Source organism: Budorcas taxicolor, chromosome 2 (assembly GCF_023091745.1).
Source record: "Budorcas taxicolor isolate Tak-1 chromosome 2, Takin1.1, whole genome shotgun sequence".
Classification (NCBI taxonomy): Eukaryota; Metazoa; Chordata; class Mammalia; order Artiodactyla; family Bovidae; genus Budorcas; species Budorcas taxicolor.
The window spans coordinates 22,977,993-23,086,239 of record NC_068911.1 but is presented as its reverse complement, the minus strand read 5'-3'; the positions used below and the strand labels follow the sequence as shown (position 1 = coordinate 23,086,239).

General features: G+C 46.6%; 2 protein-coding genes and 2 non-coding genes across 4 annotated transcripts; 2 read left to right on the top strand and 2 right to left on the bottom strand.

The window, feature by feature from the left end:
* The first annotated feature begins 15,143 nt into the window (after positions 1 to 15,143).
* On the top strand, positions 15,144 to 63,614 carry VWA3A (von Willebrand factor A domain containing 3A). The gene is made up of 32 exons (XM_052635973.1): positions 15,144 to 15,205; positions 15,532 to 15,655; positions 19,623 to 19,747; positions 19,841 to 19,918; positions 21,847 to 21,901; positions 25,623 to 25,721; positions 27,734 to 27,840; positions 30,028 to 30,153; positions 30,448 to 30,556; positions 30,769 to 30,834; positions 33,157 to 33,282; positions 36,121 to 36,256; positions 36,365 to 36,468; positions 37,845 to 37,925; positions 38,697 to 38,791; positions 40,732 to 40,851; positions 46,262 to 46,336; positions 46,542 to 46,686; positions 47,109 to 47,304; positions 48,628 to 48,698; positions 51,549 to 51,701; positions 53,138 to 53,228; positions 53,895 to 54,005; positions 54,574 to 54,671; positions 55,473 to 55,610; positions 56,542 to 56,650; positions 59,386 to 59,530; positions 60,476 to 60,620; positions 61,033 to 61,184; positions 61,938 to 62,061; positions 63,314 to 63,411; positions 63,563 to 63,614. The coding sequence occupies exons 1-32, from the start codon at positions 15,144 to 15,146 to the stop codon at positions 63,612 to 63,614; spliced, it is 3,516 nt and encodes a 1,171-aa protein (XP_052491933.1).
* Positions 44,319 to 44,422, bottom strand: LOC128044009 (U6 spliceosomal RNA). The gene has a single exon (XR_008199002.1). It is a non-coding gene; the product is annotated as a U6 spliceosomal RNA (small nuclear RNA).
* Positions 63,615 to 71,624: 8,010 nt separating the features above from the next.
* SDR42E2 (short chain dehydrogenase/reductase family 42E, member 2) lies at positions 71,625 to 90,801 on the top strand. The gene is made up of 12 exons (XM_052652226.1): positions 71,625 to 71,679; positions 72,286 to 72,470; positions 72,941 to 73,036; positions 74,207 to 74,264; positions 74,940 to 75,058; positions 75,708 to 75,783; positions 79,624 to 79,706; positions 81,510 to 81,647; positions 82,174 to 82,239; positions 83,825 to 83,888; positions 85,967 to 86,040; positions 90,562 to 90,801. The coding sequence occupies exons 1-12, from the start codon at positions 71,625 to 71,627 to the stop codon at positions 90,799 to 90,801; spliced, it is 1,254 nt and encodes a 417-aa protein (XP_052508186.1).
* Positions 90,802 to 96,336: 5,535 nt separating this feature from the next.
* Positions 96,337 to 96,418, bottom strand: TRNAL-UAG (transfer RNA leucine (anticodon UAG)). The gene has a single exon. It is a non-coding gene; the product is annotated as a tRNA-Leu (tRNA).
* Positions 96,419 to 108,247: the final 11,829 nt, after the last annotated feature.

Sequence of the window (108,247 nt, the reverse complement as noted above, 5' to 3'; positions counted from 1 at the left end):
AACACAATAGATAATCTCCTGTTTGAAATGTGGGGCAGGAGAGTCTTTCATGACAACAGCAACCCAAGTGTCCTCTCAGTAGAGTGTAGGTCCCTTGTTTCACACAAATGGAAATGAATGCACTGGTTTATTTTGTTTGTTTGTTTGTTTTTTAATGATTACTTCAGAGATGGGGCTGCCTCCTCAGTTATTCAAGGTATGAAATGGAGGAGCCTGATGTGTTTCACACTGGCTTGTTTGACATTCATATTTCTTACTGTTAATTCAGCAGTAATTGATTGTAGAAGAAAACCCCAGTGTTTCAGCTCACTCAGGAGTCAGGGTAAGAGGTGGACCACCACTGTGGTGTGTTCCTTGAGTGTACTGGGGGAATGTCACACATTTCCTTCCCAGGGTCAAAGAAATCTCTAGGAAATGCCTGAGGGAGATTAGTTTTCCCCAAGTATTATGATGTCTAGTCCATTCTAAGAATACCACTGGACATGTGCTGTGGACATTTGGGATTGCAGTTCTCATTGTGACTTGATTGGACCTCAGTCTCAGTCAAAGTGGATCACTTTGAAGGAAAGCTTTGGTTGTTGCCATTATACCACTGAAGTAAAGTGTTATTAGCAAAGTATGGTTCAAATTAATTTATAATAATGACCAAGAGCTTTTCTCTTCCAAAAGATGAATTTTATTGTAAATAGTTTCTCAAAGTATTTCTAACTGGATCAAGAGCATGGGGAGAGAAAGTTTCTCAGCTGCTAAGAATTTCCCCACTGTTTACTTCTTTCACTTACAGTGGTATTGCATATAAGATTGCAGAATTTAAAGTTTTATTTGTATCTATTACACAAACCATAAACTTGTCTTTAATTTCATCACTGTCTTGGAGGTCCAGTGCACAAAGGACTGATGGGGGAAACTCCCTCTAACCAGTCCGCACTCTAACCCAGGATGAAAACCATCCCATCAAGTAATATGTGAAGTCACATCTTTGTACTCTTCCAGACCAAACATTGAAATGGACTCATTCATATAAAATTCTATAAATCCTGTAAGTGAAAAGATAGACAATTGTCAGCAGTTGCTTTTAAAAAGGTCACTATAATAAGTACTATAGAGTACAGTATTAATTTATAGCAGGAAATCATATCTTGTAAACTGTATATAAAACACTGTTTAATGGTGCAATCATTTGTCAAACTTTTGTCTGTTACATTGTTTTTAGAGTGTGTGCATTCTTCTCATACCTAAGAACATCACTGTAAAATCTGCTGAAAAATATTTATAGGTTTTATTTGCACAAGACTTAATTAGTTTGAAATTTTTGGAAGCTCCTATTGAACATGCCTAAACATCTGTAAACATGAAAAATCTTCAATTCATTAAAAGCAAATATTTCAGTATGATTCTTTCCAAAGGTAATCCATGTTCTATGTTGTTAATGTGTGTATGTAATTTTTCTGACTCTTCTATTTCTTATAAACCTATTTTCTGTTTCATTTGTTTTGCTTTTGAAGGATGGCTCTTTTTTTTTTCTTTTTAATGTTCTAGATGACCAAAACACTTCGTTGATTTTTACTCTTTTGCCTAAATCTTTGATATCCCTTTTGATGTTCTGTGAATTCACTTAATCTCTTAAGTAAAATAGTGAACAGTCCTGGTGACATACAATCTATTGATTTTGAGGAAAGACCCTGAAAAGGTATTGGAAACTAACTTTGAATACACTACTCTTAGCTATTGTTTTGCATCGTGGGCTTCATGGGAAGAACATGTTGCATTTATTTTGTCTTTATTAAAAGACTACTAGCCACAAGTTACTCTGATTATAGTAGCTATTTTATCAACCCACTTTGATCTTCTATTAAATTTACATTCACAATTCAAAATAGTAAGCTGTCTTTCAGAACTAATTTTTGAAGGATAAAAGCATATGAAGGAAAAAAGTGGCCTGTGTAGGTTGGATTCCCTACACAGGACTTATTAGTTATATCACCTCAAGAGATTTTAAAGTTTGTGATCAAGGCCTGTATATTACCCCAAACTTTATTAAGGATTGTTTTCTAATTGGTTATAGCATTTTTCAATTAATAGTTTAAAAACAAATTGTTAATACAAACTGTATAAAATGAACATAATTTTTCTTCACTTGTATTTTTGTTATTGAGCAAGTTTATCAAAATAAATTGTCTACTAAAGAAACTAAAAAGGCTTCTATTACTTTGAAACAAGCTTTGAATTTAAAACTTTATTTTAGAAATAAATTTCTTATAGCGGTTTCACATACTCACACAGTGACACTTCGATGCCTCTTGGTTTGATTTTGTTGTTAGCATAGTGCCAGGGAAAGGTCTCCCCTCTCCCACTCTCCTACCTACCCGCTAGGGAAGAGATGCTGTTAATATTCCACAACATGGGTCAGTGTGTGTTTACCAATAAGAAGAGGCACTCAGCAATAAAAGACCGTACATGTGGCACTCTTCTGTATCATATTTCCATGGACTTGAAGAGAGGTACTGAGCCAAGGCGCTCTCATCTTTTCTTTTTTCTTGCACATTGACCTAAACCCTTTCATCTTTGCTTCAGTCTTCTGTTTCTACTTTTATTTCAGGCCAAAGACTCTTAGCTTGTAAGATTTTAAAACTGGGTTTGAAGGAGCAATGTAGAGCCCTTTGGTTTCCAGACTCATTCACATGCTCCATCCCAGCTTTACTGTAACTCTGTTTAGTAGTATTGGGAGTAGCCTAGCCTAATAGTAACTAGTAATCAAATAAAACACTAGGTTTACCCTTCACTGCTGTTTCTTTATATGGCCTCTGCAGGAGCCTCATAGGGAATTGGGAGTTTAAGACAAGGTAGGAATTGGATGTTCCTGGCTTCTGGACCTTAACGGCATCTTAGGATGACCAACCATCCCAGTTTGTTTGAGACAGGGCTTTTCTGGGACATGAGATGTTTAGTGCTGTAACTGAGAAAGTTCCAGGCAAAAAGAAATTAATTGGTCAGCCTACTTTTGCACCATTCAGATCTTACCCCAATTTACAACACAGATTTGAGGTATTTGAAGGGTTATTTTCTATAAATATCAATGAATAGGTCAACTGGAAATGGCAGTGGTTGACTAAATACTGAACTTCTAAGAGAGGGGGAAAAAATGCCTTTTTCTTCTCTTTGTAGGAAAAGGCAACACACTGTCTTTAAAGAACAATAATATGAGTTAAAAAATACTTTGAGTTTGTCTTCCATCAACTCTCTTCTAACCACTGTATGAGAAGATTATAGGAAAAACACCAAGACTAGAGGACTGTGGGTTCCTTTTATGCAAAGTCAACTCTTCTGGGTCACAGTTACCCAGCAACAAAATAAAAGTAGTTATTTATAAGTTGTATTAAAGATAGAAAGCATAATGTATTATTTTTTAGAATTTTGGTTCTTTTCCCAGCAAGAAAAAAAAACACTGGGATATTTTCAAGCACATTCAAGGTTTCTACAAATAAGCCCCAGTTCTAAAGACTAAGACCACCCAAGATTAAATTTCAAGACAAGATTCTTCAGGCGACTCAAATTTTCAGAGCTGGATGAAATCTAAAAGCATGTTCAGTGTTTCCATTTTCTAGATGAAGAAATCAAGGATTCAAAGGCTTCTTGACTTTCCCAAAGTCACATAACTAGGTCTCAGCAGGACACTCAATACTGTAGAAAAGAAAGTGTTTGACAAATAGGCCTTGGGCAGTTGTTGACCTAGGACAGTTCTTCAAATTCTATAGTCACTTGAATTAGTGTTTCTTCAACTAATCTCCATCTCTGTCGGTTCATCCAAATCATTTCTGCCAAAATAATCTTAACACAGAAGAACACTTTTTGTTTCTTCACTTAAGTTCCTGTTAGCCCCACAGTTACAGAATGAAATCCAAGCTTCCTTACCATAATATCGAAAACCCTTAATGAGCTGACTTCAGGCTGTCTCTTCAGTTTGATTTCCCATCATTCTCTTTTCACTTTTTACTGACAAACCATCTTCATTCTTTTACTACACCTTGCTCTCTGTCTTAGCTGTGCCTGTATGCCCTCCCCCTTGCAGTTTCTTTAATTCCTCTTGTATTTTAAATAATCTAATTTTTTGTGCTGTGTTTCTCTTTTGCTTGTACCTCTGTAACAGATCTAACTAGAGGGAGACCGACTGCCTGGATTCAAGTCTCAGTTCCACAATAAATCACGTAATAAATCACTTAATCTCTGTGCACTTTGGTTTTCTTACCTGTAGCCCGGGTCTAATAGTACCTACCTCATAGGGTATTGTTGGTTTAAATGAGGTAAAGCACAGAAAGTTACTGGTACATAGTAAACCTTCAAGTGTTAGTTGCTGCTGTTATTAAACACTTCTCTATAATTTGATCAAACTTCTGAATTCAAGGAATGTGGCTTTCTCATAGTCCAGAGACCTGACACAGTGCTTTACATGAATTATCATGATTAAATTTGGGGCTAGGTTATAAAGGAAAACTATGAAACTATTTCCTAGAGGTGTGAAAGGCCCACTCACCTATCTGCCAGGATTGTTTCAGTGAACTTTTTCCTGAAAGCAGAGACATGCATAGGTCAGCAGCCTTTATGGGTGAGTGTGGTTATTTTATTGGTAAGTATTGGACTGTGTAACGTGCCAGTCTTGCTGACCCCCTTAGGATTTCTCTGGACTCAAGACCCTTTACTACTAAATTCACAGTGCTCTAATGTTGATACTCATACAGAGGACCACGATGATAACAAGCACCTTGTTGATCCTGACGAGAACTCTGGAGGCTTCTTCAAGCTTGTGGGTTCTTCATTCTCTTGAAGCCTTCCATACATGTGGTATGTTTTGCCAAGACCTGGTTCTGCCAAGATGGTTTTGTTTCTGCTAAAAGGAATGGACTCAAGGATTTGATCTCATTTTAGAGGAGATTATCCCCAACTGACCATCTTATGGCACTTTAGTTGCTATTGCCAATGTGTTTGGTCACCATTAAATCAATATTTATTATCTGTTGGGGCAAGTCAGTAAAATTAATGCTATGTCCTGACGCTGGCACTCTTCATGTTGTTTAAATATTTAATTTAGTTGTGTAAGACAGTTAAGTATTTTCTTAAATAAAAAACTTAAAACCTTTTTCTTTCACATTGCTTTGTTTTCTGTGGCAAAATGCAAATGTAGCTGAAGAACCACCGAAGAAAACCTCTCCCACTAACCTTGATAAGTCGTGTTAGAGGGGAAAAAGTAATCCACATATCTAAGAAAGTTTTTAACTACCTCATCTTCTACATATTTTGCTAATGTAGTGAGAGCAAAATGGACTTGGGTGTCACAGTCCCCCCGCCCACACACGCCACTCAAATACTTTAGCTCCTTTCTGCTTTCAAGGTCACTGGCAACTTTTTCTTGTCCTCAGTGCTGCTGTGGAGAAGAAAGTTAACCATGACCCTAAACTGGGACAAAATATTTTTTTTCTTTTAACAGTAACACATGTCTGCAATTTTTAAATGAATATAGGAAATTAAAGTTCCCTTCCTGACATTCCACCTTCCAGAGAGTACCACTGTTGACACTTTACTAGGTATTCTTTCAGAGACTGCTTTCTTTACAGTGTGTGTGTATGTGTGTGTGGTATTTGCATATATATATATGTGGATGTATCCTGTTCAACTGTTTTAACAAAAGCAAGATCATATTATACATGAGTAGCACTACTTTCTTTTTTAACAATTTATGATGACTCTCTGTGTCAGTAAATATAGATCTTCCTCATTTTTAACGACTATATAGATAGATACATCTCTTACACACTGTATAATATAGATATATTTCTCCTTTCCTGTTGTACATTTGTCTCCAAGTCTTTGCTATTACAAATAATGCAGCTGTGAACTTAATCCTTAGATAACAGAAACTCCCCAAATACCTTGCCAAATAGAATAGTCTGACATTCTAACCGAAGCACATCAATTACTCTATTATAAACACAATTCATATTTTTTAAAAAAAAATGTTGAAAAGTATTGGCATTCGTAAGAGTTTAGAGAAAGAAGCTAACGTTAAATCCATGTTGTGTTTTTCCATATGTCAATTAATACTCCTATGAGGTAGGAGACTATTTTATAAATTAGAAAACACTAGGAATCAGAAGGGTGAACCATTTACCCAAAGTTTCATTAGTGAATTGGGGTTTCAATCCTAGGTTCCCTGACTTCAGATCTAGAACTGCTTCTGCTGTCCCACATTGCCAGTTTGGCTAGTCTAAAGAAAATAAAAATAGCTTGTCCCAGATGCATGATTCCTTGGCTCAGACATGAGCAGCTAAATCTATGGTTTGCTTCTTCTGGATGTGGAATGCAAACAACCATAAAAGGTAGTCTCTACTTATAAATATTACTTATAAATATACTGAAAGAAAAAATTATATAAGTTATTAAGTTGTCTTTAATCTGCCATTATTCACTGCTCATTGTCAAGCTTTCTGCAATCATTGCTAATTGGTATTTTATAGTGCTTACTTTGGAGAAGGCAATGGCACCCCGCTCCAGTACTCTTGCCTGGAAAATCCCATGGACAGGGGAGCCTGATGGGCTGCAGTCCATGGGGTCGCTAAGAGTCGGACACGACTGAGCAACTTCACTTTGACTTTTCACTTTCATGCATTGAAGAAGGAAATGGCAACCCACTCCAGTGTTCTTGCCTGGAGAATCCCAGGGACGGGGGAGCCTGGTGGGCTGCCGTCTCTGGGGTCGCACAGAGTCGGACACGACTGAAACAACTTAGCAGCAGCAGCAGCAGTGCTTACTTCCTTAACTAGTGAATTACATGATGTCATCCAATGGTTTTATTGGAACTCTCGAGAATTGAGCACATAGGGAAATTTTCCCAAAAAGGCCATCCCCTATCCTACCTATAGCACTTTAAAAAATCAACTAGCTCTCTTCTTCCTTGTTGGCAGGAAATCTATTGGCCACTGGGGACACCCTCAAGTTGTGCAGAGACCCCTGGCTGAAACTTTAGAAAGTCCCTTCTGGTGGTTTGACTGACCCCTCTGGTAGTGAGCCCCTATACTCGCTGCTGAAACATCAGCTACTCTAGGCCGAATGGTGCAATAATCCCCACACTTGGGGCATGGTAACCTTTGATGAGCTAGAAGCCCCTGTGCCTCTGGACTATCTTCCTGGCTGTACCAAGGACCCGTTTCCCTTTAGGTCTTGCCATCTCACCACTATGGCTACAAACGCTATGCAGTTCCCTCCTTCCTCTGATTTCAGATCTGATTTCTTGACCTCTGTTTTTCTGGGGACTATTCTCTCTTGCTTTGGCTTTCCTCAGTCATGTTTGCCTAGTGTCCCCTTTGGTTAAACCACAACAAAAACAGATCTTTTCATGAGACTGATTTCACCCTCTGGCTCCAGGACTAGATGCAGAAGCCAGATCTGGCCAATCAGAGCCACCGTGATTGGTTCAGGAATGAGTATGTCCTGTGACCAAGCCAAGCCTGGGACTCTCCTGGAAGAGTTGTTCTTTCTTTAGGGTGCTGAAGGCTGTGGGGAGGAAAGCTGAGGGCTGACGTCCCAAGTTTGCCAACCACTCCTAAAGAGCCTACCTAAGAATAAAGCCATCACAAAGAAATGGAGACAAATTTCTGAACATAATTTTAGCCTTTGGATCAAGCCATGCCCAAGGCCAAAATTATTCCTGGATTTTTCTGTCTTCTGAGTAAATAAACTCCCTCTTTTCCTTAAGCCAGTTTGAGTTGGGTTTTTGTCTCTTTTAACTAAAAGAATCTTTATACTTTCCCACTTTCCTCTTGACATTGATACATCCATCACTTCCCATGCTTTGCATGTCATTTTAATCTTTTAAGTGACTTAGGCTTTTACAAAAGACAGGAAAAAACTGTTGACTTCAGGCCACTTCTAAACCTAACAAAACACCTGCAACTGCTTGAAATGGAGGAAAGAAATACAGCAAAATACAAATTGGTGTCTAAAGAAGTATATCACAATATTGTCGGTCTGTTTGGGCTGTTGTAACAAATACCTCAGACTTAGTTGGCTTATAAAAAACAAATTTAGGTGCTAACTAGATACATGGTACACCTGAAACTAATGTAGTATGTCAATTATACCTCAATTTTTTAAAAAAAGGAAAGAGGATTTTTCTTTCCACCGCAGTGTGCTGCTTGTGGGATCTTAGTTCCCCAACAAGGGATTGAACCCAGGCCCTGAGCATGAGAGTACAGAATACAGTACATATGTACTGGAGTATAGTAGACGGCAGGTCCCAAGAAACTAAGGTGTGAGAAAGAGAGATTCCTACTGTGCTCCAACACGAGGCCAATCGTGAGCTGTATACAGTCTGAGGAGAGCCAAGAAAGATGGTACCAGCACAGAGCTTTCTCCTACGCTAATCATAAAGCCTGAAAACCTTACTCTGCTTTACCCATCTGGCCCAAACACATCCAGAGTATGCGTCATGTAAACTCAAATAGAAAACAGTAGTAACAATGAACTTTTCAATGTTGGGTTTTACTTCTTGTAAAATGTTGAAAATCCGTTATCCAGGAGCAAAGGATGTTGTGAGGGTGGTAACCCATCTATCTTGAGCCCTTGTGTCTCCAAGAATGGTGCATCAAAGCCAGCCAGCCCCTTCTACCCAGGATTTCCAATCAGGTGGGCCCAAGGACCCTCACCTCTTGCTCACAGGGTAGCCTTTGGCTGGTTTCTCTCGGCATCTGTGGCTCTTCCCTCTTCTGACTTCCTTTTCTCTTTCTAGGCTCCTCCTCTCCTGCCTCATTGGTGTTGACCAAATGCCATGATTTACAGCTGCTATTCTCACCCATAACTAGTCTGCCCAGAGAGGTGATGTGAGCTGTCTCTATTTTGAAGAATTTTGTTTCTGATCTGACCTATAGAGGGATCTTGGGGGGGTCAACATCTGAAGGGGTTCTCTATCACATAGTGACTACCACAAGTAGCACATGTTCTAAATTACGAATTCAAGATTCAGTAAGTGAAGATTGTGATTTGAGGAATGACCTGGAGAAGAAAAACCAAGTACAGATCCCGTCGCTACTACAAGCTAGTTAGTTGACATTGAGTACATCACTTCATCTCTCTTGACTTCCATAGAAGGAGCCGGAAAGATCCCCAACTGTGGGCTAAGAGCTGGTTGCATCATAATCACCTGGAACCATTGTTAAAGATTCTTGTTCCCACACTCTGCTACAGTTCTGTATCAGTCTGCCAGATGGGAAGGTATGTATGTTTTCTTAGCAAACAACCTAGATGATTGTGATGGGCACCTGGGCTTGGGAACCACTGTAATAGGTGATCTCTTCTTACGCTAAGAGATCACTGAGCCTGCTGTTGCATTAGCCAGGTTTGGGTGGAGCTGGAGCTGGTCAGGGTGAGGGACTGCCAGACCTCTCCCAAGGAGTGTGTTTGGAGGGCCCCAGGGAATCTGCAGAAGAGAAGGAAGGTCATCAGCTTTCACGCATGTCACAGGTTCTCTGCTGTCTGTCTTCAGTTCCTAGCACAGGAAGGCAGCAGGCACCAGGGCTCCACTGGTCTAAACCATAGTTTTCCGATGACCCAGAGGTTCTAAAACTAGAGAAGAGGTCCAAATCCTGTTCCTGGCTTTTGTGGGGGTGGAGAAAAGCAGAGTGCCCAGGGAGAGGTTGTTACAAGCAACAAAGTGGTAATTTCTTCCCCAGGGTGAGGAACGTTTTTTCCCATCCCTGCCTCTAGCTGCAGTAGTGCAGTCTGTTACCTTGGACACCAGCTAACACTTCGTGACAGGGCAAGCTTCACTGTTGCTTGGAGGAACTAGAAGCGGGAACCAGGAAAAACAGAGTGCTGGAATGACCAGGGCCCTTCTCCCAGAGTTGGAGAAATAGAGAAATGCAGGTGAGGTTGAGAGTCTCAAGTATTGATAGGGTGGTAAGAGAGAGGGTGAGGGAGGCCCAGACACGAAGCTCTGGGCTGAGTGAGAGAGACTCAGGGAGCCTGGGTCTTAAGCACCTGCTGTCTACATGCCAGGCATTGTGCTAGATGCTGGGGGTACAACAGTAAAAAAGAGAATAATGGGAGAACTGTGACAGTTTGATAGGAGACAGCCAGAGGGCAGGACTAGGAGGAAATTATTTCCTCCTTAGGGGTTGGGGGCAGCAAATGGGGTTCAGGAAAAACTTCTTGGGTTTTCGTATCAAACTTTTGTTGCAAAGGCATTTCTAGAAGTAGATCCAACTTGAGCCAAGAAGGGGATGAATTAGCAAAGTGTATAAGTGAGGTTATCAGGGTGCACAAAAGGATGCAAGATGAGGTAGAGAGGTGAGTAAAGAATAGAGGCAAAAGGAGTGAAAAGTCTTTGAAGAAGATCTGGTCTGCTTGTCTACAGTACTGAGGAGCCACGGCAAGGTTCTAAACAGGTAATAATACAGACAGTTCTGCATATCAGAAAATCATTCTGGCAGCAGATTGTAAAATGGATCGGATCGGGACAAGACTAGAGGTTACTTGGCAGTTAAAATACAAACCCTGGGTGTGGCTTTATCCTGGATAGTTAGGAGAATCCTAGATCCAGATGTTAGCACATCAGGAACTTAGCTGAAGATTTTCTTTTATCCGCTAATCAGGGCTACCTCTCTCCCTTTGACAAGATGTCGTTTCCTAAGGACCTGTTTTGCATGTTCTCTCCCCTCCTGTGACCAGTCTCCCAAGGTAACGTGGCCCACATTTGTCTAAACTCCGGACCTGCCCTGAGTACATTTATTCAACAAATGTTTGGGGGGCAATGTTTTTGTAGGCAATGATTACAAAGAACCATTCTAACTTAGTTATGTTAACTAAGTCCCTGCCCTCAAGGATCCTACTTTTAGTGGACTGATGGGTAGGGGAGAGTGGAGCAGAGACATAATAAATATATAGAACATCAGATGATGAAATGTGCTACAGAGGAAACTAAACAGGGCAGAGGAGGTCCTGTCTGAGGAGGGGCAATCAGAGAAGACGTCTCTGAGGTTTCATTGAGCAAAGGCCTAAGGGCAAGGGCTGTCCAGCTCTGCCTCCCCAGTACCAGGTCTCTCCTGCTCTGAATAGGCACTCTATAAATGTACACAGAATGAATGAGTGCTTGAGTCACATGCTGAAGTGCTTGAAGATGTGGCAGGTTTTAAAATGGTATTCCTCATTCATATAGTACTTTGTATTTTACAAAGCTCTTATATATTCTGTTTCATCTGAGCCTCTTGATGGAGTTGAAGTTACTATTATCCCCATGCCCTTCTGCCGATGGAGAAACCAAAGGTCCAGTGCTCCTTTTAGCACGCCACATTGTTATGTTAGTTTTATGCAGCCCAAATACCCCTCCATCAGCCAACACAAGTCACCCCAGAATCCAGTTGTGCAAGCCTCTGAGTTCATTAGATTGTTAGAAAAGAGGGAACTGAGCCTGATGGGGCATCCAGTGTTCACGAGGCCTTTCTATTCCAACAGGCTCAGCCACCGAGAGTTTCCCGGCTAACTGTAAGTAGAGCCAGCTGTTGTTCGAGATATTGCCACATTATCTTGGTGCTTCCCAGAAAATAAAACTCTTCTGAATAAAAGATTAAAGACCCAAAGGAGAAAAACAAGTTGCTGAACCATCATTATGTTGCTATGTGTGTGCTTAGTCGTGTCTGACTCTTTACAACCCCATGGACTGTAGCCTACCAGGCTCCTCAGTCCATGGAATTTTCCAGGCAAGAGTACTGGAGTGGGTTGCCATTTCCTTCTCCAGGGGATCTTCCCAACCCAAGGATTGAATCCGGGTGTCCCACAGTGCAGACAGATGCTTTACCATCTGAGCCACCAGGGAAGCCCCTTTACCACTGAGCCACCTGGAAAGTCCCTGAACCATCATTAAACTATTTAATGTTTGTATGAGAACACCCACTCCAATATTAACCTTCAACTCCATCTGGAGATTCCCACTGGCTGTGTTTTAGGCAATTTTTGTTTGTTTGTTGGTTTGTTGTTTATTTGTTTCAAATAACAAGAAACCTAAATGAAGTTGCCAGGCAGTGCTAGTGATATGGGTTTGATCCCTGGGTTGGGAAGTGGAGTGCAACCCACTCCCGTATTCTTGCCTGGAGTATCCCACAGACAGAGGAGCCTGGCAGGCAACAGTCCAAGGGGTCACAAAGAGTCGGACATGACTGAAGCGACTTAGCATGCAGAAAGCAAAAAGGGAGGAATTAGAAGGAGTTCCTACAAAAAGGGAGGAATTAGGAGGAACAAGTATCTAATGGAACCCAAGAGCAGGAAGTGAGGTCAGTTATTCAAAAACCAAGGTTTACTTCCCCTCCTCAAAATATTTACTGTCTACCAGTCCCTGCTCTCATGTAATTTATAATCTCACGGGAGAAAGATGCCAATTTTAAAAAAAATCACACTAATGAATGTATTATTCTAAATTAAGTACTTTCAAGGAAAGGAGCACAGTTCTGTGATAGTTTACATAACACAAGAAACCTGGAATAGAGTGGGATGGTGGGGAAGACTTCGCAGAAGAAGTGAAGTGTGAGCTGAAGAGTCAAGGATGAGTAACTGGGGGCAAGGAGGGGAAGAGAATGTTCAGAGCAAAGCCAGCCCATGAAAAAGTCCTGTGACTAAAGGAAATGTGCAGCATTGCAGGGTCTGCAGGGGAAGGGGAGCTGTGGAACACAGACATGGTGAAGGGTGGTAGAGCGGGAAAGCTGGAGAGGTCGGTGGACAGCGGCCAGAGCCTGTGAGCCTCAAATGCCATTGTTATGATCTTAATCTTTATTCTAGAAATAAAGGGAAGACTGAACAGTTTTAATCAAGAGGCAGAAGAGGGGGTGTGACTTTGGGTCTGTGGGGTTTTTTGGCCGCAGTTTATGGCTTGTGGGATGTTAGTTCCCTGATCAGGGATTGAACCCAGACGTGGCAGTGAGCACACAGTATCCTAACTACTAGTTCACCAGAGACTGCCCTGAATTTCCGTTTTTAAAAAATCACTCTGACTTCAGTGAGAAGAGATTAGATGGGAGAACTGAGGGGATATAGGGAGGCCACTTAGGATCTACTGCAGTCATCTATGGCAGAGGTGACAGCGGCCTCGATGCGAGAAATGTCAGTGGAGACAAGTGGTGAGATTTGAGAGAGGTAAAATTTACAAGGTTAGCGACTTCCCTGGCAGTCCAGTGGTTAGGACTCTGGCTTCCATTGCAGGGGGCACAGGTTCAATCTCTGGTGACAGAAGTAAGATCCTGCATGTGGCACAGCATGGCCCAAAAAAAAAAAGCAAGATTAGATGACAGAGTGGATATGGGGAATGAGGTTCTCAAGAATAATTCATTTCTGACTCATATAATTAGATGGATGGTGGTTCTTTTCTCTAAGTTAGAGAACAAAGACCAGAGGCTAGTGTGTAGGAAATTTGAATTCAGTCTTGGACATGCTGAGTTCAAGTTGCTCCAGGTGGAAATATCCAGTGTAATTGAACACACAGGTCTGGAGTCAGAGTGAGAGGTCTGGGCTTTTGACATGCAACTGGGAGTCACTGATGTACAGATGACAGTTGAAGTCAAGGACAAGGATGTTTGCCTAGGAAAAGAGAAAAAAGTGAGAGGAGAACTGTGTGCATGATTTAGCCTTGAGGAACACCAGCTTAAAATGCTCAGCTAGAAAAGGTGAGCCTGCAAAAGAGACTAGGAAGGAGCAGAGAGAGGAGGGAGCCGGGAGAGAAAGGCCCCAGGGAAACCAAGGCCGGGAATGGCCCTGCCCTCAACTTGGCTCTGAAGACAGCCTTTCCCTGCTTCTGAATGTACATGGTGGCCTCACAGCTCTTCATTCTGAATTCCCAAAGGGAGGATCTGATTGATCTGTCAGGCCCACGTGTACCACTAACCCCATAAGCTGCAAGCAGTAGCTACAGGGACCCACCCTCTGAGTGCAGAGGCAGTTATCAGAGGAAAAACTTGGCCTCATCTTAATGTTTTCCCTGTCCACTCCCCCATCCTCTAAATCATTATGGGCACTTGCTGTCTTCTCTGCCTACTTCACTTGCTGTCCTCTCTGCCAGACTTTTCATCGGCTACCTCCTTTTCATCCTTCAAGAAAGCCTAAGCTCAGGCCTCCCCTGGTGGTCCAGGGGTTGACTCCACCTTCCAGTTCAGGGAGCATGAGTCAGATCCCTGGTTGGTGAGCTAAGGGCCCACATGCCATGGGGTGTGGCCAAAATTAACAACAACAAAAAGGTCTAAGCTCAAAGGACACTTTCACTGACCACCCTACCTATGCAAAGGAGACTCCTGATTACTCTCTATCCTTCCTTCATAACACGTTCCACAGTTTGTTATTACTATATTTAATTTTTAAATTTTATTTATTTTTTTGGCTGCCCTGAGTCTTCACTGCTGCACAGGCTTTCTCTAGTTTGGGCGAGTGTGGGGGGCCTACTCTCTAGTTGCCATGCGAGGGCTTCTCATTGCAATAGCTTCTCTTGTTTGGAGCACAGGCTCTTAGGCTCGAGAGCTCAGTAGTTGTGGCTCCTGGGCTCTAGAGCACAGGCTTAGTAGTTGTGGTGCATGGGTTTGGTTGTTCCATGGCATGTGGGAATTTCCTGGACCGGGGGTTGAACCTGTGTCTTCTGCATTGGCAGGGAGATTCTTTACCATTGAGCCACAAGGGAAGCCCCTACTATATTTAATTTTTAACATCAGTCTCTCCTTCTGGCAGGACAAGGACAATGTCTAGCTCCATTATTGTCAGCTGGGGATGACTGTGCTCCCCAGAGACATTAGGCCATGCTTAGAGACATTATTAGTTGTTACAACCCGAAGGGCAGGGATGGTCCTGGCATCTGATAGGTAGAGCATTCTTCAGTGCACGGGACAACCCCATGACAAAGAATCATCCAAAATGTCAGAAGCCCTGAAGTTGAGAACACTTTTGTCATCTTCTTCACCATTGTATCCGCAGCATCAAGTAGGCATTCAATAAGGACTTACTGAATGAATGAATTAAAGAGTTGAGCTGAATATAGATGCCCTCCAAGGCCATTGCCTACATGTTGCACTCATCCCTTTCTGGTATTATTTTGCTCCCTAGGAAAATAAGCACTGGATATTTTTATAATGGCCACACAAATTAGTGATGTCTTCCATAGTCAAGACAGTACATTTCTGGAAAATCACTGGTAAGCATCTTCTCTGATTTTTCCAAATGAAATCAACAACAATAACATTTTTTTTCTTTTCATGAGAGTTGAGGGGGAAATACGTGCCTTTAAGTGAGACTGGGTAAATGATAATTGCATCATCTTACACCTGAGGGCTTCAGTTACCTAACAACCAAAACAATAAAATAAAATGTCTTATGAACTTGGAGCCCACATTTTATCAAGATGTACACAAGAAACTTCCCCTGTTACTACACAGAAATAAAAATGCTTCTGGAGGCCCTGACAATGTGGCATCAATGTCTGGCACCAGGGCATTGATCAAATGACTTTGTGTTTTGTAGCATGAGGAGAAACAATGACAGAGATCCGAAGAAGCAGTTGAACCAGAAGAATATCAATGAACGTGGCCAAAAGCTAGACAATGGACTCCTGGTTACGCATGTTAACCAGACACAGGACTTACTGGTAAAAACCATAAGTGCTTCTACTGAGCAGCCGTGTTCACAAATCTTAGCTGGGAATGCAGAATGTATTTCTTTCTTCATGTAGGATCTCAGGACTAGTTAAGAATTCATCTCTAATCTCCTGTCTTTAAATATTACTAAAGAATCTCTATGCTATTTATAGAAATAGTATAGCCTTCTTGGCCATTATCATCAAATATTCAGGAGGGTGTGAAGATGCTGTCCTTGTTATCAAAGCTTGAAGACTAAGGAATTTACTTCTAAGATTCTCCTTCCTGAGATTTGTTTTTCTTGTAGGATTTCCTAAAAAATCTAAATCCAAAAATCAGTTTCGGGAAGTGTTATTGGAGTGAGAGAGTTATGGCAGGAGAATTAACCTCTAGAATAACCAGAACTGTGGTCTTAGGCTGACTCCCAGCATGTTGATGACCTGTCTTCTCATGGTGGTGAGTGGACTGTCTAGAACTCACAGCTCACTCTACCGTAGAAACAATTGTCATCAGCGGCTGTCAGCGCAAGCCTGGCCCATAACTCTCTACCTATACTAGAGTTTAACAAAAATCTTTTGAAATGATAATCAGTCAAAAACAATACAATTTTAATGCTGGTGATTAAAAATCAGGAAAATAGCTGTGTTTTACTTTTCTCAAATATTGGCACTAACAGGAAAGCAAGTTTAATTGCAAGAAAATGAGCAAAGGTCAGTAGTGTCTGGAGATTCTGAAGCATTCTCTCAGTGACCTTAGATGTTGATACTAAGAGTATCTATTTCACCTAATTTCTTATCAAATACATGACTTCCCAGGTGTACAAGGACCACTCTTACTTATCAGCCACAACCGGGGCCTCATAAACATCACAAACAAATTGCAGTGGGAAAGACAGAATGGATTGCCCCAACAAAGATCTTATTCTTCTGTATGTCAAGCACTTCCTTTAGTGTGTCATCAGTATGTCTACAGTCAAAATCCATAATGTGTTTAATGGTGCTCAGTCGCTCATTAGTGTCCAACCATTTGCCACTCCATGGCTCCTCTGTACTTGGAATTTCCCAGGCAAGAATACTGGAGTGCGTTGTCATTCCCTTCTCCAGGGGATCTTCCCTATCCAGGGACTGAACCCGAGTCTCCTGTATTGGCAGGTGGGTTCTTTTCCACTGAGCCACCAGGGAAGCCTGTGTCTAATAGTAACTCTTCAAACATCAACAATACAAAATCCATGTCCTAAAGCATGATGGAACATTTCAAATGCAAGTAAAATGGAAGAAAAAGGGGAATGAGAAGTCTACCTGTTTCTGTTACAAACTAGGGAGGTGGTTGTCCTGAAAGATGAGAAGAGTGGCATCTAGTGGTTATATGATGTACAGCAGCAGCTCCCTAAGTGTGGGGCTGGGGCTAAGATTACAGGCAACATTAATTAGCAGAGAGAAATAATGAGAAAATTGTCTTTTCAGTCAGTTCTCTCTCGATCCTTCATAAAGACAGTAAGAATTTGGTGGTAAACTTAAAGGCCACATAGTATGGTGATTGTGAGCATGACTCAAGCTATACTGCTTGGGTCTGAATCCCATTTCCACCTCTTACTAGCTATATGACTTTGAACAAATTACTTTATCCTCAGTACTTCAGTTTCCTTGTTGGTTAAATGAGGTTAACAATGATGAAACCTGTTTCACAGACATAAATAATATATGTGAAGTGCTTGTCACGTTAAAGCAGCGCTATTAAGTGTTGCTCTAATTAGTAGTGTTTTTCACTCTTTAGCAGTTGCTAATTTCCTTTTGAAACAGAGGGTGAGCAGGCCTCAGGCACAGATGTAAGGCACCCAATGCTGTCTAGCTGGAATAGGGGAGCAGCAGTTTATTTTCACTGTCCATTTGTTCGTTACCTCCTCTGTGTGTGTATTGCTCACTCAGTCAAGTTCAACTCCTTGCGATTCCATGAACTGTAGTCTTCTGTCCACCAAATATGAGGGGAAACAAGAGTCATTGTTAAGCACTGTTTGGTGTAGGAGATGCATGGCTTGCCCAGCATCACAAAGCTAGTAAGTGGGGGGCCCAGGACTGCACCCCCTTCTTTCCTCTCTTTCTTCCTCTGCCGGTTCCTCCTTCAGAATCCTCTGTCAAATCTAATTCTGTCTAAGGCAGCTCGGTCAGCCACAGCAGGTAATTTCATCCCCTTGTCCACCATCTCACCCTCTGCAGTGACAGCCCGACAAAGACAAGCCCAAGCAGGACCCACTCAGGGTTTCAGCAGGTGCACAGGAGACGGGCAAAGCCATCCTTGGGTGTAGACAGGGCCGTGGTGGGCTAAGCAGCGCAGGTCCTTTCCACAGTCATCGGACACTGCAGGGTGGTTTCTCATTGTGGGTCTGAGCCAGCCTCCCCTGACAGTGGGATTCCTCACCCTGAGTCATGGCCAACCCTGGCAGCATGTAAGGCCCATTGACTCATTCAGACAATGGTGCTTGTGCTGGAAGCTCTCGCAGAATCCCTGTCTGAGCCAGGCCTTGCACCTTTCCAGGCTCCTCTCGTGTCACACACACCCTGTGTTCACTACACACTCGTCACCGTGGCCACCCTTCTGTTCTGGAAGAACTCTGACCCAGCCCCAAGTCTGCCTCTGCCTGGAATGTGCATTCCCAGGGTCACACAGGGCTGCCTCCTGGACTTTCAGGAGGACCTTCTCTGACCCCCATCTCAGCTAAAGTGACTCCCCATCTCCACCCTAGTCATTTTCTGTTACATTCTCTTGCCCCACTTTCTTAATATAACTGTTCCTTGCTAAAATTATGTACATTGATTTTGCTTTTCTTTACTAACCCTCTATCCACACTAGAATGTGAGCTCCAAAAAGACAGGAACATTTCTATCTTGTTCACACTGTAGCCCTAGCACCTCAAAACAGGGCTCAAAACAAGGAAAATGGGCTCAGAGCCTTATGTCAGCTCTCTCCCACCTTCTGGCTCCCAGAACATATCAGTGATGCTGAATGCTTGCTGTCAATGACTTCAGCTCTATCACCAAGGCCACCACCCACATCCTGCGCTTAGCATTATGTAAGGGACACAAGCACCACTAGGCACAAGCAAGGGGGTTTGTTCATTTCATGGCCAGACTCCTGTGGATTCTAGGAAATTCTTCCACTAAAACTTTTATCCTCTGCTCTTGTTTCTGGCCTCTGGAACAGACAGGGAAACTTATTCCCTCTTCTATTAGTCAACAAATATTTGTGGAGGATCCCTCAGACTGAGAGGGAGGCAGAACTCTTATATCTGAAAAGATACAGAGAATGCAAACACAGAAATAAACAAACACACCACCGTCACTTGTGTTTGGCAAAGACTCAAAGGCAGGCAGGGAAATAGGTAAACTTTAGAGTGAAAAGAATGAGGAAGCTTCAGGTGTGCCCTGAAGGAGCAGGCACACAGAAGCCAGAGATGAGCTAACTAGAAGCTGGGTATCTCCTGTGACTGGTTTGGGAGCATGCTTGGCTTTCTCTGGCTGGTCCTGAAATGGAAAAGGGGGTGAAATAGGAAAGGTGGCAGCCCTGTCACAGTCCTGACCTCCTGATCCAGTTGCTGGAGAGGTTATGGTTTGGCTCCATGGACTGGTTGCTACAGAGGATGTGGGTCAGAGTCCTGTAGTCATGCAGGGTCTAGCCACTGTGTGTTTGTATATTCAGTCTCTCAGAAGGCAGGATGTGGTGAGTGACCCCTTGACTCCTCTGGGGACATACTGGGGATGAGGTGAGGGATGGGAACCAGTATCATAGGGGGCAGGTGGCCCACAGCATGCCTCTCTGCTCACGTCTGTTGCCTCAGCAAGGCGAGTTCCTGAACAGACTCTCTTGGGTAGGACCAGTCAGGCTGGCACCCCTGGGGGCTCCCCATGGAGAGAGCCTAAAACACCCTGAGCTTTGCCTTCTCTTTTCCCTGTTTTTGCCTTGACTCTGGCTTCTGTTTCACAGAGGCTGCAGGGGGATGAGACCCAGCCTTCAGTCTGGGAGAATTCAGAAGACTGGTTTTCAATGCACAGTTTAAAGTCTAAGAAACTCACTTTGGCTGACCTGATATGCCAGGGCACATCCGTGCTGTAAGTCCGAAGCCACTCCCCTCCCCAAAGCCTGTGAGACACGTCCAGCCCCCTGAGCCCAAGAGACCCTTTCATGAGACTTTGCTTCTTCAGGGAGGAGGCCAGCAGTGTCACGAAGAAAATGCACTTCCCCACCCAGACCGTCCACCAATTTGAAGCCAAGCTTTCTGAGTAAGTATGTTTCTCGTGTCCTCCCAACAAGCCCAGAGCTCAAGAATTACCTGGTTTCAGCTCTCTGAAAGTGACTGTGTTCAAAAGACAGGCTCTGTTGGACCTGTGGGCAGTTATCTTCCCACTTCTGGCTCCAATGTCTTCTTTTTTCAAATAAAGAAGATTAAACTATATCAGTTTTTCTCACCCTCTTAAAACCCATGGCCCCTTTGGATGAAACTTTACTGCCTCATCTGATGTGTAACGATTAAGAATGACAGATTGATTGGGTTCATATCTTTACAGATAGACGTTGAAAATATTCAGGTCCCCCCACTTCCAAACCAGTGTTGTTGTTGTTGTTTTAATGTGGACCATTTTTAAAGTCTTTATTGAATTTGTTACAATATTACTTCTGTTTGCGTTTTGGTTTTGGGGTCATAAGGCATATGGGATCTTAATTCCCCAACCAGAGGTTGAACTCTCACCCCTTGCATTGGAAGGCAAAGTCTTAACCACTGGACCATCAGGGAAGTCCCTGAACCAGATTTTTTTTAAAGCTTCTTTTTACTTTTTTTGGCTTCACTTCACAGCCTGTGGCATCCTAGTTCCCCGACCAGGAATCGAACCCAGGCCCTAAGCAGTGAAAGAGCAGTGTCCTAACTCCCGGACCACCATGGAATTCCCCCAAACTAGATTTTGTTAGCACCATCCCCTGTGTAGCAATTGCTTGCTTGATTCCTGCTTGCCTGAGATTTCTTCAAAGGTTAGAATAATAAAGAACCAACATTTATTCATGTGTCAGGAATTCTGCTAAAGGCTGCACACATTATCTTATTTAATCTTCACAACTCAAAAAATAACATTATTCTCAAGACAGTTAATGGAAAATCAATTGCTAAATGACCAATTTGTCAAATTTATCAAAGCATTTTAACTGTAACTTTTATAGCAAATTTTATTGAGTTGGAAGTTTAAACAGATTTTAAAGATTTCTGTAGTATTTTTGGTTGATTGGTTTTAATTGTGAATCCAGCATTTTAAGGAATGTTCTATTCAGTTAACTGGTCATTTGGCAAATTGATTTTCAGAGAATTCGTTTCAAGTAGACTAAATTTCAGCAAATTGACTTGAATAAAGTCTTATTATTATCTTCACATTGGAGATGTTGAAACTGTAGAGTTTACCATAGCTGTCCAAGTCACACAGCTAGTAAACAACAGAGCTGGGTCTCAAAGACAAGCTCATCTCATCATGGAGCCCATGCTTTTTGGCTGCACCTACTTGTGTGTCTTATGACTCTGCCCACTGCCCCCCATCCATGAGTTCATGACCAGAGGCCCATTTCTGGGCCCCCCAAATCCCACCTACTTCAATGAGGTCAATTCAGTTAAATTCAGATGACTGAGCCCTTCACTTGAGCACGTGTTACAGGCTGATCTCCAAATAGCCATAGGAATAGTCTGCGATGAGGGAAACTCTAGAAGTTCCCCTGGCCACTTACTATTCAAAAACAGTTTTTTGTTCATCAATCCACTGAGAAACTGATGCTGAGCAGCCTCAGTTGTGCACTTATGATTATGTCCAGGTGACTAGAAGTCTCACCTGAGAAGACACAGATTTGAGAAGAGCAAGAATGTTCTTCCACCTTCCTCATGAGAACCTTCCCCCATCCTGCACAGACTGACCCTCCCTTAAAGCCCACCTCTAGTTCCACCATTTACAGTGAGTGCTGCAGCACTAATCCTTTCCACAATCCCCCCCATAATTTGCCCCAGCAAACAAAGAACTTCAGTTTTTTCTGGGCTAGATTTTGCCTTATATTCTCCCAGTGCCTTAAACACATTAAAAGAAATAAATTCCCACTGCATTTTCCTTTGGTATGTGAGTGGGCATTGCTCGGTGCTGGAACTGACCTTGGGTGACAAGTCTTCCTTGTGTTTTAACAGAGCTATTGAACTCTATCAACAGAGAATTCAGTGGCTCACAGAAAACAGCAAGAAGGTAATAGATTTCTTTCTTTGCCTCCTTTCAGTCATCGCATCTGTATTTGTTGGAACCCTTTCTGTTGCAAGTAATAGACCTCCAATTTACATTAACCAAACCCAAAAATGGAATCTCTAGACCTACAGAAATGAAAAGCCCAAACACAGCTATATCCTAGGGTTCAAATGACGTCATTCTTTGTCTCTGAGCTCTGCTTTCCTCTGGGTTGGTTTTACCCTCCGCAAGACTCTCCCCAGTCTTGGGAAGATGCGGGTCACCAGCAGCTCTCAGCTTACATCACTGAAGTGGTGGCCTTCCTTTCCCAGTGCACCCTCCCAAGTCCTGGGACTGACTCTCTCTGGGCCAATTTAGACCAATCCACCATAGCCAACAGGGTGAGATACACTGCCTACTTAGGCCTGGAACTAGTGCTCACTCCTGGGGAAAGACAGGGGTCAGGGTAGTTGGGGAGAATGGGCGCGATCTCCCCAAACATCACAGACTGAGAAAAGGAGACAGATGGGTGCACTTGGAAAGCCAGAGAGCTGTTACCAAAAGAGGAAACATCCTGGTGAGAACTGCTGAAGCTCCCCTGGACCATTTAAGCTCAGACCTTTAGTGAGATTTACAACTAAGGCTGATCATCCAGATGTAACTTTTGAAAGTTTGATTAAATGTTTCCCACAAACCCAAAGGGTAGAAGGGTGTTCATAAGCAAATTAACCTTGATTTTGCTTCCTTATTTGTTTTAGCCTATGTTCTTCCAATTGATGCCTTTCTGGCCCACCGTTTGCTTTCACCTTAGGCAATCCTTAGCCACCTTGTGGCTTCCCTGGTCACTCAGATGGTAAAAAATCTGCCTGCAATGTGGGAGACCCAGGTTCAATCCCTAGGTCAGGAAGATCCCCTGGAGAAGGAACCAGCAACCTACTCCAGTATTCTTGCCTGGAAAATCCCAGGAGTCTGGCGAACACTGAGGTGGCCAAGAGTCGGACATAACTGAGTAACTACATGATATGATGATGTGATAGGCAAGCCTCAACTCTTTATTTATTTATTTACATCTAATTTACTTTTGGTTGTGCTGGGTCTTTGTTGCTGTGCATGGGTTTTCTCTAGCTGCGGCCAATGGGGGCTATTCTTGAGTTGCAGTATGTAAGCTTCTCTTATTGCAGACTTCAGTAGTTGCTGTTGTGGATTTCAGTAGTTGTGGTGCACAGGCTTAATTGCCCCGCAGCATGTGAAATCTTCCCACACCAGGGATTGAACCCAAGTCCCCTGCCTTGGTAGGCAGATTCCTAACCACTGGACCACCAGGGAAGTCCAATCCCAAACTCTTGTTTTAAAGCCTGAGATAGGTGAGTGCTGAAATTCATGCTCCCCAACCCCAACGCCCACCTGTACACAAGCCCAGTAGGTGACAATACAGTGCTAAGGCTAGCTGCCTGAGCCGATTCCAGGGTGTAGTCTACATCTCAGATCCAGAGCCCTCTTCTCTCGCGTAAGACAGGTCAACAGATGCACATCTCCAGCTGTAGCACGCCCCCTCTGGTCGGTCGCGGTAACACAGGCAGAGAGGGACCACAGCCTCACCTCCTCCGTAAACATCAGTTCAGGGAAAGCAGCTCTCTCACCCAGCTACGCCTATCACACTTGTCCTGGCACGTTCGACAGAGGCGCAGGGGTTGCTGGTTGGGTCCTTCTTCCCCTTATCCTTTTCTGATGGAGTTATTGAGGAGCCAAGGAAATAAGCCCCAGTTGGATTCCAGGGGAGCAATCACTTGTAAGTGAACTCACGAGTCTTCTGGGTGCTTCCGCGCCTGACGTGATGCATAGTCCATCACTGGACCCAGTTTTGGACTCTGTTGTCCCCAAAACCACACTTCCTTGGGTGTCTGTTTCCAAGTCTGCAGAGGATAAAGGCAGGGGTTATAAACCAGGGGCTTGCAGGCAAATCTGGCCCTACAACCTTGTTTTTCCTGGCCTCAGTAGTTTTAAATATTGTTTAAATTAGTTGTCAAGCTTTTTAAATCCTGCTATTTCCCTTTTATGTCTACTTTCAGTCTTCTCTTGAAAAAACTTAGGGCTATCTGGCATCACTGGGTTCCAGTTCCCTCTCATGTACTCTTCCAGTTTTTTCTCTGGGATAAATTTCTGGAATTTCAATGGCTAGGTTTAAGGGAATGCGTTTGTCAATTATTAGCTCTAAAGTCAGCTTTCTCAAAATTTTAAGGGATAGAACTGGCCCCAAATTTGAACTCCTTCTGGCCCCTGAAAATTGGCAATGTCCTGGGAAGCTTCATACTTCATCTGTTTTTAGATGAACAAATATTGTTTGAGTGATTACAGCATATCAGACACTTTTTCCAGGACTGGGGATTCAAACATGACTAGTACAAAGCTCCCACTTTCATGGAATTTATGGTCCGGGGAGAGGACAAATCGCATACAAAGTTAGTTTGTGATGGTGCTATAAAGAAAAATAAAGCAGGATGAGGGATGAGAGGGAGGGATAGAAGCAGGGATGTTGAAATAATAGGATAGTCCAAGAGGAGACATTAGAACAGACACCTAAAGGGAGGGAGGGAGTGATGTTGAGATTGAGGAAGAAGGTTCCAAGCAGAAGAAACAGCTAATGCTAAGGCCCTGAGACAGGAACATATTTGACCTGTTCCAGAAGCAGCAAGCAGGCCCATGCAGCTCTTGACTTTGTCTCAAGAGCCCAGAGTGAGCATTTGGAGAGCGAATGGGGTTAGGGGCAGGCACAGATCAAGAAGACCTTGCTGAGTTCAGATTTTATTCCAAAGATGAGCATTTTAAGCAGGGGAGTGACATGATCTGACTTCAGTTTCAAAAAGATCACTCTGTATGCTTCATAAATTGACCATAGACAACAAAATCTAGGCGGAAATGATGGTGGCTTAGATCCAAGGGTCAGGTATGGAGATGGGATGAGAACTAATGGATTCAGGATATGGTTTGGAGGCAGAACTGGCAGGACTTGCTGATGGATCGGAAAAGTTTAGGGCCAGAGTGCCTAGGTGAATGTTAAATGCCACTTACTGAGGTGGGGAAAACTAAGTATGTAACAGGTTTAAAGAGGAACAATAACTTAGATAGATCCAATAAAGCAAGATTTAAGGCAAGCATCCAGTGGAACCTACTGCCCTAGAGAACTATCAATTTCATATGAATGAAAATTCCAATTCACAATGTAGCTATAACAGGAAGAACAGTTACGAGGTGAATCAAACAGCATTGACATGTAGCTAGAAATAGCTGTTAGAAATATAATTAGAAATTCACAGAAATACCGCTGCAGCTAGAGAACTTAACACATCTGCTTTTGATTGGTAGAATAGGCAGAAAATAAATAAGGATATAGAGAAATGAAATAAGATAAGCTGATGTAATTAGATGTCAAACTATCTTACAAAGTCTGCTTTTCTCCAGTCTCCAAACTTTCTTTAATGAACACAAATTACTTTATAAAAGTGGACAATAAGTATTAAGGGGAAAAAACTTTAAATAAGTTGTCACACATAGAAGCAGATAATGCCCAAAACTGAAACCAAGACACCTAGTTTTTGTGCTCTCCTCTACAAAATGGGTCTTCCTTGTGTGGCCTCTTGTTGAGGCTGGAGTGTGCTTGAATTTCTGCTTCAGCAAGCTGCCCAATGAAAGGTTTGCAGAAGCACAGAGCTGCGCTGGTCGTTCTGCATGCCCTCTCTGATTTTAGGCATTTGGCCTCATCAAGGGGGCCAGAGTTGGCATTCTCATTGACGTGGCAGCTGTCAGCAGTGACCCTCAGAAAGAGGAGTTCCAAAATGACCTCATGGTAAGTCTCTCTGGCACAAAGAAGTACCTGGAACCACCACCTCCTCCCCACCCTCTATCCCTAGTTCCTCCCCACCCTCCCTTGTGAGCTTGCTAATGGCTTTGTTGATAGCAAGTGCAAAATGGAGTGTTTCACAAAGAACAGTTCACACTTAATTAGCACCTACAGTTAAAAAAATATGTTGAGTTCTGCGAAACCCAGCCTCAGAGTCATTTTCAGTTGCAGTGTGAGCCTCTAGTATTCACGCTGTGGCAGTCCCTAACAACTTGACTGTCTCAACAGCCTGTGCTCCCTGGAAAGAGGTTGTGGAGGTGGGGATCAGTTGGACCGACTCCAGCACAGTCTTTTAGCCTCTTCATGATGAGGAGCGATCCTGGTTGCTTTGGTCGTAACTGAGAAGCTAAGAGCTCTAGGGCCAAATCCCAGGCACCTCCACCACTTCTGGACTGTGTGACTCTGTTATCTCATCTGTGAAACAGGGACGATGACTCTCACCACCTCACACGGTCGCGAGAGGACAAAAGGAGCCCGAGCAAATGAAGCACTCAGTACAAGAGTCTGGCATCGACAAAAGCCCCTGTAGTCTCTGAGAAGTGATGTGGAGGGTCTGTTTTCTTAGAGGAACCTCTAAGCTTTGAATGAGACATGAGCAGCAGTAGCTGGTCCCAGAATCCAACAGAGGGATCAAGATGGGCCAGTTTCCAGACTTGTCCCTGTTCCTGGTCTCAGCAGGTGTCAGGGAACCAGTGTCAGTGCAGATTGCCCTTCAGACCATCCCCCAGGGCCCAGTTTCCAGAGATACCCCTGGTGGGCTGGTTCAGTATCAACCAACGCAGAGCTCATGTTGGTGGCAACAGGTAATGTTTCTAGGTGGCCGATGATAGCTTATGGCGAACGGTGTTGGGTTTGTGATCTCCGAAGGAGAAAATTTCTCTTTGGGACCAAAGACTTAGCTTCAGTCACTCAGAGCTTTGTTTTATTACAGTGAAGATGGGACAGAGAAAGCTTCTGACATAGACATCAGAAGGGGACAGAGAGTGCCCCACTAGTTTGGGTGGGGCTTTATATACTCTTTCATTTGGTTACCAACAGTAGATCAAAAGAGTATCTCAAGGTTGTAAAAGTCTTACCAGGCCCACTCCCACAACATGCATCTTAAGATAGCAGGATTAGTGGGGAAGTTTTTGTTAAGAAGGAGAAACATGCCCTTGAGCAAGATACATTGTTGTTATATAATCATTAGCACAGAGCTTAAGGGAAAACATACCCTTGAGCAAGATGTGTTGCTTTGTTGTGCAATCCTTAGCTCTAGGCTTAAAGAAAGTTCGTCTTAGGCGAAATAGATTGTCATAACAATGCAGAGTTTCAGGGGAGAAAAGTCTTCTGTGACTACGATGAGAGAATGTAGAAAAAAAAGTTAGTCCCTTCCTCCTCCTCGAGGACCCTGGTCTCCTTATCAGTGTACCTAAGAATAAGCTCTCTCACTGGGAAGGAGAGGGAAGAGTTATCTTACTGTTGGATACTCACCAGGCTGAGCCTGAGAACACCCAATAGCTGGCCCTGCACCCATCACTCCATCACCAATTCACAGCAACCACTGCCCCCCCACCTCTGTGCTCCTCCCTGGGTGCCACATGTAAATGGTTCAGCCATTGCACATGCTGAAGTGGGTGCTCATCCCAACCACACCCATGACCCAAGTGTGCGGCAGTTGCTCCAGAAGAGATCTTGGGTCTGCAGTCAGTGGGAGTGAAAGCCAGTCTCTGGAACTGGCTGACCACCCAGGCCCTACCCTGACCACGCACAGCCAAGGACAAGCTGGGATGGGCAGCTGGGGTGCTCCACCTAGACCCCTGTGACCCCAGGGGCAGCAAACAAATGTCAACTTGGGGCTGCTAAGCTGAGTCTTAAGCGAACCTGTTTCAGCACAGTTCGCATCTCAACCACAGCATGAGAGGTGAAGGCAAGCTCCATATGACTCTGGGAGCCACTGATGTCCTCTTGCCTACCAGAACCTCATTGACGAGCAGCTGAGCCACAAAGAGAAGCTGTACATCCTGTCCTTCGGTGCCACCACCAGTGCCCTCTGGCCCAACCCAACAGAAGTCAGCACCTCCAGGTAAGTGATTGCCTGGCCTTGGCCTGGGTGTTTACCTGGTCATTTTCCTCCCTAAAAGTGTTAATGTCTTTATCAAATGATTAAAGTGCAAAATAAGTGAGACAGTTCACAAAAACAGAAACACAGGGAGCCAATAACTTTTGGAAAAGTCATCACCCCACGAGCACCACAAGATGAAAAGACCAGATACCATTTCTATCCATAAATCTAATAAAGATAGTTTTATTAGTATGAAAATGATACATTCTGATTTTCAGAAATTGCAGTATAAAAGGATAAAAAATAGCAGATGAGTCTCCCTCTCACCCTAGTTCCCCCTCCCTCACCTCCCAATAATAGTTTCTTCAATCTACTTCCACAGTCTTTGCACATATATGCATCTGTGTGTTTATCCTCATTTATTTAAACATAATCAAGAGAACATTACACTTTTTTTCATCTTGGCTTTGCATCTAATTTTCTCTCCGTATGTAGAGATCAACCTCTTTCTTTTTAATAGCTACCTACAATTCCACAGTTTTGTGCTTCCCAGGTGGCTCAGTGGTAAAGAATCCACCTGCCAATGCAGGAGACTTGGGTTCTATCCCTGGGTTGGCAAGATTCCCTGGAGAAGGAAATAGCAACCCACTCCAGCATTCTTGCCTAGGAAATCCCATGGACAGAGTGGTCTGGTGGCCTACAGTCCACAGGGTCTCAAAGAATCAGACGCAACTTAACAACTAAAATGGAACTAAATGACTAAGAATTTCTACTAACTTATGCCTGAAAGTAGACATCTCTTTTCCAGGAAGAGAATAGCCTTGATTATCCATCATGCTTGGCACTTCGCATGTACTTTCTTACTCAATATTTATAGCCAACACATGGAATAGGATTACTATCCCAATTTTGCTGACAAGGAAAGTGAGACTCAGGTTAGGGAACATTTCTGAAATGGTAGTCAGGACTGGATTCCAAAGCACAGAGCAGGTCCCAGGGAAAGCCACATGCTTAGGTTTCTGGAACAGAGGTTCCCTTGTCCAGCACTGGCCGCAGAGGGGTGCCCTTCTGGGCAGAGAAGCGCCCGTTCAGGCAGCATAGGCTTTGAATCCCAGCTCTGACAGTTACTGGGGGATCCTGACTCATCCTTTAACTCTCTCATTAGCAGAATAAGGTGAGGATACCTGCTTCTCACAGAGTTGTTGGCATGGGAAGTGGTTGGCATGGGGAAGGCACTCAGCAGATAAGATTGTTTGTTTGTTTATTTTTTAATGGTGATTTCAACCTCAAAGCTCCAGGATGTCAGACCTGGAAGTCACCTTGAGACCATCTAGCCAAGAGTTCCTCAACTGCAATTATTCCTGGATTTCCCTTGTGATTTTTGTCATATCCCTGCCACTTGTACTATTATTTACTCTGTGCAACTTGTACTACTATTGATTTTAAAAATAACCCAATATTTATTCTGAATGAAACTATCAATGCCATAACTGAGAAGCCTGTATCACTTGGCATAATTAGAAAGTTGCTATAAAAAATAAATAGAATGAAAGCAGACAAAACAGTAAGATTAAATTCCAGCTTGAAACCTATTGACTAGAGATGGCGCCAGGCCTGGGATTTGTTCTCTTTGTTAAAAAGGGAAATTCAACCGTTACAATAATGAAAGAGACTTACTGGCAATGAGCTGAGGGGGTTTTTTGGGGGGTGGGTGTCAGAATGAAAGAGAAATGGCAAGACCAGAGCCATCTCACTAGTTCCATGTGAGACAGTGAACCAGGAGAGCTCTGTGTTGAGTCATTCCCCTATTGCCAGTAGTGTGTATTCCAACCCATGTGGGATGTAGCCACACAGCTGTAGTGTCTTCTCTTCAAGACTCTTTAGGTTGGGGATTAACCCTATGTTTCAGGCTGAGATCTGCCTCCAGAAGAGTTGGAGGGGAAAGGAGCTAGGTCCCAGACCCCACGTAGCAGAGTCGCCTAGAAATTCAGGCCCTTGAGTCACACCTGGATTGAAGTCTCAGTGTTTCCAGTTGCTTACAGTATCCCCTTGGGCAAGTCCTAACTCTGAGTCTCAGTTTCCTCATCTATAAAATGGGAATAAGGTATCCATCTCAAAGAATTATTGTTAGGCTCACACCAGCCCGTGTTTGTCCTGGGCCTGGTCCCTAGTATGAGTACTGTTATTAGGTTTTATCATTTTGCCTAGTCTCCAGGAACTCAAGCTTTGGGTGAAAAAACTGAAGCCGGACAGAGGCAGCAATCTGCTACAAGCCCTGAAGAAAGTCTTCGTTCTGAAGGGGCTGAATTCTCTGGTGACCATCATGGGAAGCTGGTAGGCCTCCTTTTCTAAGCTGATAACAGACCCAGGAAGTGATTGGCGAACCAAACCAATGTTAGAGAAAAGACCATCAAGCGTGACTCTTCACGTACTCTTGAGAGAGGGCTGTGTTGCCAGGGCATTCATCTACAGGTTTTTATGGCAGGGGGCCAGACAGGCCAAGCCTGAGGCCCACTATGCCCTGCATCTTAACACAGGTGGCCTGGGACACAGGTGATTTGGTAGAGGTTCTTTGGGAATTACCATCTTGCTGGAGTGCCCCCTTCTCTTCTTCCTTCTTCTTCCCAGCCCAGATCAACCTTCTGAAATCCTGTCTGATTACATCCAACAGTCTACATTGGGAAGGGATCTCATTACCCACATCATCACCTACAAATGTGATGATCAGGTGCCGCCTGTAAGTACCCAAGAATCTTCAAGGCTTCCCTTGGATTGGCGATAGTGAGCTGGGCCAGCCTTTGAGGCCCCCAAGTTGTGGATCAAAATACAACTCTCCTTATATCTAGTTCTCCCATTGGTCAGCCCAGTTGGGAAGCTCAGACAAGGAAAAAGCTTGTAAGACTAGCGGCATTGCCCTAGGGAGGGCTGACTCTATCTCCATCCCCACAGGCTGTTCTGAAGAACCTTGTGGAAGCTTTTGGGGGCTACTATCACTGCTACAGCCCAGAGACAGAGGTAAGCTCTTGGGCCAACACACTGCTCCCTCCTTCTATCCCTGCCTGCTTCCAAGGTTGTGCCTGGGGAATCTGGGCCAGAAAGATTCTTTGTGTGTACCTGCTTCCCTTCTCCCCAACTCAATGGGTTTACTCAAGTACAATCAGATTAAAAAGAGAATGTGGGAAGAACAGAAACAACAAAAAGTCACAAGAGATTCTTTTGTCAGGGTGTATGATGAGTTGATTGGGCTACTCAGATCACTCAGTGGTAAAGAATTTGCCTGCAAACACAGGAGACATGGGTTCAATCCCTGGATCAGCAAGATCCACTAGAGGAGGAAATGACAACCCACTTCAGTATTCTTGCCTGGAGAATCCCATGGACAGAGGAGCCTGGCAGGCTACAGTCCGTAGGGTCGCAGAGTTGGACACATCTGAGCAACTGAGCATGCACACAGTGAGCTGGTTGCATGCTGACAGAATTCTGAATTCCTACCCAGTTGCCATCAACATGGGCCCCACCCCACCTCTGCTCCCACCAAAGCTCTGAGTCTGAAGCAGTTGCTTCAGTTCTCTCTCCTAGGTAGACCCCATTTACTGCAAGAGACACACAGCAATCAATTCTGAATGGGCAAGTTAATTCTGTACCAATCCATCCATTAGTCCTTGTCGCAGTTAATCATGACGTCACACACTCTGTGTCTGTAATGGAGATGACAGAAAATGTGTGCGTAAATCCATATGGCAGATTGAGAATCCAGCTGTCTGTTGAGCTACAGGCTGTGCCTTGCCTGCTAACTACTAACTGCCTAGAGTAAATGAATGTTTGCATCTCACAAGTATGTCCTAGTGTTACAAAGTCTAGGTCAGGCAACATTTTCCTTGGGCAAAACCCCTTGTTACCTCACTGGCCAGACTCTGTAGGAGTGACATACTCCAAGGCTAGGAAGATACTATGGGTGAGTGAGTGAAACTGGCTGGTTTAAGAACCTGTGAAAAACCTGTGAACCTGTTGGCTTAGTTGTTGTTTTCCCACTCTCGATGGAGGTATGGGTAAAACAAATTTCATTGTTTTCTTTATTATGAGCAAAACAACAGTGCAAAGATGACAAAAAATTACAACTGAATCTGATGAGAACACAGCAGAGAGTGGTGAGGAGTGTGATGAACAAAACAGCGCTTGCCCCAGTGAATGAGACGCCTCTGCTCAGCTCTAGCCCGTTATTTATTTGTTCTGCAGGAGTGACCCCCAGTGTTACCAGTCTTCTGATTTTCCAACAAGAGCCAGAAATCTGGATTTGTGTGTGTGTGTGATTTCCTTTCATTTTTTAAAAATTGAGGGACTTCCCTGGTGGTCCAGTGGCTAACACGCCATGCTCCCAATGCAGGGGGCCTGCGTTTGATCTCTGATCAGGGAGCTAGATCCAGCATACCACAACTAAGACCCAGAGCAGCCAAATAAATAAATAAATATTTTAAAATTGAGAAAATTCTCATAAATAAAGTGAACAACAGTGGCACTTTTTATACTCACAATGTTGTGTAACCACCACCTTTATTTAGCTCCAAAACATCTCCATCTCCCCAAAAGGAAACTCTGTACCCTTAAAACAATTACTCCCCATTCCCCCTTCCCTGCAGCCCCAGCTCATTGTCAATCTGCTTTCCATCTCTCGGGATTTGCCCATTGTGGATATTTCATGTCCATCTTTTTTGACTCAGCATCATGTTTTTAAGATGCATCTGTGTTCTAACATGTATCAGAACTTCATTCTTTTTATGGTTGAATAATATTCCATTTTCTGAATATACTACCCCTTGTTTATCCATTCATCAGTCAATGGATATTTGAACTGCTGTGAACTGGTATGATTATTGGTGAATAAGTATCTGAGTCCCTGTTTTCAATTATTGTAGGTACATAGCTAGGAGTAGAAATGCTAGGTCATGTAGTAATTCTGTTTAATTTTTTGAGGAGCCACCAAACTGTTCTCCACAGCAGCTGCACCATTTTACGGTTCCACCTGCACCCCTCAAGTTCCAATTCTCCAGTGTTCGCCAACACTTGTTTTAGTCCTTTAATAATTATTATTATAGCTAGGGGAGGGTATAGAGTGTTTCTTCACATCTTCAACTATTTAAAACACTGCAAGCCAATAATGTACAAATAGAACAGGCATTGGCAGGTTCTGTCCTGCACATGGATCCTGTTTATAACGTCCGCTTTGAAGAGCATGCCACTCCGCCCTAGGGATTCATGTGGCGGCCTGCCCTTTCCCACCTCGGCCACTGCCGGTAACCAGGTGACTACTGGGTGACTGATTGTCCCCACCACCCCCAGGTCTGCAGCAGCCGGGAGGTGGATGAGCTCCTAGCAGAAATCCAAAAGGCCCAGAGCCTCCGGAACCACATGCAAGCCCTGCACCCCAACGCCCCCTGTGAGAAGTCCACCAGCGTGATGCAGGAGGTAGGTGCTGAGAGCCGAAGCTCAGACCTTCCAGGAGGCGCACAGCTGGCCTCACCATGCTCTCTCGCGTCTCACCTGTCACTCAAGGGCGTGGCTGCCAGGCCCCCAAAAGTGGAGTAAGGCGAAGCCCCGCCCCCTCGCAGCCCCCACAGCTCTGAACTGCCACAGCCTCTGCTGGAAGGATCCTGGTGGATTTTCTAACTGTAAAAAAAAATTTATTTCAGAGAAAGGCCATCAGGCCTCTGCCACCCCTTCCACTTAAACACTGCCCCTCCCTTCCCCCTAATTTGGAGAATGATGAAAACCTCAGCTACACAGGGTAGGAGGTCTGGAGACATCTTCTCACCAGCATCTCATTCATTCGGGGTAAAGGCCCTGCTTGAGGGCATTTAATTTAACAGCAGAGTAACTCAGAAAGTTTATGGACAAAAGCGCCATAAAAGCTGTGCTCTGTTTAGACAGCATAGACAACTTAGCTGTGGACAGAAGAGAACTGGAAACACTTCTATACCATCACAGAGTGAAGGTATGGACTTGGGATACCAAACGTTTTGACCTGGCTAGCTGTCGTGAAAGAAACACAGCACTTAAACTGAGGTCTTGAATTTTAGTTTCAACTCTTCTGATTACCTATCAGTTCAGTTCAGCCGCTCAAAGAGTCGTGTCCGACTCTTTGCAACTCCGTGAACTGTGGCACGCCAGGCTTCCCTGTCCTTCACCAACTCCCAGACTTTGGTCAAACTCATGTTCATCGAGTCGATGATCTCTCATCCTCTGTCGTCCCCTTGTCCTCCTGCCTTCAATCTTTCCCAGCATCACGGTCTTTTCCAGTGAGTCAGTTCTTCACATCAGGTAGCCAAAGTATTGGAGTTTCAGCTTCAGCATCAGTCCTTCCAATGAGTATTCAGGACTGATTTCCTTTAGGATGGACTGGTTTGGTCTCCTTGCACTCCAAGAGACTCTCAAGAGTCTTTTCAAACTCCACAGCCTCCAGGACCATGTGATTACCTATAAACAATAACAGTAATTAATGGTTTTCATTTCCTGAGTGTGTAGGCACTTAAGATAGGCACAAGGCTTAATCTTTTAAAATGCCTTATTTTATCTTCCGGCAATGGTCTCCAGCAGATATGTTATTTTACAGATGAGAAAACAGAAGTTGAGTTTAAATAATTTGCCTGAGATCGCAGAGATAAAAGCTGATTAGTCTTGATTGAACTCAGGTCTGCTTGATGTCAGAATCTTGCCAGGAGTTTCCCAAAATGAAATGCTCTTGTAGTTTGCAAAATACTACTTGTAGTTTGCAAAATAATGATAAGGTGATATGCAGATTAACATTCTTTTAAATGTCATATATTTAAAACTAGCTCATTATGGTAGAAATAGAGCTTTCTGAAATTATTTAAGTTCTAGGAATTCTCTGACAGTTTCCGTGTTTTGGACTTGGTGCGTTCACTACCAAGAGCCCAGATTCGATCCCAGGTCAGAGAACTAAGATCCCACATTCTGTAAGACATGGCCAAAAACAAACAAAGTATATATATATGTGTATATATATATATATACACATATATATATACACATACATATATACATACATATAATTAAGTACAAAAAGGGGTCCATTAAAATCAAAATTGAAATTGATATTAATTTCAATTAATGTTAGTGAAGTTAATAACTAAAAAGACTTAGTGTTACTTGTTTGATTTTTTAAAATATTGAGTAAATAACAATATAGGGCTTCCCTGGTGGCTTAGTGGTAAAGAATCCACATGTAAATGCAGGAGACATGAGTTTAATCCCTGAGTCAGGAAGATTCCCTAGAGTGGAAGATGGCAACCCACTCCAGTATTCTTGGCTGGGAAATCCCAGGGACAGAGGGGCCGGGTGGGCTACAGCCCATGGGGTCGCAAAAGAGTCGGACATGACTTAGTGACTAAGCAACAACAACAACAAATAACAGTACGGTGGTACTCAGATATAGCAAATTTCATGAAGGTGGTTCTCGAATGTCTGAAGTTTGGAAATTGCTGTTTCGTGCTTTCCTCATACACAAGCTATGTGACTGAACCTCTCAGAACCTCAGGTTTTCAGTTGTAAATGTGGGCAAGGGAGTCTAGGCTAGATCAGGACTCCCTAAATGATTTGGTACAGGAGTTGCTTTTTAGTTCCCTGGAGCTTATGTTTTGTGCCCATGGCAGGGCCACTTGTCATCTTGGAGTCCGTGGTGCTGATTCAAATGGTAAGGGTGGGAAGTGGTTAGGAGGATGGACAGATGACAGAGGAAGTGAGTTGCTGGGTACAGCTCTGTCTTCTCCTGGTAATTCCACATATCTCTCGAGATGGGGATGGGACTATGGGAGGGAAAGGCAAAACTGCCTGTAATTTAACAGGTAATGTTTTAAGAGAGCTTCCCTGGTAGCTCAGCTGATAAAGAATCTGCCTGCAATGCAGGAGACCCCAGTTCAATTCCTGGGTCAGGAAGATCCCCTGGAGAAGGAAGGGATAGGCTATGCACTCCAGTATTCTTGGGCTTCCCTGGTGGCTCAGACAGTAAAGAATCTGCCTGCAATGTGGGAGACCTGGGTTCGATCCTTGGGTTGGGAAGATCCCCTGGAAGAGGGCATGGCAACGCACTCCAGTATTGTTGCCTGGAGAATCCCCACAGACAGAGGAACCTGGCGGGCTACAGCCCACGAGGTCGCAAAGAGTAGGACACAACTGAAAGACTAAGCACAATGTTTTAAGATGCTCCCTTGGGTGGGTGGGGGAAGGCTGTGGACTTTCCAGCTCTATAATATGATTATGTAATAATGATTTTTCATTTCAACTTAGATTTCCACAGAGGTTGCAAAGAGTTCACTCATGAGTCTCTTGCCTAAACCCCCAAAGCATGAGGATCCCCTCATGATTGAGTTCCCAAACTTGGACATGACTTCTGCAGAATGGCTGAAGACCAATAGCCTGAAAGGTAAATCCCCAGAGAGGGAAGAACCCAAGATGCAGACGACTGACCGAAGGCATGAACCCTTTGGGGCTTCATGAGCCGTGCCTCAAACCCCACCATTTATTTTTACAGCCAAGAAGCTAAGCCTTTATCAGGTTCTGGCACCCAATGCATTCTCTCCCGTGGAGGAATTTGTGCCTATTCTCCGGAAAACAGTATCATCAACTATCCATGAGGTAACTCAGATTCAGAGTTCTGTCCAGACCTTTGCCGTGGAGCTCCCGTGTGGTATTTCCTTTCTGAAATGTTCGGGAAATAGAGGTCATGAGACAGAGACCAAGGAGCAGGAGCTGAGGGCTTAGAGTGGGATGCAGGCTTTCCACCCAGGACTCTAGAACTCTCATCAAATCTACCCTAGCTGCCGTTTTTCAAAGATACAAAAAATGAAACTTGGGAGATTGGGGAAAGAGGGAGTACATCGGGCACCATGGTCACCCCCTCCATGAAGGTTTCCTCCTTGTCATTCGGAACACGCTCTCTCTCTGGACCCTCGCTCTGCCTGACACAGACTTCTCCTATTGCTCCTGTGATGCGCGTTTGTGTGTATTTGTTACATGTCTAATGCCCACCGCGGTATGAGCCCTGTAAAAGAAAAAACTCTTCCCCAACACTCTGTCCCCTATATGTAGTACAAGTAAGCAGTCAAGGAATGTCTGTGTGCGTGCACAGAAGGCTGGAAAGAGGGAGGAAAAGGCTGAGTGAGTGAATGGATGGAAATGATAAATGAATAGGTAAAAGAATGGATAGGTGGATGGAAATATGAACAGATGGAAGGACAGATAACAGGATAGAACAAAAAGATGAAAGGATAAAAGTCAAGATTAAATGAAGGATAAAGGGTGGAGAAGTGGAAGGACAGCATAATAGGTGAACAGAAGGATCAGTCAGTGGAGGGCCTTCCCCGGTGGTGCAGTGGTTGAGACTCTGCACTCCCATTACAGGGGCATGGGTCCGATCCCTGGTCAGGGGACTGTGATCCCACAGGCAGCGAGGCAAGGCCAGAGAAGAGAAGATCAGTGAAAAGACAGAAGAATGAAAGGAAAGAGACAGGGGATGTCTAGTTCTGGCAGCCCATAGATGAATGACTTGATGGAAGGAGAGACAGAGATACAGATATGACAGCTTTATGGAGGATGAATGAACAGAATGAACAAATTTGATTTTCAAAGTGTGTTTCCCGCGTGGGTTTCCAAATCTAAGAGCTTATGACTATAGTATGTTTTAAATCTCCAACTCTACTATTACCAAAACTTCTAACCATACCTTGTAATAAAGACACTGATGTTCAGAAGAGCCTCCTGAGAAGGGAGCCGGCTTGCAGTCAGACCTGGTTCATTCAGGGGACTGTGTCCTGAAGTCCCTCAGCTGCCAGCTCCAGACAAGGCAATGGCCTGGTGATGGGGAGGGGCACAAACCACCCACAGATGTGTTAAGAGCCCATTTCCCTCTCTTGCATCTGACTTGGAGAACCCAGTGACCGATTTAAACTCAAAATCCTTCCTCACTTGCGCTTCTGTTCACCTGCTCCCCTCCTGGCCACACCTGCATGCAGAAGGCAATGGTGCAGTTTGAATGGCATGACGGGACAGTGAAGAATATTCATGTGGACTTGCCCTTCTTGTACGAGTACCAGGTCAGTGCTGGGTCCCATCAGTCAGAATGTGGGGTGTGGGGAGGGGGATGGCAGGAAGGTGTCGTGGAATGTGGAGGCACCAAGCCAGTGACAGAACCCCCTCCTGTAAACAGACTGTGCTCCACCCACAGGCCCTTCTGGAGCTTTCTCCACCTCCTCTCCAGGCAGGAACCCGGATGCCTTAAACAAAAACCTCTAATCCTTTTGGTCAAGATTTACCTCCTCCCCATTTGAGGCAATGAAATACTCTGACTCTTCCCTTCCTAGGCTTGTGACAGACGAGTACAGGCTTATATCTCTCTCTCTCTTTAAACAAACGTTCATTTATCTATCTATTTTTGGCTATGCTGGGTCTTTGTTGCTGCGCACGGGCTCTCTCTAGTGCAGCAAGCAGGGGCTGCTCCCTAGTTGTATTGCTGGGTCTTCTCATTGCAATGGTTTCTCTTTTTGCAGAGCATGGGCACAGTCTTCAGTGGTTGTGGCTCACGGGCTCCAGAGTCGGGGCTCAGTAGCTGTAGCACATGGGTTTAGTTGCCCTGTGGCATGTGGAATCTTTCTGCACCAGGTATCGAACTGGTGTTCCCTGCATTGGCAGGCAGATTCTTAACCTCTGGGCCACAAGGGAAGTCCTAGTACATGCTTTAGAGGGATTTTTGTACTGCCTGGATACCCATGGCCTTGACACACCATTCCCAGAAGCCAAGTGGGGTACACCCTCTTCCCCCACATGCTCTGTGCAGTGCTGACTGTGTATGACCCATGAGTTTGCAGAAACAGCTCAGCAGAGTGATGCGGATGTATGAGAGACGGATCGAGTGGCTCTCCTTGGCCAGCAGAAGAATCTGGGGCACCGTCTGTGAAAAAAGGTAACTTCCTCCAATAGTGTTCTTGTCCTTCATGGTGTCGTGTGTGACACAGCACTCATTCAGCTTATGAATTTCCTGTTGGTGACGTCAGAATCCATCATTTAGATTAAGGATCAATATGGCTCAGCAGAACCCCTGGAGGGAAAAGTCACCACCATTAACTGCAACCTCAAGAATAGCATCACTGTGTCACTCAGGAGTCTTTGTTAAAAAGCAAAAGAAACTAAGTGCAAATTGAAACAAATCAGGGAAGTCTGGTTAAGGTAACTATATTCTAAAGTAGATTTGGTAGCTGTCTTCAGGCCTGGCTTGATCCAGAGATTCATACATGTCAGGAATTTCTTTCCAACCCTCAGTTCCATTTTCCTCTTTCTTGGCTTTGTTTTTAGGTAGGCTGTCCCCTCTAGGTAGCAAGATAGCCACCCAAAGTTCCCAACTTCCTCCCTTCCAGTTTAGCACTTCCAGGGTTTAGGGTATGGGTCCACCCATGAGCCACTTGGGCCAAGAGGATTTGATGTTCTGATTGCCTGGGGTCTAACATCCACTTTAAAGCTTGGGCTGGGGTCAGCTCTACTCAACTCAAGTGGACCATTACAGACAAAGGTATTCCCCCACACACCAGAAAAAAAGATAAAGATGCTGTTTTGAGCAGAGGTAATGGATGCTGAGTAGGAAAAAACTGTAGGTATCTATTATATCATTACCATTCCATACCTTACATAATGCATTACCACTTATTTTATATTAGAAGTTTGTAATACCATTCATCTGCTCTAATTTTTAACTCTCAAAGCAACCCCTTGAAAAGTCTTATTATAGTTTATATAGTTAAATATGCCAAGGAACAGGCTTCCAAGGTGGTGCAGTAGTAAAGAATCTGACTGCTAATGCAGGAGATGCAAGAGACTCAGGTTCAATCCCTGAGTCAGGAAGATCCCCTGGAGTAGGAAATGGCAGCCCATTCCAGTATTCTTGCATGGAGAGTTCCATGGACAGAGGAATCTGGCAGACTACAGTCCATGGGGCGCAAAGAGTCAGACACGACTGAGCATACACACAAACGCATGGCAAGGATCAGAGAGGTGCTGTGACTTGCCTAAGGCCCCACAGAAAGTGGGACTCGAACTAAGGTCTTCTGATGTTATATCAGGTGAGTTTTCTTTTGCTAATCCATAGCTGTCTCAAAATGAGAATGAGGGGAGGAGATAGGACTATAAGATCTAAAGAGAAAGCTCAACACTGTTGCTGCTGCTGCTGCTAAGTCGCTTCAGTCGTATCCGACTCTGTTCGACCCCATAGACGGAAGCCCACCAGGCACCCCCGTCCCTGGGATTCTCCAGGCAAGAACACTGAAGTGGGTTGCCATTTCCTTCTCCAATGCATGAAAGTGAAAAGTGAAAGCAAAGTCGCTCCTTCGTGTCCGACTCTCAGCGACCCCATGGACTGCAGCCTACCAGGCTCCTCTGTCCATGGGATTTTCCAGGCAAGAGTACTGGAGTAGGATGCCATTGCCTTTGCCATTGCAAGAGATCTTAAAACAGAGAGAGAAAATAAAAAGATACATTTCCCCAAAGGCCCCAGTTATACCTAATTCCCCATCTAACTTGCTTAGCTTGTTTTTTTCCCTTCACAGACCCCAATCTACTGTAGTATCGAATGCTAGTGATTTAAAACAAGGAAATGTATGAAATCATTATATGCAGTCCTGCCCTTAAACTGTCCACCACGAGGCTTTATTCCATGATAGACCTTCCTGCAGCAAAGGTTCCATGACCCTCAGGCTACTGCCTGTGTTGACCTCAAACCACGGAGAAGATTTGGCCAGGGGTGAATTTGGCGTGCAGAACTCCCCTGGAAAAAACGTTAAATAGTAAAATGGAACAGAATAAACATTATCTGAGAGATTCGGTTCTCCTCTTAAAGCTTGTGTTTCTTTTTAGGGTGGTTATACTGCTCGATATCTCCGTGACCAATTCCATGTACATTATTCATATCCAGCACTCCCTGCGCCGCCTGCTGGAGGAGCAGCTGTCCAACAAGGACTGCTTCAACATCATTGCGTACGCTGCAGCTTCTCCTGGTGGGGAGGTCGTGGGCACTAGGCCGCCATCGCCAGGCTGAGGCTTCTGGCAGGACGACAGATGTATGGGCATCCGGCCTCCCAGGAGGGCTGTCCGTTTATCTCATTTGAACCATCTTGTTTGGGGCATTGAATAATTAAATGGTTGTAGGACGGTCCCCCTGGGCTGAAGGTGATAAGCAGCCCCAAAACACACTGTTTGATCAGCCAGGATAAAGTAACTCAGCCCGTTGCCCCATTTGGCTCCCAAGCTGATAAACACAAAAGAGAAAAAGAAGGGTCCCCAGGCTTGGCTCCTACCTCATTTCCAGCAAGCCACGATATTTTAAATATTCAGAATTCCAATTATAAATTTTAATTGTACATAGACCTATCAATATTATTATTATATATAGTTATATGTCATATAGATTACATACAGCTATATAGAATTAAATTATACCTTTATATATAAAACTACATATGGTTCCATTATATATAAAACTATGTGTTTAAGTTATATATAAGTAAGTGTGCATGCTGCATGCTAAGTAGTTGCAGTTGTGTCTGACTCTTTGAGACCCTATGGACCCCCATGGACTGTAACCCACCAGGCTTCTCTGTCCATGGGCTTCTCCAGGCAAGAATACTAGAATGGATCACCATTTCCTTCCCTAAGGGATCTTCCTGATCCAGGAATCGAACCCATGTCTCTTATGTCTCCTGCATTGGCAGTTGGGTTATTTTTAACCACTGGAACACCTGGGAAGCCCTTATATAAGTATATATAATATAAATTAATACTATATAGCTATATATTTAAATTGTGTATATAAATTTTAACTATAAGTAAATTTAACTTAAAGGATAAATATTTAATATGTAGTTTTACTACATATGTTTAAATTATATATGACTATATAATAGTATGAATATTTAAGTTATAGGTCTATCTACATAGTTACTTATATTTTTATCTATAAAGTATATATAATTTAAATATATGTAGTTATATATATATATTTTTTTTACACAACTTCACATCATATAGGGAGTATTCTAAACCTACTAAGTCAGTAGTTTAATATTATATATTAAACTGTACCAGAGCCTAGTCATTCCCTAATAAATTCTACAGAAAAATGCTTAGAGAGGCATTTTGGACAAGATTTTCATTCACTCATCCCATTCATTCATTTAACAAACTTTTATTGAAAGGCTGCCATGTACTGTAGGTATGCTAGGCATTAGGGATATAGAAGTTAACACACATGATACCTGTCCTTAAGGAACTTATCACCTAGTAGTAGGAAGTAGAAATGTTAAAATATAAATGCTATTAAATGTTTTCTGAAGGAATAAGTAGAAGGCAGGATATGGGACCGCAAGTCCCATATCGACTCAAAGGCGGAGTCAGTTCATTCACCTGGGAAGAGTGAGGTCAGGAAATCTTAGCTGAGTCTTGACAAAGAGCAGGTGTTTCCCAGCACACAGAAGAGACGGGGAATGTGGAGAAGGGGCCTTCTGGTGCAGGGAGCAGCGTGAGCAGAGCACAGAGGTGTGATGTGTGACACAACCTTGGAGGACCTGCAATGTGAGTAGTTGAGTGTGAACAAAGGGTGAGAGGGAGAACCGGATGGCCCAGAAATGAAAGGAAACACCAGCTGATGGAGGCTTTAAACAGGAGCTTTTATACTGGAGGACATATAGATATTGAAGGATTTTAAGCAAGATAATACTCTTGAGACACTTGAGTTACAAGGTGAAGGACAGGCTTGAAGGGATGCGATACTGGAGGGGAGATCTGAGCCAAGGCAGTGGGAAGGAAAGACAGGGGGCCTGTGAGGAGTGCCCAGGGTTACATATGCAGAATGTAGTCACTGCTTGGCTGTAGGGGACGAGGGAATGGTGAAGAGGTGTGCCAGGTGGAGCAGAGTTTGGAAGATAAACACAGTCTGAGATCCTTAAGAGTTTGGAGAGTCTCCTGGTTGGAGCTCTAGCCATCAGCATAAGTTGAAGACATGGGAGGGCATGCGTTGCACCTGTGGAGACGCGATGGAGGAGAGATGCCAACCAAGGACAGAATTGGGGACAAGCTGCCATTTAGATGGCAGAGAAAGGGAACCACCTAAGAAACAAGAGGAGCAGTCCAAGCGGCAGGAGGAAAACCTGGAGAGAAAGCTGTTTTCCCCTTTCCCGAGGGAAAGGAGGATCTTGGAAAGAAACAGAGTTAGGGCCTGCAGAAGCAAAGTAGGAAGGAGAAGAAGGAATTCTCTGAATCTGGCAATAGAGCTCCCTCATTGGAAAACAATGAGACATAATGGTTTTGCAGTTCAGTTTGGCAAACATTTAAAAGATTGATAGTACCCAATGCTGATGATAATTTGGTGCAAAGGGCACTCCTGGAAAGTATTGGTGGAAATGTAATTTGGTACAGCTCTTGTATTACACTTTTTAAAATTGGAAGTGTAGTTGATTTGGTGCTTCCCTGGTAGCTCAGCTGGTAGAGAGTCTGCCTGCAATACAGGAGACCTGTTCGATTCCTGGCTCAGGAAGATCCCCTGGAGAAGCGATAGGCTACCCACTCCAGTATTCTTGGGCTTCCCTGGTGGCTCAGGCAGTAAAGAATCTGCTTGCAATGCAGGAGACCTGGGTTCAATCCCTGGATTGGGAAGTTCCCCTGAAAGAAGGCATAGCAACCCACTCCAGTATCCTTGCCTGGAGAATCTCCATGGACAGAGGAGCCTGGTGGGCTACAGTCCGTGAGGTTGCAAAGAGTCAGACACGACTGAGCAACTAAGCACAGCACACACAGCATGGTTGATTTGGGCTTCCCAGGGGGCTCAGTGGTAAAAATTCCACCTGCCAATGCAGGAGGCACAAGAAACGTGTGTTTGGACCCTGGGTCAAGAAGATCCCCCTGGAGGAGGATCTTGGAGGAGGAAATGGCAACCCACTCCAGTATTCTTGCCTGGAGAATCCCATGGACAGAGGAGCCTGGCAGGCTGTAGTCCATAGGGCGGCAAAAAATCAGATACAACTGACCACACACGCACATAGTTGATTTACGATGTGAGTTTCAGGTGTACAGCAAAGTGATTTAGTTACATACTATATAAGTGAAGTCGCTCAGTCGTGCCCAACTCCTTGCAACCCCATGGATAGTAGCCTGCACCAAGCTCCTCCATCCATGGGATTTTCAAGGCAAGAGTACTGGAGTGGGTTGCCATTTCCTTCTCCAGGGAATCTTCCCAACCCAGGGATCGAACCCAGGTCTCTCACATTGTAGACAGATGCTTTACCGTCTGAGTCACCAGGGAAGTCCATATACTATATACATAGTTTTTCAGATTCATTTCCCTTATAAGTTATTGCAAAATATTGAGTATAGTTCCCTGTGCTAAACAGTAGGTCAACAAGACAGTAGGTCTTGTTGGTTATTTGTTTTGTATATAATAATGTGTATATGTTAATCCCGAGTACCTCATATTTTGTGCATCATCTTCACACAGGGGCCATGCTAATCTTCTCTGTATGGTTCCAATTTTAGTATGCGTTCTACTGAAATAAGCCCTGAGTCAGTATGGTCTATGTTCCTTCAATTAAACCTTTATGAAATATCCAAAGGAAATATTAAGATGACTGTGCAGAGATAACCTTGAAGGGATTTTCAATGCAGCATTCTGATAATTGACAAACCTGGAAGAAAACAAGAGGGAATTGGTAAAATAAACCTCACTGTAGAATTCTATGCAACTATTCAAAAGAATGTGGGAGAGTTATGTGAGTACATTTAGAAAACTTCCTCAATAAGTCCAAATGAAAGGAAATAAATAGTATAGGTTATATAATTCCATTTCTTTTATCTTGCTGGAAATTTTTTTTAAATTACTGTGTAAAGTGAAAAAATAACCATGTTAAGCTGACACCCACCCTCTTTCTCAGTACCCCCAGGTTTCCAAACTCTCTTCACAAACTTGCAGTTACTATCCATTAGGCTGTAACACTGATTTATGGGAGAAAACAAGGTCACCAGGGTGGGAAGAAAGGCTATAATTCCACTTCTATCAATATATCTTTATCTAACAATTTTTAATCCGAAAGAATATAAAACAAAGAGTTAACAGAAATTTGGAGGGAGGGATAAAATTCAAGGAATTTTCACTCTCTGTATATTGTTAGAATTTTTATTCAACTATAATAGAGGATTTATTATCCAACTATAATAGAGATTTCCATGGGATCAGGAAAGGAGGTCATCATTAATATTTGCCAGAGAACTGCCCAGGGTGGAAGCTTGACTGCAGAGGGTTGAGAAGCAGATAATGAGGAAGTGGTAGTAATATTGTTTTTCCAGGGAGCCTGTCTGTGAAGAGGAAGAGGAAAGAGAGAGGAGTAGTGGCAGAGTGGACCCTGGTGGAATGATAGTTAAGAGAGGCAGAGGGGACGAGGGAAGTAGACCCGGGAGTGGGCATGGGAGGGAGGTCACCACGGGGCAGCGTCTCAGACAGGTTGGCGGTGGTCAAGTAAAGGACCCAGGTGGAGGAATTGCTCTCAAACCAGAGAGGGGACAGCTTTTCCTTGATAAAGGAGATAAATCTTCTTCTCAAAGATTTAAATTCTGTCTCATAGAGAGAATGAGCTGATGCATATAAAAAAGAGAAACTGTAATACAGGTGGAGAGTGAAAGCTTTGAGGATGAATCATGCTCTTTGCGACCCCCATGGACTGTAGCCTACCAGGCTCCTCCATCCATGGGATTTTCCAAGCAAAGTTATGGGAGTGGGTTGCCATTTCCTTCTCCAGGGGATCTTCCCAACCCAGGGATCGAACCTGGTCTCCTGCATTGCAGGCAGACGCTTTATCATCTGAGATACCTGAGAAGCCCTGAATCCATGCTAGGGGAGCCAAAAAGAGAGCAGCGACTCCTTCCCTGGAGGTGGGGAAGTTCACACAGGGGAGGGAGTACCTTCCTCAGGGAGGAGGTCTGGCCAAACCGGTCCTGGCAGGTCGGACAGAGGGCCCCTGCTCTACTCCCACCATGAATATGCTGGGACGTGTCCTGACCAGCAAGGAGCTCACAGGTGACATCCTAACATTTGGGGGATGTAACCAGAATTTTGGGCTCCCCGGGTGGCACAGCTGGTAAAGAATCCTCCTACAATGCGGACAACCTGGGTTCAATCCCTGAGTTGGGAAGATCCCCTGGAGAAGGGAATGGCAACCCACCCCAGTGTTCTGGCCTAAAGAATTCCATGGACTGTATAGTCCATGGGGTTGCAAGGAGTTGGACACAACTGAGCGACTTTCACTTTCAACCAGAATTTTGCCCCCTTAAAATCCTGGGAAGCCCAGTGAGCTGGGGCACATATCTCACCACCAAGAACAAGCCCTCTTTCCCTCCCTCCAAGGTTCGGAAGCACCATCGAAAGCTGGAGGCCCGAGATGGTTGCTGCCAGCCACAGCAATTTACAAAGCGCCTGGCGGTAGGTGACCTGCTGGTCTGACAGCAGCCTCCCTGGTGCTACTTTCTCTGGCCCCCTCTCTCCCCCAGCAAGTAGCTCTCTCTAGAACCTTTGCCCTCCGACAGATGGCACAGACGCGAATCGGGAAACATCCCCCTTCCATCCCCCACTCTCCCCTCTGGGGCCTGGCAGCCCCCTGCCTCAGCACGGCCTCCCTGCCTCCCAGGTGGGTCCTGGACCTGCAGTGTCAGGGCAGCAGGAACATCCTCAGTGCCCTGCGGAAGGCTGTGGAAGTGGACTTCAAGGACAAAGAAGAACAGCAGTCACAGGGCATCTACCTCTTCACAGGGGGCATCCCTGACCAGGACATGGTGGGTGAGCCTCGTCTCGGCCTCCCTTATCCTCCAGGACCCCCACATCTTCCCCTGCGTGGACACCTAGTGACCAGTTTCTCCAGCATGATTTTCCCATCTAGACTTTATCACCTGGAGATGTTGTTCAAATGCAGAGGTGGTCAGACCTGGCTCCCAGGGGCCTGAGAGTCTGCATTTCTAATGAGCTCCCAGGGGATTAGAGGCTGCCAGTCTAAGATCTCAGCCCCAGCTCCCTGCCAAGATCTATTAAGATAGTAAGAGAAATGGTGACCCAGGCTCTTCCATCTTTCCCTCCTCAGTGCCATGTACTAGACCTGGTACACAGTAGGCCCACAAGAAAGAGACTGGGCTGAACTGACCCGCGACCAGCAGGTTGAAAAACCCTCAGCCCTGGGCCCCTCCTCCCTCTCTGCCCACAGGCCATGCTCAGCGCCTACATGGCCGAGGCCTGCGGGGGCTGTGACTTTCATCTGAACGTGTGTCTATTCTATGTGGGTGAGTCACAGACGGACACCATGCCCCCTGCCTGCTATGCCAGCCGCACAGACACGGCCGCCGCCTACAGGGAGGTCACCCGGGCTGCTGGTGGGCGTTTCCACTGGTTTGGAGACACAGGTGAGGGAGTGGTGCTGGTCCCTCCACCTCTTTCTTTGCAGACAGTAGTCTTGGTACCGACATAGCTCCCTATGCCATAAACATAGGGATAGGTTAGGGGTGGGGAGGGAGGCTTGAAAGGGAGGGGATAATTGCATAATTATCTCTGACTCATGTTGTACAGTAGAAAATAACATTGTAGAGCAATTATGCTCCAATTTAAAATTTTTAAAAATACATTTATTAAGTAAATTATGGTTTAGGTGATATGCAGACAAGGCAAAATTGTGACGTGATTCAGGAAGGATTGAAGCTTGGGACACAAGAGTGCCATTCTGATCTCTCTGGTTTACAAATGAAGAAATGACTCCCAGGGACATGAGTGGTATAGCTGGGGCTGGAACTCATGAAAAGTGCCAGGCACATACATTTAAGTTATTATTGGTGATTATTATTGATAATAGCAAGCATTTATAAAATAGTTATTATATGCTAAACTCGGTTTTAAGTGTTTTAAACATGTGATTCATTCCTCACAATAACCCTATGAAATGGGTTATGATTATTACCCCATTTTGCAGCTAGTGAAGCTGAGACACAGAACCCAGAGCACAGAGATAGTAAGTAAGGAACCAGGAGCTGAACCCAGAGTTTGTCTTCTTAGGCATCACACTCTAGTCCCACTCAAATGAGTCATATTCGAGATGCTGCTGCTGCTGCTGCTGCTGCTAAGTCGCTTCAGTCGTGTCCAATTCTGTGCGACCCCATAGACGGCAGCCCACCAGGCTCCCTCGTCCCTGGGATTCTCCAGGCAAGAACACTGAAGTGGGTTGCCATTTCCTTCTCCAATGCATGAAAGTGAAAAGTGAAAGTGAAGTTGCTCAGTTGAGTCTGACTCTTAGCAACCCCATGGACTGCAGTCCACCAGGCTCCTCCATCCATGGGATTTCCCAGGCAAGAGTACTGGAGTGGGTTTCCACTGCCTTCTCATATTTGAGACATTACTCACTGCAGACATTAGCTACTTTAAGTAACCTCAAGGTGGATCTTATTCACTGGAGGAGCAGGACCTTTCCCTGACCTACTCTTCTGTGGGTGAGAGCTCGCGGCTGGGTTCCAGAGTGCTGGGTCCTAAGGCTGGCTCCACTCTTGGTACCCTCACTGTACCTGCCCATCTCCTTTACCACCAGATAGTGTGGGGTGGTGCTGGTCAGCTCAGCCCATTAAGACCCCAGCCTGCCCCCTGGGCTGAGGTCACCTCCACGTGGCCCTTGTGTTTACAGATATGGACACTTGCCAGAATCTGTACCCCTCCCCCACACTCATGATGTGCTTTGTTTCCAGGTATTTACGAAAGTGATGATATCAACGCCATCACGTCTGAGATGGAAAAGGCTCTCAACTACTCCCAAAAGGTATGCCTTATGCATGGGGCAATCAATGACTACACTGGCTTCTGTTAGAGTCCTGGGGCTGTCATTAAAGGACCACAAAAGAGGTGGCTTAAAATGACAGATATTTATTCCCTCACAGTTCCAGAGGCTGGAGCCTAAAATCAAGATGTCTAAAGAGCCATGACCTGCCCCCCGCCCAAAGGCTCTGAGTAGGCTCTCTTTACCTTTTCATAGCTTTGGTGGTAACTGCTCTTAAAGAAATGAAATTTCACTGGATGCTTGTTCAAAATGGCAAGGAAGACACTGTTCAAGATGACTGCAATCAGGGAGAGAGGTTGAACTCAACTCTGATTATACAGCAAAGATAGCTGGGGATTTATAGCCAGTGAGCAGAGTGAGAGGGTTAGTGGAATGAAAGTTACTAAGATGAATTGATTAGATGTCGAGGGTAGAGAGACTCTTGCTAACAGTATTCTTTGCTAAAACTGGGTTCAATAGTTCAGTTCAGTTCAGTCGCTCAGTTGTGTCCGACTCTGCGACCCCATGAATCACAGCCCGCCAGGCCTCCCTGTCTCAATCACCAACTCCCAGAGTTTACTCAAACTCATGTCCATTGGGTCAGTGATGCCATCCAACCATCTCATCTTCTGTCGTCCCCTTCTCCTCTCACCTTCAATCTTTCCCAGCATCAGGGTCTTTTCCAATGAGTCAGCTCTTCTCATCAGGCAGCCAAAGTATTGGAGCTTCAGCTTCAACATCAGTCCTTCCAATGAATACTCAGGACTGATTTTCTTTCAGATGGACTAGTTGGATCTCCTTGCAGTCCAAGGGCCTCTCAAGAGTCTTCTCCAACACCACAGTTCAAAAGCATCAATTCTTGGGCACTCAGCTTTCTTTATAGTCCAACTCTCACATCCATACATGACCACTGGAAAAACCATAGCCTTGACTAGACAGACCTTTGTTGGCAAAGTAATATCTGTGCTTTTTAATATGCTGTCTAGGTTGGTCATAACTTTTCTTCCAAAGAGCAAGCGTCTTTTAATTTCACGGCTGCAGTCACCATCTGCAGTGATTTGGGAGCAGTCAAAACCCATTCAAGAAGAGGGCTCAGAGGAACATGACCAGAGTTTGGTCAAGCAGGGCATCCTTATCACCAGCACTCCTTGGCACTTCTTGGCTTGTGGCAGCCTCACTCTAATCTCTGCCTCCATCTCCACATGGCTCTCCTCCCTCTGTGTGTGTGTCTGTGTCTTTTTTCTTCTAAGGACATCAGTCATATTGGATTAAGGGCCCACCCTTCCAGTACAGCCTCATTAACTTACATCTTAATTACATCTACAAAGGCCATGTTTCCAAGTGAGGTCATGTTGACGGGTACCAGGAGTTTGGACCATGTCTTTTGGGGGACACAACTCCCCCCCACGTCTGCTTTCCACCTTTTTGCTGATCCATAGACACCAAAGGCTTCCAATGAAACATGAGGGTTTCCTATAAGTCACTGGTTTGGGGTCTGTGTGCTCTGCATCCTGGCCTGTACACCCTTGAACAGATCAAACTCATCCCCAAATTTGCCTTTGCACCTGCTATGTCCTCTGCCAGCTGTGCCCCTCCCAGGTCATCCGTATCATTCAGGGTTCACTAAAGTGTCACCGCCTCAGAGAAGGAGTTGAGCAGCTCAAGGTGAGGTGAGAGAGGGACCAGACCGCATCAGAAGCAAAGAGAATGGAAACAAAGGAGCAAACCTGAGATCACGTTTTTAAGGAAGAATTGTCCAAACTTATGGCTGATTGAATGCACGGGGTGAGAAAGAAGAAGAAATCCCGGGGTGACTTGCTGGGGGACCTGGTAGACAGTGGTGCCATAGACCCAGAGAGAGAAATCAGGACAGGGTTCAGAGAGGCTAGAACAAAGGTGAGTCTGTGGGACTTGTGAGATAAGTGGGGGCATCCTTCTGGCAGGTGGATAAGGATGAGGGCCAGACATAGAGCTGTGGGGCAGTTGAAGCCAGGAGATGGACAGAGCATGTAGGCGACGCACATTTCAAGTACCACCACTGCCAGAACTGCCTGTCTCCCCAACTACATTGTGAGCTCCTGGGAGGGTGGGGCCATGGATTGGCAGACCTGTGGCTCCCCGAAATGTGTCTGAGCTTTCCACCCTGAAAGGGCCCCTCTTTGGTGTTTTGAAAAAAACTGCTTCTCAGGTGCCCATTAGTCCTGCTCCCTCATTTGATAAACTCATTCCCAAGGTGTTAATGGGCAATACTGGTTTAACCCACCCTCCTATGGTGTTATTTACATTCAAATGGTGTTTTCTAGTGCTTTGATTGGGCATAATTATTGAAGAATCTTTCAGGCAGTTGAGAACTAGGTAGGCAAAGGAGCCAAATATTACACCACCATTCTGTGGGCCCCCAGGGTTGGCCGTGGGCACAGGGTCCACATAGGGAGCGAAACTGGCTTTGGGACAAGGTCCACCTGAGAATGAATGGAAGATCCATTGTATACTCGTAGTAGCCTCGGGCAGGTCCTTTAAGTTCGTAAGATTTACTTCCTCACCTGTAAAATGGGATAAGATGGCACTTACGCTGCCTGTGTAGTCACACGCCCTGTGGACAAGAGGGTTTGAGACCCCCAGGCACAAACTAGCCCACTAGCTAGCCTGATGCATCCCAGGACCTCTGTACTTATTATTAGTAGGTTTGACCACAGAACTCTCAGCTCCCAGCAGCACTTTAGGGGTAGAAAGAAAAATCCAGGGGCCCCAGTGGCCTCAGCCACTGCTCTGTGTGTGTGTGTGTGTGTGTGTGTGTGTGTGCGCACACTCCCTGTGGGGAGGCACCTGGCTGACTCCCAATCCCCGCTGCAGTGTGCCTTACTTGTGTCCTCCCTGAAGAACCAGTCTGGAAAAGAACAGCAAAGTGTGGCCCTCCTGAAAGAGAAGCCAAATGTGCTCAAGCCGGGAAGCCAGCCCAGGAAGTTCTGTCCCTCCAAGCCCACAGCACCCTCCGTGGCCAGAATGGTTTGACTCCCTGCCCACCCCCACCCCCAATAACACACAGAGGATTTTGTTTCCATCTTGTCTCTTGGTCTTTCCTAGATAGTGAAGTGGCCTGGGCCAGGTCCCCAGGTCCCAGGGGCAGTGGAGGTGGGGGTAGTGTCCTCAGTGGTCAGTGGCCCAGCCTCCAAGGGGGAGGAGACCCCCGGGGCCTGCTTCTCAGCTCTGGCCACCCCGTCCACTCCAGCTTTGGCTCTGCCTGGTTGTCCTTGTGGTACTAAGGGTTCTGTAGAACTGGCACCCTGGCACGTGCTGGTTACAAGGCAGGAGGGCTCATTTGGAGGGTCTCTCAGGGGCAAAGAAATTAGGGTGGTGTGGCATCTAATGGGCTCTTGCTGCTTTGGCTCAAGGCTTACAGGGGCCTGATTGGACCTGGGTCTTCTGCAGGGTTGATCCTTGTTCACAGCCTGTCAAAATCTGTCCTGCATAAAATGTCCACCGTAACAATCACAGGGGGCGTCGGGGGTATGCCTGGGGGAAGACCCCAGACTCCTCAGCACTTGTGAGCAGCAGCCGCAGTGAGGTGTGTGAACTCTTCAGCATTTCACCAGCTGACAGACTCTGGTGAACACAGCTCACTCCCTTTCCGGGGCTGCACCCTCAAGAGGTTCTGTCCACACGGGTACTGGTGGAGTCAGGAGCCAGCACCTTCTCGTCTTCCCAAGTTCTGAGGTGAAACCCCAGGGTCTCGGAGTCTGCCAGTTGGGCCTTCAGTGTGAGGGGGCTTGGGTTTCAGGCCTCCTGAAATGAGGGCAGGGGATCTGGGTAGGTGATGGGGGTCAGCTGGTCCCGGGCCTGGGTGACTTTGTTCAACTGTTGCCACATTCCAGTTGTGCCCAGTAGTGAAGGAACCCCTCCCCTAAAACTGAGGGGCCCGACATGGTAGAGAAATTACTGAGTGGTTACTGGTCATTCTGGAGGCCCAGAAATCCCAGTCCAGTGGGAAGAAGGGCAGGTAACTGATGAAGAAGGTTCGGCTCTGGGCAAATCCCCAGAGCTGTCCTAGCAAGCTCGCTCTCTCTCTCTGGCCATTTTTCATGGCTTTTGGGGTCTCAGTTCCCTGACCAGGGATTGAAGCCAGGCCACAGCAATGACAGCTCCAAGTCCTAACCACTTGACCACCAGGGAACGTCCATAGGCCCTCTCTCATAACACACACACACAGGCACACACCCATTCATATATATGCACACACACACATGCACACACACATATTTTTCACCTCAAACACCAGAGTCCTCTCTGTATCTGCTGCAGGAGAGGGGTGAGCATATGAGAAAACTTCTTCCTCAGGCCTCTCCATGCAAAGGTTCCTACTTGACATACTGGGGCTGGGGTGATGGGGGTACTGCCCACCACAGAGAACAGGCCTCTGATGGGAAAGGCTGCCTGTTTTCTAGAGTGTTAAAGATGACCCTGACAGAGAGAAGAGGCCCCCCTTGAAAGCTCTGCCATGGCGTCCACTCGGTGGCAAAGCAGGCATCCCCCCAGGTAAGGCATGGCCACGGGGTGGGAGGGGCGGACAAACACAGCTAAGATGTGGATGAGTGATGGCGTCTCTAAAGTGATCAGTGATCGTGCGCCTGCCCTCTGCTGAGGTCATCCCCTTTAAAGCTTGTAACCATCCATCCTATACAGCAAGGAATCTATTAGTTCCTCTGTTTCACTGATGAAGACATTCAGGCTCAGAGGGACTAAGGAGAGTGTCCAGTGCCAGCCAGTCATGACAAGGCGCTGGTATTTTTCTGAAAGTATTCAGCTTATAGAACCTAAGACCATGTGTCTCACTAACGTCAGAAACACAGCAGGGCAGTTCAGAGCAGAGTTCTGGAGTCCCAGAGTTAGCAAGACCTGGGTAGAGTCTTTGCTCTGCTTCTTACTGACTCTGAGTGCCCCGTGCCTCATCTGCGAGGATAAACCCAGACAGGAACCAGGAGGCACCTTGCACCAAGCCTGGTAAGTAGCAGCAGCTCTAGCTTTGCTGATCATCCCGGTGAGGCCAGAGTCAGGTCGTCCCAAAGGACCTCAAAGCCACTTTGGAGCCCCAGTTCTGAGAGCAGAACATAGCTGAAGTTGACAAGTCTCTAAGCCAAGCTGCACAGCTTCACTGCATAAACTCTCAAGGCTGCTCCAGACAACAGGCCAAATGTCCTCTAGCTGCAGCCCTGCCAGTGAAGAAAGGGACTGCGGAGCGGAGGAAGAAGACCCAATCAAGGGATGCAGAAATAGCTCTCTCGCTGTTCTACACAGAGACAGGGAATAACGTGGGTAAGTTGGCGGCTACACAGACGTCTGGACAGCCCCCTTACCCCTTGAGACCTGGAAGGTGATCAGGCCCCATGGGAGGGTTACCCCTCCAGGACACAGACAGCAGTGCCCCCAGAGTAGGCCTATCCTCAAACCACTCAGATCTCCCAACCCAGGGAAGTGAGTTCACAAAGTCTTGACACAAAGCAGTAGAATGGGAAGAGATGATGTCGGCATTCCCCCAGGTCCCTGGGTACAGCGCTCTGGCTCTGTTCACAAGGGGCGGTGTCCTCAGATTGACTGGGAAGGAAGTGGGCATGAGTCCCCCAAGTCAGCAGGACTGATAGCTGTGGAAAGGCATAGGTCCCAGTAGCAACTCATTGAGAAGCGTGGAGGTGGGGTGGAGTGGGGTAGGGTGAGGTAGGGGGTCCCAGAAGACCTCCCTAGATGCCCCCCAAGAGTCCCTCCTATCTCTCAGCAAGTTGCACCTAAGGAATGTTACAACTGACTTGATTGACAGAAACTGACATGGAAAAGGGAGGAGAGGGTAAGAGAATTGCACCAGATAACTCTGCTCTCTTTTTCCCAGGCTCGGTGTACAAGAAATACCCTCAAGGAAAGGGACTCAGAAGGACTAGATCACCTGTTGAGTTGCCCAGAAAGGATACAGTCTGCTCCAGCCAAGAGGTATTATGCTGCTTGTACCAGCACGTCCCTCCCAAGCAATCATTCCTTCCACCAACCGTTATATCTGGGAAGGTGGACATACTTGGAATTGAGGCCAAATCTGCTTAGAATGACTGTAGCAAGTGTCAGGATAAGGATTAAAGAGAACTACGGGGGAACCTGAGTCTGCCACTTCCTAGCTGGGTGACCTTGAGCTAGTCACTCAATCTCAGTGTCTTCATTTATAAAATGAAGAGTCTTGTACTTAATAGGATTGGTGATTAATTGAAGTATATTTTGTGTAAAGTCCTTAGTGGTATCAGATCCTTTTGGATGCAAGTACCAGAAACCCCCCTTCTTGTTCAGATCCAAAGATAGGAATATCTTTTCTTCTGGCAACCATCAGTTAGTCTGAGCTTGGTTCTAATTTGTCCAGTCCTGGATGCCATACTCTGATTGCTTTAAACCTGATCATTCTTGTATCTCTTATTGTGATATCTTGATTGATCTAAACTTGAGACCAATCAGGGTTTCCATTCAAGTTTCATGGAAGAGGCTGAAATGGAAATGGAAGAAGCCAGAGGGTTCACCAGACAGGGAGTAAGTCCTCAGTAAATTTTGTTCCCTGGTTCCCGTATTTCTTTGAATTTCTCTCCTGCACCAGGGCGGAAATGTGCATATGAGGTACTCTCGGTGAGGACCTGGGAAACCCCACATTTCAGATACAAGACCGATTTCAAACATGAGGTTTTTGAAAGATGAGTCAGTCATTCCATTAAGCCAAAATTACCCAAGATAATCATTCTTTCCTTTATTCCAAAGTGGGTAGCAAATTATGGGCTAAAGAAACTAAAGATGGAGGTCTCCAGATACCTTGGTCCCAACTGCACTCATCAAAAATCAGTACAGACGTCGGCATCAGCCAAATACTGCAGTGTCTTCCCCAGCATAGAGATCAATGTAAGTCGAGATTGGTTTTGTTTTTTTCACTCCCAGCTTCTGTCTCTTCTCAGACACAGATGGCTGCGTGTGTTAGGGGAAAGTCCACACGAATGTATGAGCCCCCAGCTTTTATTCCTCCTGCTAAGAACCCCAACCCCCCAAAGGGGGACTTCCCTCAAGGAATAGGATACAGAGCCCTGTTGGAAGAAAAGCCAGCCCCTCAGAATGCCTGAGACCAAGGTCAAGGTTCTAGGGACTCACTGGGGTGAGAATTAGTTACAGTTGCTGAGATCACAGGCCAGTTGCTAGAATACTCACCAATAAGAACTCTACCCCGATTCTGATGGTGGTTCTGTTAAGATGGCTGGAAACAGGGGTTATGGCAAAAGATCAGGGGAGCTTCTCTATTTCCTAGTTTTGATGTAGTTTTTTAATTTATCTGACACTGGAACAGGTATATTTAGTACAAAATTAAAATCTAATCCTGCTTTAAAAAAAAAAAAACCATTTTCTCTCCTTGCTCTTTAATGTGACATTGTCAACTGTAAAGCTAAAAATTATCCACCATACAAGTTTCATGGGAGTTTAATCACACTGTCTGCCGCCTCCATCCGAGGTCATCTTTTAATGTGAAATATATCGACCTCCCATTCTACCATTAAGGGTTTTCTATTTAAAATTTAGAGAGACTATTTTAGTTTTTAGTTATGACAGTGACCACATTTGACACAAAAACCATCATCCCAATTCCCCCATACCTGCCTAAACCCTTGAATTTGATAGTTTAATAAAAGAAAAAAAAAAAGCTTTTAAACAAACAAACAAAAATGTATGCTTTTACAGTGTTGCAAAAGTTGTGAACCACAATAGACTAAACTGTTTTGGGGGTGATGGGGATATGAAGAAAGAGCTGGCAGGGGAGTATTTTTCTTTGCTTGCTTTAATCCAGGGGACAGTGAGACACATTGAGTGCACCCCCAGGGAAATGGAGGTGTACATCACACACCTGGACAAGCTGATGCGCCGCTACATCCAGAGGCTGCAATGGCTGCTGTCTGGTGAGACTGCCCGCTGTCCTGGAGGGCGGGGGGCATGAAGGGAAGGGGGAGGGCAACCCCAGGGACCCCAGGGTCACTCCTTCCAAGACTAAGCACTCACAAACTGTCACCCAGCAGCAACATGACTTCTGGGTTCAGGGGTCAGGCATTGTGCTGGATAACAGGAGGTGGAGCATGGACCAGAGCATCAGAGAGAACCAGGTCTATCCAAGAGGCCTCCCAGACCCCACCTCCTGGGTGTGACTGAGGGGCCGGCCCTCGGGAGCCTCAATTTAGCATTGATTGGGCTCCAAAGAACTGGTCCATGAAGGTAGAGATAGGAGGGTCTTCAGCAGAGAGGATGCTCCTGTTCTTTATAGAGAGCACTGAGGACCCTCTGGAGAGGCCAGTGGCTGGGCTGGCTGGGAGCCAGACTCACATCCTAGAGGCAGCTTCAGGGGAATCAGGATGGTCTGCCACATCAAGTCCAAAAGGCCGGGCGGTTGGCTAGAACTGAACAGGAAGGTGTTTAGGCTTTGGGGCCGGGAGAGTTCCTGGGACAATAGGAAGAAGCATCCCAGTGTGGGCCACTCGGGCTCCTGTGCAGATTCATTAAGTCCAGTCCTCTGCAGTAAAACCTGGTATAAACAGTCCATGGTCTGCCACGGCTCTCCAAAGCCTCTGGAGGGGGCTGCAAGTCCCAGATGCAGCTGTCAAGTCAGAGGCTGAACGTGGGGCAACAGTGACATTCTGTGCGCTCCCCACTCTGACACACACTTCCTGCTGGGCGAGTGAGAAGGCCAGCTGTGCAGTCACTCCTGGTGTAGTACGAGTTGCACCCCCACATCACAGAGAGCTACACACCCAACACCATCTAACACCTCAAAACATACCCAGAGGATGCTGCACTGATTCACTCATTCATTATTCAGCAAATAGTGTCATTCTCCTGCTCCGTGCTGGGGAGGTGGTAGAGGAAACACCCCACGTGGTCCCTGAGCTCGTGGAGCATACGGTCCCGAGGAGAAGGATGTTACCCAAAGAACAGTGATGACGAGTATAAGGTGGAGACAGGCATGGTGCAGGGAGAGGGGGCAGTGGGCCTGCACAGGAAGATCATGAAGGGCTTCCCTGAGGAGGTGATCTGAAGAATGAATAGACATCACCTGAGCAAAGAGACGAAAGACTCTCAGGACATGGCTGAGCTGCTCAACAGGGGACTAGGCTGAGTACAAAGACTGAAAAGAAGCCGGATTGGCTGAGAGTAAAGGGTGCATCCATCCCGAGAAGATGAAGCCATGGCCCAGATTTTGTCTTAAGAGCAATGGGAAGACACTGAGGTTTTAAATAAGGGAAATGTGATCAAGTTACAACCAATCTCTCTGGTTGCTGTGTGGACAGCAATTGTTGAGGGGATGGAGTGCAATCAGGGGAACGTAGTAGGAATCCAGGAGATAAGAATAGGATAACTGGGAAGGTTAGTGATGATGGAGACAGAGGAAGAAAGCAGAGTAAGATTAGGGAGACAACCACAGGGCTCAGTGGCTTGCAGGGTGTTCCCTTCCGCTGTCTGGTTCCCAGGATGGATCGGCTGGCCTTTTGTGTGGGAGGCCCCTTGACAGCTGGCTGGCTGTCCTCACAGAACATCCCCCATGCTTTAGGATGGCTCCCCTCCCATCCTCATGTGGCCATGAGCGTTGCCAGAGAATACCCCACATGAGTCCTGGAAGATTCTTGCGTGGTGGGTCCAGCCAGCTCAGGCCGCCTTTTCCTGGAGAGCAGTGAGCCCATTTTGCAGCAGGTTTCCATTTTTTCTACTCCTGCCTCCAATGAGATCTGAAGTGTGATTTAGGAACACTTGACACGCCATCTTCTGCTCTTTGGCTTCCTCCGTGTTACTTCCCTTTAGCCTTGGGGCACCAGAAGGGCTGGGGCTAGCTGTTGCCTTAAAATATGGATCAGAGGACCTGGATGTGAATCTCGGCTTCACTGCCAGGCTGTGTGACCATGGGCAAGTCACTGACCCTCTGTTTCCTCTTGGGATAATTCCCAAATCCTGTACCAGCCGCTCCAGCTTTATCTCTGTCCAACCATGGCACACTCTTCTCCCACTCCGAGCTCTTCTCAGTCTGTCTGCTCCACACACACCTCCTCTCCTTGGCCACTGCTCCTCAGCCTTCAGCCGTAGATTGTCTGCTCCCCACCCCACATCCATCAGTTTCAGATTCTCCCCAGTGTGCGTGCCTGTAAGTTTGTCAGAACCGCCAGCAGAGTGGTAGCTGTTAGTATATCTGTTTTCCTTTACCGACTGGCAGCTCCGTGAAGGCAGGGAACCTCCCTCATCTCCACTGCAGTTTGCTCAGCACCGGGCACACAGTGGATGCTCACTTGATTTCTGTTGACCAGTGTACAGACTCTCTGTTCTGTAACGTTGCTTCCAGCCCCAAACAGTGCTGTGACATCACTTAACTCAATCACCTAACATTAGGGGTGAGGAAGCTCAAGCCCAGCGAGGTTATAATCAGGTAATCTCCGGCAAAGTCACAGCGGAAACCTTGACCTCCCAAAGCCCAGGCCACCGACCTGCTCTGCCTTTGAACGGTGACCATTCTAGCAACACCACAGAGGCTATCTCCCGGCGGGTTCACATCTGATCCACAAACGGTCAGGCGGTGGGTGTGGTGTATTTGATAGCTGCAGTGGGAAAAACCACCCTCGCTCCTTCCTGGCCTCTGCCCCCACCCACCCTGGAGCAGGCAGCCGCCGACTGTTCGGTGTCATTTTGGAGAGCAAAGTGTGCATCCTGCTGGACACGTCAGGATCCATGGGCCCCTACCTGCAGCAGGTGAAGGCGGAGCTTACCCTGCTGATATGGGAACAGCTGCGGAAGCACTGTGACAGGTAAGAGGCAGGGGTTGCATGTAGATTGGGGCAAGAAGATCCAAGCGATAGTTCTGGATGCTTCCCTGGCCAAGACCACTTCCAAAGGACCTGGAGGGTTCCAAACTGCTCAGCTGAATAGCGGGAAGGAACACTGCCTTCTATTGCAGAAGTGGTTTTTAGAAATCCGTCTCAGGTCCAGTGACAATTGCAAGCAGATCAGAGGAACCACCAGGCCGCCTTGAACTGTGGATTTTTCAAGAGGGGGTTTGGTGTGGTTTGTTCTCTCTACCCAGAAGGGTTGACCCCAAAGGGACAGCTGGAAACTCAGACCCCAGGCTGGGACTCGTTCTTGCCTTAATATTAAAATGAGCAGGCATTTATAGAGCTCTTTCCTTGTGCCAAGCACTTTACATGCATGAGGTCGTTCAGCCTGCACAATGATCCTGTTATTATCCCCATTCTTCAGAAAAGGAAACAAGGGCTTAGAGATTAAGTCATTTGCCCAAGGTCGTATAACTAGCAAGTAGCAATTACTGAGTGCGGATTTAAATCTGTCTGCATCTAGAATTTTCACCGTGTACCTTCTCAAACTCGGTTGGTCTGCAGGGGGCCCAGGGCTTGCTGTAGGGTCTTCAGGGATAAGCATGTGTCCTCATGGAGGTTACTCCCCCAAGATCAAAATAGACTGCGCGCATGCTCAGTCGTGTCTGACTCTTTGTGACCCTATGCACTGTAGCCGGCCAGGCTCCTCTGTCTATGGAGTTTTTCAAGCAAGAATACTGGAACGTGTTGCCATTTCCTCCTCCAGAGAATATTCCCTGACCCAGGGATCAGACCCACGTCTCCTGCGTTGCAGGTGGATTTTTTACCACTGAGCCATCAGTGAAGCCCTCAATATAGACTGGCGCATGCTAAAAAATCTCTTTTTCCTCTCTCCACCCCCCACTTCTCCCTGCTTCCCAGTTTTAACCTGCTCAGCTTTGCAGAGGGCCTACAGCCGTGGCAGGACTCTCTGGTGGAGACCACAGACGCAGCTTGTCACAAGGCCATGCAGTGGGTGACCTGCCTGCACGCTCAGGGGAGCACCTCAGTCTTGCAAGCACTGCTGGCAAGTTCCACCACCAAGCCCAACCCAGAAATACTGTCCTAACCCCTAATGCTGACATTGCATGATGCGTTAGAGTTTACAGAGAGCACTTTGGAATTTACTAAGTGTTCAATCACTGCATCTTCCCAACAATCCAGTGAGAATGAGTTTCTCGAATTTCTGACTTTATAAATGATGACACAGAGGCTCAGAGAGGTTAAATGACTTGCTTGGGGTTAACCAGCTCTGGAGTGAGCGGCACTCTTTTTCCTAAACTTCAACAGCTTCCCGGTCTGTCATTAGGTGAAAGGGGAGGCTCACAGTCTTAATGACAAGTTGGTGGGATCCAAGCAGACTTGGGGATAGCAGGTCAGTGGTTTCTGCATCCTGGTTGGCCCATCCTCTGAGCCAGACAGCCTATGTGCTCTTTCAGAAAGCTTTCAGTTTTCCTGATGTAGAAGGACTATACCTCCTGACTGACGGGAAGCCAGACACAAGCTGCAGCCTTATTCTCAGTGAAGTCCAGAGACTCAAGGAGAAGAGAGACATCAAAGTGCACACCATCTCCCTGGACTGCTCTTGCAGGTGGGCAACGAGGAGGCAGCTGAGTTGCACCGCTTACCTACCGCCACGTGTCTGAGGGGCACGTGGCCGTGAGCTGAGCCGTCCTGGGCCCAAGTCCCGTGGGTCAGCCACTAGGAGGCCCCTGAGCAGGCATTGCACCAGAGAGGGAACCCCACTGAAACCCTGCCTACCCGTCAGCAGGGCACCCCGACTTTCTCCAGTGTAGAAACAGACTTGCACTGGTTCCCAGTCACACGCTGTGTTCTCCCACTTCGTCTTTCTTGGGGGCACATTTGTGAATATTCAGGGGTAAAAGTGTAAAGTAGCTATGGCTATTTCCATAAACAATCACCATAGAAGAAAGAACATGTGTTAAACGAGAGATTCAGCTCCTTCTGAAAAAAAAAATTTAATGTAATTGGCAAAGCTGTGATTACTTACATTCATATTTAATCTCTCTGTCCAAACCACGAGCTCCGTAAAAGGCACAGTGTCTCCCTGCCAGGCCAGACACATAGTCGGCCCTGGACAGATCAAGGAATGGGGCCATGTGCTCAGAGGGCGACCCTGATACGGTGAATACAATTCACACAGCAGCACCACTGCCACCCAAAAACCATCCTGGAGAGCGGGCTTGTGATCATGACACGGACCCAAGAGCACAAAGCCTCAGGGTCCAAGACCCATTACTCCACTGACGTGACTTCTCCAGGGGCTAGGGGCTCACAGAGAGCTTGATGGGCCTGACCCCCAGCCCCCTGTTCCTCCCCACAGGACTGCTGCTAGCTTCTTGAGAGACCTGGCCACCCTCACCGGGGGGCGCTATCACTGCCCTGTTGGTGAGGACTTGCTTCTCGAAATGCAGGGCCTGCTGACCAGGGGCTTCATCCACCAAAGGGTAGGTTGTAAAGCCGCGGGGTGAGTTCTGTTGAAACGGTGCAATACAATGTCAACAGGTGTGGTTTTTTTCTTCCTAACCAACAATTAGCTCTTTGTAAATTATCTCTTTTAATCCTACCAACCATTACTGTACCCATTTAACAGATGAACGAACAGGCTCAGCCAGGTTTAGGAATACACCTAAAGTCAGAGTAAATGGTAAAGCTTGGAGTCCAGACATCCATGCTCCTAAGTTCTGTGCTTTAATTCCTGGATGTTTCTGTCTTCTCACCATAAATTCATTAAAGTACAGATATTCAAATGTGTGATCTGTTAAAAATAAATATAGTAAACTCATAGATTTTATCACACATATGGAATAAGATTTTACAACCTGCTAGAAAGATTATGTATGTATTCATACCTTCTAGGGATGTGCTGCTGTGAATTATAACATTTCTAGGCCAACAAATCATCCAGTAGAACAATCAATGAGAATTCTAGATTTTTTTTTAATTAAACTTTACTGTCACAGGACATGGCAAAATTTTTGAAGTTGAGTGCTTTGCATGATTTCTTTGTTTGAGTAACAGTTTGGGGGCAAATATTACTAATGATATAGAGGTCAGAACAAGTAAAAGTAATAAATATTCATCCATATCCTACACATAAGGAAAACACACTTGATGATATTGGGAAGGTTCTCTGTTTAATGCCTTATCAAATCAGATTCTTTGAATAGTTTCTGGGTGCAGAGTGGGACCGTTGCCACTACTGTTTCCAGGGAGAAGGAACACTTTCATCTCTCTTAGATTCTCTTACTAATTGTGAGAATTTGTATTTTTAAGGCTAAGCTCTGGAATTTCATTAGTTGACATAAGAAAAATGTATGTCTGTGGAGCTGTTTTACTAGAAGAAATAGAGAAGGAGCCTGATAGGTTTTACTGGTTGACAGTGAGATAAGGTGTATATGCCACTTCTGTTCTACAGGGCAGAGCAGTGCTGACTTCAGTGAAGTCCAGGGCCCATCTTAGTTTCCACTGACTCTCAGACATCTTATTGCAAAGTGTCCCCTTTACAGAATGACTGCCTTGACAAATAGTAAGGTCTCTGTCCCTGGAAACATGCAATCTGAGGCCCACAAGATTTCCTGCACTGGGAGGAAGGCTGAACTGAGTTCACTCTAAAATTCTTCTCCTGAGATTTTGAATTTTCATGTCCCACCCAGTCATTTAATGGATCTAACTTCAGACTCATTTCCCTCTTTCAAGGATCCTGCGCTGCCACTATTTGAAGGAGATGATTTAAGGAGATTGGCGCAGGAGATCACCAAGGCCAGAGGGTTCCTCTGGCAGGCCCAATCCATCAGGTATGCCCTTCAAGCAGGCCCTCCCCACTGCCTCATAGCTCTAGCCCACCCAGACCCTGGGCCCCACCCCAGTCATGACACACTTGCCCCAAGAGCTCCTGCGTGCCAGGTCCAGAAATCTGGGCATCTTCCTTCGTCTCCTGTTCACTAGGTCCCAACTCCAGAAGAAAAGGAACCCAGAACCGAAGGTCACTCTTTTTTAGAGAAGCGTTCTCAGGTAAGGGGAGGGGACAAACCCTGTGCAAGCCAGGCAGCATGCTCTGCTTTGTGGACAGCAGTAACCATGGGGAGGGATCAGAAACAAGGATTCCTCTACATAGAAAGGCCATCCTACAAAGAACCACATGCTTGCTGTGAGCACAAGGTGCTCTGGAAAGCTGTAACCGCCAGATCAGCGTGATCAGGCACCAGGACTCCCTGGAAGCTGCAAGAGGAAAGCTGTCTATCCCTGGGTCAACCCTAATGTTCCTGCCTTGTCCCCAACACACCCTGCACTTCAGTCACAAGACCGTTTCTTGCTGGAAGTCCTGCAAGGACTCCAAGGCCCCTGTTTGGAGCACCCTTCTGCCACCTTCTGCCTGGTGACTCCTCCTCATGCATCAAGGCACAGTGCAAATGGCGTCAGGTTCTCTGCGAAGATGCCCCCGGGATCCATCAAGAGCTGGGAGCCTCCAGCCTTCCCCCCATAGCATTCTGACCACTCATCTTTCTTTTTAGTGGTGGCACTTACTACACTTAGCATGCCACATCATGCTTCCTGGCTTCTTTGTCTCTTCTCCCTGACCATGAGCTCCCACAGGATGACGCTGGTGTCCTAACCATCTCTGGGTCCCCAGAACCTGCCATGTGGCAGACACGTAGTAAACTGCGAGCTTGCAGCTTAGTTATGAGAGCCCCGCTCTGGAGACCGGCCAGATGGGATCATTTCGGCCCCGATCCTCTTGCTCTGTGCTTTCCCACCACTTTAGTCCACGGGTGCAACACAGACTCAGCGTCAGCCCATCCTGGAAGAAGAAGAAATAAATGAGTCTCACCACCACCCTCACCCCTGCTCAACCAAACTGGACTGCAGTCTGCTCTGGAGCCCAATCCAGAGCAAATGCTTGGCTCAAGCCTGTGAAAACTGGGCTGGATCTGCTGGGCCAGCCCCACTGTGGACACACGAAATGAATGTGTCATGTATTACATCATCGGGGGTCATTTCTAAGACACAAAAAATTGCTTTTATATAATTAATAGGATCAAAGGTACTTTTAAACTGATGTGATCATTGTGGCGTGTGTCTGTGTAAATTTTTGGTGAGATAAACTTTATTAAAAGACTTATCTATGTTTTAACTTTTTTTATGAGAAAGTGGTATATGAGCTTTTCTATGTAGCTATGTTTATTTTATTTGCATCTTTAAAAAAACTGTGATCATGGTCTTTCTAGTATTTTTTTATACTTTTAGCTCTTATATCATGTAACAGCTAACTTATTTTAGATATTGCAAACTTACATATTCAAATTGTGTGCAATTTTTATTTTTTCTATAAAATTAAAATCACACTTAAAAAGAAGACTCATTTCTAGATATATGAACTCCAAATCAAAAGATAAACATCTTAACTTTTTTTAATGGACAAAAGTTTCAAACAGATATAAATTAACTTTATGTATCTGAATATAGGTGTATATATAGGTGCTCAACAGCCTTATCCATCAGTGAAATGCAAAATGAAACTACAGTGAGAACTACCACAACATCCACTAGAATGGTTAAAAATAAAGACTGACAATATCAAGATAGGGAGCAACTGGAACTCTCACATGTTGCTGGGGTGGAAGTAGGGCAGTGTAAATTGATCCAACCAGTCTGGAAAACTGCTTGGCAATTTTTGCTAAAGTAAAATATATGGACTAAAGTAAAACATATGGACTTCTCTGGTGAGCCAATGGTTAAAAATCCTCCTGCCAATGGAAGGGACACAGGTTCAATCCCTGGTCCAGGAAGATTCCACGTGCCACAGGGCAGCTAAGGCCATGCACCACCACTGCTGAAACCCAAGCCCTAGAGCCCATGCCGCACAGCAAGAGAAGGCCACCACAGTGAGAGAATAGCCACACCCAACTAGGGAGTAGCCCCTGCTCTTGGCAACTAGAGAAGTCCTGCAGGTAGCAACAAAGGCCCAGTGCAGCCAAAAATAAATTAATTAATTAAATAAAGTTTTTAAAAAGTATGCTTCCTCTCTGCCAGCAGTTCCACTCCTAGAGAAACAAGTGCCCACGTTTGACAGAAGACATATATAAGAATGCTTATAACATCTTTATTCATAAGAGTCAGAATGTGGAAACTAATTAAATGCCCATCAGTGGTAGAATGGACAAATAGATTGTGATACATATTTGGAGTGGAATAGTACACATCAATGTAAAAAGAATGAATAGCTATATTCAGCAAGCTTTTATGAACAAATTGGGCAAAAGAAACCAGACACAAAAGAGCACATACACTGTAGTCCCATTTATATGAAGTTTGAGAATAGTCAAAACTGGGGACTTCCCTGGTGGTCCAGGGGTTAAGACTCGGTGCTTTCACTGCCATGGGCCTGGGTTCAATCCCTGATTGGGGAGCTAGGATCCCACAAAGTGTGAGAAGTACCAAAAACAGAATAGGCATAACTATTGTTGGTGATAGAAGTCAGAAGTGATTACCTTGTGTGTGTTGGAGCCACAGGGCTATATCTCAGTCTGGTGGTGGTTACATTGATAAGTAAAAATTCATCAAACTGTTTAAAAACACAGTTTACTAAAGGTTGACAAGCCATGCCTTTGGCCAGGCTCTGTACCGGCCCAGGGAGACAGCAGTGACTAGAGTCCCTGCCCCAGTGGATATCAGTCTGGTCTCTGTCTTGGACAGCTGCCCTCCACGTCATCCCCATCCGTGTGGAGAAAGCAACCTGTGGTCACTGTGTTATGTCACTCAGGCTGTTGAGACAAAGTACCACAGACTGAGTGGCTGAAGTGTTGTCTCCAGCTCTGGAGGCTGGAAGTCCGAAATCAAAGTACAGTGCTCCCTCCGAAGGCACTGGGAAAGGCCTGGAACAAGCCTCTCTCCTGGCTTCTACCAGTTCCTTGCTTCTGGCAGCGTGCTTCCAGTCTTCCCATGATGCTCTCCTTATGCACATGTCTGTGTCCACAGTCCCCTTTTTATAAGGATGCCAGTCATACTGGGCTAGGGCCATACTCCCATATGACCTCATCTTTAATTACATCTGCAATGACTCTTCCCAACTAGGGTCACATGCTGAGGTGCTGGGGCTTAGGACTTCAAGGGTGGCACAACTGAACTTGAGGGCGTTCAGTTGATGAACTTGAGGGTGGTACAATTCAACTGTAACACCTGTTAACAGTTGCGAACTATGCTTTTCCTAATGAGACTACACTTGGGCCTGGAGAACAAGAGTCCTCTGGCCCTGCTGGTGGGAGAGGAAAGGCTGGTCTTTGTGAATGAAAGGACAGACCAGATGCATGGTTTGCAAAGCAGCAAATCACAGGTCTTGGGACTGAATCCCAACCTCTCATATAACAATGATAACAGCTACCACTGGTTGAGTGCTCACTGGGCAGACACCATACTCGGCATTCTGTTATGGTACCTTGTTAGCCACAAGTCTCACAACACCACAGCTGTAAAATACACACCAGTTCTGGTTTATGGATGAGGAAACTGAGCCCTGTAGCTGCCCAAACACACACGAGAAAGTGACAGAGCCAAGATTTAAGCCCAGGACTGACCCCAGATGTTCAAGCTGCTTTAGAAAAGGCAGAGGAACCAGAGATCAAATTGCCAACATCTGCTGGATCATCAAAAAAGCAAAAGAGGTCCAGAAAAAACATCTATTTCTGCTTTATTGACTATGCCAAAGCCTTTGACTGTGTGGATCACAATAAACTGTGGAAAATTCTGAAAGAGGTGGGACTACCAGACCATCTGACCTGCCTCTTGAGAAATCTGTATGCAGGTCAGGAAGCAACAGTTAGAACTGGATATGGAACAACAGGCTGGTTCCAAATCAGGAAGGGAGTACATCAAGGCTGTATGTTGTCACCCTGCTTATTTAACTTATATGCAGAGTACATAATGAGAAACACTGGGCTGGATGAAGCACAAGCTGGAATCAAGATTTCTAGGAGAAATATCAATAACCTCAGATATACAGATGACACCACCCTTATGGCAGAAAGGGAAGAACTAAAGAACCTCTTGATGAAAGTGAAAGAGGAGAGTGAAAAGTTAGCTTAAAACTCAACATTCAGAAAACGAAGATCATGGCATCTGGTCCCATCACTTCATGGGAAATAGATGGGGAAACAGTGGAAACAGTGGCTGGCTTTATTATTTTGGGCTCCAAAATCACTGCAGATGGTAATTGCAGCCATGAAATTAAAAGACGCTTGCTCCTTGGAAGGAAAGTTATGACCAACGTAGACAGCATATTAAAAAGCAGAGACATTACTTTGCTGACAAAGGTCCGTCTCGTCAAAGCTATGGTTTTTCCAGTAGTCATGTATGGATGTGAGAGCTGGATTATAAAGAAAGCTGAGTGCCAAAGAACTGACGCTTTTGAACTGCAGTGTTGGAGAAGACTCTCGAGAGTCCCTCGGACTGCAAGGAGATCCAACCAGTCCATCCTAAAGGAGATCAGTCCTAAGTGCTCATTGGAAGGACTGATGTTGAAGCTGAAACTCCAATACTTTGGCAACCTGATGCAAAGAAGTGACTCATTTGAAAAGACCCTGATGCTGGGAAAAATTGAGAGCAGGAGGAGAAGGGGACAACAGAGGATGAGATGGTTGGATGGCATCACCGACTCAATGGACATGAGTTTACCCAATGGACAGGGAGGCCTGGCATGCTGCGGCCATGGGGTCACAAAGAGTCGGACACGACTGAGTGACTGAACTGAACTGAACTGACCCCATGGCCTTGCCCCACTACACTCCCCCACTACACCACTTTTCATCTCTCTGAATCTGATTAATGAAGCAAGCAGCGCTAAAACAGAGTTGTGAGAATTGAACAAGACACCTTACCACTTGCCACATAGCATGTGCAGGCTGAGGTTTTTTCTCTTCCCTGTTCCTACCCATGCACACAAAGGAAGTTCATACAGGTGAAGCCTCTGCAGTAGCCCTCTCCAAAATAAGCAGCCCTTGGTGGTCTGGGTCAGCCTTGGAGCACAGCCCCGCCCCTAGCTCCACTTCATCAGCTGTGCCCACTCCTGGGCACATTTTTGCCTCTCTGCCACTGCCACTTGTGAATGAGTTTTCCAGGGATGGTGTGATCCATCTTGGTCCCCAGTGCAAGGGAAAGAACAGCACTGAAGAATAACCTATTAAATGTGGAACAATGGCATTGGAGAATGGATAACCCAGAGGTGGGTGGAGGATGCAAGAAATGAAGGGTAGATAGATGGGTGGAAGGGAGGAAAGAAAGATACAGAATGAACTGGATGGATGAAAAGCTGGATGGATTAAGTGGAAAGACAGAATGTCGGTGAACAGATGAACGGACAAAAAACAGTTTTAAATTGGTAGAAGGCTGGATGAATAGACAGATGGATGGAAGAGTAGGTGGGAAAATGAATAGATGGAAAGAGAGGAAGCGGGGAGGGAAGGAAGGAGGGCAGGAGGAAAGAAGCAGGAGGCAGGCTGAACAGAAGGGACCGCGTGGGAGAGGACATGGATGGATGATAGGTGGGTGGAAGAAAGAAACAGCCTTTCTTGGGGTTCAAGACGTCTATGCTGGCAGGACCCGGCCCAGCACGCAGGACGTTCCTGCCCTCTCCCCACCAGCATCGTGGCCCATTTCACCCTTCGACCGGCCTCGGTTTCCCCTCTGGGAGAGCCTGCGTGTCACCGCCTTAGAGATCAAGGTTGTGGAGTAGGCAGCAGGATCAGGGGAAACAGGCGAGGGGCGGGCGCGGGGCGGTCCTCGCAGCCGCGGCCGGCCCCGCCCCGTGGAGGCGGAGACCCCGTGGAGGCGGAGACCCCGTGGAGGCGGAGACCCCGTGGAGGCGGAGACCCCGTGGAGGCGGAGGCCCCGCAGCACCCGGCTCAGCGTCTAGAGCAACCGTAGCGCGGGCGCTGCCAAGATCTCTGAACACCGCGGGAGCCTGGCCAGGTGAGCGCCGCTGGGGCGCCGGGCCCGGGGCGCGGGGAGGGGGCGCGCGCAGCAGCCGCAGCAGGCAGGACCCGCCCGGAGCTGCCCAGCAGGAGGCTTTCAACATGGGATGGGTTGCCCCTCTCCTACCCAGCCAGCGGGGGTGATGGGTCTGGAGTGGTCCCCGACCCTCTCCCTGTTGCCTTTCACCCGACCCCGCTTTGGGTCCCCAGCGACCTGGATCCAGGGCCAGCCGTTCACTGAGACTCTATCAGAGTTCGCAAATGTTCTCTGAGCCTCAGTTTCCCTCCCCGATGATGGGGGCGGTAAGCCTCGGCTGCACAAGGCTGCTGGGAGGATTGAATGCTGCAGTGCCGGGCCAGCTCGGCGCTTAGCTCTAAGCTCCCAGAGGCAGAACAGCTCCCAGGGGTTTCATTCATTCAGCGGCTGTTTAGTGACAGCCTGCTTTGTCCCAGTCACAGGACTGGGTGGGGGCCACGGACACTACTTGATCCAAGCCCTCCTGGTGCATGTGTGCCGGTGGCCTGTGAGGACCTTGCCATCAGTGAGGTGGACAGGGCAGCCAGGGTTATGTGGGTTCATCGGGCAGGCGTGGATGCTGAGGTGCAGTAAGGTTAGAAGGACCTTGCCCAAGGGCGCACCTGGGAAATTCAACCTGCAGCAGGGTCCCAACCTTTGTCACAGAAAGCATCCGCATAGGATAGAAAAATACTCTGGTGCCGCAGACTCTTTCCCAGCAGAGTGCCATGGCCTGGTAGAGAAGGGTTCCACTCTGTGGTTCCATTCCCCCTCCTGCTGGGGGACCTGGACTCATACTCTGTGACGACTGAGATCTGGGGTGTCTCCCCTCCCTGTTACAGCCGTGAGTGCCAGGGCTTGTATGGCGCCTGACTATATCCCTCACTCAGAACTATGGCCAGCAGGACAGTGGCAGAGGAGACTAGAAGATACCATACAGCGGCCCCAGACTGTGCCCTGTGACCACCACCAGCAACACCTGTGGGCCCATCGCTCAGTCACACATTTGCACCTGTTCTTTTTTTAATTTATCTTAAATTGAAGGATAATTACTTTACAATATTGTATTGGTTGCTGCCATACAGCAGCATGTATCAGCCATAGGTGTACATATGTCCCCTCCCTCGCACTTGTTCTTTTTTTATAGCCATTATGTGCCACACGGAGCAGAGTTTACCTCTCTGTGTATCCATAAGGCCTGGCACACTCTGGTAGACCCAGAGTACACAGTACACATTGCTGCCATTATTAATGATGATAATGGTGATCCAGCCTGTGGTCCAGCCTCATCCTCAGGTGGAGCAGGAGGTAGGGGGTGAGATGATGGTGACAGTGACTGACAGCCTGGCTCGCTTTAAGTCTTGAGTGAGGAGGACAGGATCCTCAGAGCTGGACCCCAAGGACTGCAGACCATATCCTGAAGCCCGCAGGGGGCTGGGCAAGCCTTGTGGTATCAGCCAGCTGTACTACTGGGAACCTGGGAGAACCAGAAGCAGCAGTTGCCAGGGCAGAGGTGGTCCAGCCCTTGTACAAGTTACCAAGGCCCTTTGGATCCCATGTGGCTCCACCCTTCTTTTCTCCTCCAGGAAGCCCTCCCCATTTCCCCATCAGAAAGCAGTGACCACCGCGCCACCCGCCCCCCCAAGTCAGGTGGCATGATTTGATCCATTTCCCTCTAACACTGCATGGGAACCGGGCTTTTAAGGAGCTGGTAGAGAAGTCGGGAATGCTTGGTGTAAATCTCAGCCATGTGGTGTGGCTTTGGGCCTTGCGTTCCTGAGCTGTGAATCCCAAGACCCTGGCTGCTTTGTCTCTGACTCTCTGAGGAAGGCAGCAGCCACCTTGGAAGTTCTCAAGATTCCAACAGGGATAGATTTGGGAACTCAGAGGGTCTCTAATTCCCACCAGCAAGTCCCCTAGGCCCCCAGGAGTCTGATAATCCATAGGACTCAAGACAGCTCTAGAGCATATGCTCTTCTGTTTTTCCCTACAGGTGGAGAGATCCCGCGTCCACATGGCTCAGTAGAAGATGAAGCCCAACCCGGCAGGCTCCTCCCCAGAGGCCTGCAAAGCTGCAGGACGGGGCCAACAGGGCTGCCCTGTCTGCCAGGCCTGGGGTGGGGTCTCAGGTCTGGGGAATGTGTCTGGACCTGGGCTGGGGTCTGGTGTAGTTCTAGAACCTGGATCAAGGCCTGGTGCTGCTACAGAACATAGGCCAGGGACTGGAGCAGTGTCAGGCCCTGGGCAGGGGCCCAGTGATGTTCTGGGACCCAGACAAGGGACTGGAGCAGTGTCGGGCCCTGGGCAGGGGCCTAGTGATGTTCTGGGACCCAGACAAGGGACTGGAGTAATGTCGGGCCCTGGGCAGGGGCCTAGTGATGTTCTGGGACCCAGACAAGGGACTGGAGCAATGTCGGGCCCTGGGCAGGGGCCTAGTGTTGTTCTGGGACCCAGACAAGGGTCTGGAGCAATGTCGGGCCCTGGGCAGGGGCCTAGTGATGTTCTGGGACCCAGACAAGGGTCTGGAGCAGTGTCGGGTCCTGGGCAGTGGCCTACTGCTGCTTCAGGAGTTGGGTCAGTGCCTAATTTAGGAGCTTCACCTTCCCCTGGCCAAGAGGTAGGGCCTGGACCCAGGCGGGGATCAGGGGCTGGGCAAAGACCCAGTGAGCCAATAACAATCCCAACACCAGATCAACAGCAGAAGACTCAGGCCACCCCTGGGCAGGCCTCGAAGCAGAAGGTTGTGGTCACCGGAGGAGCAGGCTACCTGGGCTTTAGCCTGGGTTCCAGCCTGGCCAAGAGTGGCACTTCTGTCATCCTGCTCGACCTCCGCAGACCCCAGTGGGAGCTGTGCCCAGGGACCGAGTTCATCCAGGTGCAGTGATGAGGTCTTGGGGGACAGGCTGGTGGTGGAGGTCAGGGGTTGGTGTCTGATGTGTAACCAGTGGCTGGTAGTGAAGAGCACAGGCTCCAGAGTCAGACTCCAGCTCCCAACTGGGCTGCCACGGCCACAGGGCCCCATACCTCTGAGCCTCATGTCTTCATCCACAGAAAGGGGACACCAACAGTATCTGCTTCACTAGAGACTTGTGGGGAGTTGAGGAGACAGTGCGTGTAAAACTCTGAGCACGTTCTCTGTGACTTAGCTCCATAGAGGGGGCTGATGATGATGAAGACGGACGCCCAGTGGAATCATCTAGTAAATCCTGCCCCACAGCTTGTTTGGGCTCTGCAGATGCTGAGCCTGGGTGGGGTCAGGGGGCTGACTCTGGGACCTGCCACAGCTGTAACGTCTGATTACCTTGGGCCCAGACCTCCTACCTCCGTGTCTTTCTGCTGTTTCAGGCTGATGTCCGCAGTGCAGAAGCCCTGCACCATACCTTCAAAGGGGTGGACTGTGTTTTCCACGTGGCCTCCTACGGAATGTCTGGTGCTGAGCAGGTGAGACCTCCCCCACACACAATGGGCTTAGGTCTTGGCTCTGCCCGCCCCCCTAATCCCTGGGCATTCATTATCCTCTTCATCTATTCCCGGGAGGGTTTGGGCTACATTTGGCCCATGAGACCAAGTGCCAGTTCTGCCATTGTCTAGCTGTGTGACTAGGAAAGTTAAGTTAACCTCTCTGAGCCTTCGTTTCCTCATCTGTTAAGTGAAGACACAGCTAGAGCCAATGTCACATCCTCCCCAGAGAGCAGTGTAACAGTATCTGTCAAAGCATACAACAGCCTTTGACTCAGAAACTACACTTACTTATGTATTTGCAGCATTGGTTTCAATAACAAAACAGGAACTAACCAAAATGCCCAACTACTGGGGACTATTTAAATAAATTGTGACATAGCCTAACAATGAACTTCTATGCAGCCATTCACAAGAAGGCGAAAGAATGAGGTAACTTAATATGTGCTGATAACAGAACAATTTCCAAGGTATGAAAACACATTTGACACTTTTTTTTTTTAATAAAAGGCATATACTCACATTTGTATTAGAAACGGGAGAGGAATTTTTCTTCGTTGCATACTAGTTTTACTGTTTGAGTGGTTAACAACTGCAACAAGAATAAATATAGCTTGAAAATCAGTATGGAACCCACTTCCCTGTGTGGTTGTAGGGATTAAATGAGATGTAAAGGCTTCGCTGTGTCCCTGACACACAAGCAACTCTCACTGTGGCCCAATTGATATTATTTTCACACCTCTCACTGGGGTAGACGGCAGTATTACTGTCTCTATCTTGTGGATAAGGAAGCTGAAACATCTAGAGCCAGGAAGCAATCCAACATATTTGAGGCTCTTTTCTGTGTGAAGCCCTGCATCAGGTCCTCTCATGGGGCCTATTAAATCCTGTCAACTATCCAAGGGACTCTTCCCTCACTTGATAGGTGAGGGAGCTGACAGCCAGATGGGGGGTGGAGACTCCCCAGTAGCCCAGGCAAATGGGAGGAGAGAGGGCACTAGAGCCCAGGGCCCCCACACTACCAGGGGCCCCTCGGAACCCCTGCCTCTGAGCTGCAGCCCCCCACCCTGCCCCACCCAAGCCCAGCCACACAGCCGCAGCTACAGGGCTGAGACAGCACCTTGACTCTCGCACCTCCGTCTTGCCTTTTAGCTGCAAAAAGAGCAGATTGAGTCTATAAACGTTGGAGGCACCAAACTAGTGATCGATGGTAGGCGCTCAGAGCAGAGTGTGACCTGCTGTGTGTTTGCCGCTTCTTTCTTCACCTGGGCTGCTGCAGGCCCAGCTCTGGGGGACAGAGCAGGGGGGCAAAGGTGGGAACCTCCTCCCACCCCCTGCCCTCCCCCGTGGAGGGTCTGTGGGCAGCACATCCTTCCTGTTCTGCAGGCGTGCCCAGGCCCTGGCATGGGGCTCAGTGTGACCTCAGTGTGTCTGGGGGCATAGGAGTGGAGTTTGTGCAGAGGGCTTAGCGGTTGGGAGCAAGAAAAGCTGCTGAAATTCCAAATGAGAAGGCCCACCTTGGGGCTCTCTGGGCATGTCCTGCCTTGCCCTCCATCCTGTTTTTCTCTCTGATTCTAGAGTGTATTTTCCTTATGTTCCCACTGAGTGAGACTTTCTTCTGACCTGTCCCTGGCAAGGCAGCCACACTGAGAAGGAAGAGTGAGGCAGCCTGGCCCCCAGGGACTCTCAGAGCAGGGGGGTGACCCCTCCCCAAGTTAAGGGAAGGAGGCCCTTCCCTCCTGAGGCAGGATGTGTGCTGAGGGTGGGTGGAGGCCTCATCCAAGGAGGGCACCCCTCAGACAACTCCCTGCTCACATCAGCGCTCTGTGTGTGTGTGTGTATGTGTGTGTGTGTGTGTGTGTTGCTGTGTGACCTGTCGCTGCAGTTTGTGTCCGCCAGCGGGTTCCAAGGCTTGTCTACACCAGCACCGTCAATGTCGCATTCGGCGGGAAGCCTATAGAACAAGGCGATGAGGACTCTGTGCCATATTTCCCACTGGAGAAGGTACCTGGCTTCTGGGAGAGGTGGGCAGGGTGGACCTGGGACCCACAGTTCAAAGGGCAGGGATGGGCAGAGCCAGGGTCAACTTCACAACTCAGGGTGAGACCCAGGAACAAAGAGTCCCCAAACGACATGGTTCAAGCCCTCTCCTACTTCAGTCATGCCTGCAAGGGCTTTGAAATCACACCAACCTGGGCTTGAACCAGCAAAGCGACTGTCTACTATGGGACTCTGAGAAAATCACTTCACTTGGAGGCTCTCCTTCTTCACCTGGGCACAATAACACCACTCTGTGGGGATGTGGAGAGCTGGAAACGAGACGATTATGTGAAAATGCCACATGAGCACGAGGATTCCATGTGAACGGTCCATCTGACACGCATCCAGCATCCACATCCCAACGCAGCCGATGTCCCAGGGCAGGCGATGTGGCTGACGGGAAGCTCCATTGTTACTGCTCTGAACTCTCTCCTCTGTTTGTGGTTCCCACCTGGAGGGAGAGGAGCGGCGGGAGGGCTCCTTGGCCATTTCCCAGTGGGGGTCCCAGAAGTGAACTCCCGTATGGTCAGAAGCAAAAGTGCAGCCCTGGGCAGTGTGATCAGCAGTATCCCTGACCCCATCTGGTGGCTCTATTCTCCCTGTCCTTGAATAGCACACAGACCACTACTCCCGAACCAAAGCCATCGCTGACCAGTTGATCCTCATGGCCAATGGGACGCCTCTCCCAGGTAAGTACTGGGGGCCTGCTCACAGCCAACATATGTGTCCTCTACTGCCTCCCTGAAGCACGTGAGCCGTTCTCGCTTTTAGCTGGTATGTTTCTGAGGCCCAGCTTCCTTCTAAAGGACACTTTCCCAGGGCCTTGGACATTTATCATCCGACAAATTCTGAGCACCCACACCCAACAGGGGTACAGCCTGGAAAACATCAGACCCAGTCTCTGCCCTCACGTTGCTCATGGTCTGGTGGGGAGACACTTGGGTTAGCCCAAGTCTAGCCCTCTTTTCTGCCACATAGGAGGGCATCCAGTTTGGGAGAATCCTCTTCTAGATAAAAAGAGTACAAATTTCTGAATATGTAGTGAGGTGTGGTGCTTTGGAAGGGCTGTGCAAGTGAGGGACGCTTCAGGAACTCCCAGAAAAATTGGCCTCGGCTGCCCAACTGGATTGCCTCTTCTTATCATGCTGTCATAAAGAAATAATAATAGAATAAGGACAGGTGGCAGCATGGTGCAGTGGCTAAACACCCACATACTGGCATCAGACTGAACTGAGTTCAAATCCTAGCTCCACCACCTTTCAGCAAAAGTCTCCTATCTCTTGACAGCATTTGTATAAGAGACCCAGTTTCTTTCCAAACTCGGGAGTCAAATATATTCAGATAAAGTCCTTGCTATCTAAATTATATTTGCTTTCTGAAATTCAGAAACTAAAAAGAATCAGAAAAGCTGGTTTCTCTCACTGTCTAAACTCAGGAGCCAAGTGGATTTAGAGGGTGAAGGTTGCTCAGTATCATAATCCCCAAATTTACCGGAGAGAAAACTGAGGCTAAGAGGTTAACTGACCTAGATCAAGGTCACACAGCTCTTAGGTGGCAGAGGTGGGGTTTGAAAAAAACCCTGTCCCCCCCAGGGGAGTTTAACACTAGAGCCTGGGGCTTAACCACTGAGCTCCACTTAGCTGCGGCTGAGTGGTCTCTGAACATGAACGCTTTCCCCTAAAATCCTCCCCACCTCACCCCCTCACCCTGGGCCTGTCAGGCCTCAGTTATTTATCCCAGAGGGAACATCCAGCTGGGTTTCCCAGGAGTTTGGGCCTGTGCAGTAGAATTCTATCAGGGTTGGACCAGTGCTCCTACAAGTCAGACACCTAATCCTCCAGCTGAGAATTATTTATACAAGCATCCCCAGCTTTCCATGGTCAGGACAGTCATGGATACCCTGGGCCCCACCCCTCTGTGATGTAGCCGCCCAGTGCCCCACTGGTCAATGTCAGCTGCAGCCCGACCAGCCTTCCCCCAACCCCCATCCCATGCCCAGGTGACCCAGAGTTTAAAATTAGCTCCAGGCTGTCTACAGAAAAGCTCACTTGATACCTGCCTCGCAGGAGGCCTGCCACAGTCTTCCTGGGTAATTTCCAGTCCCTGCTCCCCCAGCTGGTCCCTGAGAGACTCTGCCTCTAGCCTGGCATGGAGCAGCCTGGGCCCTGTAGCACAGTCTTGAGACTTGCAGACCCCAGCTCCATGTGAAGGTGCTGTGTCTTCACGTCTCTGGGTGTGTGCGTGTCCTGGGGAAAGAAAAGAAAGAGAAGTCGCTCAGTCGTGTCCGACTCTTTGCGGCCCCATGGACTGTAGCCCACCAGGCTCCTCCATCCATGGATTTCTCCAGGCAAGAATACTGGAGTGAGTTGCCATTTCAAATCACCACTAACCTGGTGGCTCGAAACAGCAGAAATTTCTTCTCTCATGGTTCCCACAGTTCACAGTCAGATGTCTGAAAGCCAAGTGTCATTTGGGCTTCGCTCCCTCCAGAAGCATGTGGGAGAATCCTTCCTTGACTCTTCCGGCTTCTGGTGGCTCCAGGAGCTTGGGGTCCTTCTCTGGTGTGTGGCCGCGTCACTTGGTGTTGGGCTCTGCCTCTGTCTTCATGTGGCCTCTCCTCTTCTCCCTCTGTGAGTCTCTTATAAGGCCACCTGACACTGGATTTAAGGCTCAACAGGATAATCCAGGATAGTTTCGTGTTTAGGTTCTTAATTACATCAGCAAAGACCCCTTTTCCAAGTAGAGTAGCATCCATGGGTTCCAGGACACAGACATAACTTTTCGGGGCCCACCATTCAACCCACTATACTGGGCTTCATTGTTAAGTGAGGGTGTTGGAGAAGGAACAGTCAGGGTGGCTATGGAGCAGTCAGGAGCAGGCTATGACCTGGTGATACCGTCCCTGGCTAATTTATGAAGAAAAGGGAATTTATACTGGAAGGATATGTGATAGCTTCTGGAAAATATCATCCAGAAAAATGACCACCAGGGTTTAGAAATGACAGGGTCGGGGTGATTCCAGGGACCTGGGAGGCAGGAGCTGGTGATCAGTCTCTCAGGGTGGGCCCACTCTTAGGATTTTAGATCCCATGTTAGTCGGATGCACAGAGTTATGTTCCTGGGTGAGAAGATGGCATTGGCTCAGCCTGGGTCCTGGAATGCCACCTCAGAGAAGAGAAGTGTATCTAGACTGACATTCCCCTCCACCCCCAGATCTGGTGCAAAGGGGAAGGAGCTCCCAAAGGAAGGTGGGCTTCTGGTCCCGGAGGATGGCATACACTCAGCTCCCCAAACTGGGAACAGGCTGCTTGGGGAACCTGAGCCTTGAGGTAGTGGAACATCTACCAGGAGGCACTATCTCAGTTAAGGAGATGGGGTTAGGAGTCAAATAAGTTACAAATAGTAACTGAAAAATTTTTTTTAATGAATTAGAATAAATTAAACAAACAAAAAAAATAGAATAAATTGAAAATTTTGTAGACTTTCTTAAGACTTGAATATGTTTGGGACAGCTCTTCAGGTTATATACCCTTAGACCTCCCCCAACAGGGTGACAGGCTCCCACTTCCACCAATGGGGACCCCTCAACAGAGAATTTGGGAAGCTCTGGACCAAGCCCTATCTTAGTCTGGAGACTCTGCTGATACAGCAGAGAGGGGGAACAGACCTCCAGCTTTCATGCTGATGGCTCTAGTCTTTTCCTTTCTGGTTGTCTGGAAAGGGTAACTGCAACCACTGGCTACAAAGCATCCATTTTCCAGGTGAAGAGACCAAGACTGAGAGAGCTGAGGGTCAGGGAGCTGAGTTGTTAGTATTGTGTCACCAGAGGTATTGGTGGAAAGAGCTTGAACCTGGATCTCCATCTCAGCTCTACTAGGTTGAGCTGTGTGCCCTTAGGCAAATCACATCTCTTCTCTGAGCCTTGGCTCCTTTATCCATAAAACAGGGATAATAGCTCCCACCTCATAGGGCTGCCTGGAGGGGAAAATTCCAGGCTTACCAGAGCACCAGATGAGAGCACCAGATGCATAGTAAAACCTCTCTGAGAGCCCTATGGACCTTACCTGTGACTAAAAGAAAGAAAGAGCTACAGCTATTGGCATGAGGGCATGTGGGTCTGTGCACATCTGTAAAATGGGCACAGTAGGACTCTCGTGGGAGTCAAAGGCAATCACATCCATCAGAGCTGGTTAAACTCTCATAGGCCACGCACACAGGTGTTGCCTCTGTTACTGGCCTGTGAGTTTTGTGAGTTCAGGGACCATTTCTTGGTCCTCCTGGATTCTTCACAGCATCCATCCCAGGACCCAGTGCAGAGCAGGTGGGGAGGGGGATGATTCTCAATAGTGTTTGTTGAATGACTAGCTGATCTCCTGAGAGAATAATTAATTGAATGAGAAAACTCCAAGGACCTGCCTATCCCACTAACCTGTCCAGGTAAGGACCAAGAGATGTGGACAGCCTTTCTGTCCCCCTTCCTGCTCATCCACCCCTTCCTAGGCCCCTGACTGCGCTCCCCTGTGTCATAGGAGGAGGCTCTCTGAGGACATGCGTGCTCCGACCCCCAGGGATCTACGGCCCCGAAGAGCAGAGGCACCTGCCCCGTGTGGCGGTACGTTGTTCCAACCAGAGGCTGGAGGCACGGGGGGATCCCGGCTGAAATTGTGTGAATGAGGACCCGTGGTCCCCATGTCAGTCTTGGGTCAGTGCCCCAGCGAGGGACCCTCAGTTCTGGGAGCACTCCTGCCCCCACCAGGCCCACCAGGAACAGAGCTCTTAGGGTACTCCAGCCAGGCCTGGTACCCATAGAGAAGACATGCAGTTACAACCCCAGAGAGGCAGAGGAAACTGTTGCCCTGCTCAGATGTGGGCTCCCTGAGGGCCAGAGGGCTCATCTCATGCTGCTGGCACCAGGGTCTTCACCCAGAAAGCCCCTCTCCAAACAAGGCTGGGTGCCAGGGATATGGCTGCAAGGGGCTCTGGATCCTGTCCTCAGATTTCTCACAGCCTAGTCAGGGAGACAGGTGCCACAGTCACAGATTCAGAGTGGTAAGGGCTGAGGTGAGAGGGAGAAGATGGGAGGATAGCAGAGAGGGCCTGGCAGGGGAGGTCCAGGAGGGCTTCCTGGAGGAAGTGATACCTGTGCTGTTTGAGTAGGGAATGAGCTAACCAAGCAAAGGGGGTAGTGAAGAGAAGGTGATCCAAATAGAGGAGAGAGTTTGGGCACAATGCTGGAAATGAAAACCAGTTCCAGGTTTGCGGATGTACTTCCCTGGTGGCTCAGACGGTAAAGAACCTGCCTGCAATGCAGGAGACCCAGGTTCGATCTCTGGGTCAGGAAGATCCCTGGAGAAGGGAATGGCTACCCATTCCAGTGTTCTTGCCTGGGAAATCCCATGGACAGAGGAGCCTGGTGGACTACAGTCCATGGAGTCAGAAAGAGTTGGACACAATTGAGTGACTTAACAGTGGACAAAATAGACAATTCTGCCCCCCATCCTGTGGGCTTTATATTCTCACAGGAGGAGAGACAGAATAAACACCTTTCATGACAAGGAATATTTGAAGGTGCTGGGGACTGTGGAGAAGGAGGAAAAGTGCAGTGGGGTGGGGGAAAGCTAGGGTGCCAACAGTCAGGGAGCCTCTTCGAGCAGGGACATTGAGCACCTTGAGGTGACCCGGTCTATCACACAGGTAGGCAGAACCTTCCAGGCAGAAGGCACGGGAGGTCCAAAGCCCTGAGGCGTGAACCTCCTGGCATGTTCCAGGCAGGAGGCCGAGGGCTGGAGCTGAGTGAGACCACGGGGTTCGGTGAGAGACAGGTCAGAGAGTAGCTGGGTCCAGAGCAGAAGGGTCTCCTTAGCCATCTGACCTGCCAGAAAGGCGCCCGAAGGTTCTGAGCAGGGGAGACGTGGTTTGACTTCGGATTCGAAAAGATCCCCAGCTGCATGGAGAACAGCCCACAGGGGCTGAGGGTGGAAGCGGGGGACCAGTTAGGCTATGTCAGTGTCCAGGTGAGAGAGGGGGGTGGCAGTCAAGGCAGGGAGGAGTGGCTAGATGCTGGACTGATTGTAACAGCTGAGACAGCTGGGTTTACAGATGGGTTGGGTGCAGAGAGGGAGGGAGGCGACAGCCAGAGGGGGCTGCAGAGCTTTGGCCTTAGCCCTGGGTGCTGTGGGCTGAGGGGAAGCAGGGGTGGCCAGTTGGGGTCGGGCACTCACAGGACAGGGCAAGTCTGCCTTCTCTATCTGGCAACCAAATGGGCCACCAAGTGGAGACGTCTGTCAGGAAGGTTTAGTGGGGCTGGGAGAGGTCTGGCCTGAAGCTAGAAACTTGGGAGCCATCTGCACGGAGATGGAATTAAAAGCCATTCCAGGCTTCATCTGTGTTTCTTACCCTGTGCCCCCTCCACCAGAGCTACATTAAGAAGAGGTTGTTCATGTTCCGATTTGGGGACCGACGGACGCGGATGAACTGGGTCCACGTTCGCAATCTGGTGCAGGCACACATGCTGGCCGCCGAAGCCCTCACCACCGCCAAGGGCCACGTGGCCGTGAGTCTCCTGCATTGCTCCCCCTCCTTACCCCCCAGGCTGCAGGTAGGCGCCCCCCATCCCTAGGGGATTCCTGGCTCACACACAGCAGATCTCCCCAACTCAAGTTGCCTCATGGGCTTCTCAGCCCAGGAAAGCTGGGGGGTAGCTGATCCTTTTTAGAACATCGTTAGCTCCTGATGACCCTGGGAGGCAGGTGTTGCTGATCCCAGAGTGACAGTCACCAAATGCTAAGCATGTTACATATATTGTTATAGTTCACCTTTAGAACAGCCCAAGAGGGAGATCCCATTATTATGCTCCCATTTCTCAGATGAAGAAACTGAGGCACAGAGAGTTTAAGTGTCTCCGTCGAGGTCATACAGCTAGTCAGCTGGCAGCCCCGGAATGCAAAGGGACTTGTTCAGATCTTTCTCCAGGGCTGCTCGGGAGAATGGGGAGTTGGGGCAGCTGCTAGGAGCCATCAGGAGGACGGGGTCCGGTGATGGCCCTGTGCCTGACACCCCTTCCCCGCGTGTCCCCTCAGAGTGGGCAGGCGTACTACATCAATGACGGGGAGAGCGTCAACCTCTTCGAGTGGATGGCTCCACTGGTAGGTGCCCAGACAACGCCACCAACCCAAGTGAGAATTCCAGGATCCCCACGTCTTCTTTCCCTGTCACTTTTCCTCCTTCCAAAAGCTCAGAAGGTTTCACATTAAAGGCCAGCTCTGGCAACCGTGTCCACTTGGGAGGCACTGGAACTGGGTCATGACCACCCCTTTAGGAGGCCAGGAGCTCCCCGAGTTTGCCACAGTCCTTCTCAGCCTGCGTCCTGATTTATGTGGATGTCTTATGAAGTTTGGCTTGTGGGCCCCCTACCTCCGTACTATATAGGGAGGCCTGCAATTCATGGGGTCTCAAAGAGTCAGACACGACTGAGCGACTGAACTGAACTGAAAGAGCTAAGTAGAAGGTGGACAAAGCACAAAAGGAGGCGCTGCCCACCCTCCTCCCCACTCCGAGAATCCCGGCCTCCTCTCCCAGCAGCTTACAGACTCCTTGAAGCAGTCGACCAGAAACCCCACACTGGAGGATATATATCTTTAGGGGCATTCAGGCTCTTTGCATGTCAACTTTTAACAACTTTATTGAGATATAATTTATAGACCATACAGTTCACCTATTGAAAGCATACAAGCCAGTGGTTTTTAGTAATTTAAGAGTTGTCTGACCATCACCGAAACACATTTTAGAACATTTCATCACCTTCCCCAAAAAGCACCCCTCCAAAAACCAGACTCTGGCTGTCATTTCTGTTTCTGTCCCATCCCACCCCACCCCTAGCCACAGGCAATCACTAACCTCCTCCGGGCTTCTATAGACTTGCCTGTTCTGGACATTTCCTATGAACAGAATCATACAACATTTGGGCTCTGTGCTAAGTTTCTTTCATTTAGCATAATGTTTTCAAGGTTCATCCATGTTGTGGGTGTGTCATGTCAGTGATGCATTCTTTTTTATTACCAAAAAAAAAAAATATTCCATTCAGTGGATATGCCAAATTTTGTTAATCCATTCATCAGTGGATAGAAATTTCAGTTTTCCATTTGTGGGCTGTTATCAGTAATGCTATTATGAACATTTGTGTATAAATAGTTGTGTGGAGATACATTCTCATTTCTCTTGGGTCTACACCTGGCAGTGGAATTCCTGGGTCGTACATTCCCAGGTGGTGCTAGTGGTAAAGAATCTGCCTGCCAGTGCTAAAGATGTGGGTTTGATCCCTGGGGCGGGAAGATTCCCCTGAAGGAGGGCATGGCAACCCATCCAGTATTCTTGCCTGGAGACTCCCCAAGGACAGAGGAGCCTGGCGGGCTACCGTGAATTCTATATAAGTGCCTTAGAGTATGTTTGGGTGAAGCAGATGTAAAAAACTAAATGATGGGAATGAGCCCAAGTTAAAAAAAAAAACCCACTCTGCAGCCAGTTCCCACTTAGTTTTCCAGGTTATAGCATGGATTTCATTTACTGACTGGTGTAAACGTAGGGCTGGCTGTGGAGTCTGCCCGCTCTGGTGGGCAGCTGAGGAGGGGCCAGGAGGTGCTCTGATGACTCTGGGGTAAAGGCAGTGTGTGGCCTCTGCAACGCTAGCCCTTCAGGTTCTTTTTTCTCACCTCAAGCCATGTTTCCTTGCAGTTTGAGAAGCTGGGGTACAGCCAGCCCTGGATCCAGGTTCCTACTTCCTGGGTTTACCTGTCAGGTAAGGAAGGGAGTGTGTGTGTGTGTGTGTGTGTGTGTGTGTGTGTGTGTGTGTGTGTGTGTGTGAGAAAACCCTCCATGTGCCAGAGGTACATGCATTGTTGCCCCCGTGTTCAGTCACTCAGTTGTGTCAGACTCTTTGTGACCCCATGGACTGCAGCACGCCAGGCTTCCCTGTCCTTCACTATCTCCCAGAGCTTGCTCAAACTCATGTCCATCGAGTTGGTGAGGCCATCCAACTATCTTATCCTCTGTCGTCCCCTTCTCCTCCTGCCTTCAATCTTTCCCAGCATCAGGGTCTTTTCTAATGAGTCATCTCTTCACATCAGGTGGCCAAAGTATTGGAGTTTCAGCTTCAGCATCAGTCTTTCCAATGAATATTCAGGATTGATTTCCTTTAGGATTGACAGGTTTGATCTCCTTGCTGTCCAAGGGACTCTCGAGAATCTTCTCCAACACCACAGTTCAGAAAGCATCAATGCATTACCTCGTTTTAAACCCAGAGCCAGGACCTAGCTGAGATGAGTGGGGCCATGAGGGCGCAAAATTTAAGGAAACCTGCATTCTCAGGAGTCAAATGCGCCAAGCCTGATCTGCACTTGCCCAGCCCTGAGAGCAAGTTCCTCCTTAAATTTGCCCTTGAGGCACCTTACTCCCCTCACCCTAGTCCTGGCCCTGTTTAAAGTCTATCCCACTTGCCAGGTAGGTGTGATTAGGCCCATTGTAAAGATGAGGCACCTGAGGCCCCGAGAGGTTAGCAGCCTGCCCACAGTGCCATGCTGAGAAAGCAGGAGAGGCAGAATTCACACTGGGCTCGGCTGACTCCATAGCCCACTCCCAGCCCCACTGCTGTGCTGGAAGGTGCTAAGCCAGGCGGAGGAGAGGGTGCCCCATCCACCAAGGTCAGCCTGGAGTTAAGGCTGCTTTGGGACATGTGGAGGTTCAGTTTTGACCCTGGCCCTTTCCTGGTGGCTCAACAGTAAAGAATCTGCCTGCAGTGCAGGAGACCCAGGCTTGATCCCTGGGTGGGGAAGATCCCCTGGAGAAGGGAATGACAACCCACTCCAGTATTCTTGCTTGGAGAATTCCATGGACAGAGGATCCTGGCGGGCTACAGTCCATAAGATTGCAAAGAGTCAGACATGACTGAGCGACCAACACTTTCACTTTCTCCTCCTCACCCTGAAGGTCAGTCTCTGCTCTCACGCCCCAGTGTCTCTCTGTTGGCCTCCTTCCAGCTGGAATGCTGAGCGTGTGTCAGGCATGGAGTGATCAGCCCCAGGGGATAAGTGGCCCTTCAGTCACAGATAACTGAGTTCCTGGAAAATCTCAGGTGGATCTGTTGCTCTTTAAGAGCACTGGGATGCTTGCCATTGAAAGCTGGGGTTTACAGACTTCTGTCCCCCAGGGCACCGGCACAGAATGGCTTCCCCTGCACAGCATCACCACCAAGAGTGACACTCCTGACCCCCAGCTGAGAAAACTTCAACTGCAGGTTCTGACAGTTTTAGTGAATTATCTATAAATTCCCAGTTCCCAGTGAGCTAACTGTAACTCAGTGCTTCTTACCCTTGGCTGCACGGTAGAATCACCTGGGAGCTTTTAAAATCTAGAAATGCCTCAGCCACATCCCAGACCTATTATCTCAGCATTCTGCAGGTACAAAAGGGTGGGGGAAGCTGGAACATTTTTTAAAAAGTGATCCAGTATAAAGCTCATGTTGAGTTCAATCACTGCCCCAACTTCTTTCTCTCTGACTCGAGAGAACATACCGGAATAGAAGTGAGTGAGAGAGACATGCCTGTAGATATCACTTTGAATCCGCTCAGATTTATTTTAAGATGTCAGGCTTTTAATATTAATAACAACTTACTTGTGACGTATTTCATCACCAAGCAAGGTGCCCCAGGCTGTGCTGAGAAACTGATATAAAGTAATCCCAAGAACAGGAAAATGTTGGCAAAGTGAAGATTACCCCTAGCAAAGCAAATAATGCCCCCCAGCTGACTTGCCCCTGAGAGCCTCCCTGGAGTTTGTGACGAGCAGGCACCTGTTCACGGTCCCGCTCTCCCCACACAGCCACGGTGATGGAATATTTACATCTGGCCCTGAGGCCCATCTGCAGCCTGCCGCCGCTGCTCACCCGGAGTGAGGTAAGTGGGCTGCTGTGAGGGGAGCCCCTGTGCCCTGGTGCCCCTCACTTGCCTTCCTGCCCCTTCTCCACTCCCACTCTGACACCATAACTGGATGCTTGTCTAAGGTCTCAGAACCTCCTATGTGCGCCCATATCTAGGGCCATCTCCTTTATCATGTCCCAGCCTCTGGCCTTTGGCTTAGGCTGTGCTCTCTTGATCTGAAGGGTGACAGCTCCAAGCCCTTTTTTCATCACTGTCATTTCACTCATAAGCAGCTTGCCTTCCCAGCCAGACTGGAGGCTCCTGAAGGCAGGTTCCACAACATTCACCTTCTGGAATGTCTCTACTCCCCAACAGCTGTCACTGTGCACACACAGCCTGTTGATTCAAGGCTCACAGTTTGAGGCTCACAATCCCTGCTCACTGAATAAGTATATATTAATTAAGGACCTACTGTGTTAAGGACACTGTTCTCAAATAATGATGATGCATTTTCTATTTGCATATAGAGTTTAAAAGAGATGTTTTTATTTAAACATTACTTTTTCATTTCTTTCTTTATTCTTAGGTGCACTAGGTCTTCGTCGATATATGCAGGCTTTCTCTAGTTGTGATGAGCAGGGGCTACTCCTCCTGAGGAGCACCTGCTCAAGGTGTAGGGGCTTCAGTAGTTACAACACACAAGCTCAGCAGCTGTGGCTCATGGACCCTAGGGCACATGGGCTTTAGTTGCTCTGAGGCATGTGGAACATTCCCAGACCAGGGACTGAACCCATGTCCCCTGCATTAGCAGGCAGATGCTTATCCACTGTACCAGCAGGGAAGTCCTAAAAGAGAGGATGTTTTAATGCAGATTGTAAATAGTAAAGCAACAGTGGTGCTTCCTCTCTCATTTGACTGTCCCTGATGCACTGCTAAGTTAGGAAGGCCAAAAAGATTAGTATCTTATTTAATGGTGGGAAAACTGTGAGCATGAGAGTGAACCAATCACTGATTGGTTCAAGGCTTCCCAGGTGGCTCAGTGGTAAAGAATCCGCCTGCCAATGCAGGAGACACAGAAGACGTGGGTTCGATCCCTGGGCCGAGAAGATCCCCTGGAGGAGGAAATGGCAAACCACACTGTATTTTTGGCTGGAAAATCCCATGGCCAGAGGAACCTGGTAGGCTACCATCTGTAGGGTCCCAAAGAGTTGGACACAACTGAGTACGCATACACGCACCAAGGTCCCACCTAGAATTGACTTCACACTCAAAGCTCAGTGCTCCCCACCTCCGAGAATCAAAAATGGGCCATGGAAAGAAGCAGTTCCCTATGGTTTCTGCTTTTAACCATCTGGACTAGCAGAGAAAAGAGAAAAATAAAAATAGGGACCATCTGTTGTGTGATGCGGAGAAGGCAATGGCACCCCACTCCAGTACTCCTGCCTGGAAAATCCCATGGACGGACGAGCCTGGTAGGCTGCAGTCCATGAGGCCGCTAAGAGTCGGACACGACTGAGTGACTTCACTTTTGTGACTTCACTTTCACTTTTCACTTTGATGCATTGGAGAAGGAAATGGCAACCCACTCCAGTGTTCTTGCGTGGAGAATCCCAGGGACGGAGGAGCCTGGTAGGAGGCCGTCTATGGGGTCGCACAGAGTCAGACACGACTGAAGCGACTTAGCAGCAGCATTGTGTGATGATGAAATACCCAGCGCTGTGTTTCTCATTTAATCTTGACAACCACTATGCACTGTGGATTCTGTTATCACTTCCATGTACAGAGAGGAAATGAAACCCACGGCTAGGGTAGGGGGAGAGGGTAAAATAAACTGCCCATCACCATTTGCTTATGTAGCAGCACTGAGATTCGAACCCAGACCAGATCTAGAAGATTCCAAGCTTAACCATTAGCTTGTGAAATGTCAGGAATCATATTCACATAAAATAGCTGCCAAGGTACTGCTGAATTGTGGTCGGGCTGGGAGCTGGCTCCTCTTTCTCTCCCCTTACTTGAGGTTTCCTTGTTCAATTTTGGAGTAAAGGACCCTAGTTAGTTGTGAAGTTTCTGGGCACCGTGGCTCTGGCGCCCTCTGCTGGCCAGTCTATAACATACTAACCAGCCTTCTAGTTGACTTCATAGCCTTTTTTCATTCATTTCAGCCATTGTTCTAAGGAATGAAGGTAGGACTGACCTTACTTCCTATTCGCATATACTGTTTAAAAGAGAGGATTTTTTTTGTTGTTTTGAATAATTGATTTACAATGTCTTAATTACTGCTATACAGCAAAGTGATTCAGTTATATATCCTTACCTTCTTTTTTAAATATTCTTTTCCATTATGGTTTGGGGCTTCCCTTGTGGCTCAGCTAGTAAAGAATCTGCCTGCAGTGCAGGAGACCTGGGTTGGAGACCTGGGTTAGATCCCTGGGTTGGAGACCTGGGTTTGATCCCTGGGTTGGGAAGATCCCCTGGAGAAGGGAACGGCTACCCACTCCAGTATTCTGGCCTGGAGAATTCCATGGACTGTATAAATCCATGGGGTCGCAAACAGTTGGACATGACTGAGCGACTTTCAAATATATATAGTCTGGGGGGAGTGGTGTTGGGTCTTTGTTGCTGCATGCAGGCTTTCTCTATTTGCAATGAGCGGGGACTACTCTTCTTTCTGATGCCCAGGCTTCTCACTGGAGTGGCTTCTCTTGCTGTGCAGCACAGGCTCTAGGTATATAGGCTTCAGTAGTTGCAGCAGAGGAGCTCAGTAGTTGCAGCTTGTGGACCCTAGAGTGCGGGCTCAGTAGTTGGAGCCCACGGGCTTTAGCTGCTCTTTGGCACATGGAATCTTCCTGGACCAGGGATCAAACCCATGTCCCCTGCATTGGCAGGTGGATTCTTATCCACTGTACCACCAGGGATGTCCATATCATAGAATATTGAACATAATTCTCTGTGCTATACAGGCCCTTGTTGTTTATTAAGAGAGAATGTTTTAATGCAGATTATAAACAGTAATAATCTGTTAATCCCTGGTAGCTCAGCCAGTAGAGTCCACCTGCAATGAGGGAATCCTGGGTTCGATCCCTTGGTCAGGAAGATCCCCTGGGGAAAGAAATGGCAACCCACTCCAGTATTCTTGCCTGGAGAATTCCATGGACACAGGAGCCTGGTGGGCTACAGTCCACAAAGAGTTGGACACGACTAAGTGACTAACTCTCACTTTCATAAACAGTAAAGCAACAAGTGGGGTTTGGTATTATTTGCAAAATCCTTCCAGTCCACTCTCTGATTTGACTGTCCCTGATGCTCTGGTAAGTTAGGAAGGGCAAAAAGATTATAATCTCATTTAATGACGAGCTCACAGTCCATCCAAAGAGGAAGACTGCCCAACAACCAGGCAACTCAACACACTGTGATAAGGATTATATCGGGGGAAGTGATGAGAAACTTCAGAGTACACAAAAGAAGCACATAAACCAATTCTGAGGAAGTTAGGGAGGGTTTCCCAAAGGAGGTGATATCCAAGCCTGAGATCTGGGACCACTGTTTATCTAGTTCACAGCTGTATCCCCCAAACCCCTGAACTTGCTAACTGAGGCAAAAAGAGACAAGAACTGGCCTCTCTCCCTCTCTCCCCACACTAGCATCCAAAATCAGGGGCTTGACCCCAAGGGCTGTTACAGGGCCACAGCAGAATCAAGCAGCTAGTGGACTCCTTCCCAGTGTTCAGCTGAGGAACTAAAGCAGAAGAAATGAATCAAGTGGGACGGTATCCTCCCAGTCCTAACATAGCAGGGAAAGGCATGGGCTAGAATTTGGCTCCCTTGTGTGACCCTGGGCAAGTCACTTAACCTCTCTGATCAATTTTCAAGAGGAGACGGTGGTATTAGCATTTCAGAAGATTAAATGAGACGAGGCCCAGAAAGAATTTAGTCGACAGGCACAGGGTGCTAGTTCAGCACTTGTTAGCTGTCAGTACTACCTTTGAAGCCTGTGGGCCCCAGGACTTCTGCCAGCAGGGAAGGTTGCTCAGACCCTGGAGAGTCATCTCTTCTGCATAATTGAATTCCTCTCTTAGGGAAGCTTAGTTAATCAGCAAGGGAGTGAAAACTGTGCCCTGGGACCTGCCTGCCCAGACTCGATATGGAGCTGTGGGCTGAAAAGCTCAGGGTGTCCCCTGGAGACACTTGTTTCCGGAGAGCTGCACCCAGGCTACAGGCAGAATATATCAAGGTCCTCCTGAGCCCCAGCATCTTCTAGGCCAGGGAAGGGAGTGCACAGGTGGGGCCTTTACTTTGGGGGCACTGAGAAATTCAGTAGGGTGAGGAGATGCCAAAAAGACATCGGGGAGGCGACACCCTCAAAGAAAATGGGGGCAGAAGAGAGAAAGGAAGTCCTCCCCATGAGGACATCGAAGGCGCAAGATCGAACACTTTGGGAGGTCCTTTTAAATCGCTGTGCGATGCAAGGGGAATCCCTACCATCGCCCGTCCCAGTGAAACAAGGTTGCCTCCCACACCCACTAGTCCCGCTCCGCGGCTGTCCCGCCTCTCCCCGCAGGTGCGTAGTGTGGCCGTGACACACACCTTCCAGATCGCCAAGGCCCGCGCCCAGCTTGGCTACGTGCCGGACAAGTTCAGCTTCGCGGACGCAGTGGAGCGATATGTGCAGTCAACAGCGGGGCGGACCCGCGGCTCCACCGCGCCGACGCTCCTGCGGCTGCTGCTCGGGCTGTTGCTGTTCCTTGGCCTGCTAGTCCTAGCCCTGCGCTTCCTAGGCCTGCAGCCGTCCGTCCTCTGACCGTCGTCGCCGGCCCACCCCTGCTCCCGCTTCGCCTTCAGGACTCGGACCAGACCCTGCTCCGCCCTCCGGACTTGGGCGCACCCTGGAGTCCTGGACTTCTCCCTAACACGCCCTCTGGGCTTGGGTCTGCCCGGGGCTCAAATGGCAACCCACTCTAGTATTCTTGCCTGGAGAATTCCATGGATAGAGGAGCCCCGTGGGCCACAGTCCATGGAGTCGCTAGAGTTGGACATAACTTAGCTACTAAATCGTCATCTGGGCCCAGCGTTCTGACCCCGCCCATTCCCCGCCCCCTGGGTTTAGACACGCCCCTTCCCCGCCTCTTGACTCGTGGCCACGCCCCTGCTCCTCCCTTCGGGTCTGGAGCTCCCTCTGGCCTGGAGAGGATGCCACCGGAAGGTCCTAGCCTCAGCCTGCTGCGCCTTCCAGGCCTTCTCCCCGTCCCTACCCAGGTCTGACCCGCCCCAGGGTTCTCTCCTGCTCTAGTTCCGCTCTCTTCCTACCTGTAAGCTTGAGCCCGCCCCTTGGTTTCTCCCCAGGGAATTAGCCTTAGCCCTTTGGGTAGGGGCTTCCCAGGTGGCGCTAGTGGTAAAGAACCCGCCAGCCGATGCAGAGCCTGGGTTTGATTCCCGGGTCGAGAAGATCCCCTGGAGAAGGAAATGGCAACCCACTTCAGCATTCTTGCCTGAAGAATCCCATGGACAGAGGAGCCTGGCGGACTACAGTCCATAGCGTCGCGAAAAGTCCGACACGACTGAGCAAGCAGGCACGCCCTACCCCTCTGGGTCGGGTCCTTCCCCTCTTCTGCTTGAGATTCGGTCCTAGCCCCGCCCCCTTCCGTCTGGTTCCACCCCCTCCAGTCACATCTCCCAGGCGTTCTTAGGGCCTGAGCAACTGAACTGAACTGCAGCCACTTATGCAAGCTGGGCATACGTTTGCAAGTTTTCGCTGTCTGTTGCTACCTCTCTAGGGACACAGACCCTCCTTGCTGCTCTAACTTTCCTGGGCTTGTCCTCAGATTGGGATCTTGGATTAGACCCATTCTAGGAGCACTGTTTCATCCTCTGCTACGCCTACGTTTTGGGTTTTCTCACTCATCAGATCTCCTGTGTGTTGATAGCCAGGGCTGGAAGAAAACCTGAGACCCGGGTTTCTGCCTAGCCCTACTTGGCCTTTTTGGGTTTCCAGGGTATAAGTCTGGGGATGATTCAGCTTAGTAAGCACAGATTTCGGTACCAGAAGGGACATCAGAAAAGGAAAAAAAAATATTTTTTAGGGTGATAAAAAGATAAAACCGTCCAGTTAAAAGTAAATAAATCCTGGGGGTGTAATATACAGCATGGTTACTATAGTTAATAATGCTATATTGTGTATATGAATGTTTCTGAGAGTAGATCTTAAGTTTTTATGACAAGAAAAATTGTAACTGTGGTGATGGAAGTTAACTAAACATTGTGACCATTTCACAGTATATACATATAGCAAATAATTATATTGTACACCAGAAACTAATATAATGTTACATGTCAATTAAATCTCAAAAAAAAAAAAACCCATCCTTTTAAAAGAACTGAATCTGTTGTATGGCAGAAACCAAGGCAATATTGTAAAGCAATTATTCTCCAATTAAAAATAAATAAATTAAAAAAAATTAAAAAATCGAATCTCTGGGGAAAATAGCAGTAAATTATAATGGGCATTTTTAGAAATTAATTGGTCATACTTTTTTTATTTAGTATTGCTTCTATTTGTTCCTGAGGGGGCCAGTAGTGATCACCATAGTCTTTAATGTTTAAACCACAATATTTCTTAATCCAGCCCTGCTCTCCACAGACGCAGTGCTTCCCTATTATCTTGGTTTCAATTGTGGATACCAAAATATTAGTGTGTAAATACACCTGTGTATATATCATAATATACCCAGGTGGAACTGGCTGATAAAACTATGGGTCCTAGCAGAGAAAGAAACCATCACAAACCTAAAGAAACCTGTGATGGGGAGGAGTAAATACATTAGTTAGGGCCAACATGGCCCCAGCATGAGTATCAATGGGGTGTCCTCTGCTGAACAATTAAGAAAATTTGTGAAGCAGCTCAAAAATGTGTGCTCCTATTTACTATGTTGAATTGTATGTGTGTATATAATTTTTTAAAACAATAATCCTTTATGTTTTGTTTATGCTTCATCCTTTCTATTTAATGCTTGATAGTGTGAAAGAGCTTTCATCTACATGCTCTAATACTGAATTCTCAGGACCACTCTTACATAGGGCTTATTATTATTCTCATTTTTAAATGAGGAAACTGGGGTTGTCTAACTTGAAAGAGTGGAGGAAGGTGGGGCTTACTGCTCTGCAGGTGGATGAGATGCCCCAGGCCCACTGACCTAAACATGACCCATGGGTTATTTCTGCTTTTCTGCTCCTTGACCACGGCTTGGGTTGAGCTCTGGGACATACCTCAGTCTCAGATCCACAAACCTTCGGCTAGTTGGGACTGGCAGCCCTTGGGATTTCTTTCTTCTCAGTAATATGCTTGCATTTAAATTCACCTTCCCCTCTGAACTTTCTCTGAGAAATCTGTTCTTAGCAGAAGGAAAATAGGCTTTTACTGTTGACATAATCTAAATCTTTTCTCTACTGACAAACCTCAGCTTGTGAAACTCAAAAGCAAAATCAATTTCTTTGTTTTCTGAATTTCTCTAAATCATCTCTTTCCCTGGTAGTAGAATGTCTAAACCCTGGGATGGGGGCAGTATGGGTCACTATATCAGAAAGCTTCCTTCCTCTCAAGTGTCTTTAACCAATGGGAAAGGAGGTGGCACCTCCACCCAGCAGAGAAACCAAGTCCCCATGAGGGTTTTAGAGGCTTCCCAGATAATCCACCCTTCATGAGTTTTTTTTTTTTTAATACTTCTCATATTTTATTTCATTTTAAATTTTTATTAGGGAATAGTTGTTTTACAATGTTGTGTTAGTTTCAGGTGTATAGCAAAGTGAAATAGTTATCCATATACATATATCCACCCTTTTAAAGATTCTTTTCCTGTATCAGTTGTTAGAGTATTGAGTTTCCTGCGCTGTATAGTAGGTCCTTTTTATAGGTAGTAGCATGCATATGTCAATCTCAGTCTCCCAATTTATCTCTCCCCCCTTCCCCTCTAATAACCATAAGTTTGTTTTCTACATCTGTGACTCTATTTTATTTTTTTAAGCACTTGTTGTTGTTATTTAGTGGCTAAATTGTGACCAGCTCTGTTTGAGACCCCATGGACTGTAGGCCTGCAGGCTCCTCTGTCCATGGAATTTCCCAGGCAAGCATGCTGGAGTAAGTTGCCATTTCCTTCTCCAGGGGATCTTCCCAACCCAGGGATCCAACCCACGTCTCCTACGTTGAGTGCAGATTCTTTACCCCTGAGCCACCTGGGAAATTTCATTGTTTTATCAGTTGACAGGGCCTAGAAGTAATAATACCTCAGTATCTAGACTACATCTGGTACCCAGATCTTGTTTCCTTATACCATTCTCCAAAAAAGGGCCCCTGATGCCTAAGATAAATGGCAAACTCTGGAACAGGAAACATGTAAGATGAACCTGGAGCATCTTTTGGTGCCACAAAGTGAGAATGTTTAAAAACAACAACCACGCAATGATGGAGGTATTTGAAAGGACACGTGAGCCAGCTGTAAGAGCTCCCAGTGGCTAAAGATACAACACTTTGAACAAATTATTACTGGATTATGTCCCAAAATGAATATCCAGGAGTCCATAGTGGTATAAATAAATTTAATACATGAGGGGAGAGACCAATTTCTTTGTATAGTATTTCAATTAACTGATGTAAACATTTCACCCTTAAGAATATCACAACTCCACATTGCTACATATAAAATAGATAACTAATAAGAACCTACTGTAATAGCACAGGGGACTCTACTCAGTACTCTGCAATGACCTATATGGGAATAGAGTCTGAAAAAGAGTGGATATATGTGTATGTATAACTGATTCACCTGCCCCACAGCAAACACTAACACAACGTTGTAAATCAATTAGACTCCAATTAAAAAAATTTATTTAAGTGTATACAGTGACTTCATTCCAAAGATTCCAGCACTGAGGAGGGGGTGTGACTTTCCAGTGGAGAAACTGCAAATAAGACCTCAGCCAGGTGATCAAGGTTAACATCACCAGTAACAAATCATGTTGATAATGTGTACTTTTTTTTTTTTAGCCATACTTGGGGGATATTAGTTCCCCACCAAGGACAGAGCCTGCCACCCCCTGCATTGGAAGGGCAGAGTCCTAACCACTGGACCTCCAAAGAAGTCCTGATAGCGTGTACTCTTGGTGTGGAAGAGAACGGCGCTTTAGCTCTGTGGTCTTCCTTTCAAAATCCCTTAAGGTTCTAAGTCCCCAAATCCTAATTATGAAAAGAAACCAAAGTAATTGAGAAACTTTCTACAAAACGCCTTACTCAGAACTTGGGGGTCATCAAAAACAAGGAAAGTTTAAGAAGCTGTCCCAGCCAACAGAAGTCTAAGGAGATATAATGACTAAATGTAATCTCCTCAGAGGGATCAGCTTCCTCATGCTGTTCAATAATCCTCACAGGTATAATGGAAGAAAGTTCAGTGGCTGTGAACTTCGTGCGTATCAAGACCTGCCCTGTTCCTCTTTAGCCTCAGGTTGATCTTCCTGTTTCGTGTCCGACACTTTGCAACCCCATGAACTGTAGCCCAGCCAGGCTCCTCTGTCCATGGAGTGTCCCAAGCACGAATACTAGAGCAGGTTGCCATTTCCTTCTCCAGGGGATCTTCCCGACCCAGGAACTGAACCCGTGTCTCTTTCATCTCCTGCATTGGCAGGCAGATTCTTTACCACTGAGCCACCTGGAAAGCCCAATCTAGGACTAAATATTAATAGTAGGCCCTTCATAAATTGTTGTTGAATGAGTAAATAAACAAGCACAAAAACAAGGTAAGTGGTGGATCAATGAAGCTGGGACTTCTAGGCTGATAAGCCCACCTAGGGCGGGGATCTCGAGCCCCCAGACCCTCCATAGGGTCACCTGACACAGTTTCTATCAACAGGGATTTATGGAGTCAGCCTCAGCTCTCTGCAGACCAGAGAGGCCAGAAAGGGACCCTTCCTAAGTGAAGTCTTGATTAAAATCCCCCCCACCTACTCTCTGTCGCTGGAAGGTAAAGAGGCCCACTCCCTGGGCCTCAGGCTTTGAAGCCTTAAATCAAAGGCGCAGTCTGATGCGAGCTTCTTAAAGTATCTCAGATGCTTTGCCATGCAAATAGGGAGACGTTTTCCTATTTTTAGGTGGCAGGATTGGTGGGTTTGTATATTAGGCTAAAGGAGTGAGGGGCCCCGAGCTGCAGTTTCCTCCTTTCCCCCTCTCTTCCTCATTCCATTTTTAAAAAAGAAAGCGTCAGAAGGTTGAAAAACAAACACACACCGAAAAATGCTAAGAGTAACTGGGAGAGGATGATTCAGAAGTTGAAAAAGTGAGACCCGCAAGGTGTGGCAGCGGTGGGATTCGAACCCACGCCATCGAAATGACTGGAGCCTAAATCCAGCGCCTTAGACCACTCGGCCACGCTACCGCCCGCTTACAGCGTCTTCCACACGTACTATATTAGGCTCATGACGCGGCGCCTCGCTCGCTACAAACCTTGCCTCCCTCCATTGTTCTACGTTTGCCAGATATCAGCCTGGCGTCTCTGGCGCCAGTTCCCACGTACTGACCTCGTGGCTTCCTTCCGGGCTTCGGAATCGGAGTGCTCTCGTTATCCGCAGTAGTAAATACAGTCGGGCAGCAGCATTAAAAAGGAAAAAAAGGAGTTCCAAAATGTTAATGCTCAATCGCCATCTATGTCTGCGTTTGGTTTTCCGTGAGGGCGACATACTGCCTACGACCACGTGGGGGCAGTGCTGCACCGGCGCTTGCTCAGGGCCGAGCTGCAGGTCCGCACGGAACCCGGTTTTCGGGGAACTCAGGGTCCCCATCCTGTGGACTCTCTAGTCCTTCTGCAGCCTTGGGCGGCCCCCTGGCCTGGCACTTGCCACTGTGATTCCAGGAAGGAATATCACTGAACGCTTTTACAGGCCATTGACTTGTGTAGGCTCCCTCGGTCATCACGAGCATCCACTTTGTTTTACAGAGCGGGGAACTGAGGCTCAGAGAGGCTAAAAAAATCTGTGTTAGCTGCCCCAGGTAGAGCCAGCATTCCTGACGCTTCCGAGATCCAGTGTTCTCCACGTAGAAGACCATTTTCAGTGAGATTTTTAAAACAGTAGCCTTTTCTGCCTCTACTGCCGCCGTGGAGCCGGTGAAAAATCCTGTGGGGAAGCGGTTCAACAAAAAAAGCAGCAGGTCCTGTCCTAAGTTTACCTTGGACTGTACCAACCCTGGAGAAGATGGAATCAAGAATGCTGCCAATTTTGAGTAGTTTTTTTCAGGAGAGAATCAAAGTGAATGGGAAAGCTGGGAATCCTAGTGGAGGGGTGGTAACAATCGAAGAAGCAAAGAAAGCAAAATTATTTTAATTGTGCCTTTTTCCAAAAGGTATTTGAAATATCTCACCAAAAAATATTTGAAGAATAATCTACGTGCTTGGTTATGTCTAGTTGCTAACAGCGAAGTTACAAATTGCTACTTACAGATTAATCAAAAAAGAAGAGAAAGATGAGGACCAAAACTCAATTATCTGAAATATTTTGTGTAAGATCTTGAATAAATATTGGGAACCAAAATGGTGGTTTTCCTTATAAATATAACATGCAGTAAATTCAGCGCAAATACATAACACATCAACTTCCAGTTCCTGCCACCCAGAATTCATTTTGTTCAACTCTTCTGAAAGATCACCCGGTGTGGCCACAAGGAGGAAGCAGAGATCTCTTTGGGTAAAGTGAGTGAAGGTGTTAGTTGCTCAGTTGTGTCCCACTCTTTGGGACCCCGTAGACTGTAGCCCACCAGGCTCCTCTGTCCATGCATGGAATTCTCCAGGCAAGAACACTAGAGTGGGTAGGCATTCCTTTCTCCGGGGGATCTTCCCAACCTAGGGACCCAACCTAGGTCTACTTGCCTTGCAGGCAGATTCTTTACCATCTGAGTCACCAGGGAAGCCCCTCTTTGAGTAATCCCCCAACAAATGACTCAAAGCCTTCTCCAGCAGTTGGACCATTTGCTAGCAGCAACTGTAACAGTGAAGAACAAACCTGACTCCATATTGAATCTATTCCTTTGGCTCTAACCTTTGTGTTCTGTCCTGTGCTTAGCCACAATGGCTCTGCATCTTTTGTAAAAGGTTGTTGCCTATAACCTGAAATATACAGGCTATCCCCTTCTCAAGGCTCTGATCTTTAAAGGTATAACATGCTTCCATTCATAAGGCAAGAGAAAGTTGCAGAAGGGAGAATAACATTTGTCCTGTTGGAGGTTTATGGGAACTTTGTGACCTGACCCACATGAACAGTTGCAAGAACAAAGGATTCTGGCGCCAAGAAGTTTGCAACAACCAGCCATGCCCCGCCTCCTCTTTTAGGATAAAAGAAACCTGATTCTAATTCGAGTAAGGTGGTTCTTTGGAACACTCGTTCACCGTCTTCTCTGCCTGTAGGCTTTCCAAATAAAGTTGCTGTTCCTTGGCCCAGAACCTCCTCTCTCGATTTATTGGCCTGTTTTGTGTGTGAGCAGTATGAACTTGGACTCCATAACACAACCCTAGCCCTTCCCACTCTCTCTCTCTCTCTCTCTCTCTGATAATTCAAGTGAGCATTTATCCAGCACCTCCTAGACCAGATAAGGCAAAAATCAGGTCTTCTGGGAGAAAAGCTGTTTCCAGAGCTGCCTCAGAACCCTTATGCCAGTTGCTTCAACAAAAATCCAGTGGGAGCAAGGCCATGAGCTTATCTGCTCCAGTGAGCAGGCCTGACTCCCTGCAGGCCTCCGCAGAAGTGCTGACTCAGCTTCCCTGGTGAGTTCTGCCTTAAGGGTGAGTCTGGGAGGACAGTTCCTATGCAAAACCCAGGCCCAGGCAGGCAAGGGTGGGGAGGCCATGGAAACCAGGGCAACTGGACTCTGTTTATCTTTTGCTTTTTTTTTTAAGTGACAGTTAAAAATAACTTTTGCTTAAGTAATAAATATGTGTTTCTTATCGAAACTCCAAGCTAAAAAATAAAAGCGCAAATAAAAGAATAAAATCATCTTTAATTTCTCCACACAGTTATACTCTGCCAACACTTCGGTAAAGAAAGGTGTTTTTTTGTCTTTTTAAATGTGAAATATAATGTAATGCATGCTCATTGTAAATTTTTTTCAAATGTCAAATCTATTTAAAGTTAAAGGGAAGTTCTCTTCTTCACCACTTCCCTCCTTCGAAACCAAATCCCACAACTCATTGTAATAAGTAACAGTTTAGCTGTATCCTGCTAGATCTTTTCCTATGCAGTGAAAAAAGTGAAAGTGTTAGACATGTCCAACTTCTGTGACCCAATGGACTATATATGACCCATCAGGATTCTCTGCCCATGGAATTCTCCAGGCAAGAATACTGGGATAGGTAACCGGTTCCTTCTCCAGGGGACCAACCCAGGGATTGAACTTGGGTCTCCTGCACTGCAGGCAGACTCTTTATAGCCTGAACCATCAAGAAAGCCTATAACAGTACAGAAGCAAACGTATCTAAAGGTCCACACACGCCCCACCCTAATCCTGGAATTTGCCTTGTGCAAGGGAAAGAGAGAAAGACACTGTCCAAAAGATAGAAGAGTGGTCATTTCATAGCTTCTGGTAGTCTTTCTGTAGCTACAGGTCTGTCCCTGAATGGCCCTGTGATGGCTTTGTACAGAGTAGGCCCTAGACCTCCTGAGCCAAGGAGGACTTCCAAGGATTTTTTTTAAAGCTTCTGCTTAAAAGCATCCCATTGTGGTTCTGGGGGGTGAGGGGGATGCAGGGGATGAATAGATAAAGAGTTTTTAAGACAGTGAAGCTGCTCTGTATGATACTAAACATAACACTTGATGCATGTCACTGTAAATTAGACCAAACTCATAGAATGTACGGGACTTCCCAGGTGGCACAGTGGTGAAGAATCCACCTCCATCTCTGCCAGCGCAGGAGATGCAAGAGATGTGATTCCATGCCTGGGTGGGGAAGATCCCCTGGAGTAGGAGATGGCAACCCACTCCACTATTCTTCCCTGGAAAATCCCATGGACAGAGGAGCCTGATGGGCTAGTCCCAGCAGGCTCCAGTCCATGGGGTTGCAACTTGCAGAGTCAGACATGACTGCGCACACGTGCACATAGAATGCATACAACCAAGAGTTGTATGGTATGCATACAACCAATTCTAATATAAACTGTGGACTCTACCTGACTGCGATGTGCCAGTGTAGGTTCATTAATTGTAACACGTGGTGGGGGATGTTGATAATGGGGGAAGCTATTCTTGTCTTGTGTGGGGGCAGGATGGACACAGGAAATCTCCCATACCTTCCATTCAGTTCCACTGTGAACCTAAAACTGCTGTCTAACGCCTACGGCCTCCTGTGGACAGGGAATCCGAGCAGCCTGCACTTAGAAGCATTTTGTTCCCATGGCATTTGTGGCTAGAGCGGTTCTCCAACCCTCCCTGAGCCTGTGGGCGAATTACTCCCATCCTTTGAAGTGGGGAGCAGCCACGTACCTAGACTGGGCTAGAGCCCTCTTCCCGGTGAGCTCTCCTCGAAGTTACACCCTGAAGCACTGTGAAGATATCGTGAACCCTTTTTTGAGGGTAACAATTTTATCATGATATAATTTACGTACCATACAAGATCCTTTTTTGAAGTGTATAGCTTATTGTTAAGTATATTTACATAATTATGCAACCATCCCCACAATTTTAAGATATTTTCATCTAAAAAGGAACACCTGTTAGTAGTCACTTTCCATTCCCCACAAACTCCCTTCCCAGCTCCCCAGGCAACCACTAATCTGCCTTCCATCTCAAAGGATTTCCTTACTCTGGCCATTTCGTATAAATGAAATCATATATCTGTTGCCTTTTATGTCTGGCTCCTTTCACTTAGCATATTGTTTTTAAGTTTTATCCATGTTTTAGCATTTATCTGTACTTCACTCCTTTTTATTGCTGAATAATATACCCCATTTTAATTATCCATTCATTGGTTGATGGACATTGGGTTGCTTTCACCTTTCTCCTATTATGAATAATGCTGCTATGAACATCTTTACAGATGTTTTTGTGCAGACATATGTTTTCATTTCTCTTGGATATATACTGGGGAGTGGAATTCCTAGGTTATATGGTAACCCCATGTTTAATTTGTTTGAGAAACTGTCAAGTGGCTTTCCATTTTCCTGCTTGCAGTGAATGAGTTTTCCAGTTTCTTCACATCCTTGCCAGCACTTGTTATCTGACTTTCGATTATAGTCATCCTAGTGGATTCAGGTTTGAGTTGCATTTTTCCAATGACTAATGATGTTGAGGGTCTTTTCATGTGCTTATTAGCCATTTGTGTATCTTCTTTGTAGACTGTCCAAATTTTTAACCCATTTTGAAATTGAGTTATATTTTTATTATTTGAGTTATTCTTTATATATTCTAGCTATAAATCTCTCATCAGATATATGATTTACAAACATTTTCTCCCATTCTCTGAATTGTTTTTTCACTTTCTTGATATTTTTTGCATCCTGTGGGTTAGTGAGTCCTGTGATTACTCTGCTGGAGGGAAAGAGAGGGAAAAATATCCTGTGGGCAGGGAGAGGGGCTTTTCTAATACAAGTGGGGATTTTGTTCTGCAGTGTTTGGAGAGGACATGTTTGTCCACGTGAGAGGAGAAGGGGCGGGCTTCAGCGCGTGGAGTAAGGCTTGGAACTAGAGTGCGCCAAGAAACGCTGTGAATGGTTTATTTTTCCTCTCGGATACTATCAAAATGAGGGTACAGTTTCATTTTTATCTTCCTATGTTTAATTCTCTTTGTTATTCCACACTCTTCAGTAAAGTCCGAACAGCTTTATGTGGTGGTGAAGTGGGGTGATAAAGGATCCAGTTAAAACCAAGAATGATCTGGTTCACATCTCCTTGCTTCTGGTTCCCGGGCACCTGAAGCTCCTGGAAGTGATACTTTCAGTGCTGACTCTTTGCGACCCCGTGGACTATAGCCTGCCAGGTTCCTCTGTCCATGGGATTCTCCAAGCAAGAATACCGGAGTGGGTTGCCATTTCCTACTCCAGGGGATCTTCCTACTCCAGGGGATCAAACCCGCATCTCTGCACTGGAAGGTGGAGTCTCCGCCGCTGGAGCCACCTGGGAAGCCTTCAGAGTGCAGCTCAAATGTCATCTCATCAGAGAATCCTTTCTGACTGCATTTGCCTTTATAATCTCTTATTGCCCCTTACAATTCTCTCTCATAGCACACCCTGCAGTTTGTACTGGGAATCATGACTGCTTGATTGCTTTAAGAACAAATACCCATAGATAAGTAACAAGGATAGCACAAGGAACTATATTCAATATTTTATAATAACTGATAATAGAAAAGAATGTGAAAAAGAATATATATATATCACTTTGCTGTATACTTGAAACTAATACAATTGTTACACAAAGTGATTCAGTTATACATATATATATATTATTTTTCAGATTGTTTCTCTATTTTATATATAGTAGTATGTATCTGTAAATTCCTAATTTATCCCTTTCCTCTTTGATAACCTTTATGAAAAGGCAAAATGATAGGATACTGAAAGAGGAACTCCCCAGGTTGGTAAGTGCCCAATATGCTACTGTTGATCAGTGGAGAAATAACTCCAGAAAGAATGAAGGGATGGAGCCAAAGCAAAAACAATACCCAGTTGTGGATGTGACTGGTGATAGAAGCAAGGTCCAATGCTCTAAGGAGCAATATTGCATTGGAACCTGGAATGTTAGGTCCATGAATCAAGGCAAATTGGAAGTGGTCAAACAGGAGATGGCAAGAGTGAAATGTCGACATTCTAGAAATCAGCAAACTAAAATGGACTGGAATGGGTGAATTTAACTCAGATAACCATTATATCTACTACTTAAGGCAGGAATCCTTCAGAAGAAATGGAGTAGCCATCATGGTCAACAAAAGAGTCCGAAATGCAGTACTTGGATGCAATCTCAAAAACGACAGAATGATCTCTGTTCGTTTCCAAGGCAAACCATTCAATATCACGGTAACACAAGCCTATGCCCCAACCAGTAACGCTGAAGAAGCTGAAGTTGAACGGTTCTATGAAGACCTACAAGACCTTTTAGAACGAACACCCAAAATAGATGTCCTTTTCATTATAGGGGACTGGAATGCAAAAGTAGGAAGTCAAGAAACATCTGGAGTAACAGGCAAATTTGGCCTTGGAGTACGGAATGAAGAAGAGCAAAGGCTAATAGAGTTTTGCCAAGAGAACGCACTGGTCACAGCAAACATCCTCTTCCAACAACACAAGAGAAGACTCTACACATGGACATAACCAGATGGTCAACACCAAAATCAGACTGATTATATTGTTTGCAGCCAAAGATGGAGAAGCTCTATACAGTCAGCAAAAACAAGACTGGAGGTGACTGTGGCTCAGATCATGAACTCCTTATTGGCAAATTCAGACTTAAATTGAAGAAAGTAGGGAAAACCACTAGACCATTCAGGTATGACCTAACTCAAATCCTTTATGATTATACAGTGGAAGTGAAAAATGGATTTAAGAGGCTAGATCTGATAAACAGAGTGCCTGGTGAACTATGGACGGAGGTTCATGACATTGTACAGGAGACAGGGATCACGACCATCCCCATAGAAAAGAAATGCAAAAAAGCAAAATGGCTGTCTGAGGAGGCCTTACAAATAGCTGTGAAAAGAAGGGAAGCAAAAAGCAAAGGAGAAAGGAAAGATAGAAGTATCTGAATGCAGAGTTGCAAAGAATAGCAAGGAGAGATAAGAAAGCCTTCCTCAGCGATCAATGCAAAGAAATAGAGGAAAACAAGAGAATGGAAAGACTAGAGATCTTTTCAAGAAAATTAGAGATACCAAGGGAACATTTCATGCAAAGATGGGCTCGATAAAGGACAGAAATGGTATGGACCTAACAGAAGCAGAAGATATTAAGAAGAGGTGGCAAGAATACACAGAAGAATTGTACAAAAAAGAGCTTCATGACCCAGATAATCACGATGGTGTGAATCACGATGGTGTGATCACTCACCTAGAGCCAGACATCCTGGAATGTGAAGTCAAGTGGGCCTTAGAAAGCATCACTACAAACAAAGCTAGTGGAGGTGATGGAATTCCAGTGGAGCTATCTCAAATCCTGAAAGATGATGCTGTGAAAGTGCTGCACTCAATATGCCAGCACATTTGGAAAACTCAGCAGTGGCCACAGGACTGGAAAAGATCAGTTTTCATTCCAATCCCAAAGAAAGGCAATGCCAAAGAATGCTCAAACTACCACACAATTGCACTCATCTCACACGCTAGTAAAGTAATGCTCAAAATTCTCCAAGCTAGGCTTCAGCAATACTCAAACCATGAACTTCCTGATGTTCAAGCTGGTTTTAGAAAAGGCAGAGGAACCAGAGATCAAATTGCCAACATCCTCTGAATCATGGGAAAGGCAAGACAGTTCCAGAAAAACATCTATTTCTGCTTTACTGACTATGCCAAAGCCTTTGACTGTGTGGATCACAAGAAACTGTGGAAAATTCTGAAAGAGATGGGAATACCAGACCACCTGACCTGCCTCTTGAGAAACCTATATGCAGGTCAGGAAGCAACAGTTAGAACTGGACATGGAACAACAGACTGGTTCCAAATAGGAAAAGGAGTACGTCAAGGCTGTATATTGTCACCCTGCTTATTTAACTTCTATGCAGAGTACATCATGAGAAACGCTGGGCTGGAAGAAGCACAAGCTGGAATCAAGATTGCCAGGAGAAATATCAACAAACTCAGCTATGCAGATGACACCACCCTTATGGCAGAAAGTGAAGAGGAATTCAGAAGCCTCTTGAAAGTGAAAGAGGAAAAAGTGAAAAAGTTGGCTTAAAGCTCAACATTCAGAAAACGAAGACCATGGCATCTGGTCCCATCACTTCAAGGCAAATAGATGGGGAAACAGTGGAAACAGTGTCAGACTTTATTTTTTTGGGCTCCAAAATCACTGCAGATGGTGATTGCAGCCATGAAATTAAAAGACGCTTACTCCTTTGAAGGAAAGTTGTGACCAACCTAGATAGCCTATTCAAAAGCAGAGACATTACTTTGCCAACAAAGGTCCGTCTAGTCAAGGCTATGGTTTTTCCAGTGGTCATGTATGGATGTGAGAGTTGGACTGTGAAGAAAGCTGAGCGCCGAAGAATTGATGCTTTTGAACTGTGGTGTTGGAGAAGCCTCTTGGGAGTCCTTGGACTGCAAGGAGATCCAACCAGTCCATTCTGAAGGAGATCAGCCCTGGGATTTCTTTGGAGGGAATGATGATGAGGCTGAAACTCCAGTACTTTGGCCACCTCATGCAAAGAGTTGACTCATTGGAAAAGACTCTGATGCTGGGAGGGATTGGGGGCAGGAGGAGAAGGGGACAACCGAGGATGAGATGGCTGGATGGCATCACCGACTCGATGGACATGAATTTGGGTAATCTCCAGGAATTGGTGATGGACAGGGAGGCCTGGCGTGCTGCAATTTGTGGGGTTGCAAAGAGTCGGACACGACTGAGCAACTGAACTGAAATGAACCTTAAGTATGTTTTCTATGTTTGTGTGTCTATTTCGTTTTGTAAAATGTTCATTTGTACAATTTTTTTTTTAGATTCCACATATAAGTGATATCATGTTTGTCTTTCTCTGACTTACTTAGTATGATAATCTCCAGATCCATCCACGTTGCTTCAAATGGCATTATTTCATTTTTTATTATGACTGAGTAATAATCCATCACGTATGTACATATATGAAAAGTGAAAGTGTTACTCACAGAGTGTTATTCAACTCTTTGTGACCCCATGGACTGTAGCCCACGAGGCTCCTCCATCCATGGAATTCTCCAGACAAGTACACTGGAGTAGGTAGCCATTCCCTTCTTCAGAGGGTCTTCCAGACAAGACCTGCGAATTGAACCCAGGTCTCTGGCATTGCAGGCAGATTCTTTACCATCTGTGCCACCAGGAAAGCCCATATGTGTGTGTATGTATACACACACCACATCTTTATCCATTCATCTGCTGATGGACATTTAGATTACTTCAAAGAGATTCCCTTTTAAAATGGCTGCTATAAAAGACCCAAATTAGTATCTCATTGGCCTGACTTTGGTCACATGCTCTTCCCAGAACCAATGAATGGGGCAAAAGTGTTGGAGTATACTGACTGACCAGGTCTAGTCATGTGTCCAGTCTTAGAGCCAGGAGGGTGGAGAGGGCTGTTCTCATGAATCGAGAATAGGGTGTACTGGTTCCTTAAAAACAAAAGATGCTCATACACCATAGACAGGAAAAAAGAAGCCAAATAACTTGTCTAGAGCCACAGAGCTATAAGTAGAGCAGTCTTTTTTTTTTTTTTTTTTTGCCTTTCTTTGGGCTTGAACAGATTAGCTCAGACTCTGTTCTTGTCCAGCTTTCCCGTGGTTAAAATTTCCAGGTATAATTTTGTTTTATGCTGAAAGCCAAAGTTTTTTGAAGGTGACTAATGGAACCAATATTTTAAACAAAAATGATATGTATCTTCTAGATCTTGCACTTTCTGAAACTTGTAGTATTTAGGCCAAAGGGTAAAACACTCGAAGACCAATGGTTTCAGGACCATTTCTTTTTTTTTCATTCCCTTCACCACCTTATGAGGTGCTGCCTGAATGTCACCCTCTCCCCAAGCCTCATAAACTTGTACCTACTCCCTAGAGACCATTGCAGCTGGTAAGCTGAAGGACTTCACTCTTCCAACAGAATCTGAATTTTCAGGGGGCACAAAAACTGAAGTGGCCCTCCCAGGTGGTGCAATGATAACCAATCCTCATGCCAGTGCAGGAGACACAGGAGACAGGGCTTTGATCCCTGGGTTGGGAAGATGTCCTAAATTAGGAAATGGCAACCCACTCCAGTATTCTTGCCTGGGAAATCCCATGGAAGGAGGAGCCTGGCGGGCTACAGTCCATAGGGTTGCAAAGAGTTGGACATGTCAAGCAACTGAGCACACACACACAAAACTGAAGAGTCAAGACTAATGGACAGGACATTCTAGGGGGTGGTCAATATATACTGAGACCTGGGTCAAAATCTGCGACTTCCTATGTAAACTTGGAGAGTCACTTAACCTGCCTTAGTCTCCCTGTGTATGAAGTGGGGACAATAAGAGGATTATAACCAGAATTAAAAAAGATAATGTCTATAAAGCAGTTACCGCAGTGCCTGATACAAAGTGAATGTCCTGTAAATATCAGTTCTTATCACAACTCCAAAAAGGCTCATTGAAGAAGGCATTGCAAATGACAGGTAGCCCTTGACCACAGAAACATGTTTACAATCCAGTGTTGAGTGGACAGGAGAAATAGGTAAGAGTCCACTCTTGTTAGGAAAAATGTAAACACTCCCACAATCATACCTAGGTATCCCTGTCTCTCTGTTTCTGGCCTGCCTGCATGCACTTGTTTCTCTGTGTTTGCCTGGGGCCCCTACCTTGGAAATCTTCTGGGCAAGTGTATCTCTATAAGCCTCAGTTTTATGATCTGTACAATACAGCTACAAAGGTTGACATGAAGATAGTATGAGAAAAAACGCTTGATACATATCACTGTTATTTCTTTTTTTTCTGTGCCCGGTGCAGTGGAAGCCCAGAGTCTGAACCACTGGACAACCAGCGAAGTCTTATTTCTAAATTTAAGAGTTATAAATTCTAAAATTTCACTAGGAAAATAGGAAGATATAATATAAACTTGTTCACAGTGGTTATCATTAGTTTTATTTCCTTTTCTTCGTTATACTTTTCCATATTTATTCGTTCACTTCCCAGGTATTTATTAAGCACTTGCTAGGTGCCAGGCCGGGAAGGATCCCCTGGTGGAGGGCATGACAACCCACTCCTGCATTCTCGCCTGGAGAATCCCATGGACAGAGGAGCATGGCAGGCTACAGTCCATAGGGTCACACAGAGTCACAGACACAACTGAAGCAACTTAGCACGCACGCAGATGCCAAGCCGTGCGCTGAGGACTACAGCAACGTACTATACAAATAATTACACAAATAATTGCCATAGTCATACATACCTAAGTTTTTGCAAAGCAGAGATCAGAAAAAACGCGATTTGAGACGTACAATGAGACCGGATCATTACTGATTTTGGAAAGGATTCGAATACAGGAACTAGACAGGCAGCGGATGGAGAATGGGAGGGTGCGGTACGAGAGG

Coding starts and splice junctions, on each gene's coding strand:
- VWA3A (XM_052635973.1), top strand. CDS start 15,144: ATGGCCACACAAATTAGTGATGTCTTCCATAGTCAAGACAGTACATTT. Junction 25,722..27,733: donor AGTTCCAAAATGACCTCATG/GTAAGTCTCTCT, acceptor CTTGCCTACCAG/AACCTCATTGACGAGCAGCT. Junction 54,672..55,472: donor CAGTCTGCTCCAGCCAAGAG/GTATTATGCTGC, acceptor TTTATTCCAAAG/TGGGTAGCAAATTATGGGCT.
- SDR42E2 (XM_052652226.1), top strand. CDS start 71,625: ATGAAGCCCAACCCGGCAGGCTCCTCCCCAGAGGCCTGCAAAGCTGCA. Junction 74,265..74,939: donor CACCAAACTAGTGATCGATG/GTAGGCGCTCAG, acceptor CTGTCGCTGCAG/TTTGTGTCCGCCAGCGGGTT. Junction 75,059..75,707: donor CATATTTCCCACTGGAGAAG/GTACCTGGCTTC, acceptor GTCCTTGAATAG/CACACAGACCACTACTCCCG.